Source organism: Chelonia mydas, chromosome 11, assembly GCF_015237465.2.
Source record: "Chelonia mydas isolate rCheMyd1 chromosome 11, rCheMyd1.pri.v2, whole genome shotgun sequence".
NCBI lineage: Eukaryota > Metazoa > Chordata > Testudines > Cheloniidae > Chelonia > Chelonia mydas.
Window position 1 is genome coordinate 67792529 of NC_051251.2, and position 140725 is coordinate 67933253.

A 140725-nucleotide genomic window follows, 5' to 3' on the forward strand; every position below is an offset into this window, starting at 1 on the left:
CAAAAAGCAGAATAAAAAAAATGCCCCATCCATCATTTCTGGGCGTTGCCCGTACTGGAGATAACAGAACTTCACAGAAATCACAGAGGCTGGCACTACACACGCAGCAATTCACATGAAACAGAGGCATGTTCCAGGTGCTTCAAGTACTTTTCCATATAGAAAGTGTGGTAACTGGTTGGAAAAGCTTTTCAGTTCCACATCTCTAGGGGACTGTTACAGCCAAGAGAGAGGAAAGGAAAAGCAATAAAACCCCACAAATACCTGCTGACAGTATCCTTTTGCATTCATCAAACTTAATTCTATTTAAGGTTCCAAATGCAAATCTCAAGGTAAAATTCAGAAGTAGTCAAAATCATGCTATAAAATATATTTACTCTAACATCCTCGGCAGGGTTAAACTTCTTGTTTCATGAACACACAACTTGAAAACTGACACAGGGTTTCCAAGACAGAGAAGAACCACTGTGAATGAGAGTTCATAGAATATCAGGGTTGGAAGGGACCTCAGGAAATCATCTTGTCCAACCCCCTGCTCAAACAGGACCAATCCTCAATTTTTGCCCCAGATCCCTAAATGGCCCCCTCAAAGATTGAACTCACAACCCTGGGTTCAGCAGGCCAATACTCAAACCACTGAGCTATACCTCCGCCCATACTACTGGCCACTTCTTAAAATGCATTTGATTGGTTATATTTATTCAGCTGAAAACCAGCAGCCAATGGAATCTTCTGTTTCTAAAGCAGTGGATTAGGCTCAGCTGATCTGGGCACTAACAAATCAAAGCTTCCGGGTTCTCAGGCTGGCTTCCCCCAAGCTGCGGAAAGAATACAGCTAATTCATCAATTATAGCAGGAGTTCTTGCTTCCTGGGCAGGGAGTCCCCTCCATTTCGGGTTTCAGTGACATACACAGATAACAAGGTATGTTTCTTTTTATTGCTTCACAATTTCTTTTGGTGTTTCTCATATGCTAACTTGTGCCTGGAAGAGCTTGTCAGGTTGAGAAGTTTTTATCTCTGTGAAAGAAATGCATGATTTGGGGTTTGGAAAAAAATTGACTGGAAATGTTTGTTTTTGTCCAGTGGGCTACACAAGGGCAAATGATGATGGCTCAGCCCTAACGTTTACCTCCTATAAATTGTTATAATTCATTATGTCTCTGTGTCCTTTACTCTGCTTCCTGAAGCGTTTTTCTTTCAATGCCTTTTTGGCTTTGACAATAAAAGCATGAAGAACTGAATTAAATTGAAATCCTTTAGAGACAGAATGGTAGTTTCTAGTCAATAATATTCAGGTACTGATACAAGTCCCATCGTAGCTGAGCCTAGAGGTCTTAAACTCTCATCTTCCTTGATGCATTCATCTGTGCCCTGTCCCCGTGACAGATTCAGATGCTGGAATCTGGAAGCTGGACTTTCAAACTTTGTAAAGGGGTGTAACTGACAAGTTTCCTGACAATCTCTACTACACACAATCTTTCGTGGACATGGTTTATAATGATATCAACCCCTTTTTCTCTCTGCAAGGCTGAATGCCATAGCACACCAGTGGGTTGCAGAATTAGCTAAGTTTAACTTCAAAAGTCAAATATTGTCCAGAGAAATCTGATGTGGAGGCAAATAACCTACCCAGAAGTCCGCATATGCAAAATTGTGACAGAATGTACTGAAGAGACAAGCAAAGATGTTTTGATTAATGCTGTCTTATAATGTATGGATGTACACAGAGATGGCAAGGTACTTTGGTTGGCAGCTATTATTAGCAGCCTTTTGGCAATAGGAGACTTCTCCAGGGGCATTAAACCCATCACAATGCCTCTTCCACAAGAAGACATTTTTGGCAGCCCAGAAGGACAATCCGGCTATGGCTAAATTTCTTCATTGTAAATTATAGGGGGGAAAGCCTAATCACCAAGATAACAGAGGAGGATACACAGTATCTATTTCTGTATCTTATCCTGCAGTCTATCCAAGACGGATGTAAAAATTAGTAAATGAAGTGATATTGCTTTCTGGTATCGAGACTGTTCTATATTCAAGGTTTAATCATTTTGCATAATGTACAGGTTTTTTTGTTCAGCAGATTTTTTTTTCTAAATGTGTGATATGCCCAGTGACTTTGCATTATGTGGTTGTACCACTGATCATATAGGCCGTGTTATTTCATCAGATATGAATGTCTTTTGGACTATAAACTGTTCAGACCTGGCTTTCCTGTCAGACTGTGGAACTCAGCTGCCACAGAGTATTCCTGCTTGATTGGCACTCACCTGGTATTTGGTGGACCCAGGTTCCCATCCCTGGTCTTAAACCAGGCAGAGCAGAGACTTGAACTGGGGTCTCCCACATTTGTGCCCAAACCACCAGGCTATGTACAGTAGTAGTTCTTACGTTCTCTCTGTGTTGCCCAATGAACGTTGAATTGCTTATACACAGTAGAACAGCTTCAACAAGACAGAATGAAATTTGAAAGGCGGCTCTCATTTTAGAGGGTCTTCAGTGCCCCCTTTTTAGTTTTTGAAGTTTTTAAAATATTTTTCCTGGTATTTTTGTCACTTCCACTTGGGGAGTGGAGGTGGTTTTCCCCCTTTTTTTCCTCTCTCTTCCCCACCCCCACATTTATTTCAGAGGGGAGAGAGGCAATTTTCAAAAATGAGTGAGGAGAAAAAAAAAAGAATAAACAAATGGTAAAAGGTATTGTAAAATAGCAAAAAAACCAAAGTGCCACATTTTGCAATGTTTGAGTGACTGTTTTTGGACAAACAGTCAATTTTAAAAAGTAATTTTTTTACCTTTTTAAAAAAAAATAAAAAATCTTGACTTGCTATAAACATAGGCCCAGAAAATCAGCCAGTGCAAATCAGCATAGGTCAGTTCCCTTCTGATTTGCAGCACTAGATGATCTGGCCCATGTCGTATTTCCTCCCACAAACCCCTGTTACTCTGCTTTTTACATTTACCACCTTTACCCAAGACCAAGACACTTGAAAAAACAAAGTTCACTGACCCGATGCTAAACATGAAATATCTTTGCACTTAGCTGATTTCAGAAGTTAGAACTTCAGTACCTAATGTGAATAATATTTAATTGGTTATACCATTGATCATATAAGAAGCATTATAATTACATAGTCAGTGGAGTTATGGCTAATGTAACAAAATGAATTTGCTTAATCCCCCTAGGTGCCAGTTTGCTGGAACATGGCTGTGCGTTTGTTAGATACACAGTATAATGCAGATTCCTATCAGAAATACAGATTCTCTCCCTCTGAAAATCTCCAAAGTGTCATCTTCTCCTACCTGGAAGAAAAGGTAAGTGACCCTGTCAGGCCCTAGGCTGAGAATACATGTTGTTAGTTCTACTGTGGAAAAGACCTACAGACCAGTGCTTCTCAAGCTATCTGATGTGGGGGACTGGCAATTACTTTTTTCCAATGTGCGCGCAGACCGGCAGCCGACGGCTCACGGACCGGCACCGGTCCGCGGACCACCACTTTGAGTAGCACTGCTATAGAATACAGTAGGAGTGAAACCAATAGGATACTACAGAAATTACTCTAATTCCCTGGAGAATCAGAGCCTTTTCTCTCTGACTAGGACTGGGTATGTGTACAGGGGTGTAAAGAGGACTAAGATTTGGCTCTTCATAAGAATTTGTGCTCCGCCTGCGGAGACGTGTCTGTTCTCTCCTCAGAAAGTAGACCCCATTCGGCTGGCAGTGGATGTTGGCTGCGGGTCGGGACAAAGCACTCGCGTACTTGCAGCTCATTTTGAGAAGGTGGTTGGAACAGACATCAGTGAAGCTCAAATCGAGGCAGCCAAACAAGCTGCCTCCTTCCCAAATGTTTCTTACCAGTAAGTGTTCCACAAAATGATGCTTTCCCTTTGGGTGTATCCAGAGTGCTGACCTTTGCACAAAGCAAGCACTTCATGAACAGGACAGATACAGGCCAGCATTTTCAAACCAGGTCAGTCATTTCTAGGTGCCTGACTTCAAACATATTTGGTCTGCTTTTTCACAAAGTACCCAGAACTCACGACTCCATCTGAAAGTTGGCAGGAGCTGCAGGTCCTCGGCTTCTGAAAATCAGGCCGCTCCTAATTAAATGCCGAAACATGGATTTTTGAGCTTGGGCTGACATTCTTAGGCCAAAACACTCTTCAGTTCCAAGGGAACAAAAAAGTGAGGCTTTTCAATGTCAGATTTTCAACAACACCACATTTCCTCTCAGCAGTGTCCACACCTGACAAGTTTCAGGCACATCAGGCCCCAGTAGAGACAACTCCTTCTTCCCAATTTAAATATCTTCCCTGTTTCCGTTTATAGTGTGTGCCCTGCAGAGGAGCTGCCATTTGAGGATGGTTCCGTGGACTTCATTACTGCTTTTACAGCTGTCCACTGGTTTGATGTGCCCAGGTTCATGAAAGAAGTGGATCGAGTTCTCAGGCCACATGGCTGTGTGGCCCTTAGCACCTACACTACAGACTTCAGTATGCACTATAAAGACTGCTCGGAAAGGCTTACGGAAATCTTCACTGAGGTGGGAGAAAAAAACAATCCTTTTTTGAAAAAAAAAGACACTCCATATGGCAGGAAGTGTCTAGTATATTTTAAGGTTGCCAGACACTTTCCAGTATAAGACCCTGTTTTCAGCTGTTTATAATTTTGCCAGACCTTAAGCGTTTGGGCTGAAATTTTCCTTTCTGCCTGTCTGCCACAGCAAAAACAGTCAGCCATTTCCAAAAAAACAGAAATAGAGACTAATAGGTGCCTTTGCCCATTTCAAAACAAATTCTTATACCCATTGTGTTGAGAAGTTCTAGCTCCTCAGCGCTCTGGAGCAGAGCTTGGAATTTGGAGAGCGGTTGTGCGAGGGATGTGCCTTCCGATTTTTTTTCCCCCTGGGAAAACCACCCAAACTTGGCTGAGTTATAACTCTTTGAAAAATTTCAGCTTGAACATTGTCAGTAGAGGGTTTGGCAGCTAAATTTTCCAAATCTGCAATGAACATGCTCCAGCTCCTCACAGCTCCTGGTGCTCGCCCACAGACTGTGAATGCACCATCCCCACACAGCAATTGAGTATGCTCCATCCTGAAGCTGTTGGGGCTGAGCTGGATGTTCCCTGCTGCAGGTCACTGTGGTGCTGGGCACCAGTCCTCACCGCAGGGACACTGTCTTCAGTGGTGCCCTGCTTATGCCCATGCAGCATGAGCAGGAAGCAACCTGGCTCAATTCAGAGAGGACATGAATTGTGGTGGTAGAGGGAGTAGATTGAGACAAGGAGCTTGAGGAGGGCGGGGAGTCTAGGACTTGGAGCCAATGAGAACAGGATAATTGGGCATAAAGCAGGCTACAGGCTGGCGGCTAGAACTGGTTGTCAAGGAGAGAAGGACAAGATGCCCAAGAGTGAGATGAGGGGATACTGTGAGGTGGCATGAGGACGCTGGGGATGGAGGCTGAGATTTTTAATGTTTGTGAAGCTCTCAAACACTATAGTGGTGAGCAACACAGACAAGCCCACACAGAAATTAATAACTGTGCATGCCAGGGTTTGAATAGTATGCAGGAAATAAGGCATGAGGTCACACGTTGGACAATCAGGATAAAGCAAAATATTAAATAGCTACACATTATGTGAGCATTGTCCATCTTGTTCACTGAGTTAGGCAGGGGGCCTGTGGAAAAACTGGTATCCAGTCATGTAACTTAAAGACTGTATCATAGAGAAGGTGTACGATGGAGGCAAATTAAGGTTACACAAACAACCTTAATTCTGGCATTTCTTAACTTTGAGTGCTTGACTTTGTATCCTGGATAATGTTCTTTTAATGTAGCCTTGGGGTTGTATGTAGGGCCTGAGCCAACGTCCATGGAAGTATGCAAGAGTCATTTGACTCCACTGGGATTTGGATCCGGCCATTATGGAACGCTGCCAGGTGATGTGGTACATTTGGGAAGGCTGGCTTGTGTTCAGGCAGCTTCCATCACATAAAACCCATTCCCTGACAAAAACTACCTTCACATTGAGGTATGGCTCAGAGAACATATGAATAACTTGGGATAAAATACATTAGTGGCTGTTGTAATTATCCCCTAATGAAGTATTACAAACCAGGACATTCAGAGTTATTGTTAGACTTACCTTCTCTAAGGTAAGGAGATGACTCAGGCCAGGTACCTAAAAAACATTAATTCTGTCCTCTGTTGATACCATGTAATGCCCATAGAATTCTGACTAAGGCATTATAATGCTATGGTCTCTTTAGATTGAACTGATTGTAAAGACATATTAGCTTTCTGTCTTCTCCTACCTCCATAGTGTCACTCAGTTAGGGGGCCATTTTGAGAAGGGTATCAATGAGAGTAAGGCTACAGTATGCCTCAACAAAGATGGCTGCTGTCTCCATTCACTTGGTCGTCATAGTATTCCTATCTGCCTCCTGATGGCACAGGTGGCCACCATCTTCTCTGAGGTGGCTTCATTCTCATTGCATGGGCAGTGATCATTTTGACAGAGGCCATCTTAGCTGAGGTCCGCCTTATGGCCTAAGCCCCATGTAAGAACAATGGAAGAGGTTATGTCCGCCATTTTGAAGTAGGGCAGTTTTTCAAGGATATTCTCTGTAAAAGAACATTACTATGTCATGCCAACAGAAAGAGATTCGGTCTAGTACAAACAATAATGGGTGGGTGGTCGTGGGGGAGGAAAATGACCATTAAACCCAAAATACAATTGTTCAGATGTAGCCCATTCACATAACTTCTGCGAGTATTATGTATGGGGAAGTCTGAAGGGTCTGCATTATTCCATTATTCTCCTGTGTAGCTCTAACTGGCCCTCAGGCCAGGCAGCCCTGAATCAGGGAGTGCAGCTCAGATGAAGTGGAGGATCAAGGCCTTACATTACATATTTGCTGTTTCTGTTCTGACGTTACAGACCCGGGACCTGCTTCTTGAATATGCAGATGAAAAAGTAAAACTTGTCTTTGCAGAGTATAAAGAGGTGTTTGAGTCTGTGCCTTTTCAGGACAAGCGGAGGTGAGACGACAAGGACAAAACTGAATTTTATGTAATCTCTTGCATTGTGGGCTGTGTGAACCCTGGAATACTGGGCACTTGGGCGGCATTCATTGGTCTTCACTTTGAGACTGCAGGTTGCAGAAGATTCATAGAGTTTAAGGCTAGACGGTAGCACTGAGATCATTTGGTCCAATGTCCTTCAAACAGATCTACAGTGTCTCGTCTGTCTGGTTCATCTGTGTGGCCTCCTCATCAAATGAGAGAGCTTTCCCCATAAACAAATGTCCAAAAAGGGGAAGGGATAACAGATCATGCCCCACATCTTAATAATCTGCATGAGCCAGGTCCTCAGCTTGTATAAATCAGTGTAGCTCCATTATCCTCCAGGCTTACTTCTCCAATGCTCTGGTTTCTTCCCACTCTTGCAGAGTTACCCAGATCTTAGACAAAATTCCCATGTCTGTTTCTGGGGTGATCGGGTTATTCCAGTCCTTCTCCATGTATCAAGCCTTTCTGAGGAGCGACCCTGAAGCAGCAAAATCCCTCCTCCAAAAAACTGAACAAAGGTAAAAACAATTTAAGAAAATGAGCAGAACATGGGCAGCTCTCTTGTATGACATAGGTGAAGAGTGAGGTTGCAACAATTCCTCCAATGCTGGGGGGAGGGAGAGGCAGTCATTGCACTGGTGCAGCCCTCTTTGCTCTGGGTCACTATTGTGGGTCATTTTTATGGGCCAGATCCTTAGCTGGCTTAAATTTAATCCCCATTAACTTCAATAGTGCTATGCCAACTTAAACCAGCTGGGGATATGGCCCAGTATTTCTGCCAGAATCCCCTATGTGCATTGCTGTCACTGGTGAAGTCTAGCTTGATACTTCATAATATAGGCAGCTTAGCTAATTTCCTCCTTCTGGTACTTGATACTGAGTATTTCCTTCTGGGACATCCTGAAGTTTAATTAGCAAAGGAATAAAATATTAAGAGCTTGAGCTTCTAGTTCCATCTTATACCCAATAAACCACAATCTCTTGGGCTATATGGTGCCTTCAGTCTCTTTGTACAAACCCAGTAACACCAAAAGTTTCACAAATGGGCAGCCTACCATACGGTCCTCAGTAATTACGGTTAGTGACTGGCACAGGTAATGTGCTAAAACTGCTTTAGACATAGTAAACTTCTCTTGAAGTACCTTTTGTGTATCCTTTTATGATAAGAGTAGAATGTTTTTTGGTGGGGCAGGTATGTCTTAGGCTGTGGTGCTAAGAACTGGCTGTCACTGCTGCCTCCGGTAGAACAGGAGTCAAGGTATACAGTGAGAAAGTAAGTGACCCTTCCTCCATTTCTTGTTTCAGGTTCCTGGACACCATGGGAGTTTGCTCTAATGAAACCCAGGTAGAGATTGGGATAAGGAGTGTTTCTGTTCTAGGCTGCAAGGGGCCATGAATGGAAAATCCAGCGATGATCCTATATCCAGAAGAAAAATCTCGATTTTTTGGTATCTACTTGTAACTGATGTTATCACCGTTCAATAAAGTCCATGGCAAAACTCCCGTCCTCTTCAATGGGAGAGAAAGGAAGCACGAAATCAAATAGTACCAATATTAGAAGGGCTTTCACGGGGTTGTTGTTTCCTATTTAAAGAGGAAAAGCACGGTGTTCTGTCCAGCCTCCCTTCAACAGGCATTGGAAGAAATCAAGGACCCTTTGCCACATAGAAGGCTGCAGAGATTGACTCATATCTGGAATATGCAATAAACATCATGTTCCCTAGCAGCTGAGAGATTTTTGGAGGGCTTTATTATCCTACTGAGTAAAAATACTTCCAGCAAGATCGACTGCTATATGTAATTCCCTGTCAATGTGGTAAGCAAATAGGAACAGCAATAATGTTGTAGGGTTCTAGGAATAATACGTCACAGGCATCTTTCAACCAAAGCCCTCGACGAGTTGTTCCAGATCGATCAGTATTACTGTCTGCGCTCCACATGAAGTGAAGAAGAGACCAGCCCCAAACATGCCAATTACAGAACTTCTTATTACAGGCCAGAGTTTCAGAAGAACTTGCCTTCCATTTAGGCACCAAAATAACTGACGGGATTTTCCAGAAATCTCAGCACCTTGGGTGCCTAGCTCCATGTGAAAATCTGGCCATGAATGAGCGTTCTTGAAAATCTGACTCCATTTGTGGGTGCTGAGCACTTGAAAATCCAGCCCTAAGTGTCTAAGATAGCAATTGTGAGTCACTCCCATTAATTCTGTGGTTAAAGAGTAGCAGCCGTGTTAGTGGGGGTGACTCCCAGCTTGAGGAGACATACCCACGCTAGCTCTGACTGAGCTAGCCCACCGAAAATAGTGCAGCCGTGGCAGCATGAGCAGCGGGAGGAGCTAGCTGCCCCTCGTACATCCCTAGGGTCTCAGGTGGGATCTTAGGGCAGCTAGTCCCTCCCACTCCTCATGCCGCTGCTGTCACTTTATTATTAGTGCACTACCTCGATCAGAGCTAGTGGGGGTATGTCTCCAAGCTGGGCATTAGCCCTCTGGCTCAGATTTAGACATTACCTAAGGGTGGAACTCATTCCCTTACAGTGAAGATCATCCTTAAAGCTGGTGGTTATTAATATTATTAATTATTTGTATTATCATAGTGCCTGGGAGTCGTGCTCATAGACCAGAATTTCATTGTGCCAGGTTCTGTACAAATGCAGAACAATAGTCACTACATTCTCAGGCAGTTTATTATGATTGTATTTAATATTCCAGTAGCATCTTGTTGTGCCAGGCATTGAACACACACATACGAAGGCCTGGTCCTGCCCCAAACACCTGACAGTCTAGGGCCCTGATCCTGCAAACACTTACCGACATAATTAACTTCACTAGTCACTAACATGACTTCAGTGGGATTATTTAGGTGCTTAAAATTAAGCAGATGTGATTTGAAAACAAAAAAGCTAAAGGAAGTGTCATCTGCCCTCCAGCCAGCAATCACTGGCAGATTTGGCAGGGGTAGATCCTAAGGAGGGGTGTGAAGGAGAAGAAGAGGCTGACGGCCTTTTAGGTTTTTATCCACTCATTTGTTAGCTGTTTGTCACTAATGCAGCCTTTTAATTGCCAGAGTTCCAGCACGTCCTGGTTGTGCCCAGACCAGGAATTCAAGAACAGCCTTTTGTCAATATTTGTTTTCACTTCCACTCTTGGCTTAAACCAGAAAGCACAGAGATGTGGGGCAGGGGAGGGGGTGTGTTAAAGTGAACCAGACTTTTTCTACCCCTAAAAGTTCAGTATGAGTTCAGGGCCAAGATTTTCCCATTTTGTTTGAAGTGGTTTGCCTGTCCCAAAAAATGACCAACCAAACTCCAGTATTTGCTGCAACAATGTAAAGTGATCTCACTGAAGTAAGGTTTCAGAGTAGCAGCCGTGTTAGTCTGTATTCGCAAAAAGAAAAGGAGGACTAGTGGCACCTTAGAGACTAACCAATTTATTTGAGCAGAAGCTTTTGTGAGCTACAGCTCACTTCATCCGATGCACTGAAGTAAGCTTGTGGAAAATCGAAATTCCCTTAAAATAGCTGCAATTTGAGTACACTGATTAGAACATGTGGAGGAGGAATAGATAATTTATGTTCCGAAATCTTTCCCATAGTCAGGAAAATCTCCCTTTCATGTCAGTGACTTTCTTTTTTGTATGTAGTAAAATACATCCAGATTTCAAAGGTAACATATCAGCTCCCAGAAAGTAACATGCGTCCCTAGTTACGTTTAATCTCCCAAAGAGCAGAATAAAAAAATGCCCCATCCATCATTCCTGGGCGTTCGTCTTATTGGAAATAACAGAACTTCACAGAAATCACGGAGGCTGGCACTACACACACAGCAATTGACATGAAGCAGAGGCAGCAGGTGCTCCAAAAGAAACAAGAACTTTTCCATATAGAAAGTGTGGTAACTGGTTGGAAAAGCTTTTCAATTCACATCTCTAGGGGACTGTTACACCCAAGGGTGAGGAAAGGAATAACAATTAAAGCCTACAAGTACCTGACAGTATCCTTTTGCATTCATCAAACTTAATTCTGTGTAAGGTTCCAAATGCAAATCTCATTGTAAAATTCAGAAGTAGTCAAAATCACGCCATAAAATATATTTACTCTAAAATACTCGGCAGAGTTAAACTTTGTTTCCCAGAAACACATCTCGATAAAGAGATGTCTCGGTCTAACTGACACAGGGTTTCCAAGAAAGAGAAGAAACATCATAAATGAGAGTTCTACTGGCCAGTTCTTAAAATGCATTTGATTGGTTATATTTATTCAGCTGAAAACCAGCAGCCAATGGAATCTTCCATTCTCAAGTTTCTAAAACAATGGATTGCGCTCAGCTGACCTGGGCATTAACAAATCAAAGCTTCTGGGTTCACAGGTTGGCTTCCCCCAAGCTGCAGAAAGAATACCGCTAATTCATCAACTGCGGCAGGAGTTCTTGCTTCTTGGGCAGGGAATCCATCTGTTTCAGTGACATACAGATACAAGGTACGTTTCCTTTGATTGCTTCACAGTTTCTTTTGGTGTTTCTCATATGCTAACTTGTGCCTGGCAGGGCTTGTCAGATTGAGAAGTTTTTATCTCTGTGAAAGAAATGCACAATTAGGGGTTGCAAAACAATTGACTGAAAATGTTTTTGTCCAGTGGGCAAATGATGGTGGCTCAGTCCTAACTTTTATCTCCTATAAATTGTTATAATTCTATGTCCTTTACTCTGCTTCCTGAGCCGTTTTTCTTTCCGTGTCCCTGTGGTTTTCACAATAAAAGCATGAAGAACTGAAATAAATTGAAATCTTTTTAGAGACAGAATGGTACTATCTATTCTACAATATTCAGGGTACTGATACCAGTCCCATCATAGCTGAGCCTAGAGATCTTAAACTCTCATCTTCCTTGATGTATTCATCTGCGCCCTGTCCCCATGACAGATTCAGATACGGGAAGCTGGAGTTTCAGACTTTGTAAAGGGCTGTAACTGACAAGTTTTCCAACAACCTCTACTACACACAATCCTTTGTGGACATGCTTTATAATGATAGCAACCCCTTTTTCTCTCTGCAAGGCTGAATGCCATAGCACACCAGTGGGTTGCAGAATTAGCTAAGTTTAACTTCAAAGTCAAATATTGTCTACAGAAATCTGATGTGGAGACAAATAACCTACCCAGAAGTCCCCTTATGCAAAAATGTGACAGAATGCACTGAAGAGACAGGCAAAGATGTTTAGATTAATGCTGTCTTATAATGTATAGATGTACACAGAGATGGCAAGGTACTTTGGTTGACAGCTATTGCTAGCAGCCTTTTGGCAGTAGGAGACTTAAACCCATCACAATGCCTCTTCCACAAGAAGACATTTTTGGCAGCCCAGAAGGAAAATCTGGCTATTGCTAAATTTCTTCACTGTTAGATATAGGGGGAAAAGCCTAATAACCAAGATAACAGGGGAGGATACACAGTATCTATTTCTGTATCTTATCCTAGATTCTATCCGAGACGGATGTAAATATCAAAGTAAATGAAGTGATATTGCTTTCTGGTATCGAGATTGTTCTATATCCAAGGTTTTATCATTTTGCATAATGTACAGGTTTTTTTATTCAGCAGATCTTTTTTCTAAAGAGAATGTGATATGCCCAGTGACTTTGCATTATGCGGTTATACCACTGATTATATAGGCAGTGTTATTTCATGAGATATGAATGTCTTTGGGACTATAAACTGTTCAGACCTGGCTATCCTGTCCAATTGTGGAACTCAGCTGCCACAGAGTATTCCTGCTTGATTGGCACTCACCTGGCATTTGAGGGACCCAGGCTGCCATCCCTTAAAACAGGCAGAGCAGAGATTTGAACAAGGGTCTCCCATGTGAGTGCCCAAACCACTAGGCTATATACAGTAGTAGTTCTTATGCTCTCTCTGTGTGGCCCAATGAATGTTGAATTGCTTATACACAGTGGAACAGCTTCAACAAGCCAGAATGAAATTTGAAAGGTTGTTCTCATTTTACTGAAATGCCCCTTTTTAGTTTTTGCTAAAATGTTTTTGTAGTTTTAAAATATTTTTCCAGGTATTTTTGTCACTTTCATTTTTGGGGGAGGGGGGGATTTCTTTCCCTTATTCCCCCATCCCCACAGTTATTTCAGAGGCGGGAGGGAGACAATTTTCAAAAATTGAGTGAGGAGGGAAAAAAGGGAGGAGAGAAGGTAAAAGAGAATAAGAAAAACCAAAACATTAATGGTAAAACCTATTTTAAAATAACAAAAAAAGAAAATGCCACATTTTGCAATGTTTCAGTGACTGTTTTTTGACAAATTGTCAGTTAAAAATAAGTATTTTTGACAAAAAATAATTTGACACATTTTGACCAGCCCTGCTGTAAACATAGGCCCAGATAATCGGCTGGTGCAAATCAGCATAGCCCATTCCCTTCTGATTTGCAGCACTAGATGATCTGGCCCACATCATATTTCCTCCCACAAACCCCTGTATTCTGCTTTTTACATTTTCCACCTATACCCAAGACAAAGACACTTGAAAAGCAAAGTTCACTGACCCATACTGAACAAGAAGTATCTTTACCCTTCACTGATTCCAAGGGTTAGAACTTCAGTACATAACTTGAGTAATATTTAATTGAGTTAATTACATAGTGGAGTTTGATCTTACGGCTTGTGATGTTGCACCCCATAATGGTTTATGGAAATATGCTTATGAATGTATATATGACATAACTGAAATATGTTTTATGCTACATATGCTGTGTAACATATCTCTGCAAAGGTTTTGATCCACTCAATATATTCATCCTATTTCTATGCATGTATCATTTTGCATCTATCATTTAAGCCTGCAGCTGTTGGGGGATGTGACTGAGACCTGGGGCTGTTTGCGCAGCAGGCAAGCGTGTCTGGCTCAAACCAAGCAGGGCACTGAAGTCATAAGCTGGCAGGGAAAACAGACTCAGAGGTAATCAAAGCACATCAGGTGGCAGTCACAAGGGGGTTTTTGACAAGTTTCAGAGTAACAACCGTGTTAGTCTGTATTCGCAAAAAGAAAAGGAGTACTTGTGGCACCTTAGAGACTAACCAATTTATTTGAGCATAAGCTTTCGTGAGCTACAGCTCACTTCATCCAACCCATCACATGACTAATGTAACAAAGTGAATTTGCCTAATCGCCTTAGGTGCCAGTTTGCTGGAACATGGCTGTGCGTTTGTTTGAGGCACGACATCATGCAGCTTTGTATCAGAAATACAGATTCTCTCCCTCTGAAAATCTCCAAAGTCTCATCTTCTCCTACTTGGAAGAAAAGGTAAGTGACCATGTCAGGCCCTAGGCTGAGAATACTGTGGAGAAGACCTATAGAATACAGTAGGGGTGAAACCAATAGGATACTACAAACGTTACTCTAATTACCTGGAGAATCAGAGCCTTTACTCTGTGACTAGGACTGGGTATGTGTACATGGGTGTAAAGAGGACTAAGATTTGGCTCTTCATAAGAATTTGTGCTCCGCCTGCGGAGACGTGTCTGTTCTCTCCTCAGAAAGTAGACCCCATTCGGCTGGCAGTGGATGTTGGCTGCGGGTCAGGACAAAGCACTCGCGTACTTGCAGCTCATTTTGAGAAGGTGGTTGGAACAGACATCAGTGAAGCTCAAATCGAGGCAGCCAAACAAGCTGCCTCCTTCCCAAATGTTTCTTACCAGTAAGTGTTCCATAAAAGGATGCTTTCCCTTTGGGTGTATCCAGAGTGCTGACCTTTGCACAAAGCAAGCACTTCATGAACAGGACAGATACAGGCCAGCATTTTCAAACCAGGTCAGTCATTTCTAGGTGCCTGACTTCAAACATATTTGGTCTGCTTTTTCACAAAGTACCCAGAACTCACGACTCCATCTGAAAGTCGGCAGGAGCTGCAGGTCCTCGGCTTCTGAAAATCAAGCCGCTCCTAATTAAATGCTGAAATATGGATTTTGGAGCTTGGGCTGACATTCTTAGGCCAAACCATTCTTCAGTTCCAAGGGAACAAAAAGTGAGGCTTTTCAATGTCAGATTTTCAACAACACCACATTTCCTCTCAGCAGCATCCACACCTGACAAGTTTCAGGCACATCAGGCCCCAGTAGAGACGACTCCTTCTTCCCAATTTAAATATCTTCCCTGTTTCCCTTTATAGTGTGTGCCCTGCAGAGGAGCTGCCATTTGAGGATGGTTCCGTGGACTTCATTACTGCTTTTACAGCTGCCCACTGGTTTGATATGCCGAGGTTCATGAAAGAAGTGGATCGAGTTCTCAGGCCACATGGCTGTGTCGCCCTTAGCACCTACACTACAGACTTCAGTATGCACTATAAAGACTGCTCGGAAAGGCTTATGGAAATCCTCACTGAGGTGGGAGAAGAAAATAATCCTTTTTTGAAAAAAAAAAAACACTCCATATGGCAGGAAGTGTATAGTATATTTTAAGGTTACCAGACACTTTCCAGTATAAGACCCTGTTTTCAGCTGTTTATAATTTTGCCAGACCTTAAGCGTTTGGGCTGAAATTTTCCTTTCTGCCTGTCTGCCACAGCAAAAATAGTCAGCCATTTCCAAAAAACAGAAATAGAGACTAATAGGTGCCTTTGCCCATTTCAAAACAAATTCTTATACCCATTGTGTTGAGAAGTTCTAGCTCCTCAGCACTCTGGAGCAGAGCTTGGAATTTGGAGAGCGGTTGTGCGAGGGATGTGCCTTCCAATTTTTTCCCCATGGGAAAACCACCTGAACTTGGCTGAGTTATAACTCTTTGAAAAATTTCAGCTTGAACATTGTCAGTAGAGGGTTTGGCAGCTAAATTTTCCAAAGATTCCATCTGCAATGAACATGCTCCAGCTCCTCACAGCTCCTGGTGCTCGCCCACAGACTGTGAATGCACCATCCCCACACAGCAATTGAGTATGCTCCATCCTGAAGCTGTTGGGGCTGAGCTGGATGTTCCCTGCTGCAGGTCACTGTGGTGCTGGGCACCAGTCCTCACTGCAGGGACACTGTCTTCAGTGGTGCTCTGCTTATGCCCATGCAGCATGAGCAGGAAGCAACCTGGCTCAATTCAGAGAGGACATGAGTTGTGGTGGTAGAGGGAGTAGATTGAGACAAGGAGCTTGAGGAGGGCGGGGAGTCTAGGACTTGGAGCCAATGAGAACAGGATAATTGGGCATAAAGCAGGCTACAGGCTGGCGGCTAGAACTGGTTGTCAAGGAGAGAAGGACAAGATGCCCAAGAGTGAGATGAGGGGATACTGTGAGGTGGCATGAGGACGTTGGGGATGGAGGCTGAGATTTTTAATGTTTGTGAAGCTCTCAAACACTATAGTGGTGAGCAACACAGACAAGCCCACACAGAAATTAATAACTGTGCATGGCAGGGTTTGAATAGTATGCAGGAAATAAGGCATGAGGTCACACGTTGGACAATCAGGATAAAGCAAAATATTAAATAGCTACACATTATGTGAGCATTGTCCATCTTGTTCACTGAGTTAGGCAGGGGGCCTGTGGAAAAACTAGTATCCAGTCATGTAACTTAAAGACTGTATCATAGAGAAGGTGTACGATGGAGGCAAATTAAGGTTACACAAACAACCTTAATTCTGGCATTTCTTAACTTTGAGTGCTTGACTTTGTATCCTGGATAATGTTCTTTTAATGTAGCCTTGGGGTTGTATGTATTATGGAACGCTGCCAGGTGATGTGGTACATTTGTGAAGGCTGGCTTGTGTTCAGGCAGCTTCCATCACATAAAACCCATTCCCTGACAAAAACTACCTTCACATTGAGGTATGGCTCAGAGAACATATGAATAACTTGGGATAAAATACATTAGTGGCTGTTGTAATTATCCCCTAATGAAGTATTACAAACCAGGACATTCAGAGTTATTGTTAGACTTACCTTCCCTAAGGTAAGGAGATGACTCAGGCCAGGTACCCAAAAACATTAATTCTGTCCTCTATTGATACCATGTAATGCCCATAGAATTCTGACTAAGGCATTATAATGCTATGGTCTCTTTAGATTGAACTGATTGTAAAGACATATTAGCTTTCTGTCTTCTCCCACCTCCATAGTGTCACTCAGTTAGGGGGTCATTTTGAGAAGGGTATCTATGAGAGTAAGGCTACAGTATGTCTCAAAAAAGATGGCTGCTGTCTCCATTTACTTGGTCGTCATAGTATTCCTATCTGCCTCCTGATGGCACAGGTGGCCACCATCTTCCCTGAGGTGGCTTCATTCTCACTGCATGGGCAGTGATCATTTTGATAGAGGCCATCTTAGCTGAGGTCCGCCTTATGGCCTAAGCCCCATGTAAGAACAATGGAAGAGGTTATGTCCGCCATTTTGAAGTAGGGCAGTTTTTCGTGGATATTCTCTGTAAAAGAACATTACTATATCATGCCAACAGAAAGAGATTCGGTCTAGTACAAACAATAATGGGTGGGTGGTCGTGGGGGAGGAAAATGACCATTAAACCCAAAATACAATTGTTCAGATGTAGCCCATTCACATAACTTCTGCGAGTATTATGTATGGGGAAGTCTGAAGGGTCTGCATTATTCCATTATTCTCCTGTGTAGCTCTAACTGGCCCTCAGGCCAGGCAGCCCTGAATCAGGGAGTGCAGCTCAGATGAAGTGGAGGATCAAGGCCTTACATTACATATTTGCTGTTTCTGTTCTGACGTTACAGACCCGGGACCTGCTTCTTGAATATGCAGATGAAAAAGTAAAACTTGTCTTTGCAGAGTATAAAGAGGTGTTTGAGTCTGTGCCTTTTCAGGACAAGCGGAGGTGAGACGGCAAGGACAAAACTGAATTTTATGTAATCTCTTGCATTGTGGGCTGTGTGAACCCTGGAATACTGGGCACTTGGGCGGCATTCATTGGTCTTCACTTTGAGACTGCAGGTTGCAGAAGATTCATAGAGTTTAAGGCTAGACGGTAGCACTGAGATCATTTGGTCCAATGTCCTTCAAACAGATCTACAGTGTCTGGTCTGTCTGGTTCTTCTGTGTGGCCTCCTCATCAAATGAGAGAGGTTTCCCCATAAACAAATGTCCAAAAAGGGGAAGGGATAATAGATCATGCCCCACATCTTAATAATCTGCATGAGCCAGATCCTCAGCTTGTATAAATCAGTGTAGCTCCATTATCCTCCAGGCTTACTTCTCCAATGCTCTGGTTTCTTCCCACTCTTGCAGAGTTACCCAGATCTTAGACAAAATTCCCATGTCTGTTGCGGGAGTAACTGGGTTTTTCCAGTCCTCCACCATGTATCAAGCCTTTCTGAGGAGCGACCCTGAAACAGCAAAATCCCTCCTCCAAAAAACTGAACAAAGGTAAAAACAATTTAAGAAAATGAGCAGAATATGGGCAGCTCTCTTGTATGACATAGGTGAAGAGTGAGGTTGCAACAATTCCTCCAATGCTGGGGGGAGGGAGAGGCAGTCATTGCACTGGTGCAGCCCTCTTTGCTCTGGATCACTATTGTGAGTCTGGCTTTTTATGGGCCAGATCCTTAGCTGGCTTAAATCAGCAAAGCCCCATTAACTTCAATAGTGCTATGCCAACTTAAACCAGCTGGGGATATGGCCCAATATTTCTGGCAGAATCTCCTATGTGCATTGCTGTCACTGGTGAAGTCTAGCTTGATACTTCATAATATAGGCAGCTTAGCTAATTTCCTCCTTCTGGTACTTGATACTGAGTATTTCCTTCTGGGACATCCTGAAGTTTAATTAGCAAAGGAATAAAATATTAAGAGCTTGAGCTTCTAGTTCCATCTTATACCCAATAAACCACAATCTCTTGGGCTATATGGTGCCTTCAGTCTCTTTGTACAAACCCAGTAACACCAAAAGTTTCACAAATGGGCAGCCTACCATACGGTCCTCAGTAATTACGGTTAGTGACTGGCACAGGTAATGTGCTAAAACTGCTTTAGACATAGTAAACTTCTCTTGAAGTACCTTTTGTGTATCCTTTTATGATAAGAGTAGAATGTTTTTTGGTGGGGCAGGTATGTCTTAGGCTGTGGTGCTAAGAACTGGCTGTCACCTCTGCCTCCGGTAGAACAGGAGTCAAGGTATACAGTGAGAAAGTAAGTGACCCTTCCTCCATTTCTTGTTTCAGGTTCCTGGACACCATGGGAGTTTGCTCTAATGAAACCCAGGTAGAGATTGGGATAAGGAGTGTTTCTGTTCTAGGCTGCAAGGGGCCATGAATGGAAAATCCAGCGATGATCCTATAGCCAGAAGAAAAATCTCAATTTTTTGGTATCTACTTGTAACTGATGTTATCACTGTTCAATAAAGTCCATGGCAAAACTCCCGTCCTCTTCAATGGGAGAGAAAGGAAGCACGATATCAAATAGTACCAATATTAGAAGGGCTTTCACGGGGTTGTTGTTTCCTATTTAAAGAGGAAAAGCACGGTGTTCTGTCCAGCCTCCCTTCAACAGGCATTGGAAGAAATCAAGGACCCTTTGCCACATAGAAGGCTGCAGAGATTGACTCATATCTGGAATATGCAATAAACATCATGTTCCCTAACAGCTGAGAGATTTTTAGAGGGCTTTATTATCCTACTGAGTAAAAATACTTCCAGCAAGATCAACTGTATGTATTATATGTAATATGTAATTCCCTGTCAATGAGGTAAGCAAATAGGAACAGCAATAATGTTGTAGGGTTCTAGGAATAATACGTCACAGGCATCTTTCAACCAAAGCCCTCGACGAGTTGTTCCAGGTCGATCAGTATTACTGTCTGCGCTCCACATGAAGTGAAGAAGAGACCAGCCCCAAACATGCCAATTACAGAACTTCTTATTACAGGCCAGAGTTTCAGAAGAACTTGCCTTCCATTTAGGCACCAAAATAACTGACGGGATTTTCTAGACATCTCAGCACCTTGGGTGCCTAGCTCTGTGTGAAAATCTGGCCACGAATGAGCGTTCTTGAAAATCTGACTCCATTTGTGGGTGCTGAGCACTTGAAAATCCAGCCCTGAGTGTCTAAGATAGCAATTGTGAGTCACTCCCATTAATTGTGTGGTTAAAGAGTAGCAGCCGTGTTAGTGGGGGTGACTCCCAGCTTGAGGAGACATACCCACGCTAGCTCTGACTGAGCTAGCCCACCGAAAATAGTGCAGCCGTGGCAGCACAAGCAGCGGGAGGGGCTAGCTGCCCCTCGTACAACCCTAGGGTCTCAGGTGGGATCTTAGGGCAGCTAGTCCCACCCACTCCTCATGCCGCTGCTGTCACTTTATTATTAGTGCACTACCTCGATCAGAGCTAGTGGGGGTGTCATAAATATAAAGGGAAGGGTAAACCCCTTTAAAATCCCTCCTGGCCAGAGGAAAAATCCTCTCACCTGTAAAGGGTTAAGAAGCTAAAGGTAACCTCGTTGGCACCAGACCAAAATGATCAATGAGGAGACAAGATACTTTCAAAAGCTGGGAGGAGGGGGAAAAAACAAAGTGTCTGGGTCTGTCTGTATGCTGTTTTTGCCAGGGTCAGAACAGGAATGGAGTCTTAGAACTTTTAGTAAGTAATCTAGCTAGGTATGTGTTAGATTATGATTTCTTTAAATGGCTGAGAAAAGAACTGTGCTGAATAGAATGACTATTCCTGTCTGGGTGTCTTTTTTGTAACTTAAGGTTTTGCCGAGAGGGATTCTTTATGTTTTGAATCTAATTACCCTGTAAGGTATCTACCATCCTGATTTTACAGAGATGATTCCTTTACTTCTATTAAAAGTCTTCTTGTAAGAATACTGAATGCTTTTCATTGTTCTAAGATCCAAGGGTTTGGGTCTGTGGTCACCTATGCAAATTGGTGAGGATTTTTACCAAACCTTCCCCAGGAAGTGGGGTGCAAGGGTTGGGAGGATTTTGGGGGGGAAGACGTATCTAAACTATGTTTCCCAGTAAACCCAGTTAAAGTTTGGTGGTGGCAGTGGAAATTCCAAGGGCAAAGGGTAAAATTAATTTGTACCTTGGGGAAGTTTTAACCTAAGCTGGTAAAAGTAAGCTTAGGAGGTTTTCATGCAGGTCCCCACATCTGTACTCTAGAGTTCAGAGTGGGGAAGGAACCTTGACAGGGGGTATGTCTCCAAGCTGAGCATTAGCCCTCCAGCTCGAATTTAGACATTACCTAAGAGTGGAACTCATCCCCTTACAGTGAAGATCATCCTTAAAGCTGGTGGTTATTAATATTATTAATTATTTGTATTATCATAGTGCCTGGGAGTCGTGCTCATAGACCAGAATTTCATTGTGCCAGGTTCTGTACAAATGCAGAACAATAGTCACTACATTCTCTGGCAGTTTATTATGATTGTATTTAATATTCCAGTAGCATCTTGTTGTGCCAGGCATTGAACACACACATACGAAGGCCTGGTCCTGCCCCAAACACCTGACAGTCTAGTGTCCTGATCCTGCAAACACTTACCGACATAATTAACTTCACTAACATGACTTCAGTGGGATTATTTAGGTGCTTAAAATTAAGCAGATGTGATTTGAAAACAAAAAAGCTAAAGGAAGTGTCATCTGCCCTCCAGCCAGCAATCACTGGCAGATTTGGCAGGGGTAGATCCTAAGGAGGGGTGTGAAGGAGAAGAAGAGGCTGACGGCCTTTTAGGTTTTTAACCACTCATTTGTTAGCTGTTTGTCACTAATGCAGCCTTTTAATTGCCAGAGTTCCAGCAGGTCCTGGTTAAGCCCAGACCAGGAATTCAAGAGCAGCCTTTTGTCAATATTTGTTTTCACTTCCACTCTTGGCTTAAACCAGAAAGCACAGAGATGGGGGGCAGGGGAGGGGGGGTGTTAAAGTGAACCAGACTTTTTCTACCCCTAAAAGTTCAGTATGAGTTCAGGGCCAAGATTTTCCCATTTTGTTTGAAGTGGTTTGCCTGACCCAAAAAATGACCAACCAAACTCCAGTATTTGCTGCAACAATGTAAAGTGATCTCACTGAAGTAAGGTTTCAGAGTAGCAGCCGTGTTAGTCTGTATTCGCAAAAAGAAAAGGAGGACTAGTGGCACCTTAGAGACTAACCAATTTATTTGAGCAGAAGCTTTTGTGAGCTACAGCTCACTTCATCCGATGCACTGAAGTAAGCTTGTGGAAAATCGAAATTCCCTTAAAATAGCTGCAATTTGAGTACACTGATTAGAACATGTGGAGGAGGAATAGATAATTTATGTTCCGAAATCTTTCCCATAGTCAGGAAAATCTCCCTTTCATGTCAGTGACTTTCTTTTTTGTATGTAGTAAAATACATCCAGATTTCAAAGGTAACATATCAGCTCCCAGAAAGTAACATGCTTCCCTAGATACGTTTAATCTCCCAAAGAGCAGAATAAAAAAATGCCCCATCCATCATTCCTGGGCGTTCGTCTTATTGGAAATAACAGAACTTCACAGAAATCACGGAGGCTGGCACTACACACACATCAATTGACATGAAGCAGAGGCAGATTACCAGGTGCTCCAAAAGAAACAAGAACTTTTCCATATAGAAAGTGTGGTAACTGGTTGGAAAAGCTTTTCAGTTTCACATCTGTAGGGGACTGTTACACCCAAGGGTGAGGAAAGGAATAACAATTAAAGCCTACAAGTACCTGACAGTATCCTTTTGCATTCATCAAACTTAATTCTGTGTAAGGTTCCAAATGCAAATCTCATTGTAAAATTCAGAAGTAGTCAAAATCACGCCATAAAATATATTTACTCTAAAATACTCGGCAGAGTTAAACTTTGTTTCCCAGAAACACATCTCGATAAAGAGATGTCTCGGTCTAACTGACACAGGGTTTCCAAGAAAGAGAAGAAACATCATAAATGAGAGTTCTACTGGCCAGTTCTTAAAATGCATTTGATTGGTTATATTTATTCAGCTGAAAACCAGCAGCCAATGGAATCTTCTGTTCTCAAGTTTCTAAAACAATGGATTGCGCTCAGCTGACCTGGGCATTAACAAATCAAAGCTTCTGGGTTCACAGGTTGGCTTCCCCCAAGCTGCAGAAAGAATACCGCTAATTCATCAACTGCGGCAGGAGTTCTTGCTTCTTGGGCAGGGAATCCATCTGTTTCAGTGACATACAGATACAAGGTACATTTCCTTTGATTGCTTCACAGTTTCTTTTGGTGTTTCTCATATGCTAACTTGTGCCTGGCAGGGCTTGTCAGGTTGAGAAGTTTTTATCTCTGTGAAAGAAATGCACAATTAGGGGTTGCAAAACAATTGACTGAAAATGTTTTTGTCCAGTGGGCAAATGATGGTGGCTCAGCCCTAACTTTGACCTCCTATAAATTGTTATAATTCTATGTCCTTTACTCTGCTTCCTGAGCTGTTTTTCTTTCCGTGTCCCTGTGGTTTTCACAATAAAAGCATGAAGAACTGAAATAAATTGAAATCTTTTAGAGACAGAATGGTACTATCTATTCTACAATATTCAGGGTACTGATAGCAGTCCCATCGTAGCTGAGCCTAGAGGTCTTAAACTCTCATCTTCCTTGATGTATTCATCTGCGCCCTGTCCCCATGACAGATTCAGATACGGGAAGCTGGAGTTTCAGACTTTGTAAAGGGCTGTAACTGACAAGTTTTCCAACAACCTCTACTACACACAATCCTTTGTGGACATGGTTTATAATTATAGCAACCCCTTTTTCTCTCTGCAAGGCTGAATGCCATAGCACACCAGTGGGTTGCAGAATTAGCTAAGTTTAACTTCAAAGTCAAATATTATCTACAGAAATCTGATGTGGAGACAAATAATCTACCCAGAAGTCCCCTTATGCAAAAATGTGACAGAATGCACTGAAGAGACAGGCAAAGATGTTTAGATTAATGCTGTCTTATAATGTATGGATGTACACAGAGATGGCAAGGTACTTTGGTTGACAGCTATTGCTAGCAGCCTTTTGGCAGTAGGAGACTTAAACCCATCACAATGCCTCTTCCACAAGAAGACATTTTTGGCAGCCCAGAAGGAAAATCTGGCTATTGCTAAATTTCTTCACTGTTAGATATAGGGGGGAAAGCCTAATAACCAAGATAACAGGGGAGGATACACAGTATCTATTTCTGTATCTTATCCTAGATTCTATCCGAGACGGATGTAAATATCAAAGTAAATGAAGTGATATTGCTTTCTGGTATCGAGATTGTTCTATATCCAAGGTTTTATCATTTTGCATAATGTACAGGTTTTTTTATTCAGCAGATCTTTTTTCTAAAGAGAATGTGATATGCCCAGTGACTTTGCATTATGCGGTTATACCACTGATTATATAGGCAGTGTTATTTCATGAGATATGAATGTCTTTGGGACTATAAACTGTTCAGACCTGGCTATCCTGTCCAATTGTGGAACTCAGCTGCCACAGAGTATTCCTGCTTTGGGGGACCCAGGCACTCACCTGGCACTCACCTGGCATTTGAGGGACCCAGGCTGCCATCCCTTAAAACAGGCAGAGCAGAGATTTGAACAAGGGTCTCCCATGTGAGTGCCCAAACCACTAGGCTATATACAGTAGTAGTTCTTATGCTCTCTCTGTGTGGCCCAATGAATATTGAATTGCTTATACACAGTGGAACAGCTTCAACAAGCCAGAATGAAATTTGAAAGGTTGTTCTCATTTTACTGAAATGCCCCCTTTTTAGTTTTTGCTAAAATGTTTTTGTAATTTTAAAATATTTTTCCAGGTATTTTTGTCACTTTCATTTTTGGGGGGGGGGGGTTCTTTCCCTTATTCCCACATCCCCACAGTTATTTCAGAGGCGGGAGGGAGACAATTTTCAAAAATGAGTGAGGAGGGAAAAAAGGGAGGAGAGAAAGTAAAAGAAAATAAGAAAAAAACAAAAAATTAATAGTAAAACGTATTTTAAAATAACAAAAAAAGAAAATGCCACATTTTGCAATGTTTAAGTGACTGATTTTTGACAAATTGTCAGTTAAAAATAAGTATTTTTGACAAAAAATAATTTGACACATTTTGACCAGCCCTGCTGTAAACATAGGCCCACATAATCGGCTGGTGCAAATCAGCATAGCCCATTCCCTTCTGATTTGCAGCACTAGATGATCTGGCCCACATCGTATTTCCTCCCACAAACCCCTGTATTCTGCATTTTACATTTACCACCTATACCCAAGACAAAGACACTTGAAAAGCAAGTTCACTGACCCATACTGAACAAGAAGTATCTTTGCCCTTCACTGATTCCAAGGGTTAGAACTTCAGTACGTAACTTGAGTAATATTTAATTGAGTTAATTACATAGTCAGTGGAGTTTGATCTTACGGCTTGTGATGTTGCACCCCATAATGCTTTATCTAAATATGCTTATCAGTGCATATGAGATAACTGAAATATGTTTTATGCTACATATGCTGTGTAACATATCTCTGCAAAGGTTTTGATCCACTCAATATATTCATCCTATTTCTATGCATGTATCATTTTTGTATTCGAAGTTACGAATATTGGCTGCGTACTTGTTTAATTTTAAGTAGCCTTAGTAAAACATTTGGTCAGCTTCTTTAGAAAGGAATTTGCAAGTTAAGTGCGGAGTCAAGAGATACTTAAGCTAACAGTGAACTTGGAGACGTCAATCCACATCTGAGTTTTCCCAGGAATGTGGCCTGGATGGTAAGGAACTCAGTCATGCATGGACATGTGACTTGCCCATGTGATTTCAAAATGCCATCTTGGAGCTGGATTTGGCATGGGAGAAAGGAGGGGGTCTCCACCCACAAGAGATAGTCTATTTAAGCCCCTGGGAGGCCCCTCTATTTGGTCTTCAGCTGGCTCAAGAGATAGCCTCTCCACCCCCAAAGGATACCTGAAAGAAACTGGAACAAAGGACAGTAACCATGGGGGTGTGAGTGATTGCTGGACCCAGACTAGAAGGAGGCTAGTCTGCAAAAGAAGCTTACTGGAACATATCTGAGGGTGAGATTTCATCTGTAATCATTGTCTTACTGTATTAGGTTTAGACTTGCGTGTTTTGTTTTATTTTATTTTGTTTGGTAATTTACTTTGTTCTCTGTTATTACTTGGAACCACTTAAATCCTACTTTTTGTATTTTATAAAATCACTTTTTACTAATTAATTAACCCAGAGTATGTACTAATACCTGGGGGGGGGGGGGCGGGGAACAGCTGTGCCTATCTCTCTATCAGTGTTATAGAGGGTGAAGAATTTGAGTTTATTCTGTATAAGCTTTATAGAGAGTAAAACAGATTTATTTTGGGTTAGGACCCTATTGGGAGCTGGGCATCTGAGTGTTAGAGACAGGAACACTTCTTAAGCTGTTTTCAGTTAAGCCTGCAGCTGCTGGGGGATGTGGTTCAGACCTGGGGCTGTTTGCATAGCAGGCAAGCGTGTCTGGCTCAAACCAAGCAGGGCACTGAAGTCATAAGCTGGCAGGGAAAACAGACTCAGAGGTAATCAAAGCACATCAGGTGGCAGTCACAAGGGGGTTTTTGTGATCCAACCCATCACATGGCTAATGTAACAAAGTGAATTTGCCTAATCCCCTTAGGTGCCAGTTTGCTGGAACATGGCTGTGCGTTTGTTTGAGGCACGACATCATGCAGTTTTGTATCAGACATACAGATTCTCTCCCTCTGAAAATCTCCAAAGTCTCATCTTCTCCTACTTGGAAGAAAAAGTAAGTGACCATGTCAGGCCCTAGGCTGAGAATACTGTGGAGAAGACCTATAGAATACAGTAGGAGTGAAACCAATAGGATACTACAAACGTTACTCTAATTACCTGGAGAATCAGAGCCTTTACTCTGTGACTAGGACTGGGTACATATATAGGGGCATAAGGAAGACTAAGATTTAGACCTTCATAAGAATTTGAGCTCCGCTTGCTGAGACGTGTCTGTTCTCTCCTCAGAAAGTAGACCCCATTCGGCTGGCAGTGGATGTTGCCTGTGGGTCGGGACAAAGCACTCGTGTACTTGCAGCTCATTTTGAGAAGGTGGTTGGAATAGACATCAGTGAAGCACAAATTGAGGCAGCCAAACAAGCTACCTCCTTCCCAAATGTTTCTTACCAGTAAGTGTTCCATAAAAGGATGCTTTCCCTTTGGGTGTATCCAGAGTGCTGACCTTTGCACAAAGCAAGCACTTCATGAACAGGACAGATACAGGCCAGCATTTTCAAACCAGGTCAGTCATTTCTAGGTGCCTGACTTCAAACATATTTGGTCTGCTTTTTCACAAAGTGCCCAGAACTCACGACTCCATCTGAAAGTCGGCAGGAGCTGCAGCTGCTCGGCTTCTGAAAATCAGGCCACTCCTAATTAAATGCCGAAATATGGATTTTGGAGCTCCGATTTTGAAAACTTGGGTTGACATTCTTGGGCCAAACCGCTCCTCAGTTCCAAGGGAACAAAAAAGTGAGGCTTTTCAAGGTCAGATTTTCAACAACACCACATTTCCTCCCAGCAGCGTCCACACCTGACAAGTTTCATGCACGTCAGGCCCCAGTAGAGACGATTCCTTCTTCCCAATTTAAGTATCTTCCCTGTTTCCCTTTATAGTGTGTGCCCTGCAGAGGAGCTGCCATTTGAGGATGGTTCCGTGGACTTCATTACTGCTTTTACAGCTGCCCACTGGTTTGATATGCCGAGGTTCATGAAAGAAGTGGATCGAGTTCTCAGGCCACATGGCTGTGTGGCCCTTAGCACCTACACTACAGACTTCAGTATGCACTATAAAGACTGCTCGGAAAGGCTTACGGAAATCTTCACTGAGGTGGGAGAAGAAAACAATCCTCTTTTGAAAAAAAAGACACTCCATATGGCAGGAAGTGTCTAGTATATTTTAAGGTTGCCAGACACTTTCCAGTATAAGACCCTGTTTTCAGCTGTTTATAATTTTGCTAGAACTTAAGCATTTGGGCTGAAATTTTCCTTTCTGCCTGTCTGCCACAGCAAAAACAGTCAGCCATTTCCAAAAAACAGAAATAGAGACTAATAGGTGCCTTTGCCCATTTCAAAACAAATTCTTATACCCATTGTGTTGAGAAGTTCTAGCTCCTCAGCGCCCTGGAGCAGAGCTTGGAATTTGCAGAGCGGTTGTGCGAGGGATGTGCCTTCCAATTTTTTCCCCATGGGAAAACCACCAGAACTTGGCTGAGTTATAACTCTTTGAAAAATTTCAGCTTGAACATTGTCAGTAGAGGGTTTGGCAGCTAAATTTTCCAAAGATTCCATCTGCAATGAACATGCTCCAGCTCCTCACAGCTCCTGGTGCTCGCCCACGGACTGTGAATGCACCATCCCCACGCAGCAATTGAGTATGCTCCATCCTGAAGCTGTTGGGGCTGAGCTGGATGTTCCCTGCTGCAGGTCACTGTGGCGCTGGGCACCAGTCCTCACCGCAGGGACACAGTCTTCAGTGGTGCCCTGCTTATGGCCAGGCAGCATGAGCAGGAAGCAACCTGGCTCAATTCAGAGAGGACATGAGTCATGATTGTGGAGGTAGAGGAAGTAGATTGGGACAAGGAGCTTGGGGAGGGCAGGGAGTCTGGGACTGAGATCTAGTGAGAAGAGGGTAATGGGGCATACAGCAGCCTACGTGGTAGCGGCTAGCACTGGTTCGGCAAGGGGAGTGGGACAAGGTGCCTGAGAGTGAGATGGGGGAGCAGGTGCGAGAAGTCTGAGGTGGAATGAGGAGATTCGGGGTGGAGGTTGGGATGTTTAATGTTTGTGAAGCACTCAAACATTATAGTGTTTTCTAACTGTGCATGGCAGGGTTTGAATAGTATGCAGGAAATAAGGCATGAGGCCACATGTTGGACAATCAGGATAAAGCAAAATATTAAATAGCTACTCATTATGTGAGCATTGTCCATCTTGTTCACTGAGTTTGGCAGGGGGCCTGTGGAAAAACTAGTATCCAGTCATGTAACTTAAAGACTATATCATAGAGAAGGTGTACGATGGAGGCAAATTAAGGTTACACAAACAACCTTAATTCTGGCATTTCTTAACTTTGAGTGCTTGACTTTGTATCCTGGATAATGTTCTTTTAATGTAGCCTTGGGGTTGTATGTAGGGCCTGAGCCAAAGTCCATGGAAGTATGCAAGAGTCATTTGACTCCACTGGGATTTGGATCCGGCTCTTATGGAACGCTGCCAGGTGATGTGGTACATTTGGGAAGGCTGGCTCGTGTTCAGGCAGCTTCCACCACATAAAACCCATTCCCTGACAAAAACTATCTTCACACTGAGGTATGGCTCAGAGAACATATGAATAACTTGAGATAAATTACATTATTGGCTGTTGTAATTATCACCTAATAAAGTATTACAAACCAGGACATTCAGAGTTATTGTTAGACTTACCTTCCTTAAGGTAAGGAAATGACTCAGGTAAGGTACCAAAAAACATTAATTCTGTCCTCTATTGATACCATGTAATACCCAAAGAATTCTGACTAAGGCGTTATAATGCTATGGTCTCTTTAGATTAAACTGATTGTAAAGACATGTTAGCTTTCTGTCTTCCCCTACCTCCATAGTGTCACTCAGCTAGGCCATTTTGAGAAGGGTATCTTTCTCCCATTGCTCTCAATGAGAGCAAGGCTGCAGAAAGCCTGAACAAAAATGGCTGCTCTCTCCATTCACTTGGTCGTCACAATATTCCTGTCTGTCTCCTGATGGCACAGATGGCCGCCATCTTCCCTGAGGTGGCTTCATTCTCTTTGGGTGGGCAGTGATCATTTTGATAGACGGCGTCTTAACTGAGGTCAGCCTTATTGCCTAAGTTCCAGTAAGAACAATGGAAGAGGTTATGTCTGCCATTTTGAAGTAGGGCGGTTTTTCAAGGATATTCTCTGTAAAAGAATATTACTATACCACGCCAGCAGAAAGAGATTCTGTCTAATACAAACTGCGGAGATAAAGGAAGAAGGAGGCACGCGTCAGGACCCTAATTGGGCACTGGATGATCGCTGCTTCTCACCACCCAGCAAGATGTAATGAGGTTGAGTAGTGCCCGTATAAGAAAAATTAAAACTACTGATTATTCCTCATAAAAAGGTTTTTAATGACTTTTGACTATAAAGGCAACACAGACAAAATAAGAAAAGGAAGAATAAAGACCAACACTGAATAAGGATTAATATAAATGGCAAGTTATACTGAAGACCAGCACAAGTACATGTAAAGTTATTATTTATCAGCTACTTACTACTATTCTTAACACTATAATGTCGATACAGACGTGAGATCAATTTAGCTCGAGCAACCAGACTTCTTTACTCCATAAACGTACCCTGCATTTGTCCAAAAATATGTTACCCTTCAGTCGGCTGTTTTCTACACTGGCCAGGTACAGACAGTCAAGAAGTGCACGTCCCTTCAGTTCAGGGAGCGTGGGTCAGGTTTCCCTTATGACCGAAACACACACACAGCCCCATGCTTTAGTACTTTTTATCTGATTTGTTGGCCGTGTTTTAAAACAGACCAACCAATTAGGGTAGGCCAAATTTTCAGGGTGGTTAGCATTGTCGCTTGGACTGTATAATTTATGCTTACTTATCTCCTTGTAGCCAATTGTTTTATAAATTATTTTACCACATAAAAGTCAGCATAGATTGTTATTTAGTAGTAGCGCATTTTGACCACAAATCTTAGCTTCCTTTTGCAAAGCTTGCTTTTTAGAGCTTCCAGAATGAGGCCTAACACTGACAATACTTTTGTTTAGTTCAAGCTTGACAATACAGTTGTTCAAATTATTCACACTAACAATAATGGGTGGGTGGTCGGGGGGGAAATAGGGAATGACCATTAAACCCAAAATAAAATTGTTCAGATGTAGCCCATTCACAAAACTTCCATGAGTTTTAAGTATCAGGGAAGTCTGAAGGGTCTGTATTATTCCATTATTCTCCTGTGTAGCTCTAACTGGCCCTCAGGCCAGGCAGCCCTGAATCAGGGAGTGCAGCTCAGATGAAGTGGAGGATCAAGGCCTTACATAACATTTTTGCTGTTTCTGTTCTGACTTTACAGACCAAGGACCTGCTTCTTGAATATGCAGATGAAAAAGTAAAACTTGTCTTTGCAGAGTATAAAGAGGTGTTTGAGTCTGTGCCTTTTCAGGACAAGCGGAGGTGAGAAGACAAGAACAAAACTGAATTTTATGTAATCTCTTGCATTGTGGGCTGTGTGAGCCATGGAATACTGGGCACTTGGGCGGCATTCATTGGTCTTCACTTTGAGACTGCAGGTTGCAGAAGATTCATAGAGTTTAAGGCTAGACGGTGGCACTGAGATCATTTGGTCCAATGTCCTTCAAACAGATCTACAGTGTCTGGTCTGTCTGGTTCATCTGTGTGGCTTCCTCATCAAATGAGAGAGGTTTCCCCATAAACAAATGTCCAAAAAGGGGAAGGGATAACAGATCATGCTCCACATCTTAATAATCTGCGTGAGCCAGATCCTCATTTGTATAAATTAGCATAGCTCCATTACCCTCCAGGCTTACTTCTCCAATGCTCTGGTTTCTTCCCACTCTTGCAGAGTTACCCAGATCTTAGACAAAATTCCCATGTCTGTTGCGGGAGTAACTGGGTTCTTCCAGTCCCTCTCCATGTATCAAGCCTTTCTGAGGAGCGACCCTGAAGCAGCAAAATCCCTTCTCCAAAAAACTGAACAAAGGTAAAAACAATTTAAGAAAATGAGCAGAACATGGGCAGCTCTCTTGTATGACATAGGTGAAGAGTGAGGTTGCAACAATTCCTCCAACGCTTGGGGGTGGGGGAGGCAGTCATTGCACTGGTGCAGCCCTCTTTGCTCTGGGTCACTATTGTGAGTGTGGCTTTTTATGGGCCAGATCCTCAGCTGGCTTAAATCAGCAAAGCCCCATTAGCTTCAATAGAGCTATGCCAACTTAAACCAGCTGGAGATATGGCCCAGTATTTCTGCCAGAATCCCCTATGTGCATTGCTGTCACTGGTGAAGTCTAGGTTGATACTTCATAAAATAGGCAGCTTAGCTAATTTCCTCCTTCTGATACTTGATACGGAGTATTTCCTTCTGGGACATCCTGAAGTTTAATTAGCAAAGGAATAAAATATTGAGAGCTTGAGCTTCTAGTTTCATCTTATACCCAATAAACCACAATCTCTTGGGCTATATGGTGGCTTCAGTCTCTTTGTACAAACCCAGTAACACCAAAAGTTTCACAAATGGGCAGCCTACCATATGGTCCTTAGTAATTACGATTAGTGACTAATGTGCTAAAACTGCTTTAGAGATAATAAGTTTCTCTTGAATTCCCCTTGTGTATCCATTTTTCTGGTAAGAGTAGAATGTTTTTTGATGGGACAGGTATGTCTTAGGGCTTGTCACCCCCCGAGTGACATAAGTTACATCGACTTAAAGCGGTGTCCACACCACACTGCTAGCAGGAGACAATCTCCCACTGATACAGCTTCCACCTCTCATTGAGGTGGAGTGATTATGTGGACTGGAGAGCGCTCTCCCGTTGGCATAGCACGTCTTCACCAGGCGCACTACATTGGAGCAGCTGATCAATGCAGCTGCGCCGATGTAGCGCAGTAGTGAAGACAAGCTCTTAGGCTGCGATGCTAAGAACTGGCCTGGCTGTCACCTCTGCCTCTGGTAGGACGGGAGTCTGTCTATGAAGTAAGTGACCCTTCCTTCATTTCTTGTTTCAGGTTCCTGGACACCATGGGAGTTTGCTCTAGTGAAACCCAGGTAGAGATCAGGATAAGGAGTGTTTGTGTTCTAGGCTGCAAGGGGCGACGAATGGAAAATCCAGCAATGACCCAATAGCTAGAAGAAAAATCCTGATTTTGGTATCTACTTATAACCAGATCGATAAAGACAAGGTAACACACCATGGAAGGGATCATTTGAACTACTCCTACACATTGCTGGGTTCCAGGTTAATCGTTTCGGCTCCAGAGAGAGACCTCGGCATCAGTGGAGAGGAGCAAACAAAATATTAAGATGCATGAGGAGTGGGGTTGAAAGTAATACAGCCTCCCTAGGAACTCTGTGCTCAATCCTGGGCATTCTGCTTCAGAAAGGAGATAGCAGACAAAAGTGTTCAAAAATGGGTGATGAAATTATTAAACGCCTGCAGAAACTTTGAAGGAAGAGATCTGATACTGGCCACTACTGGAAGCAGGCTACTAGAAAGGATGGACCACTGATCTGATGTGCTGTAGTATTTTTTGGCTTCCCATGGTGAGGCAATGTCTCAGCTTCTCATGTACCACTCTCATAAATCTGTCCATTTAAAAAAAAAAAAATATATATATAGTCCCAATGGATGAAATTATACAGGGGGTCAGCACAAAGCCTATGAACTGCTTAATCCCTATTTTGTTCTGGCTCTTTGCATGAGGTGACTTTCCCCTACTGAAAACAGGATAAGGGACACATTCTCTTTTAGGATCTTCTCTGAGCTGTTCCTCAGTTTAGCATTTCAGAACTGCTGTTATTTTATTGGATCCAGAAGGAACAGGGAAGGGATGGTTACATACACCAAAAGCATTTTCTTTGGACATTAAAGAACACTTCACAGCACAAGCACTGTGAGGAAATGGCAATGCAGCAGTCTCTAAAGTGCAATAAACTTTACAGCTACAGCACATTTACAAGTCTGGTAAATTTGAGTCTTCTTCCTGGACCTGGATGTGTTACTGTGACCCTGCTGGTACGTCACTGCCCAGGATGGTTTTGGAATCTATGCAGTTGCACCCATTCTCCTCCACCTTTGGTTCCAGCCCACCTGTCCAGTGACCTCCCCCTCTGAGGCTGGCACTTGATGCAGGGTTTAGACAGCATGGCCCCTTTAAAACGTTGGCTGCAGCAGAGGACGTGCTGATTGTTCCAGGAAGAGGAAGTGCTGGTTGTTCCAGGGGTGTGGAGAGAGGGAGAGTGACAGGGAGCATGTGCCTGGAGCTCCAGACAAGAGGGCTGTGATGTTGTATGATTAAAGATGACCATTTATATCATTGATATTGCCACAGTTACCTAGTTGCAACAAATCTTGCACAAAGTGTATCATGTAAGGTGTCCATGGAAAAGTTACAATCTATTGAGTATGATTCTCCTGATTAAATCACTGTATCTAAAGTTATGAATATTGGTATGTATTTGTATCTCCAACATGTGGTTTGTTCCTGGGTGACACCCTCCAGATAGCTATCTAGCCCTGATGTAAATCTATGTGTTGATGGCCCATCAAGGACACGCCACTCACACAAAGGCCATTGAAAAAAGTCATCTGGTCCAGATAGCTCTTCCTGCAGATGCCTGAGACAGCAAGGGGCCAATGGCCACCCCTGTCATTCAGCAAAACATGTAAAGGCATGTGGTGTGGACATGTGACCTTGGACGCCATCTTGGGCCAGTAACTTTCCATCCTGGTCTGTGGGCTTTGTTTGGGACAGTAAATTTCCATGCGCATGGTAAAGGATATAAAAGCCCCTGAGACACGTCCATTTTGTCTCTTTCCTACTCCAATTCTCTGGATTGTGGATTTACAACTGTGGTTAGATGTTTGGCTCTGTGTGTGTGTGTGTGTGCTCTGTGTTCTCAGCTGGCACAGCAGACCTCAAGCGGACCGCCCAATGCCTACACGAACAGTTAAGGGATGAAGGCCCCAGTTGAAGCACAGTACTAGTATCCCACAGACTCTACCGGACCACTAATACATGTATGCCTGTAACAATGGCATTGCTCCACACTACCCCAAATTCGACCCAGTGAGGTCGATTTTAGCGCTAAACCCCTCGCCGGGGAGGAGTACAGAAATTGATTTTAAGAGCCCTTTAAGTTGACAAAACAGGCTTGGTCGTGTGGACGGGTGCAGGGTTAAATCAACCTACCACTGCTAAATTCAACCTAAACTTGTAGTGTAGACCAGGGCTTGGACTTGGTTGTCTGGATGGCAGCCAAGGGCTGGAATGCCTAAAGGGGACTGTTTGGCTTCTGGTTAACCAGTGTGGCACTGCAGAAGCCCTTTTGTTACTGGCTTGGTGAATGTAAATTATAGAACAAACCAGCAGTTCTGGGGGGTTGTCTGCCCTATTTCTCGCAGTCTGCCCTTTGGGAGGCATTCTCAGTGTGGTCCATCCGAGGCACCCAATCACAAGGGCTACAACAAGCAGGCCCTCACATAATGAAGCAACCAAAAACCTACCCAAAGCCTGGGAAGGACAGAGCGGCTGAGCAGGGATGCTCCAGGACAGAAGCCAGGAGGGGCACTGCAAGAGTGGAACCAATGGGAACTCCAGGGGAGGGGGAGGAGTTTATAACTAGGAGGAGTGGGCGCCACACTGAAGAACTTACCAGTGGAGCAGGCCAGGAGCCGAAGGGTTTGCTGTAAGAATTGTGTTGCAGGGACTTTGCCAGTTGGATTTAGGCTCCTTCACCCTACTGGGGAAGAAGAGAACTAGAATTGCTGCAGGCTGTACGAATCGCAGGCTGTCTTTGCAAAGACTCAAGGGGAGTTTGAAGGAGTCTGTGCAACTATCGTCTGTGTCCCTCTTTAAGGAGCTGGCCATGCCCTCCAGAGGGTTTGGACGCTATTCAAGAGAGACTGAGAAGAGTGAATCCTCCCAGAGAAGGGCCCTTTAATGCTATATAATATAGATGATAGCTCGCTATATCAAGGTCCTGAAAAGACTAAACTCAGGTCTATACCCTAGCAGACGGGTAAGCGGAGTCACAGGAAAGGGGAAAGAAATAATATTCTTGACATTAGCTCAGTGCTTTCCCTGAGCCTGTTACACTTACAATCCAGGGCCGTTACGCTGCAAACACTTTTGCACGCGCTCGACTTTACTCACATGACTTTGGTAGGATTGGTTATGTGCTTACAGGTAGGTATGTCTGTAAGTATTCGCAGGATCAGGGCTTAAGCAGACAAACGAGTAGTCAATGTGGGGAGGGCAGGAATACAATCAAATGTATAGCGTTTTGACATGCCTATAGGCAGGGGAGGCGGGTAAGAAACTTGCTGAGGCTAAGCCTCCCCGAACGAGGCAAGAAATGCTGGATGCAGCACACCTCTCTTTGGAGGCCCACCACCTTTGGACCGCCGCTGCCCGCAGCTCCCACAAAGCCGGGGGGGCCACCAGCACCAGGACTGTGGCCCTGCCTGTGCTCCGCCCTGTGGCCCTGCCCACGCTGCGCTTCTTTCGCCTGAGACTCCACCCCCGCTCTGCCTCTCACTCCTCTCCACCCCCTCTCCCCCGTCGCTTGCCCTTAAGGCAGGAGGGGGCAGAAAGAAGTGGGTGGCAGGGGGCTCAGGGAAGGGGGCGGAGAGGAGACAGTGGGGGGCCTCTGGGGGAGGGGGCATAGAGGAGCAGGCAGAGGGGGCCTTGGGCAGAGAGGAACAAGTGGGAGGCTCTTGGGGGTGGTGAGGAGCACATGGCAGGTGGGAGGATCCTTGTGGGAGGAGGCAGAGAGGACTGGGTGTGGGGGTGAAGAGGAGTGGGTGGTGGTTGGAGTGGGGCCTTGGGGAAAGAGGCAGAGCAGGGGCAGGAAGAGGTGAAGCGGAGGCGGGGACTTGAGGGAAGAGGCCGCGTGGGAGCAGGGCCTCAGGGCAGAGTGGAGACAGCTAGTCCCATTTGCCCTCAATAACTGGGAGATTTGTGAGGGATCAGTCCTGAGGAGGGATCTGATGGAGAAGAGGAGAATTGCCTCTTCTTTAACCGCTAGTTTGTGAGCTGTTTCTGGGCTCAAGCCTGCAAATCACTGAGCACCGTGACCATGACCCAACATAGCACTTAAAGTAGAGACTCGCCTTTGAACACCTGAATGGTCCCAGTGACTTTCCTTAAATGTTGCTTGTTCTTTCGTTCGATGGTACAGATCCCTATTGACTTGTGAACCTATAGCAGTTCAAAGACCCAGTTCAGATGAATGTCCAAAACCTCAGATACTTACGTGAAGCTTGTCCAAATCCCGTTTTCTGGCTGGAGTATCACGCGTGCATTCTTTTAATTCCAGTAGTTTCAACATGTTCTGGTTGAACCCAGACCAGAGACACTTCGAGAACAAGCCAGGAACACAACAAGAACGGCCTTTTGTGCAATATCGCAGTTCTTTCACTTCCACTCTTGGCTTAAACTAGAAAGTGCAGAGACGGGGGGCGGGGGGAAGGGGGACTTTTCAAAAGTGGGACAACTTTTTGTTCCTCAGAAAAGTTCAGCATGTGTTTAGATGAGGGGCCAGTTCCCATTTTAGCTGAAGGGGTTTGCCTCTCCCGCCAAATGACCCACCCCGTAAAGTGATCTCGCTGAGCACACAATTTGAGCACAGAACGATTAGGGAAGGAATAGGTCATTAATATTTCTGTTATGTTTATAGGTATTTTATGGGGCCATATCTTACCCATACTCAGAAAAAGTCCGTTTCATTTCAATGGGAGTTTATATATAGATATATTAAATACAACAAAATACATCCAGATTTCAAGGTAATTTAGCAGGCCCTGAGTCTCACATGCTGCCCTAGGTGCAGGGGTCAAAAAGAATACACCATAACTGGGTGGGAACTGTTAGTCTTCTTGGAGATAACAGAACTGCACCGAAATCATTGAGGCTGGCTCTATAGGGACAGGAATTCACATGAAGTGAGCACGTTGGCAGGAGCTCCAAAAGAAATAAGAATATTCAATCTACAAAGATGGTACTGACAATATACAAAGGCGGGAAAGCTTTTGGTTCCACATTTCTAGGGGACTTAAGTCATAACAGCTGAAAGGAACAACAATTAACCCAACAAATACCTGACAATATCCTTTCACATTCATCAAACTTCATTCTGTTTAAGGTTCAAAATGCAAATCTCATTGCAAATGTCAGGATTAGTCAAAATTACCCTGTAAAATATATTAACTCCAAAATGCTATAAATGTTTTTCTTTGTTGTCTTTGTTTCACATCCTGAAATGATGCAGGGCCATCTCAGGCTGCCAGGCATGGGTTTTCCAAGAGAAAGAAGAAACACTTCTGAATTAGAGCACTATTTGTCATCTCTTAAAATTCAGTCAATTGGTTACATTTATATAATCAGAAGCCAATGGAATCTATTGTTCTCATGGTTCTAAAACTAGACTGCACCGAATTGAAATACACAATTAAGAAGCTGTCCGATTCAAAGGCTGGCCTCCCATCAATGTGGAGAAACAGTGCAGTTAATTAATGAATTTAGCACGGAATCTGTCTACTTCAGATTTCAGTGACATACACAGATACAAGGCATTTTACTGCACTTTACTGTTTTGCTGTTTCTTCCAGACTTTATCACATGCAAATTTTTTTCTGGTAGGGCTCCTCAGTAGAGCTGGTTGAAAATGTTTCAGTGGAATAGGTTTCCGTTTGATTTCAACAAAACAATATTATCTAAGTGTTGCACAGGAAAGTGTCATTCCAACAACAATTCTGATAGAAAAGATACAAAATCAAAATGGAATACTTTTTGTTTTGTTTTGACATTCATTTTGAATTTTTATATTATAATATCTATATGATATAATTAGTTACATTTTGATATTGAAACACAACCTTTTGCCTGTATCAAAATGAAACGCTGACATTATTGAAACATTCATTTTGATAAGAATCTTTAGATTTTTCCGGAGCAAAATATTTCAGAATATTCCATAAAAAACATTGTCTTTTGGCCCTGATGCACTGTTGAGATTTCCCACCAACTCTACATCACAGGTTGAGAAGCTTTTATCATTGTGAAAGAAATGTACAATTTAGGGTGAAAATAAAATTGTCTGAAAATAATATTGTCCGGTAGGCTACAGAAGGGCAGATGATGGGAGCTTAGTATCATCAAGAATTACAACCCATACTCTATGGGGATCACATCTTAAAAGAAATCTTTCTCAACACCCCTCCTCTGGCCTTCAAACAATCCCCCAACCTCTCCAAACTCATCATTAGAAGCAAGATCCCTAGGACCAGAAGCCGCCAACTCAAAGCCAGAACAACAGATGCAAAACCTGCAGACACATCTCCGCTGCTACAATGATCAACACCCCCACTCCACAGTTCCAGATCCATGGGTCCTTGTGATGTAACCCCACACAGGACTGGAAGGGGTTAAGGTGGCCAAGGAGGCCTATTAACTCAACAGGCTGCACCTGGAAGAAGAGCCAGGGAGCAGGGAACTGATTGCAAGCAGGCTCCAGCTGGGCAGGAAGAGTTGGGGCCTATAAAGCCAGGAAGCTGACAACAGACTGGGGCATCAGTCATTCCCTGGGAGAAGGGTTTGGAGCTGGTACACCCAGAGAAAGGAAAGGAACCATCCAGGAGTGGTCGGAAGCAGTTCTGGGAAGTAGTAGTGAGGGTTGGGAGAGGAAAGCCCAGAACTGCTGGGTTGAGTGTCCCTGGACTGGAAGCCAGAGTAGACCGTGGGTCCGGGTTCCCCTGCCAGCCACTGAAGGAGTGACACCCGAAGCAGCGAATGGGAAGACTGACTATTACTGCTGAAGGAAAGACTTTGGAATACCCCAGAATGGGGGAATGCTGAGTGACCTGGCTGGAGGGCTGCGTCATGAAGAGGATGCTGCGGTTCCTGGAGTGGGAGAGGGGTTGCAGACCAGAGAGCGCGATGGAGTAATGGCATGCAACTGCAGGAAGGGCAGGATCCTGATGGGAGATGAGAAAAGGGACCCAAGCCAGGAGAAGGACAAGGGGTCCAGAAACCACCGGGAGGAGGCACCAGACAAGCAGTGAATGGAGCACCCCATCACAGTCGTTCACGTGCCTATCACAATGTGTGGTGTACTTCATCTAGTGCACTAAATGCCCCAACACCAACGATGTGGGTGAAAACAGACAATCACTGCGCTCTTGAATGAACTCTCACAGGAAAATGATAAAAGACAAAAACATCCTGTCGCCTGGGCTGAACATTTCTCACTCCATATCGGACCTCTCAGTCCTCGTCCTCAAAGGAAAGCTGCACAGCACCTTGAAAGGACGAGCCTGGGAGCTTACATTCATTACTCTGCAAGACACTAAAAATCACGGGCTGAAAAGGGACACTGGCTTTATGGCTTATTACAATAATCTGTAACCCACTAACCCCACTTTTTGTCCTAGGACTGCAAAGGTGTTAATGGACCACTCCACATTGAATGGTCCCTTAGAATACGTGTTAACTACTTATTCTACCTTTTATATAGCTGTGACACTCTGAGCATCTTTCCCAACCCGAAGAAGAGCTCTGTGTAGCTTGAAAGTGTCTCTCTCTCTCACCAAAAGATGTTGGTCCAATAAAAGATCTTACCTCCCAAACCTTGTCTCTCTTATGGCAATTATAGTCATACAGTTATAACGTACAGCTCCTATGTGGATACTCTTACCCTGGTATATAAGTAACCCCAGTGGGGTTATACTGGTATAACTAGAGAAACCTCCTTTTGGAATCACAGCCTCACGGTAGATCTACACTTAAACTGCGGCAGTGGCCCAGCTGTATTGCTTCAGTGAAGTTGCCAGCTACGCCAACGAGGGATTTTCCAGTGGTGTCACTACTCCACCTCCTGGAGAACAGGAGAACTCTCCAGTCACCCTAGCACTGTCTAAACTCCTGGGTAGGTTGCTTAGGAGTGGGGATTTTTCAGCCTAAACTAAATTGTCCAAATTTTGTAGCATAGTCAAGCCCTGAATGTGTCGAGTTGGTTCACTCCTGGGTTTAATTTTCAAACACTCCTTGATCTAGCCATATAGCTAAATATCTCTTTCTTGGGGGACACTAAGTCCTTCTGTGCTCTGGCATGTTACTGAGCTTCTCTGCCTCCATTTCCCCAGTTATAAGATGGTGCTGATGTTTACCTCCCTCCTAGGGATGTTGTGAGAATTAATTATATGGAGCCAGGTTTCAGAGGTGTAGCTCTGTTAGTCTGTATCAGCAAAACAACAAGGAGTCCTTGTGGCACTTTAGAGACTAACAAATTTATTTGGGCATAAGCTTTTGTGGGCTATAACCCACTTCATCAGATGCATGCAGTGGAAAACACAGTAGGCAGGTATAAATACACAGCACATGAAAAGACGGGAGTTGCCTTACCGAGTGGGGGAGGGTCAGTGCTAATGAGGCAAATTCAATCAGGGTGGATGTGGCCCATTTCCAACAATTGACAAGAAGGGGTGAATATCAACAGAGGGAAAATTACTTTTTGTAGTGCTAACGAGGCCAATTTAGATGTGGTCCATTCTCAACAGTTGACAAGAAGGTGTGAGTATCAACAGAGGGAAAATTATTTTTTGTGGTGACCCAGCCACTTCCAGTCTTTATTCAGGCCTAATTTGATGGTGTCAAGTTTGCAAATTAATTCCAGTTCTGCAGTTCCTCGCTGAAGTCTGTTTTTGAAGTTTGTTTGTTGAAGAATTGCCACTTTTATTGAGTGTTATTTATTGTCTGTTATTGAGTGTCCAGGGAGATTGAAGTGCTCGCCTACTGGTTTTTGAATGTTACAGTTCTTGATGTCTGATTTGTGTCCATTTATTCGTTTTCATAGAGACTGTGCGGTTTGGCCAATGTACATGGCAGAGGGGCATTGCTGGCACACGATGGCCTATATCACATTGGTAGATGTGCAGGTGAACGAGCCCCTGATGGTGTGGCTGATGTGATTAGGCCCTATGATGGTGTCCCTTGAAAAGATATGCAGACAGAGTTGGCAGTGGGGTTTGTTGCAGGGATTGGTTCCTGGGTTAGTGGTTCTGTTGTGTGGTTGCTGGTGAGTATTTGCTTCAGGTTGGGGGGCTGTCTGTAAGCGAGGACTGGCCTGTCTCTCAAGGTCTTTAGATGGAGCCAGATTTTCTGTTCACCTTTAGGCACCTAAACAAAGACTACATTTTCAAAAATGCACAGTATCCAGCAGTTCCTCTTGTGACACCTAGAGCTGAATTGTTCCCAGCCCTGTGCTGGAGCACAAAGCAGAGGGTAGGGTCAAAAGATCACTCCCTATTCAACCTGGTGCATACATTAAGGGGCCAGTTATAATTCTAACATACTGGGTATTTCGATGACCCTTGGTCTGTAAACTGCAGCCACCATTTGTGTGAAGGGCCAGAGAGGAGACCAAGAGAAATGGGGTTGGAGAGAGAAAGAAGGGGCAAATTTGGATCTCAGTTGCACTGGTGTAAATTTGGAGTAACTTTTGGTATGTAGGACTCTCCATACTGGATCAGACCACGTCCACCTAATCCAGTATCCAGCCTCAGACAACGACGAGTACCAGCTACATCTGATAAAGGTGCAGGAAACCCTGCGGGAGTGGAAGCAGTTATGAAATTAGCTGAAATAGTTAGCAGCTGTTTCATGACATGAGACGTGAGAGTTTATATCATACCCCAAACTCCAATTTGTTGCTTTAAATCTTCACTATAACAACTCTGGCCATTCTTGTCATCCAGATAGATGTCCAGTCCTTTGATGGCTTCTGCTAACACTTGGCCTCACTGCTATCTTGTGGCAAGGAGTTCCACAGGTGAACTGTGTGGAACTTTTATTTTCTTTTTCCAATTTTAAGGTTGGTGCCTTTCAATTATAGTGCATGCCCCATGGTTCTTGCTTTACAAGAAAGGGCAAGATCAGTATCCAGCCCCATGCTGCTCAATTCAAAATTGGTTCCTGAAGCAACTAGTGAGCAATGAAATCATTTGAGGATGGGAGTGGTGTGTGCTTGGTTCTACATGTCAGAAGGCAGGCAGCAGCGTTCTGTACATGTTGGGGTCTGAAGAGGCCCCGCAGTCGCAGAGCACCCCCTCATCCAACATCCTCCTTCTGGTATTATAGATGGAGACTTTGGCCAGAGCCAGAAGGAGGTTGACGAGGAGGTCTCGCAACTTCGTGGGGCCATGGATAGGGTGTGCAAAGAGGAACAAGTGTGGGGAGAAGTGCAGCCAGAGGTTCTGGAAGAGCCAGAATAGGGGCTGCAACCTGGTGCATTTGAGATAGGCATGCGCCAGATTCTCCCTCACGTCGCAAAAAGGGCAGGCCTCAGGTGTAGGGGTGAACCGCGCCAGGTACACGCCTGTTCTCACGGCTCCATGAAGGAGCCGCCAACTAATGTCCCCAGCAGGCCGTGGGACTAAGGTGGAGTAAAGGCTGGCCCACCGGGGCTCCTCACCCTCTTTAGGTGGAAGATAGTCCCGCCATTTGGTGTTGGGGCTGGACACGAGGGTGAGGAAATGCAATGTATGGAGCACGATCGTGTACAGATGGTTTCTGGGCACGGTTCGAAACTGGACCGGCTGCGGGGTATGCAGCCGGCTCGGAGTGTGGGAGCGGGGAGGCTGGGGAGGCTCGCGGAACAGGGGCCCAAGAAAAATGTCCGGAGGGCCAGGGGTGAGCGGGGAATGCCCTCTCCCAGGGCTCGCCGCAGGAAAGTGAGAGAATCGGGTGACAAAGCAGCCTTCACCTCCTGGAGTACGTGCCTAGGGGTCACAAGGGTGGAAAGCCCCATGCGTCATATGAGCGCGCAGGGCTCCACCCAATCCCCCCTGTCGTAGTCCAGGAGGTCTCCGACTCTGGTGGTTTCTGCCAGGATCAACCTCCGACACACCGAGGGAGACTCCACCACCTGCACATGGAGATTGAGGTTGTGTAGCAGGGGCTCCAGAAGGCCTCTCGGATGGAGAAGAAAGAGCTGCCGGTCATATCGGAGCCCTCGGAGGCGGCGGAGGAAGGCGTGTGCCAACGTGCTCCACGCCGGACTACCTGCACTGTAAAGGAGCCTCTGCAGGGCCTGGAGGTGGAAGACATGGACCTGGCTGCGCAAGCAAACCAGGCCCTGTCCTCCCTCCTCCAGGGGAAGACTCAGAGCCCCCGCAGAGACCCAGTGCAGCCCTGGCCAGAAGAACTCCAGAGCCATCCTCTGAGGCCTGGCCAGGATCCTTGGGGCCGGGCTCAGGGTGTTGAGTCGGTGCCAGAGCATGGACAGGACCAGTTGGTTCAGCACCAGTGCCCTCCCTCACAGGGAGAGACACCAGAACAGTCCTGTCCCTCTCCGCAGCCGCTCACCCACCCTGGCCTCCAAATCCTGCCAGTTCTCCGGCAGAGAAGGATGAGTGGCGGATAGATAAATGCCAAGATAGAGCAGCAGACCCGCGCTCCACCAGATGGCTTGAAGTGTTGGTGGGAGGGAGCTCACCTGCCACCCATCCCTGACCACAAGGCCAGAGCTCTTGACCCAGTTGACCCAGGTGGAGGAGGCCGCCAAGTAAACGGCCTGGCAGGCCTCCACCCACACCAGGTCGTCCGGGTCCTGGACCACGAGGAGCATGTCGTCGGCATACGCCGACAGGACCAGCCGCAGCTCCGGCTCCCGAAGCACCAACCCCGTGGTCCACCCTGTCGAATGCCCTCTCCTGGTCCAGGGACAGGAGGGCAAAGGACAGACCGTCCCTATGCCCCAGCTCCAAGAGGTCCCGGACCAAATACAAGTTGTCAAAGATGGTCCGGCCCAGGATGGTGTAGGTCTGGTCGGGATGGACCACGTCTGCCAGCACGGACCCCAGCCGCAGTGAAGTGGCCTTCGCTATGACCTTGTAGTCCATGCTGAGGAGCGAGACGGGACGCCAATTCCATAGGTCGCAGAGGTCCCCCTTCTTTGGCAATAAGGCCAGCACAGCTTGCCTGCACGAGAGAGGGAGGACCTCTCTTTGCAAGGACTCGGCCCAGACGATGACAAGGTCCGGCCCAAGGACATCCCAGAACATGCGGTAGAACTCCATGGTCAGCCCGTCCACGCCCGGAGATTTATTAGTGGGCATGCGGCGGAGGGCTTCCGAGAGCTCGGCCAGAGAGAGAGGCAGCTCCAGCCGGTCTTGGTTGCCCACGCTGACTGTCGGGAGTTCGGTCCAGAGCACCCTGCGGGCATTGGCGTCGGTTGGATCCGGGAGAAAAGGTTAGCGTAGAAGGCCCTGGCACTCCTCCGGATCCATGAGGGGGGTCCCATCCTCCGCCAGGAGGCAGGTGACGTGCTTTTTGGCTCCCTTCCTTTTCTCCAGGGCGTAGAAGAAGCGGGAGCCACGATCCGTCTCCCGAAGGAGGTGGATGCGGGATCGAACAAAAGCGCCCCGGGCTCAATGGTCCTCCAGGGCCCGGAGCTCCTCCTGCTTCTCCTGGTACGTTGCGCGGAGGGGTGGATCCTCAGGGCTGGAGGCGAGGATCCTCGAGGCTGGAGGCGAGACGCCTCTCTAGCTCTAAAACATCCCCCTCCAACTGCCCTCTCACCGCGTCCCTCCGCCGGGTGGCGCCCTGGGTGTAGTCGCAGCGGAAGAGCCGTGCGCGCACCTTCCCCACATCCCACTACCGCTTCGCCGAGAGAAAGGCACGCCGTTGCCCCCGCCAGGCCAGCCAGAACTCCCGGAAGGACGCCATGAAGCCCACATCCTCTAGCAAGCTGTTATTAATATGCCAATAGGCCGGCCCCGGCCTCTCCAAACTGAGAGAGGCTGTCACGGTCACCAAGTGGTGATCTGAGAACAGGGCCGGTCAGAAGCCAGAGGCGTGGGTTCATCCAGATGGAAACGTGAAATATAAATGCGGTCCAACCGGGAGTGGCGCGACTGATCCTCCTCCACCCGGACATAAGTAGAGGTAACATCGTCATCCGGGTGGTGGTCGTGCCAGACGTCCACCAGGGAGTGATGGTCCACGATCTCCCTGAGGACGCCCATGGCTGCCTGGGATGTCTCGACGCCTGAGCAGTCCCGGTCCTCGAGGGTGGTATTGAAGTCCCTGCCCAGCACCAGGCACTCGTGAGGATCCAGAGTGCCGAGGAAGGCCGACGCCTGCCGATAGAAACACCCTCGTTCTGGGCCCGTGTTCAGGGTGTAAATGTGGACCAGGTTTAATATTGGCGCCTCCACACAGGCCCGGACATGCAACAGGTGACCCGGCACAACCTCGGCTACCCCCAGCACCTCGGGCCGTAGCTCGGGGGAGAACAGGGTGGCCACCCCAGCCGAACGGGCACTGAGGTGGCTAAAGTAAACCTCATCCCCCGACTCCAGCCGCCAGCTAGCCTCAACAGCTGGGTCTCCTGCAGGAAGATCACAGAGTACCCCCCGCTCCCGAAGGAAGGAGAGCACCTGGCTCCTGCAGAGACCCACGCTACAGCCTCTGGTGTTCAGCGTAGCAAAGATGGTGTCCTTCATAGGGAGGGCTGGGGAGAATCCTCACGGGCAGGGGGATCGACGGCCTCCAGCGGGCCCCGCAACAACCCATGTTCAACCCCAAAGGTCATCAGGGAGTCGCAGAACTTGCGGGCCCGCCAGTAGGCCATGAGGCCCTGCCTCCTGGTCCCTCTCCCCTCCCCCAAAAGGCCCTTCACGGCCCGGAGGACGCAGTGTCAGTCCCCCCAGTGCTGGAGGGCGAGCTGCACCTTGCCCTTTGAGCCACGGGTGTCCAGCAGGAAACGGCACAGCTCTTCCCTCAGCACAGAGGGGGACGTGGCAGCCAACCCGCAGCCGTCCTCCGGTGAGACCCCAAAAGATCTTCGCGGCCTGCAGAGATGGGCAAGCATGGAGCAGAACACCGGTGCGGTTGTGCCGGGCAGCCCAGGAGGGGGTGGTGAAGGGAATAGTGAGGAATAGGAATAGGAGAGAATAGTGCAGCCCCCATGATGTTGGGAAGAGGGGACATGAAAACCGCCCCATGAGAATCATCCGTAGACAGAGGAAACGAGACAATCTCGGGGGCGACAATAGTATGGGCGGTGGCAGGGAAGGGGGCGAGTGACTCATTGGGGATGGAAATAGGATCGGGGCGGGGCGGGGCGGGGCCAGGGACGAGGACAGAAGAAGGGGTGGGAGCAGGGACAAGGGCTAATATTGGGACCGGGGCAGGAAAGGGGCTGGGAGCAGGGGCAGGAACAGGAGTGGGGACTCTGATGATTCACGGTCCCCGGAAGCCGGGCTACTCGGGTGTGGCTCCTCTCGGCTGGGATTGGGGGACAACGGGACAGGGGTTAGAGAGGAGCCTTCACTGACGCTGGGCATGGGAGCTGTGAGAAACACATCACCCATAGCCACGGCATCAGGCACTACGGAAACTTCGGTGGGGCTCCCCTCCGGAGGGGAAGCCAACCGCTCCATCCGGGTAGTAGAGGGCACGCCCACAGGCTCGGGACCTGACCGCTCGGCATCGGCCATCTCCTCTGGGGGCTCAGCGGCCTCAGGTGAGGTGCCATCCGCGGCCAGGCAAATAGGGAGAGCCGGGGCGCCCCCAGGACCAGAGTGGGGGCTACAGTTGGGAGCAAGGGGCAGGGAGAAGGAGGAGGGGGTGGTGGAACTGAGCCGCCGCCCAAATCAAGGCCCGCTGGTGGGAGGGCGTCATCCTCCCCCTGGGTGACCGGGGTCAGACCCAGGGCCTCGATATCCTTGAATATGGAAGTAAATTCAGTCCATGCGGCCCCAGAGTCCTCCCCGCCAGGTACCTAGGCAGTAGTAGCCCCCCTATCAACAGCGGCGGGGGGCACAGATGGCAAAGGGGCCGGGGGAACTCCTAAAGAGTCCTCCTTGGGAGGGGACTCAACCAGGGGGGTGGTGACGTCTGCTGCCTTGGCTGCCATGGCCGGTGTCTCCTGCTGGGCTCCATCTGGGGGCGCGGCAGAAGATGTAACAGCGTCAGCCCCCCGCAGCATCTTTCGGGGGGCCTCCTCTCCCTCTTCGTCGGAGGGGAGGGATCGAACCCGCGATTTATGGGCGCTGCGCTTCCCCCGGACAGGCACCCAGCCCTCCGAAGTGGAGGTGGAGGGCCAGTCAGCAGGGGTAGGGCCAGGGGGCAAGGGCGATCATTTTGGGGCTCGGGGCAGCAAGGGTGGGACAACAGGAGGAAGGGAAACCTCCCCCTGGGGCAGGCCCTCTCCCTCAGCCGGCAGAGGTCTTGCCACCCTCTCCTCCACGGGAGGAGGGGCAGTGGCAGCTGGACTGCCAGGATCGCCGGCGGTGACAGGGCCGGCACCTTCCTGGGTCTGAGGGGTCCCGGACGCTCCTCTGGGCTGGGCCAGAGGGCAGTCCCTCCGGACGTGCCCCATCACCCGGCAGAGAAAGCACCAGGCCTCCCCTGTCGAATAGTGGACCCCGTAATGGGCCCCCTGATAGGGCACCAAGAAGGACCCCTCGAGCGCCACCCCGCCATGTGTCACCGGCAGCACTTGAATCTGCACCTGCTGGTGGAAGGACAGAACGTGGCGGAGGGCGGGGTCCTTGCAGCCCAGCGGGAGAGGGCTGATGATGGAGATGGGTTTCCCCAGGGTGGAGAGGGCAGGCAACAGGTCAGCATTGGGCAGGAAGGGCAGGACGGAGGTCAATACCACCCGTATGCCCAAGTCCTCCAGGGATCCTAGGGGGACGAACATGCCCCCCACTACCATGCCCTTCTCTACCGCCTCCCGAGCGGCGGCCTCCAATGCTAGGAAGAACACAACTTTACCATACATCTTGGAGGCCGCCACGATGGCCATGGGCCCTACCACCCTCACCAATGCCCGCACATACGTTTCAACGTGGGGTGAGGTTGGCACCAAGAGGCAGTGAACGCCGTGCCTCCTGGTCAGCAAGGGGAAGGGGCCCTGGCCACCAGGAATGGTACCGGAGGCAGCAGTCGGGGCAGATGGCACGGCGGCATGCGGGGGGCGGTGGCCACCTGGGCGTACGCTCTGGGGACAAAAGATGGAGCGCCCCCAGAGCTGGTGGAGGGAACGGCTGGGGAGGAAGGGGCCGCGGCAGTTGTTGGGGCCACGGCAGGGACGGCAGCCCCGCCAACGGGAGGGTTTGTTTTCTGGGCAGGGCCTTTGCCCTTCTTATTCCCGTGGCCCTTTTTGGCGGTGGAAGGGGCAGCCATGGCAGCGGCGGAGTCGAGGCTCGTGGTGGCCGAGAGGGTAGCCACTGTGGTGGGCAAGGGTGGTGGCAAGGGAGGAACTATGGGAGCAGTAGGGACAGGAGCAGGGGCAGGGGTGGGGCCAGGGGCAGAGGCAGGATCCTCCTCCATAGTGGAAAGAGGCAGGAGGAGGCCCTAAATCGGGGGTGGGACAATGGGCAACTGCTCCTCCCCACTAGACGGCAGGGGAGGAGGGTCCAGCAAACAGAGTATTGGGAATAGGGAAGGTGGGACAGGGCCAACCACTCCTCCCTGCTAGACTGTATGCAGGGAGGAGGGTAGCAGCGTGGGCAGGGGGGAACTGTAGGGGGGCACTGAGGGAAGGGAAGAAGCAACCACTCCTCCCCGCTAGGCTGCAGGCAGGGGAGGAGGGTGCTAACAGCAGGAGGACATGGGGACAATAAAGGAGAGGGGGACAATCATGGGCGCAGGGCGGGGCGCCAGCTCCTCCGGCTGCACTCGGGCAGGGAAGGACTACGATTGCATCAGGGGAGGTGCAGTGATCAGGGTAAACAACTTAAAAGAGGGGGGGCACAAGTGCTCCGAAAAGGGACATGGGCACACCAAACTGCGGGTTGGGCAGGTCAGGGGTCAGCAGGAGTCACGGGGAACAGCAAACAACTGAGGGCAGGGCAAGTAGAGCACAAGTGGGGGGGGAACCAAACTCCTGGGGAAGGGTGGGGCAGGCAAAGTAAACTTGGAAGGGTTGGGGCGGGGCAGGCACACTAACAAACCCAGGAACCTAGGATAGGGCCAGGCAAACAACCAGGGAAAAATCTTCCGGGGAGCTACAGGGGGAAGGGAGGAAAAAACTGGGCTGGGGGGGTAACAGGGAGGCCCCCCACCCAAATGCAACTGAGGGAGGGGGGCCAAGTCCAAAAAAGAGGGGGGGAGTGCACCCACGAGCACTTGTGGAGCTCACTCCAGTCCTTGCTCGCTGCTGGAAACAGTCCCAGATGGAGGTGGGCGAAGAAGCAAGCAGCCCTGTCGAGGGGCGAGCAGCAGGTGTTGATGGTCAGCTGGGTCGGTGGAGGGGGCGGTGGCAAAAAGGGATGGGGTGGTGAAGTAGGATGTGGCAGGGGGGCAGCAGGACTGGGGGAGGGCTCCACACCTCTCCCCCGGCCCCCCACTGCAGCAAAAGGCTACCACCACCCCAGAACCACAGCTGTTCAAGTCACTCAGTCCAATAACCGACCCCCTCCACAATTCCTCGCAGCGGCCTTCCTCCTCCTCGATGGAGCAGCAGCAAGCGGGCGGCGGCCAGCCAGGTGAGGACCCAGGCAGAAGGGGTGACAATGGTGGTGGGCTCCTCCTCCCTCCAGAGGGGTGGGGATGGGGGGGCAAGGCCCCCCCTCCCCACAGCAACAGCAGTGGCTCCCAGAAGGAGCGAGCAGCGGCCCTCCAGGAGGCAGAGAGCTCCAGCCAGCAGCAGCAGCCCAGGGAGGGAGGGAGCTCCAGCCAGCAGGGCAGCCCAAGCACACTGACGTCTCCCTCCTGTAGTGGGGGGGGAGGGGTCCACCCGCTCCAGCCCTGGAAAGGGTTAAAGCTAGCCCTGGGAGAGGGCTGCGGGAAGCGGCCAGGCTGATGGAGAAGGCAGCCACAGCTGGGGTCGTGCCCCAATCAGGTTGCAGCTGGCTCTATAAAAGGCCAGTGACCCAGCTTTTAAGAGGGAAGGACCTGGCTGCTTGGGAGCTGAGCAGGGACCTGAGGTAGGTCAGTGCTGGGGGAAGGGCAAGAGAGGCTGGGGAGCGCCAGCCTGACAACCCCCCAGGCTGCAGGGTCTTGTGTGGGGCCTAAACCAGGTGCTGGGGCAGCCTGGGGCTAGGCAGAGGCAGCAGGTCCTACCCCCCCTTGCCAATGATGAATGTCCATTACAGGCCGCAGTCGGCCCCACTGAGCAGGGGCTAAATGATGACTGGCAGTAGGCACTGAAGCAAGGTGGGATTGGGGGTTGTGGGCTCCCTGGGGAGGGGAGACCCAGAGACTGAGGGGATACTGCTGGGGCAGAACCCCCAGGCAAAGGGGCACAAGGGTCTGGCGGTGGCAATGACACCGGCCTGCAGAAGGTGCTCCGGAGCTGGCAAATGAGCTAATTCCCGGAGAGCCAGCAGGAGGTGCCACGGGGTGAGTCCCACATTGTTACAGAAGGGGATTGCTCCTCTGCTTAAAGTCAAGCATGTGCTTCGGTTAAAGAGGGGCTTTGGTGATAATGGAGCAGAAAACAATTAAGTGCGCCTCTCTGACTAATGCGAAGTGATAAATCCCAATGTGCTTTGACTTCCCCGATTCACGAAGAGCAGAAATGCTGCTACAAGCTGAAAAAGTGCTTTGCATAAAATCCCGAGACCGCTATAGCCAGTGAAAGGCGTGGAGCGGAGTAATCGCCCCTGGAGCTGATAACATCCCGTTTCCAGGGTGCCCAATCTGAAAACAAACAGTCACGGAACAGAACCCTTCTAAAGGGTCACCCTTTAGAAATGCCAAGGTAAGCGTGCACGACAGAGAAAAGCAATAACGCTCCCAGCTGGGGAAAGACCCAAGATTTGGGGAGCGGTATTGTTTTGTTACTTCTCAGGCCACAAGTATCCCACACTAACCCACAGAGTGAAAGCCAAAGGAAAGGTATCAGAATGGAAATAATGACTGAGCAAACTGGCCACTGGACTGAACTTTTACATCCCTGTGGAGGAAACATAAGGGCCAAATCCTCAGGTGGTGTACATCAGTGTTGTTGCATCAGCCCCCCTCTATCCTCATCCTGAGCAGAAAGTGGCTAAAGGATTATGCCAGTTTATACCAGCTGAGGATCTGGCCCAGTGTCTTTAGTTTATATAGATAAAAATGTACATATGTGAATAATATATTTTCACCATTTAAAATATATTGTAAAATCCTCTTTTTATAGTATATAAAATATATATGGATGTTTTGAAGCTCTGATCTGTGGCTGTAAACCATGTTAGATATAGAAATTATACACTAATTATATGAGGTTTATGTGGACAAAATTTTACTACATACATATGGCTGTAAAATTCATTAAGCCAGTATCTGCTATATAGTAGATATCTTAGTCACATCTATTTGAAATGTTAGGTGCCTATTTTTAAAGCCAGGTGAGTATTTCGTTTAAATGTAAGCAGAGTCAGGATGAGCTCCACCCTGACATCTGGTGGTGAGGTGTGGCAAGTTGTGGAAAAGAACTTCAGGGGCTGATCTCATTTGCATAGGCACACCCACCCCACCTAGAATGAGGCCATAGCTGCCCAAATGGTCACTTTGGCTGCTGTGGGATCCCCAATGCCTCTGTTATTGGGGCAGGAAGAATAAATTATTACCCCGATTATGGGAATCGGGGACAGTGGAACTGTACTTGGCCTTTGTTATGATGGAGGGACTCGCCATCAACTAAGTAGCACTCACTAGGCAAGGGACATGGGTTCCAAAACTCTGTGAATTGAGAGAGGCTGGGGACAGGTATTAATACTTGGTGGTATGGGCCCCCTGGTGAGGGCTTTACATGCTAATTGCACTTCCTCCTCTCTCCACTGTGGAATATCAGAGCTAATGTTGATTCTATTAGGAGTCTAGTTACAGGCTGCTGAGCTGAATTCACTTTGGGCTAATGGTGCACCAGCACTGAGGCTCCCCTGGTACAAGCTGAAATCGCAAAACAGCTAAAAACTGACGAAGAGCTGAAATCAGTGAGTGTTGTGTTAAGTAGTGGGGGACCCTGAAGATATATGGTGGAGCAATTTGTGGGACGGCTGGCAGAGCATTGCAGTTTGCGGGGCAGCAAGCAGAGCAGCTTGTGGAGTAGAGCAGTTTGTTGGATACCTAGAGTGGCTCATGGGGCGGCTGGCAGAGCGGAGCCCCATGGAGAGGTGGGGCCATCAGCTTTGGACCACACAAGGTGCCCCTTAACACCCCCCCCCCCAAAAAAATCTCCACCCAGGTTGGGAGGTAAAACTCTGCAGATTAACTTTCAAACTCTGGGGCTGCCCTGACCACGGACAGAGACTTTTGGGTCGTTGGACTTTGGGTGATTTTGGGTTGCTGGACTCAAGAACCAAAGGGAAAGGACACGCCTCAGTTTGCTTAGGGTGGGTTTTTGCTCATGGGTTGTGTTATGAATCCTGTTGGTGGTGGTTCCCTAACATAATGCCACGTTGTTTCTCTCTGTTATTAAAAGGCTTTTTGCTACACTCAGACTATGTGCTTGTGAGAGGGGAAGTATTGCCCCTTGGAGGGGCCCAGCGGGGGTGGTATATATTTGTCACTGGGTGGGGGCTCGAGCCGGTTTTGCATTGTGTTATTGGAATGGAACCCCTAGATACTGAACCCGGCCCTTGTTGCTGCCAACTCTGACAGGCAGAAGGGTTACATAAAGAATGTCATTATTCACTCATCATACAGGATGGGTGATTAATGTGTGACCACCAAAACCAGGTATTTCTGACAAATGTTGCAATCCTATTTGATTAAATTTATTTCTTGAAAGGAGTATTTGTGTGATCAAGCGTGGGTAGGGTTGCCAACTTTCTACTCGCACAAAATCTAACACTCTTGCCCCGGCCATTCTCCGAGGCCCTACCCCAGCTCACTCCATCCCCGCTTGCTCTGCCTACCCTCACTCACTTACTCATTTTCACTGGGCTGGCTCAGGGAGTTGGGGTGCAGGAGGGAGTAAGGGCTCCAGCTGGGCGTGCAGGCTCTGGGGTGGGGCTGGAGATGAGAGGATTGGGGTGTAGGAGGGTGCTCCGGGCTGGGACTGAGGGGTTCAGAGGGCAGGAGGGGGATCAGGCCTGGGGCAGGAGGTTGGGGCACAGGGGATGAGGGCTCCAGGGTGGGGCTGGAGATGAGGGGTCTGGCGTGCAGGAAGGTGCTCTGGGCTGGACTAAGGGGTTCAGAGTACCCTCACCCCAACTGCCTGGTCCCTTCGCCCCGCACTGCCCGGTCCCTTTTAGACCGGGCGTTCCAGTTGAAAACTGGACACCTGGCCATCCTAAGCATGGGGTCTGCTTTTTGAGGATAGTTTGCAAAATACAGGCTGAGGGTAAAATTCAAAATGCAGTGTTAGGGTGTGAAGAGCACTAGCCCCTCCTACATCCCACTTAAGCCTTATTACAAGGGCTTTAAGTGACACCTGATATGAGGAAAGGAAACCGCCAGCAACAAATGAATGGGAAGGAAGTAATGGGTGACATCGGGGTAAAAGGAGATGACAGACTACTTATAGAAACAGATTCATTACGTTCATGACCGAAGTAATAAATTGTACGTTTCAAAGAGGAAAGAAAACAGAATCTGAGAATTATAATTAAAACTGCTGGCTATTTTCACCTGGAATGCCTATAGCCAGGGGCAGGAATTAAAGAAAAATACCCAATGACATGAAACCACAGCCTGATATAAGATGCATACAAGAGACTTGGACTAGATGACCTCCTGGACTATCATTCCAACCCTGATAGTCTATGATTCTATGACTTGGCATGACAAGAAAAATTGGACTATACGTTCCTGGGATATGGCTTATATAGACATGACTGCAAAATAGAAAAGGGTGGGGGTGTCTGCACCTTCATTAAGGGGACCTGAACCAACTTGAAGTAGAGGTTAAAAAGCTAAACATAATGCTACTGAGATATGATACAAAACAACTCTGCTTCTCTGATTTTTATAATGTTTATAATACAGGCAGGAAACTAAAGATGATGGACCTAAAAGAATTAACTACAGAGGTCACATGCCTGTTCATTATCTGTGGTGATCTGAGGTAAGGTGGGGAAGTGAGGAAAATGATAAAAAGGGGAAATGTTAAGAACAATTCTTTGAAGAGAATAAGTCAGCAATATTAAATGATAGTGCATCTACCAGGGCCAATACATCTGGCAGAAGCTTCTCATACTTGATCTGGGAACAGCCTCTGGCACCATCGCTAAGAAATACAGCTGGGAAATGTACAGAGAGGAGGGAATGGGTAGCGACCATTTCCCGACCTCAGTTACATAGCTAGGAAAAGGAAATACTGAAAACAAGGAAAATATCCCCACTTGAAATCTAAACAAAGCAAATTGAAAACTCGTTAGAAACAAAAGTGAGGAACATGTGAATGAGCAATGTATAAATGAAGATATTGAGGAATTCTCTTGCAATGTTACTAGGGGAATCCTAAAGATGGCTAGCCTAGCTATTTCTAGGATACCAAGGCTACATAAAGATAGGAACAGTGTACCGTGGTGGAACAAGGCATGTGAAATGGCAATTAGGGGAAGGAAGAAGGCATATGTGACAGCAAAGAATTCATTAAATAGAGGAAATATGAAAAAATAATGTAAAAAAGAAAAGAAGGCAGTTGGACAAAGGGCAAGAAGAGAAAGCTGGAGACCATACTGTGGTAAAGTAAATAAAGATACCAATACAGCAGAGGTATATGAACAAATTAGGGAAATGAATGGAATGAAGAATAAGAGCCATATAATACCAAGACCTGTGAAAGTCAGTAATGATGAACTCAGAGGATAGAAATTAGGGAGCGGAAAAGAAGATGCATTCAGGATAATTATGAGATGATGAAGAGGTGGGAGGAGGATGTGGCTATTTTAAATGAAAAAGTTAGTATGAGAGAACTCCCCAAAGTGATAAAGGAGCAAAATTGAGTAGTGGGTAGGCCTGGAGTAGTGGGTGGGCCTGGGTGTTCCCCCACCAGCCACAGTTGGGGTAGCTAAAACCCTGAGGAGGGGAGTAGCCCAGAGAGGGGGCCAAAGAAGAGAAAGAGGGCGAGTGATTATGGAACTTAATTACCACCCCCTCCCCACCTCACCAGAAGGGGGCTGAACTATAAACAGTGACTCAGCTGGAGAGCTGGGATGCCAGGCGAAGAGTCTCCAGGGAAGAAGCCCTGGGGGCACTGCCAGGGGTGCTGGTGCTGGGGGTGTTGCAGCACCCCCTGACTTGATGTGGCTTCTGTCATATACAGGGTTTGCAGTTTGGTTCAATGGTTCTCAGCACCCCCAATATAAAAATCACTCCAACATCACTGGGCACTGCTGCATATCAGAGCAGGGGATGATACTTGAGTGAACCAGAAGGGGCTGAGACACTTTGAAAGCTAGGCCAGGAGGGCCAATAACCAGGGTACTGTGATAGGCCTTGTTGGACTGTTTACCCTGGAAGGGGTCTGTTTTGTGTGTGTGTTTCACACGCGGACTGTGTGTGACTTGGCTGGAGGGCTGAGTCTCTGGAAAGCCACCAGAGACATTTAATGGCCAGCAGGGGTCACTGCAAGCAGCACTACGTAGAGGGAGTGCAGGTGCAGGTACACCGGGTTGGTAGGGGCACTCCCGTGAAGTGAGGGGACCCCATCACAGGGTGATACTGAAATCATATAATAGGAGAAAAGCTGAAATGCCTAAGGAATGGAAACATTCAATGATTGTCCCAGTGAGGAAAATGGGTAAATCGTGCTCAAGACTTGAAGCGTACAGACCAATTGCCCTCCCAGCATGTAGAGGTAAAACTGTCACGCTGTCTGGAGTGGCTCATGACCGTGACTGCCAAATTCAGGGCAGGGCTGTAGCTGTCTCGGTCCCAGGATGTTAAAGACACAAGGTGGGCACGGGAATTGTGACGGGTTGTCACCCCCGGGGTGCAGTCTGGGAGCCAGGGGAACCGCTGTGCCCTCTAACCCAGCCGGGCAGGCCTCTCTCACGCTGCTTTGCAGGAGATTCAGCCACTCTCTCCAGACCCTGTTATCACCCAATATGACAGTAGGTGGTGCCACATCAACGGAGTTACCTGAGTGCATTGCCTAAGCCTCTCAAGGACAGACAGGATACAACAGCCAAATTCCCAGCTCCCCAGCCTTGCCCCCTTGCTGGAATATAAACCCAGAATGATACTGTCTTGGACTGCACAGGGATCTGTATAATGTCAGATCATTTATATATTTGCTTCCCTCTCAAGGTGGGAAAGACATGCAACAGCCTTTGTTCACAGAGCTGAGATTTTTTTCCCCAGACACTTCACTCAAAACACACTGGTTAAGAGAAAGCATAAAACAAGTTTGTTATCTACAGAAAGATTTTTTTTTTAAAGTGATAGCAAACAAATCAATGCAGATTCCCTAATAAATAAACAAAACCGCAAACTAAGCCTAAAGTACTAAATAAGATTTGATCCGTAATCTCTTACCCTGACTGATATTGCAAGCAGGCTTGCAGATTCTTAAGGCACAAGCTGCACTTGCTTTGCAGCTTGGGCTCACCTCTCCCATCCCGAGTCCTTTGTCTTTCACTGCTTCTTTCAGGTGTTGAGCTGTGGGGGAGTGAAGACCAATCATGATATCACTCCCCACTTTAGATAATCAGGGTGGGAGCCCTTTGTTTCCAGCTAAGTCCCCAGCCCAGCTTGTGGAAAAATACAGGTACCAAAATGGAGTTCAGTGTCATGTGGTCTGGTCACATGCCCTTGTTGAGCCCTAGCAGCCATTACTCATAGGCTGGCTGAAATGTTCACAGGCAGGCTAAGCTCTTCCATGGTCCATTGCCTTTGCTTCTTCCTTGTTGTTCCTGAAAGGCTGGTTGTGGGTGTAACCCAGAGTAAGCACATTTGAAATACAGATCCATAGTCAATATTCATAACTTCAGATTCAAAAAATGGTACATGCACAGAAATCAGATAATCCTATTTGGCAAATATAGCAAATACATGAGTCAATGCATCTTTCCTGACTGCGGAATCAAGTCTGCTATGCCACAAAACCCAAGAAGAGGAAAAAGAAGAAAGGGGGCTGCAGGGAGAGAGTCTGTAGTCATTCTCTGGGGAACAGAAAAGGTAGGAAACAGTACAGGGAGACCATAAGGAGTCTGAGAGTTTAGACCTTGGCTACTGCCTACAGGGTCCCTGAGCTGGAGCCCAGAGTAGAGGGAGACCCAGGGTTCCCCTATCAGCCACCAAGGAAGGTGGGATGAAAACCCCTGAGGTAAAGGGTGCAAGGACCACAGACTCCAGAAACCAATGGAAGACCTGCTGTAAAGTCATTGGACTATGTTACCCCAGAAGGGATGGACTAAAGCGTGACCTGGCCAGAGGGCCCAGTTGCAGAAAGACAGACCACCACAGTGATGGAGCAACTGTTGTCAGGGGGTGTCCTAGGGGCAGAGAGCCACTACCCCACACCTGGCCAGGAGGAGGTGCTCCTCTAGTGAATGAACCCCTTACAAATACCTCTTTCCTTGCTCTGTGTCATTCCTTCAACGAACGATGTGACATACAAATAACTGTGAGTGTTCTAGCAGATCCCTCCCCGGGGATTGAGTGCACAGGACTCTGAAACAGTTACTAAATCATTCATCGCCCGCTTTTGCATAGTCCCTTTATCCCTGAACATCTTGAGGTAAAAAGTCCATAAGAGCAAACAAGAGATTACAAGACAAGGCCAAGAGAAAGAACTTGTGTTACCAACCCCAACCCATCTTCCTTGGAAAGGTGCACCCACATTAAAATCAGGGTCTGGTGCAACATGAATATGGCACAGAGGTGTTGACGATTGAAATCCAAATTGCTTTTATTAATAGTAGCCCAGAAGGATGATGGATTTGACCATTAGGTCTTGTCTACACCTGGAATCTCTCAGGAAAATTCATTGGAATTAATTTTTGAAGTGGATTAGCAAAACTGCATTCAATTTGCATTTTGGGAATGAATTAAAGTAAACAAAACTAAAGCCACTTAATGAGAGCATCCATACGGTGTTTTAATGCAATTTAATTGATCCACTTTAAATTCACACCTTGAGCTAATTTGTATTGGTTTTCCTGAGTTTCTGTGTAAACAACCCTTTAGGCGGGGAGATAACCACAGATTGTCTCCAGACAGCATTCCAGGGGTACAAAACTAACATCTCAGAGAGAATTCTGTTGCTAATATGGTTATTTGTGCCAATATTACTTGAACATAATTTGGCTGAGCAGAGAGAACTACTTCAGATCATTAAGGGTGAAATTCAGCCCTGTACAGACAGACAGCTCAAGGCTTATGCACCATTTATGTCCTTGAAACTAGCCTTTAGTGGGATATAAGTGATACGCAGGCCACGTGCTACTCTTCTGTGCAGGGGTGAATCTCACTGTAAATGAATAAACCCAGTTTTAACAAGCCAGGTTAGTGCACCACATAATGGACTTGGCTCATTTATTTCCACCACTGGCATTTAGTTTGAATTATTTATAATGCTTCACAAGTTACAAGTAAATGCACAGCTGTGTAGCTAGTGAGCGTGGGATGCGAGCTTGCGCCAGCCTTCTGCGGTGAATTCTTTGCGGAGCAGTGGGGAGAGATGGTCGGTTGTTGTGAGTTGTACGATGTGTGGATTAGCTGAGTCTCCAGACTCCAGCATGAGTGTGTTCGCAGCCTGTCATGCCACAGGGAGGAAGAACGGCAGGATGCAGTGTGGTGGGGTGAAACCGGTCTAAAAGAGTTAAAAGCACATTCGTCACAGTTACCACAGATGTGCTGGAATAAATTAGTTGCTTCTCAGCCAGCAGGGGTGAGACTCAGATGTCGGGTGATAACTTACTGGAAAGCTGGGCCTCAAAAAAGGCCGAGAGAGTAGCCCAGAAAGCGAAACACAGGCACCGGCTTCCTCCGGGCCCCTGGCGTGCTCAAACCCCCATTCCACCCCACGCCCGCCCTCATTTGACCCTTTCCCCCAAACCCCACCTCACCTCTTCCCGCTCGGTTCCACCTCCTCCTCCGCGCGTGCCCTGTCCCTGCTCCACCTTCTCCCTCTCCCCCTCCACCCTGTGCCTCCTGCACGCTGCAGAACTGGTGATCACGGCGGGCGGGAGGCACTGGGAGGAGTTGATCGGCGGGGCCGCCAGCCGACAGGAGGCACTGGGGGAGAGGGGAGGAGCTGGCTGCCTGTGGGTGCTAAGCACCCACTAATTTTTTACCATGGGTGCTCCAGGGCTGGAGCACCCACGGAGTCAGCACCTATGAAGGGGAATGAGGATAGAGCACAGAGGACGGGCTGAGTTGTTGACAAACTTTGGATGTTAGCCCTTGCAATGAGAAGCTCTGGCACAAGGGGGCACTGAGTCCAACCACTTATGTGCAATCGTGGGGCGGGGTTTCTAGCTTCACTGTAGTAAATGCTACCCTAGTGGCTGTCTAACACCAAACTGAAGGATGCTGGAAATTATAAAGATATCCACAGACACCCAGCCATAGTGTCTTAGGCCCAGCTCCTCAAAGGTATAGAGAACCTGGTCCTTATTACTCTAATGTTCATTCACACAGTTGTATTATGGCTGCTCCAGTTAGGTGACAGGAGCCATGTCCCACCTCCTCATCGCCCTTCCACGCAGCTGGTGGCTGTAACTGGGTGACATGTGCGGCCTGCGTGCAAAAGGGAGGGGAAGCCAGAGGGTATTTGCACTTCTGGCAGCACAGAATATCTCCGAGGGGGTGTTTCTGGACTGGGGGGACGGCCTGAGTGGCTACGGAGGAGGGGAGTGCATTCTACACCTCACTAAAAGGTGTAACGGGGCCATCAGTGAGCACACTGCCCTCAGGGTCCCAGCAGGTGTTACACTGACCCCCCCGCTCTATGCAGACTCCCTGGGCCAACTGCATCACTAGTGTATGTTCTATTCAAGCCAGCTGAGTTACACCAGAGAGGAATTTGGCTCAATGCCGCCAGGCATGCGTGTGCTCGGAGCGTTACCACACCACAGGGCTCTACCTGTCAGTCTTAGTGCAGCCCCATGTGATGTAACAAACCCCTTGTCGTGGTGCCCAGCTGGTGACAGTGAGTAACAGGGGTTGGCAAGGGTTCCCATTCCACTTGTTGGAACTAACTGGAAGCCAAGGCCTGTTGGATGAATTTTGACAGAACAAATGGGCCCAAAGAGTCAAAGATGTTAACATGACCCTGTCGCTGTCCACAATCATGTGAAGCATTCAAGGTGTGTAACCAGAGCCCTCAGCCTGCTTAGCACCCTGGGAAACACACCATCCTTTTGAACCTTGTATTAAAGACACAGAAAAGAAGGGAAAACAGTGAAAGCATTTGAAATATAAAGTATTACGTGTGGCGTTCAGTGTTGCAACATCCCTTGTTCCCTTTCCCATTAGCTGGAGAGAGTCTTTAGAAGGACTTCTGTCCTCCCCCCCGCCCCCTGCATTTGACAGTCTTTTCATTAGTATTAAAGATGGGAACAACTGTCCAATTTGGGGGGGGAAGAGAATTTAGTTGAAATGGGCTGGAGCCGTTGTTAGAGCTACTAAGATTGAGCCGGCTTCCCTGAAGACAAAAAAAACACACACACAAAAGAGGCGGGGTGGGAGGGCAGGGAGAACTGAAACAGCCAAAATGGAAAATGCAGCTTCCGTCTCTGGTATTGACTCTCCCTTGCAGGATCACTGCTGGAGAAATACTGGCACAGCCAATGGTCTAATCAGCCACTTTGAGCCCTGTATCAGCATCAGGCTATATGTATGTTGCAAAATATCCAGCCTTGACTGGCTAAGGCAGGCTCTTATTAAACAGATGGCAAAAAGGGAGAAATGGGGAAGAAAAGGACACACAACAGGGGTGGGAGTGACAAAGTCTCACAGCCCAAATGGTTTGGGCGATTTAGGTGGGGCTGGGTTTGGTGACAATGTCAGCTGGGTCCCTCTTTTGGTCTGGTCAGGACATCTCTCAGGATCAGGACAGTGAAGGACAATGGTGTCCCAATGGATACTGGGGGTCCCAGAAGATAGTAGGGGTGGCAGCCAGGATGGTGAAGCTTACCCCTTCCTTTCTCCCATCTTTCACTCAGCCAGCATCTCCCCAAAGGACCCCAAAAGGGAGTGCTGGGTAGAATTGCCCGAACTCTCATTATTTTATCCACCAATTAGGCCTAATTTCTGAGACACCAGTTTTGGTTCACTGATTCCCAGTCCTACACTTCTCTTGTTTCCCAGGCCTGATCTTAACACAGGCCTTGAGTCATATCAGTCAGCCTTTTGGTTTGGTCGAATGCAGCTTTTCTGTCTCCTTTTCCAACAAATATTTATTGTTTCAGATTATTGTGGCCTCTAAAACTTTTATCTATTTCCCCATAGTTAGGTTCACAACTGGGGTAGGATGCCAAAGCCCCGATTACCATGACAGTCCCCTGGGTGGGGGAGTTCTGTTTTCAGGAGTGACCCTCTTAATTATTGACTTTTCTCAGCCTCAGAGGTTTTTCTCTAAATGGATCTGTTCAGCTGATGTTCTATGATTTAGGGGCACTAATGTACAGACTCATTTTTTCCTAGATGAAAAGCTGTATTCTTTTTATTGGAGTCTAGAAACCTTCACTTGACATGAAGGAAAAAGCAATAATTCTCTTTTTTTTCCTAGTAAGTCTAGTGTATAACAGAACAAGTAACTTATGGATCACTCAACTATATAGCGCTAAGATTAGTTTGTTTGTCCCTGAACTGTTTTCCCTCTAGATGTACCCATAGCAAGAATTCACGTACACCTGAATATAGTGATGCCTAAATACCTTTGAGGATCTGGTATATTCCACTATATTCTACTGCATTTATCTATTATCCTAGCCTGCAACTAGCCTCCCTCTCAGACATCAAGAACATTTGAGAATTACAGTGGAAGAGCTCAGTTGGAATGGGAAGCAGAAGAGCCTAAACATCTGTAAAAGAAAATCACATTTCCAGCTTTGAATTTGAAAGCCAGCCCCTTTCTTTGGTGCTAAGCTCCCTGAGCCTGATTCTGAGCACATTGACACCCGTTTTAGACTAGTTACTCAGCTGCACAATGGCAGCTAGTGGTGAATCGGACTCTGTGAGGCTGCAGATCAAATTTTTTAAAAAAGATTGAATCTAATGAAGTTTATGACTGAAAATCAGGGGCCAGGTGCTCAACTGGAACAGGCTGGACTTGCTCCATTGATTGTTATAAATGATGTGTATTACATAGCACCTATAAGCCCCATTCACTGACCAGGCCCCCACTGTGTTAACTGCTGTATAAATGCAGAACAAACATACGGTGCCTGCTCCAGAGAGCATATATAGCACGTGGAGTTACTGTTTGGCTAACGGAGGAACATGGGGAGATGCCATAGTGCCCTGCTCCTACATCACTGAATGCTTGGGACCATCCCCTCTCCCTTGGGGAGGGGGGTATCCTTATTGGAACAGCTCTAGACTTCTGATTTTGCAATACCTTCCCCACCCCCACTCACTCTGGCTCCCGTGTTAGACTATATTTTTAAACCCTCCCACTCTTGCTCCCAAAGAAGAAACAGCGCTGCGCCGAAATCAAAATGTTTTTTGAACAGGTGGCTGGAAACAGGTTTCCTTTGAGAAAGTCTGCCGTTAAGAGGAAATTGCTCAATTATCCCTTTATTGCTCTGACAAGGATAGATTAGATCACGCTGTAATAAATTAGAACTGAATATGCTAATTGGAAGTAAGCGTCAAACACTCCACATTTATGTGCCAGGCACACTGCACTTTTACCCCCGAATTTAAAAGTGCCAGCATTGACCCTGGTCAGCATAATTGTGCCTGGAGCCATGCAGTACGCAGCCTGTCTTGGAGGCGGGCTAATGGACAAAGGATATGTTTTCTTGACACTTAGTGAGTTTATGGAAGAGGATGTAATTAAAGAAAGTAGGGTCAGATCCCCAGCAAGTGCAAGGCAGGCTCACTCTGACCTCAGTGGCCTCTAATCAGGATGATAAGATTAGAGGGTAGAATCCATTAGAGAGCGGAGATGGGGCGGGCTGCAGCCCCAGGAACCAACTTCAACACAAAGCGTGTCAATGGAAATACTCAGTGATGTGCTGTCAGTCATACTCTTTCCCATTAATTTACGTACCAGGCTTGGCTGCCATGTTCGTATTCAGACTAGACTGGCTCAGGACAGCTACATACACACACGGGTGCCCCTGGGAAGGAGAGAGTCTTGTCGCAGGTTGCAGAAGCTCCTCTTCCTGTCTTAGATGTCTGAGCCAGGCCTGGGTAACATCAGGGCAAGTTAGAGGTGGGAACCTAAGGGGAAATCTCTAGGTAAATATGAAGCGCTGAAAGGATCTTCGTGGCTATTTACTTCTTGGCTCCTCCAGCGCTACCCGAGCTCAGCTCAGCCCCTACCCCGTCTGTGTGAGCAATTTCACACACACCCCCTGCCAGCATTAGCCAGGCTGGTTCAAAACCCTCTCCATGCATGGCTTTGAGATGGCTCTTTAATGTGGAAATGTGAGCTGGAACAGCCTGTGGACTTATCAGGACAAACTGCACAGCTCTGCCAGGGTCAGAAATGCTCCTGGGCTCAATAGACATGCCTAGGAAACTGCTACTCACTGATAATAAAGCACTGTCTGACATGTCTGCTTTTTCTGTTGTCTTTGTATAGTCACTGGCTAAATACATACGCATGTAAAACATCATAGGCCAACATTAGAAATGATCAATGGACTATCTCACTGCTTGATCTAATTCTGCCACTGCTGGAGACTTGCAAATCCCCAGGGCTGGTGGACAGGATAGCATAAAGTGTATAAGCTGGAGAAGTGCTGTGAGCAAAGTGTCTCTTCTGAACCCCTTGCGATGCAGTGCAAAATCACATGGGAAAGCCAGGGCAATTCAGTTTGTTTGCTTACCTGTGCTGTAAATTGCCACATGCCATCGATTTTTAGAATACGATGCCAGGCCTATTGATCTACTGAATAGTTTGTGTTTGAAAAGGACAGATTTATGCAATGTGATAAACTCTGTAAATCGATGTAGCTTTCCCATGCTTCTTTGTTACAGACGCCGCTATGTGAATACGTTGCCACCCGGCTGTCGGTAAAGATGAAAGATGGCTCATTGTGCTTGTGTATTTCTTTACAGCTGGCAAAGAAGAAAGAAATGATTTTGCAGCATTGTATTGGATGTATGACTAGAACTGTTCACTTCTAGATGCTTGGGCCTGGGTGAAGCAGCTGTATTCTAAAGCCTGGTGAGAGTAAACAGCTAGAGACTCCAATTTACAACTCCATTGCCTGGTTTGGGGTATAACTTAGCCCACCTCCGCAGGTGCAGAGAGTCCTCTTGGATCGGAATGGTTCTTGTTCAGCTGTGCCCGGGCGTGGGGTTGGTGGTCACACAGAAAGGTTGGAGGCCCAGCAGAGCAGGGGAATGGCTGGGGGATCCACTAGTACCGCCTTTCCCGACATAGAGGGGCCTGGAAGGTGTATGCATTAAGATGGTCCTTCAATAGCATGTGACAGGGTTAAAAGGAGCATCAGTAGGTTGCATTTGTCTGAAGAGGGGCTCAGCTCTCAAGAGTTTGGAAGATGCTGGACTATGGGTGCTAGGGCCGGGGCACAGGGGCTCTGCTGACGGGGTGGTTGGTTGCAGTGGCAGGTGTCGGAGCAGCAATGATGCCATTCCACAGCTGCGGGTCAGCGGGGAAGGGATTCCCTCCCACTCTACCTTGCCAACTTCCCCAGAGCACGCCTGTTTACTCCAAGGCCTTGCCCATTGCCATAAGCTAAACTGTACTAGGCCTGCTTTAAACAAACTACATGTGTCTACGTAGCCTTCTGCACGGACTTCACTACTTGGGTTTAAAAATCACCGGCTAAATTAAGCCAGGACAACTTTCTTGTGCACACAAGGTGTGAATCAGTGAAATAGCGCCTCAGAGCCAAATTCTGCTCCATTACATCCAGGCAGCCCTTCTGCAGTCAATGGCATTGGATATCTGTGACTGGGAGCAGAATTTGAACCCAGCTCTAGATCTGGCCCAGAGTCTTTAGAGAAGCCTGACAAACCTGCTGGGCTCTGCTTAGTCTCTGAGCAGCCTGGGGCTCACGAAGACTTTAACTGCACCAGAACTGGCCAAAGATACTCTCTTACAGCTCAGTGAACTCACCCTGAGTCCGTGGAAGCAGCAGTACCTGAGAGTCCTATACTTCTTCCCTGCTCCTTGAAGAGGAGGAGGCATCTGTGATAACAAATAACTGAGCTGGATCTTGATCTCATTTACATGGGCATAACCAAAATCAGGATCTGTCCCACCATGTGTTAGATCATTGCAAACAATTAAGGGCTTTTACTGTTTTACTCTGGAAGACATTTCTTCTAGTAATGACATCACTAAGTAACCTTGTCAGTAGCTCCTCCCACCCCCCAAAAAAATCCCAAAGACCCATGAGGCCTGTTCCAAAGACTCTTCTCTCTTGGCCATACCTTCTACACAAGGGGCCAAAATTGGTAGGAGAGAGGCACAGAGCCATTACTGCATCTGCACCCCCTCCAAAGCTGCTAGGTAAATTCCAGGTTAGCAGTTTGGCAGCAGAAATCTTGCTGCGAAGCTGTCATAAGTCGATAAAGCAGCTGGAATAGAACTGAGAATCAGCTCCCAGAGAAAAATGTCAGTGTTGGTTGGAACACAGCTGATATAAGCCGTGTAAGGATGTGTTATTCCTTTACTTTAGCAAAGCTTTTGATACAGTCTCCCACAGTATTCTTGCAAGCAAGTTAAAGAAGTGTGGGCTGGATGAATGGACTAGAAGGTGGATAGAAAGCTGGCTAGATCATAGGGTTCAACAGGTAGTGATCAATGGCTCCATGTCTAGTTGGCAACCGGTATCAAGCGGAGTGCCCCAAGGGTCGGTCCTGGGGCCGGTTTTGTTCAATATCTTCATTATTGATCTGGAGGATGGTGTTTGCAGATGACACTAAACTGGGAGGAGTTGTAGATACGCTGGAGGGTAGGGATAGGATACAGAGGGACCTAGACAAATTAGAGGATTGGGCCAAAAGAAAGCTGATGAGGTTCAACAAGGACAAGAGCAGAGTCCTGCACTTAGGACGGAAGATCCCATGCACTGCTACAGACTAGGGACCGAGTGGCTAGGCAGCAGTTCTGCAGAAAAGAACCTAGGGGTTACAGTGGACGAGAAGATGGATATGAGTCAACAGTGTGCCCTTGTTGCCAAGAAGGCTAATGGCATTTTGGCTGTGTAAGTAGGAGCATTGCCAGCAGATCGAGGGATGTAATTGTTCCCCTCTATTCGGCATTGGGGAGGCTTCATCTGGAGTACTGTGTCCAGTTTTGGGCCCCACACTACAAGAAGGATGTGGAAAAATTGGAAAGAATCCAACAGAGGGCAACAAAAATTATTAGGGGGCTGGAACACATGACTTATGAGGAGAGGCTGAGGGAACTGGGATTGTTTAGTCTGTGGAAGAGAAGAATGAGGGGGGATTTGATAGCTGCTTTCAACTACCTGAAAGTGGGTTCCAAAGAGGATGAATCTAAACTGTTCTCAGTGGTGGCAGATGACAGAACAAGGAGTAATGGTCTCAAGTTGCAGTGGGGGAGGTTTAGGTTGGATATTAGGAAAAACTTTTTCCCTAAGAGGGTGGTGAAGCACTGGAATGCGTTATCTAGGGAGGTGGTGGAATCCCCTTCCTTAGAAGTTTTTAAGGTCAGGCTTGACAAAGCCCTGGCTGGGATGATTTAGTTGGAGATTGGTCCTGCTTTGAGCAGGGGGTTGGACTAGATGACTGTTGCTTGATTTAGGGTGTTAATAATACACAACCCATGTTCTGGTGTTTTATATGATAACAGCATTACTTGGTCTTTAACCTTCCAAGTATTCTCTCTCTGGTTTTTGTCAAAGTAAGTCTTTGCTTTTCCTTGGATTTTCCCAATTTGGCTGCTACCCACAAGTGGATTTTATTTAAATGTTTTTGCAGATTCTGCAGGTCGGTATCCATTTTTATTCCCTCTAATTGAGTGCCACTGGTGTGCCAAATTAAATGTTTTGGTAATCGCATCGTTCAGCCTGTCATCACGTTAAAGGGTGCTTTATCAGTAGATGCAGCCAGTGTTGCTCTCAATGCCATTAAAATTAGAGGCATGAGAGCATCCCAGTTACGTCCATTGGCATCAACCAGTTTCCTCAATATCACTTTTTATAGTCCGATACCATGGCACACTCATGTAGGATCACTGTTGAGTTATCCTTTGCCTGTTCTACAGTAAGACACAACAATTGGTTATCCAAATTAAGAACACATCCCTGTTTGTATAGGAAATCAGTTCCCAATAGGCTATTCCTTGGGACTGCTAATTTCATCAATGCAAAGGTATGAACCTTTCTTAGGTGACATATTTGTACTTCAATGGGTTTAGAAAGTGTGGTAACAACCTGATTACTTGCAAAAGTTGCAAGTGTTTTTGTACACCCTGATGACAGAGAAGAGGATCTAGGATCCTTGACATGGATAATGCTAATTGCTGCCCCAGTATCTATAATAAAATTCCTGTGGCGGCCCCCTACCACAGCAGATACTGTGGGTCTCCTGCTTGCATCCCTGCCTAAAGGGGCTATGACTACGCTCGGGGCCGACTGGCGTCATGATGAGTAATTTGTAGAGTATGCAGACAAATTATCTATGGGTTTTCCCTGTATCTCTCCGGAGGCTGTCCACCGGAGAGAATGAAATGGGTCAACCGAGGCCACCAGATGGTTCAAGGGTGCTGGACCTTGGCCTTCTATCATCAGCTCATTCATGCAGGCTTGGAGTTCCTGGATATCCTGTCGTTGAGCCTCAAGCGTCTGCTGCACTGTTTTAAACATCATTACAACTGAGTCCTCATCTTTGTGGGGAGGCGGTGACTTGGGTCTCTGCAGGCATGAATTGTTCTGTGCGGCATTTGAAAAGAAAGGAAAATGGTCCCAGGCCCATACATGGGATCCAAACACATAACCCTGTCGAGAGGCACGCCCACTTGAAGGTCCGGGGTTACTACGTGAGTTAGGGTCATTTTGGTACCTAGGGAATTTAGGAACACCTCAGCCTAACCCTGGGGGTCCCTTAATCCTCACAGTGGGCTTAGCTCATGGTTCCTGAAGTATTTGAACAGGGGCTCCACACTCACCTATTTGGGGGCCTCCCTGAGAATATGCCTTGGCCAGTAAGGCTAATGCCTCCTTTAAAGAAGTATCATCAGTTATATGCATGTTAATCATTTCCCGTAAATGGGGAAGAGAGGTATTAACCAACAAACTAACGTATGTGGCTCATCTGTTTCTTATTTCATGTAACCGTGCCATGCTGCACTTAACCACAGGTGAAATTGTTGTGGGGACTGAAGAACTATACAAGTTCTGAGTTATTGCAGCCTCTTGGCAGCAATTAATAAATAGATTTATCAACTCCCCCGCCACCACTAGTGTGAATCATCGGGCCCGATACTACTGCTAATATCTTATTGGTACCATTCGTTATAACTTCAACCTTTAACAAAACCCCTTAAATGCATGTATCGCTTTCAATAATAACACTATTACTCTTGATCTTGCAAGATTAAATTTCAAAACCTCTAATCTAAAACTCTAAGTTAAACCACAATACAGAACAGGAAATACTGGGATTGGTGCCAAGCCACAGCCACAGGAAATCAGGTTCCTGTGCTCTTAAGAGTGAGGGGTTAAGACACACAATCTTGCTCTCTAACTCTCTGTAACTTTAACTCTTTACTTATGCCTCAGGTGAGATTCTCAGGGGCCTAAGGATGCCTGGAATCCCTGAAAATTCCTGTCACACACTCCTCGAGTCTCCTGGCTGGCTCACCAGTCTGTTGCCTGATTTATGGTGTTAATAATATTGATTTGGATAGTGTGGGTTTTAGGCTCGCTAATCTGTTTGATCAGAAGATTAAAGTTCTTGTCCCAAATCAGGCTCCACAGAATTTACAAAGGACCCTCAGGGGTATGACAGGAAGCTCACACTGAGACAGATATATAAGAGCTAAGAGCTATCAAAGCTAACTTAGAGTTTACTTGACTAACTTAAACTTAAAATCAAAACCTAATAAACAAAACTAAGAACAAAAGCTTAGGTAAATCAAGCTTAGCCTAGTCCCCTTGAAACTTAAAAAGTTAAGAAAAACAAGTACAGTCTACTAATAGTAGTAGTCATAGTAGATAGAGGAATAGAATAGAGTAGAAATAGAGATAGTGAGTACTCTAGCGAGGTGGGTCACCTCTTTTATAGGGCACAAGTGCCAGAAATCCTTTCCTCTATGCCCAAATTTCATTCCTCACCCACAAAATGTTAGGGTATGCTTATTCCATAGGCTAGTATGTTTGTGCAAATTGATGACATGTATATACACACATATGTTTTTTTTAGTCATGCCAGTTCTTTCCTTGTGGTGTACCTGTTAAGTCTGTGGGTACTAACTTGGAAACCCCCTATACCATTCTTCCATTATCTATCTGTCCAGATAAAAGGTCTTAGACATATGTGTCGGTACTTATCTAGGTAAAAGGTCTTCATATAGATATGGTAACTTTGCCTTAGCTTAACATACAGGATATGGCCTGTAGGTTCCTTTGCATTAAAGCCAAACTTATTTTAATATAAATTTATATAAACATATTACAATAAACCAAAATAATTAAACTATAAGAAAATATATATATATATGCAAGCAAGTTAATCCTATAGGCTACAATGACCTCCTGAGGTCCCTTCCAAACCTGATATTCTATGATTCTAAACCAATGGTGAGTGTGTGATACATGTCCCCGATCCAGAAGACATGGGTCTGCTACAGATGCAGCTAAGGATGCATGACTTTTCAGCTCAAACTGTAACAGCTCGTGCTTTTGTCTCTAGGGGCTTGGTTCAACCCTAGGTGTGTTGAACAAGATGGTTGCTATCACATTAGCACAGCCCGTTTTTCTCCTCTCTTTGCAAAGCCAATGGGCAGGGGGTTTTTTGAGTGCTCCTTCCCTGAATACATATTCCAACATGTTTGTTTTTTCAATGAAAGAAAAATTGATATTGATCCATCAGAGAGCAGCAAAAGCATGTGGATACACAATGCAGTGAAACATTTATCAGACAAAATGTTAAGAGTTTGCCTTCAAAAAAGGTTATGATGAACGGACAGGTTATTTTTAGAACCACAAAAACAGTATTGCTAACTCTCAGGACTTTCTCGGGAGTCTTGCAGCAGACCGTGTTTTTGTTAGAGCCCCAGCTGCTGGAATCAAGTTACTACTGGAGAATCTCAGCTTTGAATGGTTTAAAGTAAGTTCCGAGCCCTCATGGCGGCAGAGAAAGGCATGAAAATGTTCATCCCAAATGCTCCAATTCTTCAAGGCAACTGCAAAGAACCCAACATTTAATCTCACGATTTTTAATACAATCTGGTGATTTCCAAGGCTTGACTCATAATTTTTAAACACCTGGGGTTGCAACGCTGTGAAAAGTGCCTTCACTGTATCCCTTTTGAAGGGAAAGTGGGAATGTGTAAAAAGCACCACTCCAGAATCAGTTCCACTCATTGCATTGGCTAAGACAGCGTTACGCTTTTCAGATATCTTAAAGCCAAAAATACATTTGTGTCACCCACTATTAATGTAGCCCTTCTTGTCAGCCATAGCAATTATCCATCCTAGGTTTCTTTCATGTAAGGTATAATATGTCTAGCGGGTGAAACAAAAGTATCCATAGCTCAGCTCCTCAAAGGTATTTAGGTGCCTAACTCTCAATGGAGTTTGGAATACCTTTAAGGAGCTGGGCCCACATCAGTAAATTAAACTGGGTCAGATGCACTGGTACTTTCTAGCTGCTTGGGTCCACTCCAGTGACTCAAAGCAGCCAGGAACTCGGCTTACTTCCCCAGCCAGTTTAACCGGGGTTACTGATGCCCTGAGCTGCCTGAGCAGCTGGTGCGTACCAGTGAATCTGCCTCCCTCTCTTTCCTCACAGAATTACTGTATCTTCAGAATGCAGCTTAACATGGTGATGATTACTGTATGGATTTGCGAACAGAATTTTCCCCTTTTGGGACCCAGGATTGATTCATAATTGCCTTAGGCCCTTGCTAATATTTTAGCTCAGTGTTAACCACTCCAGAGCAATCTGAGTTACAACTGCATTTATAATAATCACCTGTATCGCTGTGTCAAACAGTTATTCTTTGTGTTAGCTAGTGTATTAAGTATGTAATGAAATTGGGACACAGAATGAGCCAATGGTCTCCCTGTGTTATAAATCAATAGCTAGGTTACATGGTGTTAACATTTCACTGCTCTTAATTAAAAAGGATATTTGGAGGATACGTATTCTGCAGGGGCTCTTTTACACTCTCTGAGTTGGAGGCCCAGTTGAAACCCCTTTAAAATGTGGGCCCAGATTCTCAAAGATATTTAGGCTCCTACCATCCACTGAAATCAGTGGAAGTTAGATGGCTAAATACCTTTATTGCAGGAGTCTCGTGAGAATATTGTACATTGTTCTTGGTGAAAAGAACAAAATTAAAGTAGTGCTTGAGAGAGATTCCAGTAGAGTGGAGCATGAAGTTGATTTTATCTGCAAATATATCTGGGCGTGCTATGCACATGAGCGTTTCTATTGCAATTACATTGCAAATGAAATTTGCAGGTGTAGAAGAGGGGATTTTGATGTAAATGATAGTCCAGTAAGAGTTTGACTGAGAGACTCAGATCCCCTAAGGCATCAACTGATTTAAATGGGAGTTAGGCACCAAAATACCTTTGAGGAGATCTGAGCTAAACTGACTAGGTTGTTTACCATCATTGTTTGCAGTGTTGTAGCCAGGGTATTAGAGAGACACGGTGATGAGGTAATTTATTTTATTTGACCAACTTCTGCTGGTGAAAGGCACAAGCATTCAAGCTACACAGAAGACCGGAAGAAGAGCTCTGTGTAGCTCTAAAGCTTGCACCTTCCATATTGTTGCAATACAGGATATTACCTCACCCACCTTGTCTGGCTCATTTAAATCTACCACTGACCAGCAATCAGATGGCACGAAGGTGTGGCTATGAATCTGGACTAGATTCAAACAAGTAACTGATGAAAGGCTAACTCTCCCATTACCAGTCACAGGAGCCATCTCTTCCCCTTGTGTCTTCACAGCAGAACAGTGATTAGCTGTCAAACAAAAGTGAGTCTGAAAACGGACATCCACAAAGCGGAGGCAGAGCAGACGTCCCGTGGCGCTCCCACAACCCAAAATTAACTCTGCAAACATCATCTCTGGACATCCTAGAGTATGGGAGAAACTCTCATGCCAGCTGGCCTTACCAATGCTATATTCGTTAAGAACAGCAGGATGATATTTACTTGATCCTGTGTGAGCACAGGGAGCTGGACTTGGTGACATCTTGAGTTTCATTCCAGCCCTACATTTCTGTGATTCTATCTTGACAGACAATATTACAGCAAAATGTCTCCTTTAGATACCCAGATGGAGCTTCACAGACTGCATTATCTTCCATTTTCTGATGTATAAATAGAATAAAAATTTATTAGCAAATGTACATACCCCTTCCCCTGACCTGACTAGGCTTTGGGAGCGAGATCTCATCTCTATTCTCAAGTGCCCCATTTCAGTGCCAGTGATGAATGTGTTCACAAACACAAGGGATAAAAGCACATAAGTGTCTTAGGAGCCTATTTCCAATTGACTTTCAGGGAAATGTGGACCCCCAAAGGCCCAGATCCTGAAAGGTATGTGGGCCTGGAACCCCCAATGATTTCTGTCTGGGCCTTAAGTCATTTTTGAAAATGGGGCATAGACTTCAAAATCACATAGGCCCTTTTGAATGTTTTTTTTCCCCAAATCCCTCACCTAAAACACACACAAACAAAATACCTGCCAAATAAGAGTGACCTATTTATGGCCAAAACACATTAATGTGGGCCTGGAAAATGTGTTAGTCAAATAACGAATTATATCTACAGTATCTAATGTTCCTTAGAGTAAAAATACAGTTTAAGAAATTTGTGTAAGTGATAAGTCTCCCTGTTCCCTGGAGGTCTCTTTCATGAGCTGTACGTTCAGAGATACCATCTTCATTTCCAGGAATTAAGGTGAGGAAGGTGCTTGCAGTTGTTTTGTGAACAGTGAAAAGGGAGTATACTGATTCACAAAAAGATGCTTACAAATGTACTCTGTTGTTTTACAGATCATGTACCCTTTCCCCTGGTATATTCCCTAAGTACTGTGACAGGGTCCAGCCAGATGGCTACAGGAGAGTGATAGAAGGCAGATATATTAGCCCCAGGCTAAACAGGTCCCTTTTCCCTGAGCAAGGTAACAGGAGCAGTTCCAGAACAAATCAGGAACTTGCTGGAACCAATTAAGACAGACAGTTTAATTAGGACACCTGGAACCAATTAAGAAGCTGCTAGAATCAATTAAGACAGGCAGACTAATCAGGGCACCTGGTTTGAAAAGGACCTCACTTCAGTCAGTGGGGGGTGTGCAAGGAGCTGAGAGTGAGAGCGCATGCTGCTGGAGGACTGAGGAGTACAAACGCTATCTGGCATCAGGAGGAAGGTCCTGTGGGGAGGATACAGAAGGTGTTGGGAGGAGGCCATGGGGAAGTAGGCCAGGGAGTTGTAGCTGTCACGCAGGTGTTACACGAAACACTGTAGACAGCTGTGATCCACAGGGCCCTGGGCTGGAACCTGGAGTAGAGGGTGGGCCTGGGTTCCCCCCATCCTCCCAACTCCCTATTGGATACAGGAGGAGTTGACCTGGACTGTGGGTCCCACCAGACGGGAAGGTCCCTGGCCTGTTCCCCGATCCACTAGGTGGATCAGCAGAGACTGCGAGGATTGTTCTCCTTCCTTTTCCCCATGTTGGCTAGTGATGAGGTTAGCTGAGTGAATGGCAGGTTTGAGCCACTAGCAAAAGTGGCCAAACTGAGGGCTGAGGTAAGCAAATCCGCCAATAAGCACAGGACCCACCAAGGCAGAGGAGGAACTTTGTCACAATACCCAATGTTCTCCCAAAGGCTTCACTACTGGGAATGGCAAAGTGTTATTCCTCAGCATCTTTGGGGCATGTCTGAATGTGCTTTCATCAAAGGCAATACATGTGGGAATCACAAATCTGCATGGCAGGGCACAGTGACTTTGCCGGTGGAAGAGGTGCCTAAATACTTGTCTGTGAAACTTTCAGTCCTTATTACCCTATCACATGGGGATTGACCCCTTTAGGGGAGATGGTCCCCATCTGTGACAAATTAGCTGCCTCACAGGTAAGGCTGAGGGGCTAAGGGTCAGAAGAGCACCTGGTCCTCATAAGGACCAGCAAGAACTGAAGATTAGTTGACTGCAGGAGCAAGGGAAAGCAAGCAAGCCTGTCTGGCTCTTGTAGGAGTCCCAGGCTCAGGACAAGGGGGTGGGTGGGCTGTCTCTGGGAACTGTAGCCCATGTTGGGCTGAGGATCTACTTTGTTCTGACATTTTTGACAACACTTCTGGTTAGCCAATACATTATGCCCTGAGGCAAGAGCCTGAAACAGTCCCTGGGGTGATATTGATGCTTCCTTGGCTAGTGGGAGCCCAGCAGCTTTCATGTGGTGGAGAACATGGGCCACTGATTGCGCCCTGGGTGTCTGCTGGGGCCCCCATCCGCACTCCTAATAAATGGAGAGGATGGAGGGCATTCTCTGCCCGCTGATGGCTCAACAGGAATAACAGCTCCCCTCCTGCACAGCCAACAAAAGAAGAAGGAGGCTCAAACACCAGCAGCAGAAATCATTCCTGAGACATCCTGAGAAACAGGGCCCACAAGAAGACCACGAGGCCTTCCTCTGCACCTTTGAGAGGGCGACCAGTGCTGCCAGTGGGAAGAATCGACGTGGGCAGCCCCAGCCCTTTCCATAGGGCTTTGGAAGAACCACCAGCCCCCTCCACCAGTCATTCCCACAACCTAGTGGGAGCTTTTAAACCTCACTGTCAGCTGTATTACTTATGAATTGCATGTCAAGAGTTAAGGATCCAGCATGCTGTTAGCATTAAAGAAGCTCATGTGGAAATATAGGGTCATATTCTGGCTTCCTTTGAGATTTTCCCCCAGTGGGCACTGTCAGGGTAAGATCGTGGGCAGCCAGACCTAGTGGTCAGAGCCAGGGTCCACAGTCAGGAGCCAAGAGTCAGCTGGGTCAGGATACTGGGAGATCAGACACAGGAGACAAACCAGAGGTCAGGATGCCAGGAAATCAAGCCAGGGGAGAAGCAGGCACAAGGAACACAGTCCAGAGCAGGGTGGATCCCAGTTGTTCAGAAAGTAAGTAGGGCCAGCGGGCCAATCAGCTGCTCTGGGACTCCACCAATGGGACATCAAGGGTGGAGCCTCAAACTGGGGCTGGGCTTCATGGGTCCTGGGTCAGCAGTTGTCAGCAGGCTGCCGAGTGGAAAGTTGAAGTGTGGCTGCTCCTGTGAACCCTATGGACCTGGGTCTGAGCGTCATGACAGGCACAAACTAATGTAGTTTTCACAACTGTATTTTGCCCCAAATTCTCCCAGCCAGGTGTGTACATTACATCATCCAGGAAGAAGAGTGATCTACAGAGGGGGGAGGTCCTCTAGCTGCTGGAAGATGGGCTGGATCTCAGTTGAGCAGGCCCCCATACTGATTCTGTACGAGATGGCCTCTCTGAGATCCAAATGGAGGCCTTATGGAGCACTGACTGCTTTGCATTTTAGTGTGGTCAGCACAGGGGCACAGCTATGGTGGCCCAACTAAAATCCACACAGTCAACACAGGCTCTCCATGGGCCGTCCAGCTGGATCTCAGAGGGATTTTCCTGGCTGCACCTGCACCATGTGTAAAATAGCTAGCATTGGACCCAAGATAAGGAAAATGTTTGACTCCGGGAGGTAACAGACATAATGGTGCTGTGAAAAGGACGTTGCTTTGAAACTCTGGTGACCATGCTATATTTTGATCTCGATACAATGAATTAACTGAAGCTTCTAGTTAATAAGATTAGAAGAGAATTAGACCTCAAAACTCAGAGATACTACAGCCCAAGCAACCATAATGCAACAGGGTCTGTGAGTTCAGAGCCATGGTGATGAGACGCTGAGTCCTAATCATGGAAATCAGCCAGGAGATGAAATTCAGCTCATTTCAGCTGTTTCTTAGCAACACAGCCAATTATTAATAAATGCATGCCATAGAAGAGAAATTTGCACTTTTGCTATTACTTTGTCTCGGCTTTACTTTCAGTTGTTTGTACTCAGAAATGAAAGATGACTTTGATTGTTTCCATCTTATTTTCTGACAAGGTGAACTCCAACTCACCGAATGTTCCCCAGCTAATCTTGGTTTTGCCTACACATGTGAGAAGATGCAGCGCAATGCATGCAAATAAGGAGATATACACAGAGAAAACTCATCCATTTACAATAACTCTGCCTAGCACCTTTCATAGCTAATTATTTATGCACTCCTCCTCCTGGTTATCTGCACAACACTTCGCTTATTACCCACCCTGCCTATCATTTCCCATCAACTTGCCCTTGTAGTTGTTGAGCAGACAGTCTCCTGATTTAGGGGCTGATCCAGCTCCCACTGAAGTCAGAGGTACAATTATTATTGCCTGGCTCTGACCACTAGGTCTGGCTGCCTACGACCTGGCACTGACAATGGGCCAGGATCCCTTTGCGCTAGGGCGGTACAGACACAGAACAATCCTCAGGTCATTTATTTCCTGTGTTCAGAACATAAGAACAGCCATACTAGGTCAGACCAAAGGTCCATCTAGCCCAGCGTCCTGTCTTTCGACAGTGGCCAATGCCAGGTGCTTCAGAGGGAATGAACAGAACAGGTCATCATCAAATGATTTGTCCCATGTCACCTATTCCCAGCTTCTGGCAAGCAGAGGTTAGGAACACCATGCCTGCCCATCCTGGCTAAACGCCATTGCCGGATCTATCCTTCATGAACTTGTCTAGTTCTTTTTTTCAACCCTGTTATAGTCTTGGCCTTCACAACATCCTCTGGCAAAGAGTTCCACAGGTTGACTCTGCATTGTGTGAAAAAAGACTTCCTTGTGTTTGTTTTAAACCTGCTGCCTATTTATTTCATTTGGTGACCCCAAGTTCTTTTGTTATGAGAAGGAGTAAATAACACTTCCTCATTTACTTTCTCCACACGAGTCATGATTTTATAGACCTCTATCATATCCCCCCCTTAGTCCTCTCTTTTTCCAAGCTGAAAAGTCCCAGTCTGTTTAATTTCTCCTCAGATGAAAGCTGTTCCATACCCCTAGTCATTTTTGCTGCCCTTTTCTGTACTTTTTCCAATTCCACTATATCTTTTTAGAGATGGGGTGACCAGATCTGTACGCAGTACTCAAGATGTGGGCGTCACATGGATTTCTATAGAGGCATTATGACTGGAGTGTTAGGGTTCTCCTTTTGGATCATATCACATCCCATAGCACATTATTTCCTCCTGTTTGGTTTTGTTCACATTTTTGAAGCTTCTGTTCTGGCGGTGCCCGCATTATGCCTGTCAGCTTTCTGTCTTTCAGCTGCAAAGCCCTGAGAGTCCCGTATTGGCTCTCTCGCAAACATGCTTTCCAGACTTAGGGTCAGATCCAGTTGGCCTGACGCATGCAACTAGACTTCGTTGTGACTTGCATAAGATGAGCAGAATTTTTCCCTTAATGGAAAGTATTAGGGTTCTATAGTGACCTTAAAATGGAAGTGTTCTTCTCCCGCCCCCGCTCCTTTCCTATACAGCTGTATGCGTCTGCCATGTGTCACCTAGTGATTAGGGAACTGAACTAGAACGCAGGAGATGTGGGTTAATTCCCAGCTCCGCCAGTGGGTTGCTGGGTGACCTTGGCCACATCAATTCCCTCACTCTGCCTCAGTTTCCCCATCTGTAACATAGAGACGATACTGACCTCCTCTGTCTAGCGCTTTGAGATCCAAAGATGAAAGTGCTAGATAAGAGCTAGGTACTATTATTGCTAGTTGCTTCTAAAGCTATCATAGCCACAATAGGCAATTAACAGTCCTGACTTATTCAACAACACCCCCAAAAAGTTCTTTAAAATGTCTTGTGAAATAATAGCTACACACAAAGGGGTTGAAAATTTCTTTTGAACATTTCACTTCTTGAATACCATTAATCCATTTCTCCTTCTTGAATAGGTTGCCTGCGTAGCTGGACTTCGGAAGCAATATGTTGATGTAACTCAACCAGTTTCATTTTTGCTTCATTAGCTCCTAACCTGATGGTAGCAAGGCATACGTCAGAGTCCTGTGTTGATACATGCAGTCGAATTAGATTCAGTGTATTGTTTGGTCTGCTAATCGTGTCCAATGCAGTTTACTTTAGTCGGTGTCAGAAAGCTGCTTTTCAAACATCAGGAAACATCTCTCTTTTGTCAGCTACTTCAAAGGGTCCCACTGACTGAACCCAGTTATCTTTGAATTATTTGGGCTAAGAATTGTTTCCTTATAGTTGTGGATTTTCCTGTTACTCTGAATAAGAAGCCCTGATCTAATACATGTTCTGGTTTGCTTTGCCAATGGCAAAGGCAATGAAATTTACAGGCCAGCAAGTGGAAGGGAGCGAAATCTTTTAAACAAATTGTTAGTTTAAAAAATCATCAAATCTCACTAGTGAGTGAATACACAGAGACTTAGGCATGGAAAGCTGATTAGCTTTGGGTCTGCAGTGCTTTCATAGGCTGAATACCGCTGAAGTCAACGGGTGTTTTGTCTGAGTAAATACTGGCAGACAGGGCCCTTTAAAAGTGAATCAAAGGGTTTTCCTACCTTCCAAAACCTGAGTGTAGTCATTCAAGAGTCTGTTTCCTAGAAAGGAGTGAGCTGCGTTTTTCATGTGTTACTAGAGCTCTTTGCTCTAGTCAGATGAAAGCCCCTGAAATCCAAGTCTTTTCACAACTGGTACGTTGTACTGCTTTAACTATAGCGGTATACTGGTATGGTTAAACAGTACAGACCTGCTTACTGTTCCCTTCAGCCCCCCAAAAGGAATGCAGATGCTTTATACCAGCAATAGCTCTGCCTGTACAGGAAGAGACATAACGATACCTGTATAAGGCACCGTTATCCTGAGATAACTGCATCCACACTTTGTTGAACTGGTATAATTGTATCAATTAAGAAATCATAGTCAGGCCAGGGTGACACTTGAAAGTTGTATCATTCTATGTACTGGCAGGTAAGCAAAGGGGAAACAACTTTTAAAATATATTTATTTTATGTGGTATAGCTTTGTATTTCAGAGACACGTTTGGGTCGCATTTAAATGAGGAAGGGAGCATGAGATCTGTTACTTTAAAAGTTGTCTGGCTCTATTCCTCAGACTATGTCTGAATAATGGAGATCAGCCTTGACTGAGGCAAGGAGATGACAGCCATTGAATACAGCAGAAAGATTAGATCAAAAGATTGGAAACAGATCATAACACACGTACGCGAACAGCGTGAGGTCTAGGGATGGCAGGTGGGAGGAAGGGAGGCCTGCAAAGAGCTGTACCTAGGAAAGGAGACAATCGCACATGTACATTCGCACATTAATCCAGACAAAGCTGTACTCTCCCCCTCGCTTGTGTTCTACAAACCCATTGTGCCAAGGCCCCATTTAGACTGAAAACTTATATAGGGGACTGCCTTTATTTTGTGTACAATGCTTATATAATGAGGCCCTGATCCTGACTGGGGCCTCTCTGCACGAGTAGAATAAATGCTTCTGCAGCTAACTGGTAATGCTAGAGTACAGAAGACCTCCACAGAGACAGTATGTTCTTGGCTTTTGTGGTGAAAAGTAAAACAAATGGGATGGATAAGCAAATACCCACCCAGCCTGAAATTACTGCATGTCGGCCTTTACTGTAGTCCTCAGTGCACATCTGTGATGTGTCTAGACATTAAAGGCCAGCTCTGGTTTGCTGTGAGTAACCAGGATCTGCAGGAGATTGGTGAGAAGGTTCCAACCCACCTGCTCACTTTACATTTTCGAGGCTATAACTGCAAGGAAGAGAACTTTAAAAACAAAAGTGGCTGAGATTCTTCTGTACACTGGACCCCAAAGGGCTTTGCAATTCAGCAAAGGCCAAGTCTACATACACACCTACTCTAGGCAGGGAACTCCTGCATAGTTCACTTGTGACGTCACAGTGTTTTCTTCACCTGGAAATTCCTCAGTACTCGAGCTCACCTGTAATACCTGCCTCACTTTTGCTTTCCCTTTCCAAACACTTAGCTGCTCTTTGCTGGGTGACAGCAGAGCTGGGCTTTTCTGCCATAGACTAAAGCAAAATGAGGTTTCATGTAATTTTTCTTAACCAGAAAGAGCCTTTTGGTATAAAAGCAAGAGCAATGGAGAAGAAAAACCACATTCAGAGCCAAGAGAGAGACAAAGCAGCCCTGAGACACAAGAAACAACTAAAGCAACGTCCCAGCAAATACACGGCAAGGTAAGGGTGACTCGCCTGCAGCCTCTCCTTACGACACGATTTCTCTTTACTGAGTGCTTCTATTGTGCTCTATGGTAGACAGCAAGGAATGAATGTTGTACAAGCAAAGGGCGTTACACCTGTAATGTATTATTAATGGCTGAATATTTAAACAAAAACCGCTCTGATTCATGAATAGTTTCCTGGAGAAAATGGGAGTTCAAGTTGCTATGATTTGTAGCGTGTTTTCGTTTTGTGTCTGGAGAATTGTTGGGTACTTGTGAAAAGTGTTTGGGTACCCCCAAAACTTTGACAAATGACATTTCATACAAAAATGTGCATGGATTAAAAATAGTTCAGTCATCAAATTATGGAGCAGAAACAATGTCATGAATTTAGGGGATTTAGGAGCCCAGCAAAAAATATACAATGACTATCAAATTGCAAATAGACAAAAAACGGTCAGTGGCCTGAAAATTATTGATCAGAACTATTTGGCAAGTGGCAGATATATATTTGCATAAAATTAGGATTAGTTCACACTTTGCTGTACTAAAAGAAGCAGGACCAATTTGTAACAAATGCTATAGGATGACGTATCCTGCTCCACCGACTAGCTACTTCATTGTTTGACTACACAGTGTGCAAGTATTTACAACAGCTGACGTCTGAAGGGTGGTCTGAAAAGAACTGATAATTCTGCTGAATCTCAATATGTTGTTTTCTTCTTTTTCTAAAAACTGTCACGTCTGTCAGCTGTTTAATTTAACAGCCAATCAAATGAACTGGTTGGCTTGAGGAAGACAAGAGAAATGGTAACAATTCTTTTACTTCCCAGTCCCCTATAGGAAGCCACAGATCTCAGCTGGGCATTTCACTGATTCTGATGTGTCCCCAGCTGCCTCCTGCAGTAGCTTTAACAATGTTTTAAGAAACAGTAAAAAGAAAATTTAGAGCTAGGTTTGTCTCCAGTGCAGGCCTAGCTTCTGAGACACCATCCAACTCGCTGGCTGGTAAGGCTTGCAACCTGGCATGTCAGTCATGTATCTCTCCCGTTCTGTCTCCGTTAGGGAAAATGGTGAACGTAGGCTACAAAGTTCTCTTTGCTCTGGCCATCTGGACGATGACTACAGAGGCCTTTCCCAAAGGCGCTGAGAGGACAAAATGCCACCTCACAAAATACAAGTCCCTGCCACCTCGGGAACTGGAGGCCTTCAAGAAAGCCAAGGACAAATTTGTAAGTGTGAAGAACACACACTGGGCAATAACAGCACTCTGAGCCCTGGGCTGTAATCTGAACAGCAGCCCTCTGCGTGTCTCCTTTTGGACTCAGGGAAGAAGCTCAAAACCAATTATCAAGAAGGATTTGGTTTTACATTTTTCCCAGCTCTAGCACCCTGCTGGCAAGCACCAGCGCTCTAGCACAGCGCCGGCTGAATCGAGGTCCTCTCCTCACTGGAGTAGGATGACAAAGCACAGTTTAAAGTTCGTCATGAGTATCTCTGTCATATCCCTTGAGGATACCAGCCCGAGAGATACAAGGGAGACATTTGATGCCAGCATCTCTTCTCCCTGCATCACCACTGGGATTGCATGGATAGAACTGAGGGAAGAACTAGTACAGGTATGTTCCTGCTCCTACGTACATATGGGTCTCTGTTCTTTCCTTCTGCCTCCAGGAGGACATGATGCTGTTGTCAGACCGAAAATGCAGCACCAGGATTTTCCACCGGAACTGGGAAGTCAAAGAGCTGTCGGTACGAAAAGTCTCAGTCAAGGGGTACAAGAAGGTCACATGCTAGCAGATGCTTCTCTCCTCACATGTGCCCCCTCTGAATCTGATCTCACTTAGCCCTATGCTAATCTGACACGTGGCACTCTGACCATTGACTTTGAAGTCACTGATTGGGTCAGGAGCATGTCCGATCTGACTGTGGCTCTTTCTCTGTGTAAATAAGGGTCACCCCTCACCTTCAGTTCAGGTGCCTTCTCACTGGCTATAAACTGGTGTCAAGAAAGGCGTGTGGAGATGAAGCTGTTTCCAGTCAAGAGTGATTTCAATATTTCATTTACTGACAAATCAATAAAGCCCTCAGTGGCTTCGGAAAATCTCCTGTTTCAACCTAGTCTACCCGCCCCTACGCATGGGAATTTCTAGTCCTGTATCTGCACAGCTGTGTATATTTCTCCCACAGACACTGTCTTACCTACGAGTTTCTCTCCCCAGGAGCACGATAGAGTCATCCTGGTAGAGAAGGAGCTGGACTTTACCATTAACGTGCTGGAGAACGTTGAGGACCCCAGTCTGTCCAAGCTGCTCTCAAGGCCTCTAGAAATCCTGACGCAAATCAGAGGGGACCTGAGGGGCTGCGTGAGTATTCAGTGACAGATTTCTCTTTCAGTGCCAGATATGAATCTCTTCAAGGAGAACCCTTAGGAATTTCCCAAATGGGTTGCTTTACCTTGTACCCACAAATACTCGCATGTGGCTCTTGCTTTGGGCCCATCCTTATATAGGACATTGAAAGCGGGGATAGTTGATATGATATGCACAAGGGTAGCCGCCTAGACTATGTCAGGGCAAGAACTGCTCTGCACCTGGAGAGAAAGGGCTTTGGTCCACTGTCGGCTGAAATCTCTGGGCACCGACCAGTCTGTATCAATTTTGTTTTCAGACCAGAGAAACTCATTCTCATCGACACTCCAGGAGGCTGAACAATTGGCTCCAAAATTTCCATGAGAGCAAAGAGACGGTGAGTAGTCAGTCGAGACAATGAGGAAAGGGAACTTCCATACAAATTAGAGAAGGAACAAGCCTACTAGGCTCCCATCCCAGAGGCCAGGGCGGATTTCTACAGTCTATTCTCTGGTGCCTTCTCCAGCCTGTTTCAATAATCCCAGAACTGTAGTTGTGCACAAATCTAGCAGATCTCAATAAAAAAACCCTGTTGTGTCTGCTGCTACAGTGACTGTCTCTTCCGAGCACCGCCTGTAGGAAGATTATACCACCAGGGATTTTGACCCTCTGCAATAAATCAGGCTTTTTAGGAAATGCGGGAGGAGGGGTGAAGCAGGGAGATTTCTATCCTTATTATCTCTTTGTTTTTAAGAATGGTGGCTTTAATTTAACCCCATTCACACTTCCGGATGTAAATAGTCTCTCATTTCCCAGGAAACACCTGGCTGCCTGGAAGCATCTGTGATCCTCAATCTCTTCCGACTGCTGAACGAAGACTTGAGATGCGCAGCCTACAGGGAGCTCTGTGTCTAGCCATCTGGTCTCTGCAGTGCCTGTGTCCACATCTACTTAGAGACCGGAGAGTCCCTAGCCTGAGAGCACTGCATACATATTGGGAGAAGACATGTGTCAACCAGGAACATTCATCTTCTCCCTCTGGCTTCTAATCATAGATCCCCAAGCAAACTGATTCCATCCTTTTATACCAAAGAATTACACAACAATTGGCCTCCAGGTTGCTCCAACTTCCAGCTGGTGCAGCACTCTAGACTCCTTACAGAAGATTAATTGTAGGACCATTTTTCATCACAGTTGGAATTCAGGACTTCAGTAGGATTTGGCCCTCTGGGGATATTATTTATTGAATGTAATTGTATTGTCACTATATGAATGCATTTTAGCCAAGGTAACATATCCAAAAATATTGGAAACATTTCATAAGCTTTGATTTAAAACAACAAAACAACGCACTCCAGTTCTAGGATTTACACACTAGTCACAGCTTCAGATCTCTTAGAAACAACCTCAGGAAATGCATTCTTATTGTAAATATCCTCGGCAGATGTATTTATACAGAGCATATTTTTATCTTGCTGCTTCTTTATGTATTATAACCTGACTAAGAAGGGTAATTGATTTGTATAACTTCCAGACTTGAACCAAAGTGTTCTTTATTATGGATCAGCTATTTATTATTTATGTATTTATCTATTACTAAGATTATGCCTTTTTATTTATAATTGTGAACCAATAAAATTGTTTTCCCAGGCCTTGTCATTCCTGTCTTTCAATTAAAAGCATTTTGTTAACAGAAAATTGGGTGCACTGTAGTAATAATACCCAGCTCCTGTAGAGTGCTGTGCAGCAGTAGATCCCACAGTGCTTTACAAAGGAAGTCCTTCTCATTATTCCTGATTTTACAGATGGGGAACTAAGGCACAGAGAGGCAAAGTGACTTGTCCAAGATCACTCAGCAGGCCAGTGGCAGAGCCAAGGATCCTGACAGCTGGTCTTACACTCTAGCCTCTAGGCCACACTGCCTCCCTCTTGCATTGCAAAGCTGCTTGCTTTTGGATCCGCCTCACTGCATTTCCAAATGGGCAACTAAAGGCCAAAGAGAGCTGTGAATCTTGTCTTTCTCCTTCCTTTTGGCATTACCATTAGAGCTAGACAAATGTTCCCTGGGGAGTCCTGACCACATAGCTGGTACAGGAGAACATGACTTGTTGTCAGGAGTAAACTAAGAACAGAAACAGAAGGAAAACAGCAACAAAGGTTGCAGACAGAAGGAACACAGCAAGAAAGGTTGCAGGATCTCATCCACATGCCACTCTTCAATGCCCCAGAGAACATCCGCTTTGACAAACCTTCTCAATGGACAGGCTGGAAACAATATTTTGCAAGATTTCACATTGCTACCAAGGTCCACAAAGAAACTGGAGATATGCAGGTATCTTCTTTCATTTATGCTGTGGAGACACAGGCACAGCATATCTCTAAATCCTTTTCATTTTTACTGAAGACAGTCACAAACATGACTATGCAAGCGTTCTAGCTAGCTTTGATACATTCTTTATACATCAGAGATAAGTGGTTTATGAAAACTAGAGAATTCAAGAGCCATGGGAAAATGTTGACTGTTTCATAAGAGTTCTGCAGACTCTGGCTGAAAACGATGATTATGGGAATGCAAAACATGAAAATAGACAGGCTAGTTATTGCAGTAACTGATTAAAAACCTTTCGCAGCAGCTACCATTGAAAGATTTAATTTTAGCCACAGCTATTCAAGTAACAAAGCCATCAGAGCTGGTGAGACAGGAAAACCAAGAGCAACTCTCCGAACTTCAAAAGCAAAAACTAGCTTAGAAGCTGTTAACAGATGCAGCATGAGTATTAAAAGTTATTCCCAAAGAGCTCCCTGAGTAAGAGGGACAGATTCAGCCTACGTCAACAAGGTGTGGAAAAAGTCATAGTCCAAGAGATGATGCATGTCCAATCAGAGGCACACGGTGTACTAAAGGCACAAAATATAGACATTTTGCACCTCTTTGCTGCACCAAAGCAGTCAGGGACCTGACTCATATTACAGACAATTAAGAGCCATTCTTTCTGGGATCTATCACTTGTGATGATATAGAGCCTGCTTGGAGAGTGAAAGTGAATATTTCTGGCAAGACTGTTGACTTTAAAATTAACTCAGGAACTGACATTGCAATCATCTCGGAGGGGACCTACGAGCACCTTCAACCCCTCACGGAGTTAAAGTCACCAGACACAGCTCTGACCTAGCCCTGGAGGTATTCAGAACTGGATGGGCCAGTTCGCCACAGAAATAACTTACAAAGACCAAAGCTATGCATTCACAGTGCATGTGATCAAAGGATCAAAGACCAGCAACCTTCTCAGCCACAGCATGGCAGCCATGTGGGCCTACTGAAGAAAAGTAGAGGAACTCAATGAAGGATTTCATAAGACTGGACTTTTGAAAGAAAATCCAGTACAAATCAACCTAAGGGACAATGCTGGATCATGCAGTGTACAAACACCTCTACCAGAGAGACCCTGAAGGAGACTAGCTGCATATTTATGTGAATTCAGAGGACATCATTACCTGGTTGTTGTGGACTGTTTTTCCAGGGATATAGAAATAAATATACTTGAAGGACATAACATGTCACAGTGTTACCGAGAAACTAAAGTGCACTTTTGCTCACTTTGGTAGTCCAGAACAACTAGTGACAGACAACAGATCACAATTCACTGCAGCAGAATTTAAGTCATTCTGAACAAAATATGATTTTGAACATATTACTAGCAGCCCACATTACCCACAAGTGAATAGAGAACTGAGAGAGCTGTACAGACAGCCAAGAAAATCCTACATCAGGAAGACCCATTCTCTGCTCTTCTGAGTTACTGATTAACACCACTAGCAACCACTGGATATAGTCCAGCACAACTCCTCTTGGGAAGACAACTCAGACTTACTGTTCCAACGCTGGGAAAAAATCATCTCCAAAGTGGCCAGACATGAAATGAGTAGCCAAATCACACACAAAACCGGGGGGGTGGGGGGGAGTTTACAAACACTTTTACAACAGACATCACTCAGAGAACTGCGAGGTCTAGAATGTGGTGACTGTGTTCATGTCAAATTGGATAGAGATAAGGAAAGGACAACTCCAGGTGACATAAAGAAAAGAATTCACCTCCAAGATCATATATGATTGAGACCAACCGTGAAGAGTTCAACAGAACCCATCAACATCTACAGTTTCTTCCTCAGAAAGAACAATTAACAGAGCAAACCTTACGGATGGCAGATACAGAACAAGAAGACGTCAGCTCAAGAAATCCAGATGAACCTAGTTGTTGCAACTAACGGACTGCCAGATGACCAAGTTGTTATGCATTCAGGTTGTGCAATTTAAAACCAGTATGATTCAGAGACACTTAAAAGACTGATCCATACTGAACTTCAAAGCTAGTGTGATAGTGTAAATATTGTAAATGGTAGGAATGTAGAACTAATAGGAGGAGATGGAATAGAATGCTAAACTGTATTGCACTGTGCAGCCATAAGGTGATGCTGTGTGTAAAATTCCTTATTTAAAGTTACCTTAGCCATACCTGGCAGAGCATCTGGTGGGTATAAACAAGCTCTGTGACCATCCATATCTGGTACAGAAGAATATAACATATGCCACATGACAGTTCACTGGATAGCATTTGGCAAGCACGCTGGAGATGACGGGGTATACAAACCCCCCACTAGGCCAGAAGGGTTAAGGGAGAGCCTGTGGGGGCAATCAGCCCTGACCCACTACACCTACAGAAGGTGTCAAGCCTGGAGTGGGGAGTTACAAGTGTTGAACTTGGCTCAGGTGGGACCTGACCAGGAAGGAGAGCAGATCTGTGACTCCCGCTCAGGAAGAGAAGCCTGGCTGGAGTCAGGGCGCTGCGTGGGACCGCTGGTAGACAGAGCCTCCCTGAAGGAAAGTGGGGCGGCAGCAGCGAACCCAAGGCAGTAGTGAAGGAAATCGGGGGAAGTGAGTGCACCCAGGATTCTCTATGCTGGTGGAGGGGTTCAGGGGTAGGAAGACTCAGCTGGGTCAGGGACTGCGCTGTCAGGGGCACAGAGAAAATTCCCTTGCAGCAGAACCAGCCGGGTGGCAGGAAGTGCTTAGAAGCTCTGCAGTGAGCCCAGGGAAGAGGCTTAGAGAGAGCAGAGCTGAGACACTGGGAGCCTGGCAAGAGGCTGAGTCAAAGGCCCACGACAGGGCCAGGTAGGAAGCGGTCCAGGGACGTCACAAGGAGTCTGCGCAGTCAGGCCTTGGCTGCCTATCCAGGGATAGCAGAACCCAGGGCGAGGGAGGGCCTGTGCCCCCCTACCAGCCCTCTCAGGAAGGTGGAATGGACGAGCTTGGCGTCGGATCGAAGGCCCAAGGTAAGGGTGACAGGGAAGTGTTTGTTTGACCGTTGGTTTATGCCAGAAGGGGTGGGGCTCTATGTTACCCGGGCAGAGGCCATGTCACAGGAAGCAGCAGACCACGGCACCACCAGAGCTGCTATCAGTGGGGGCCCAAAGGAGAGGTGAGCTTGCTATGCTATGCCTAATGAGTAGGGGGGTGCACTGGCCAGGAAGTTGCGTTGCCAACCCTCCAGGATTTTCCTGGAGTCTCCAGGAATTAAAGATTAATCTTTAATTAACCATGATGTCATCTGATGAATCCTCCGGGAATATGTCCAGTCAAAGTTGGCAACCCTACCAGCAAGTCACTCTCTTACACAGCCTGGTTCCATGAAGCAGCCAGGAGAGCCCATGCCCACCGGCCCAGCTGGATCTGACAGCAGGAAAAAGCTAACAAGATGGCCGAGCTGGTTCTAGTCACAGCAGCATAAATTCTGGTATTAGTTGAATCAGCTCGGCCTGCCCCTCAGAACTGGGACAGCTGGTCACCTACCTGAGCAGCAGAGACGGCTGGCGAGTTAGTAAAACAACAAAAAGTCAAAGGCAGAAAAGGAGGAAAGATCCCTAACTCTTCCACCAGCCCCATGTTCACACAGAGTCTTGGATTCAGAGTTCATATGCCATCAAAGTGGAGGTTGCATCAGGGTTGATCTCAGGCCCACCTCATTGTTAACCTCTGTTCAAGTTATCAGATCTGATGGCCTCCTAGATTTCTCTTTGATCCATTTCATCTACAGCCCCAACTAGATGCAGCCAGAAACAGTCAGAGATGTGACTGGTATGAAAGAACAACAGAAGAGGCTGTAAGGCGGAAGAGAGAAGAATTCTGCAGAGTCTTTGTCAACCAGCTTCTCTACCGAACAGGCCCATGCACTCACAGCTCAGCTGCAACGATTCCTTACGAGGCCTGGAAGAAGAAAAGGGTGCGAGTTCCCTCACTACAGTGGTTTCAACGGTTACAACCAAAGATACATGTGCTAGTTCCTAACTCTGCAACTACAGCCACTCCTCATGCTGAATGCCAGAGTATCCTTGCCCTAGGGGCGAGTCAGGCCGAGGCCTTGGCCTGCCCTTGGTAAGCCATCCCTTTTTGGAGGGAAATTAATATTGGCTTCTAGGTCCCAGTCCCACTGGCCACAGTTCAGGCTTGTGGCTGGTGCTTTAACTGGGAGTCTCTGTGAGTTGTCTTCCTATTGGCCACCTGTCGGAGCCTCTGTTGCAAGCTACCTGCTTACAAACCCCTCTTGACACACGGTCCTTATTTATGTCGGTGCCTCTGAGAGCACACAGCCCCTCCCCAGTGGCGAAAAGGAGTCCTTCTCTAGACCAGTGCCCTGGGTCTGGAGTACCTTGGAAGGCTGCTACCTCCGTGCCTCCCCCCTCCAGTCTCTGCTCTTTCCTCCAGGCTGTATCGCGGTATTGCTGCAGCTTCCGCTCACCTCCTGCCAGCCCCAGCCTGCTCCCCTGCCACACTCCCATTCAGCCTGGCCGAGCGCTCAGACAGCCTGTGGCTGGCTCTTCCCCCTTGGACCATTGCCAAAAGTGCTTCCCAGGTTTTCCTTCCCCCAGCCCTTGCTTCCCAGGTAAATCACAAACGTAGATCCTTAACCTGGATGTTATCAAGACTGCGAGGGAAGGCTCCCTCCTGGGAACAGTCCCTTTCTGCCCATTGTGAGAGTACTGAGACCACTGTCCTTTCGCCCTTCGCTCATCAGTGATGACTCGCAGAGTCACTCCTGAGGGCGGGGGAAAAAATGAATGAAAGGGCTGCTCGGTGGATCATTACGGTAACACAGCAAATCCGGAAACTGGGCAATGCTAAGATTAGAAACAGAACTCGCCTACTCTAGGCAGGGAAATCTTGCATCGTTTGGTCATGATGTCATGCAGAGTTTCCCTCACCTGGGAATCCCTGGTAGTGGCACACGCAGCTCAGGAGCGCAGAGGGTTATGAGCTAGATGCACCTGCCGTACTTTCACTTTCCGGTTTCCATTGATTCCAGCCGCATTACAGCGTGGGTTTTTCTCCTTCGACAAAAGGAAAACAAGATTTCATTTTATTTTTTCCTAAAGAGTATAAAAGCAAGAGCAATGGAAAAGAGAGGCTACATTCACAGACCAGAGGGAGGCCAAGCAACCCTGAGGAAGAAGAAGAGACTAAAGCCATTTCCCAGCAAACATGCTCCAAGGTACGTGCCACGAGGTCTGGGGCGTCTGTCTAGCACATGGGCTTACTAGACTGATCTGCTGTGATCTACTCTAAAGAGTAAGGATCAAACATTATCCGTCCCTCTAAGTCTCTTACCAGTTTATTTTTTATTATTAGTGCTGGGGGCCGTAAATTAAGGGGCCTGATCTGAAAACATTTGTGAATAGAAGAGTTGAGTTTGCTCAGCTGCGATCTTTGGGGTCAAGCCACCAATGTATATATTTGATTGTAGCCCTCATCTTCCTGCACCCCTTCTTTCCCCGCCTTGTCAGACTGTCAAAAATACAGTTTATAATCCTTGTAACCTGGAAATGGAGTGATGTGTGTATTTCCCCTTTCTGATTCAATTAGGAAAAATGATGGCTTGCAAACTGCTCCTTGTCCTGACCCTATGGACAATGTCTACGGAGGCCTTTCCCAAAGGGACTCAGGGGAAGACGTGCCACCTCTCAAAATACAAGTCCCTGCCACCCTGGGAACTGGAGACCTTCAAGAATGTCAAGGACAGATTTGTAAGTGCAAAGAAGACACATAAGTAGGGCAATAATGGCAATGTGGGTGCTAGGCTGTAGTTTCAACCGCAGCCTTCTCGGCATATTACTGTGGGCAGATGAAATATGCTTCGGTAAGTTTGGGGTGTAGGGTTGCAGACAAAATAGAGAGAAGTTTCTTTGTTGGTGATCCCCCACCCAGTCTTAGTTAAGAAAGGGCAAAGCTCAGAATGTTCAGCTCCGGCAAGAGTCAGAGAGAGGCAGAGTCATGGACAGGGCAGGAAGGTGGGAACTGATCTAAAGCAGAATCACAGATTAGACAATAGCAAGGGAAGAACGGCATTCTTACTATTAGAAAGGAGCTAGGAGAGAAAGAAGGGGCAACCTGTCTAAGTGGGTGTTCCTGATTCGAGTCAGTCTAAGGAGGTTAGGGCCTGGCCAGCTCAGATTTCTTACAGAGTCAACCGTCCTTAATCTTAAATCTCAGAAAGTTATGAAAGGGGTTCAAACTCTGTCCTGAGTTACAATCAAACCTAGAGAATGAGAGCCAGTACAGCAGCATTCTTAGGGGATCGAGGTGTTGAGTCAAATTGTGCCAGGATTTTGTACCTTTGCATGGCTGAATGGGGTTATATGATGTAACTGAGGACCGAATTTGTCACTTTCTCCCCTGCTTTGCTTCCTTTACACATCTCCCTGTGTTCTTATTTTGTACCTCCAGGAGGACATCGTGCTGTTGTCAGACCGAAAATGCAACACCAAGATTTTCCATCGGAACTGGAAAGTCAAAGAGCTGTCGGTAAGAAAGACCTCTGCCAAGAGAGACAAAGTTACAAAACAGCACTTGCTTCTTTCCAAAGTTGCAGTACTGTCTCTTTCTAAGCTGGATGCTGATTTCACGTGATCCTTTTGTAGAGTAACATGGAGAAGGAATTTATTCCCAAATGACACAGGCGTCATCTGAGGTTGGAATCCGGCCCTTTTTCTATATCTATATATTGGGGCTGGGAAGCCAGATATTGAGATTGAGATTGATCTGAAGCACAAAATGTTGTTGGATTCCAAGGAAGGAAGGTGTAAGCAACAGAGTCCAAAGGGTCATGACTAGCAGGCTCTGTGAACAGAGTGGATTCACACCTCCCCTGCGTCGTAGGTCGTTTCCCATTGGCCACTCCTACTCCTGCTGCTAACACAAACATTCCTTATCTCCCTGTCTGCAACTCCCCTGGACACACTGTTTTACCTGCACATTCTCTCCCTAGGTGCACGACAGAGTGATCCTGGTAGAGACGGAGCTGCACCTCATTATTGACGTGCTGGAGAACTTTGGGGATTCCAGTCTGTCCGAGCAGCTCGTGAGGCCATTAGAAATCCTGAGGGACATCAGAGAGGACTTGAAGAGCTGGGTGAGTATTGGATTGCAAATGTCTCGTGCCACAGTGGGTCTGGGAATTGTGTATTGAACTCAGAACAGCGCTAATTTCTTAAGTGGATCCAGGATCTACTAATCCTTGTGCCAGTAATCGTGGACTTTGGTTTGCACATAACATAGTTGCTGTATGCCTTGCTCAGATACAGCATCTAATTAGCTAATTAACTTGATTAACTAGTTAGGGACAGATGATGCTTGGCTGCTCTGCTACTGTGCAAGCAGGTACGTCCCCACCGTCGGCTCCTGGGCTGTAGTTTGGTACCACTGCAGACACTGTGCTCTCTTTAGCACAGCTACTGTTGTTTCCATGTGCCCCCCAGAACATCGCAGTGGAGGTGGGGAGGAACTGGGAGGAGGCAGACCCATGGGTGGCTGCATACACTGGGGGAGTATGCTGCACTCCTGCTCGGCTCCAGGGCATATTCAGTTTCTACTAGGTAGAGTTCCTCCCAGAGCTCCTCTGGGGAGCACAAGGCATACCTCCCCCTACACAGGGCCATTCCCACAGTGTCAGTAAAGCCATTAGTTAATGCTTCAAACACTTCTGAAGTAGAACAATGTCATACAAATGCTTGGTATTATTAACAGAACATGGAAGGTTAACATGGAATCCACAAGTGTAGAGAACTAGATAAACTCAATCAAACCAAGATCTGCCTTGGGCTTGTACCGAGAGGAAGGAGGCTCAGCCACTGTTCTTGAAATCTCAACTCATGTGCCAGTCTGCTTCATGTATTGATTTTCTTTTCAGGCCAGACATCAGCCTCACGGCCATCAACGCTCCCAGACGCTGACTAGCTGGCTCCTAAACTTCCATGCCGCCAAGAAAATGGTGAGTACATTTGGCAAACACACAAGACGAACTTTCATCACATGTTAGTGGAACAAATCCATACAGGATCACCAGCTCCATTCCGTTCCCATGGGGCCAGTGGAGGATGGTGCCCTGTATATTGTCCAGGACCTTCAGCAGTCTAGGTGTCCTGAGACTGAATTAGTTCAGAAAGCTGGTAAATCTCTCACATCAGGAAGGGTTGTTACATCTGCTGTCAGACTGTAACAGACCAGGCATCCAGAAAACACCCTTCACCTTGTGGCGTAGTTTGGGTCCTCCCATAGGATGCAAATAGCAGAATTTCAGATAAACACGAGGCATCTGATGCTCCATTGCTCTGTACCTTGTACCTTGTGGAATCATTTATATTTGTGCAAAATGCTGCTGACTCTGAAAACCCCCCTCCCTCACACTGCGGGCAGAGCTTTACACCAACTTCCTGTTCGCTTTGAAGAGGTGGAGATGCTGGGCTGGGCAATGGGAAAAGAGGCCCAGAGATCATTCATTCGTACAGATCTGCCAATGCCCAGGCCTTCTTAGCAATCAGATCTAGACAAAGATAATACCCATCAAGTTGACTGTTACCCCAGATCATTGTGCCTTTTGCTTCATTCAGACTCACTGCTTAATGTAATAGACTTCAGCACACATTGTTATATATTTAGAATTACAAAACATTAGAGCACCATGTAAATGAGTATTTACTTAGGTTCGAGTGTTTGTAAGGTCTTGTCTACGCAGGGACATCCAGGAAAACTAATCTGAATTAACTAAAAATGTGAGCTGGAAGGGGATTAGTTAAACTGCATTAAATCCCTGTATGGATGCTGTTATTCAGAGTTAAAGCGATCTCTGGAAGTGAAGTAAAGTAACCAAATTAAGACCACTTTAATTTTGAATGAGGGTGTTCACACAGGGATCTAATGCTATTAACTAACCCACTTCAAATTCACACAGTTTGTTCAGATTAGCTTTCCTGGATGTCCCTATGTACACACTGCTCTGTTCACCCTTTTTCTGCATGCTCTGTTGCTCCCTATCTATATACACCCCCTTCCATCAGGCCTTTGTCCAGTAGCTTTCCCTCGCCCAGTGTGAGCCAGCCATTCTCTGTTACAATGTGTTCATTCCCTCTCTCCTGTCCCAGGAAACTCCGGGGTGCCTGGAAGCATCTGTGATCTTCAATCTCTTCCGATTCCTGAACGAAGACTTGAAGTGCGCAGCCTACACGGATTTCTGCACCTAAATGCAAAGTCTTTACACTGTCTCACCTCATGCACTAATCAGACACTGGAGAGCCCAGCGAATGGGAACCCTGAATCCTTCCTACAGGACACTATATTTTAACCAGGCATGATGCTCTTTCTGCCTTGGCATCTTACCACGGATACCCATCACCAATGATCTCTGAACAAAAGATTCCAATACAACTGATCTTCAGGAAGAGATCTCTCCGACTCCAATTGCCAGTAGCTGATTGGTTGTAGGCCAATTCCTTAAGTGCAGCTAAAGTGTAAGGCCTGTTCCCACAGAAATCAATGGGAGATTGGCCATTGATTTCAGTGGGATTAAAATTTGGCCCTAGAGGATAGTATTATTTATTGTATTGGTTGATTGCTACGCAAAAATATTTGCCAATAGTATGTTGTGTTGCTGTTATTTATTTTAATTTAAAGGACTAGTTTTTCCCACCGTTTGTTTGATTTACAGACTAGTGACTATTTCATTATTGTCTTAGAAAGATGCTGGAAAATGCAATAATGTTGATGCATGGAAGGTGTTGCTGTATTAGACAGATTCCGAGAATCTATTTTTGTTTTACTGGCTGACATAATGTTAAGCCATCTGATGCGGTCCTTATTTAAACAAATCTGATTTGTATTTAAGTTATTTATTGTATCCATCATTTTTATGTGCATATTTATCAAATGGGCTATTTTTATAATATTTAATGTAAAAATGGAAGATGTAAAATTAAAACTGAAATGATATAAATTGATGATTGACCCTCTACTTGCTGACTGCATTATGTTCTGATCTCATCACCTCCAAAAAATAGAAAATAGCAAAAGTCATTAAAGGCAGGGAAGTACTTCCCGATGAGGAGAAATTGATTAGCTGGATGGTGAGAGGGGATATAACAGAGATACTTAAAATAATGAAAAGTCTAAAGTTATAGGTATCTTCCCACGATAGCAAATCCCAGGGAACTCTTGGTGGCAGGACTGAATATTATGGGGCCTTTAAATTGGGCAAAAAGCACTGACTATAATTACTATCCTATACTTATCACAATATATGTGACACACTCTTCTAGAGTAAAATGCTGCTGTTTTAACTGGAGCCTGATTGTAACATGTATTGCTTTTTGCTTCCTTTTTATTTGTACGCATTGATATCCGTGTGAAGACACAGGTCTGGGAAAACTATTCAACTGCTCTTGCAGAGTACATCGTGGCTGCAATTTGCCCTGTTTTTGTCTGAGGGGGATAGATACTGGGGATTGGCACTCGGGAAACCTGGATTCTATTCCCAGCTCTGCCACTGACCTGCTGGAGTGGTGGATGACGTTGGGCAAGTCACGTCTCTGCTCTGTACCATCTGTAAAATGGGAATACTGATACCGAATTCCTTGGTAAAGTGCTTTGAGACCTACCCGTAAAAACACTCTATAAGAGCTGGGTATTATTAATATTATTATATGCACTATATAAAAAGCCTGATTCTCTGCTGCCCCAGTGCTGTCACCGCTCGTGACTTTTTCACAGGTTGCAGGATTTTAGCCAGGGCTGGAATCTGTCTGGTGATGACGTGAGAATCTCCAACCCTCTTGGGAATTGCAGCCTGGCTTCTGATTGGCTGTCTTTCCCACTGTCTCCGGTCGTGGGGAAGAGCAGCCAATCAAGGCTGCTGCAGGAAGCAGTCAGAAGTCTCTGCCCCTTAGGTGCCAACATCACTGTCACAGGAGTGGAGGAGAGAGGAGCTCAGAGAGGCTCCACTCCCTCCTCCACTCCCTGCAACTCCCATCCCTGGCAGAGGGCCGGGGAAGAGACACAGCAGCTTCAGGAGGAGCTGCGGTGAAGGAAGGAGGGGCAGAAATGATGGGACACAGGGGGACGAGCAGAGTTGATGTGGAGAGAGGATTGAGTTGGGGACAGGGTGCCGAATAACTTGCTGGGTACGGGATGGGCAGTGCAGGGGCACAATCACCTTACAGAATAAATATGGAAGTGTTAGCAACACTATCTCACAAACGCACTGGGGGGACAGGGGAATCCAAAAGACCAACCCAAAAAACTACAGAAGAATCTTTTTTAAAAAAATCTCATGATTGTTGGTCTAATTGCATGAGATTTAGGGTTTGACATGATTTGTGGATCTTTGGGGATGGGCAATATTGCAACCTTGCACTTGGATTTGTTATTTACACTACTGCAAAATGGTACCAAATCAACAGTGATTACTTTTTATACCTATTCTGTATCACTTTGCATATGTGCAAATGACTATATTTATAAATGGTTCAGGAAAGCAAAGAATCAAGCCTGGACTCTTTAAATGTTGGTGAAGTATCATCACCCCCACTAGGGTGAAGTTCTGGAATTAAAAGCAAAAAGTATTTTGGCTCTGAAGGACATATTCCCAATTTGATTTAAAGTGACAGTATTGCCAACCCCAAGAATTCAAAAATCATGAGTCAGGTTGCCACCAAATCACAAGATTGCCTTTAAAGTCATGAGGTTGTTTCTAAAATAATACATTATGGGTTCTTTTGTAATTGCCTGCTGGTTATTGAGACTTTGGGGAGTCACATTTATAAGCCTTTCCCCCCAATCATGAGGCCTAGAAATGTACTTTTATATTTTAAATCAAAGCTAAGAGTCACACAGAATCACTTGACTCCAGGAGCTGGGGTTTTAAGAATAACACCAAATATGACAAAATTCAGAAAAGACTGCAAGACATCCTGCTTTTTTCCCAAGATAGTCCCATGTTTCACGGGTGATTCGTGCCAGCATGTCCCAGGCCGGGAGGAGTAAGACCCAGTTGGCAACAGCAGCCCAGGAGATAAAGGAGGTAGGTGCAGAGAATGGCCTTGCCATGGGGCTGGATGAGGAGGGAAGGGAGAGGCCCGGTCCCCTGGCTGGGGCGAACTATTCGCTGAACATAAACAGCCTACAGGCCAGCAGGGAACAGATGGGGAGACTTCACATAAGGAATTGGTTGATGCACTTTTCCTTAGGGGTGATAAATGGCAACCTGGTGAAGGATCTGTGAGAGCTGGCGGAGGGGGTAATCACAGTGGCAGGCTGTGTGAGGCCCTGGGGGGCAGTATGGGGGTTGAAGAAAGGAAGTGGGGCCCTGGGGAGAAGGGAGTTGGAAGTGAGAGTGTCACAGAGGCAGGGGGTGTAGGGCCTTGGGGGCTGTGTGGGGGTGGAGCCAGGGGGGGTCACAGAGGCAGTGGTGTGGGGCCCCGGGGGCAGTGTGGGAGTGGAGCCGGTGGGTGCGGGGTCACAGAGGCAGGTTCTGGAGCCTGGAAGGGAATGTAGAGCTTGAAAATGGTGGCCATCTTGGCTTATGAGAAGCTACGTTGAGGGGGATGGGAGAGGGACTCAGGATGTCAAAGGGAGCAGGGAAGAGGGGTGAAGTCTGGCTCTGGGGTAGGGAAGGGAGCTGGGCTGTAAGGCAGGGGACTCCTGAGTGCAGTGGAGGAAGCTGCTGCATGAAGCGCTAAGGATTTGGGAGAGGAACGCCCCCCCACCCACCTCCCGAAATATGCGTATCTGCTGCTGGGATGAAGCCACATCGGTGTTTTTCATCAGTAAAGCTTAACATGCTTTACAAAGGACAGCACTATCATTATCCACTTTTTACAGATGGGGAAACTGAGGCACAGAGCAGTGAAGTGACTTGCCCAAGGTCACCCAGCAGGCCATAAGTCATATGATATGATATAGCTTCTGTCCCTGAGTAGATGAGCATAATTTATGAATCCTAGAATATCAGGGTTGGAGGGACCTCAGGAGGTCATCTAGTCCAACCCCCTGCTCAAAGCAGGACCAATCCCCAATTTTTGCCCCAGATCCCTAAATGGCCCCCTCAAGGATTGCGCTCACAACCCTGGGTTTAGTAGGCCAATGCTCAAACCACTGAGTAGAATTTGAACTCAGGTCTAGATTTGGCCCAGAGTCTTTAGAGAAGCCTGACAAACCTGCTGGGCTGTGCTCAGTCTCTGAGCAGCCTGGGGCTGATGAAGAGTTTAACTGCACCAGAACCAGCCAAAGATACTCTCCACTCCTACAGCTCAGTGAACTCACCCTACGTCCGTGGAAGCAGCAGTATCTGAGAGTCCAATACTTCTTCTCTACTGTAATCACACAGAAACTGGGATGGATCGTGATCTCATTTACATCGGTAGAAGCAAAATCAGGATCTGTTCCACAATGTGTTAGATCATTGCAAACAATTAAGGGCTTTTACTGTTTTCTTCTGGAGGACGTTTCTTCTTATAATGACATCACTAAGTAACCTTGTCAGTAGCTCCTCCCACACACCCCTTCCAAAAAAACCCCCAAAGACCCATGAGCCCTGTTCCAAAGCCTCTTCTCTCCTAGCCATACTTCCTATACCAGGGGCCAAAACGAGTAGGAGAGAGGCTCAGAGCCACTACCGCATCTGCACCCCCTCCAAAGCTGCTAGGGAAATTCCAGGTTAGCAGTTATGACACCTTTGCAGCAAGCTTTGTGCTGCCAAAGTAGGTAAAGCAGCTGGAATGGAACTGAGAATCAGCTCCCAGAGCAAAACATCAGCGTTGGTTGGCACAGAGCTGACGTAAGCCAATGGTGATTGTGTGATACACGTCCCCGATCCAGAGGACATGGGTCTGTTACAGCTGCAGCTAAGGATGCATGACTTTTCCGCTCAAACTCTAACAGCTCGTGCTTTTGTCTCTGGGGGGCTTGGTTCAATCCCCGGTGTTTTGGACAAGATGGCAGCTATCACATTAGCACAGCCCGTTTTTCTCCTCTCTTTGCAAAGCCAATGGGCAGGGGGTTTTTTGAGTGCTCCTTCCCTGAATACATATTCCAACATGTTTGTTTTTTTCAATGAAAGAAAAATTGATATCGATCCATCAGAGAGCAGCAAAAGCATGTGGATACACAGTGCAGTGAAACATTTGTCAGACAAAATGTTAAGAGTTTGCCTTCAAAAAAGGTTATGGTGAACGGAGAGGTGATTTTTAGAACCACAAAAACATTACTGCTAACTCTCAGGACTTTCTCGGGAGTCTTGCAGCAGACAGTGTTTTTGTTCGAGCCCCAGCTGCTGGAATCAAGTTACTATCGGAGAATCTCAGCTTTGAATGGTTTAAAGTAAGTTCCGAGCCCTCATGGCGCCAGAGAAAGGCATGAAAATGTTCATCCCAAATGCTCCAATTCTTCAAGGCAACTACAAAGAACCCAACATTTAATCTCACGATTTTTAAGACAATCGGGTGATTTTCCAAGGCTTGACTCACAATTTATAAACACCTGGGGTTGCAACACTATGAAAAGTGCCTTCACTGTATCCCTTTTGAAGGGAAAGTGGGAATGTGTAAAAAGCACCACTCCAGAATCAGTTCCACTCATTGCATTGGCTAAGGCAGCGTTACCGCTTTTCAGATATCTTAAAGCCAAAAAACATTTGTGTCACCTACTATTAATGTAGCCCTTCCTGTCAGCCAAAGCAATTATCCATCCTAGTATAAGGGGACTGTTGCCCCCTTACTAACATTCATTGGGGGTGTTTTAGTTGCTAGCTCCCAGTACTAAAAGGGGGAAGGGTCGATGGGGAATCAGGACCCTGAGACTGACAGCCCCCAGGAACAATGGGGAGAGGCCCATGCTCCAGGTCAGCCTGAATGACAGGGCGGGCAGGCTAATCAGGGAGTCAGGAGGCCAGGGAGGTCCCATCCTCCGTGTGAGCTGGAATTGCCTGGGTCAGACAGAGTGGGGCCGAGCTAAGGAGAAAGCAGGGGCCCGAGCTGAGCTGGGGAGCAGAACTGGGCCAGATCCAGAGGGACCAGAAAAGCAGCCCAGAGAGAGCAGACCCTGTCCTGGGAGCAGAGCTGCAGCCCGAAAGCCAGAGGCACAGCGAGAGAGAGCAGACTTGCCCTGGGAGCAGAGCTGCAGCAACCAGAGCCAGAGGGACCAGAAAAGCAGCCCAGGGAGCAGGTCAGTGCTGGGAGCAGAGTCACAGAAGCAGCCTGCAGAGCAGACCTGTCCTGGGAGCAGAGCTGCAGCAACCAGAGGCAGAGGGGCCAAAGAAGCAGCCCAGGGAGCTGGAGGCAGACCAGCAGCAGTGCAGAGACCGAGTGGTGCAGCTGGGGCGGGAGCAATCTGGAGCCGGGTGTGGTGAGCAGCTGGGCAGAGCGAGGGGGACCCTGGGCAGCAGGCCCAGCACAGGGAGACGCCTCAGCCAAGAGGCTCTGCAGGCCAGGCTTGGATCGTAACCCCGACAGGGTGGGGGCGACACTGGGAAGAAGGGTCCTACCACTTAGAGCCTGAGAGCGTGTGGCCGCCACCAGAGCGAGTGTCCAACCCACAGCATCCCTGCAGCAGGGCCAGGGCCTGAGCAGGAGGCCTGGGACTTACAAGGAACAGACTGTGAACTGCTCTGACGTTCCAGAGACACTGCTTGATTAAATAACTTGCATTTGCTTTAACTTGTATGTAATGGTCAGTGGGTCAGAGAAGTGCCCAGTGCAGAGAGAGTACCCCGGAGTGGGGACACCCTAGCCCCTGTCCTAGGTGACCACAGCAGGGTTGGGGATCGAGCCCCCCAGGAATCCTGGGCTCAGCCTTGTTGGGGTTACGAGGACTCTGCCAGACAGGAGAGTGGAAGGGGAGTCCTCAAGGGCAGGGAGGCCACTGGGTAAAGGAAGTGGGAGCGAGGACTCAGATCCTTTTGCTAGCCCACTTCACCGGGGTCGTGCAGAAGCCAGGAAAGTTCCCCACAAGAGCGGGACCATTCCCCCGCTTACACTAGATTTGGTTCATGTAAGGTAAAATACGGCTAGTGGGTGAAACAAAAGTATCCATAGCTCAGCTCCTCAAAGGTATTTAGGTGCCTAACTCCCAATGGAGTTTGAGCCTGAATACCTTTAAGGAGCTGGGCCCACATCAATAAATTAAACTGAGTCAGATGCACTGGTACTTTCTAGCTGCTTGGGTCCACTCCAGTGACTCAAAGCAGCCAGGAACTCGGCTTACTTCCCCAGCCAGTTTAACCAGGGTTACTGATGCTGTGAGCTGCCTGAGCAGCTGGTGCGTACCAGTGAATCTGCCTCCCTCTCTTTCCTCACAGAATTACTGTATCTTCAGAATGCAGCTTAACATGGTGATGATTACTGTATGGATTTGCGAACAGAATTTTCCCCTTTTGGGACCCAGGATTGATTCATAATTGCCTTAGGCCCTTGCTAATATTTTAGCTCAGTGTTAACCACTCCAGAGCAATCTGAGTTACAACTGCATTTATAATAATCACCTGTATCGCTGTGTCAAACAGTTATTCTTTGTGTTAGCTAGTGTATTAAGTAGGTAATGAAATTGGGACACAGAATGAGCCAATGGTCTCCCTATATTATAAATCAATAGCTAGGTTACATGGTGTTAACATTTCACTGCTCTTAATTAAAAAGGATATTTGGAGCATACGTATTCTGCAGGGGCTCTTTTACATTCACTAAGTTGGAGGCCCAGTTGAAACCCCTTTAAAATGTGGGCCCGGATCCCCAAAGATATTTAGGCTCCTACCATCCATTGAAATCAGTGGAAGTTAGGGGGAATCCTCTGTGTTTTAAATCTTTTTATCACCCTGTAAACTTACCTTCCATCCTGATTTTGCACATGTGATTCTTTTACTTTTTCATTATAAATAAAGTGCTTCTTTTAGGAACCTGATTGATTTCAGTTTCCTGAAGACAAAGGGTCTGGTCTGTGCTTCCATTGCTAAGGCAATTGGTTGGTGTGTTAGTCTCAAGCCTCTCCAGGAAAGGGGGTGAAGGGAATTGGGGGGATATTTTGGGGGGATAAGGATTCCAAGTGACCCTTCCCTGAATTTTTGTGTAAATCACTTGGTGGAGGCAGCAGTACTGTCCAAGGACAAGGAAAGGAATTTGTACCTAGGGGGAAGTTTTAACCTAAGCTGGTAAAATATAATCTTAGGGGGTCTTTCATGCAGGTCCCCACAACTGTAGCCCAGAGTTCAGAGTTGGGGGGAACCTTGACAGGCTCTCTCGCAAACATGCTTTCCAGACTTAGGTTCAGATCCTGTTTGCCTGACACATTCAACTAGACTTTGATGTGACTTGCATAAGAGGAGCAGAATTTTCCCTTAATGGAAAGTATTAGCGTTCTATAGTGGCCTTAAAATGGAAGTGTTCTTCTCCCACCCCCACTCCTTTGCTATACAGCTGCACGCGTCTGCTTTGTGTCACCTACTGGCTTGGGAACTGAACTAGAAAGCAGGAGGTTTGGGTTAATTCCCAGCTCCGCCAGTGGGTTCCTAGGTGACCTTAGCCACATCAATTCCCTCACTCTGCCTCAGTTTCCCCATCTGTAACATAGAGACGATACTGACCTCCTCTGTCTAGCGCTTTGAGATCCAAAGATGAAAGTGCTAGATAAGAGCTAGGTACTATTATTGCTGGTTGCTTCTAAAGCTATCATAGCCACAAGAGGCAATTAACAGTCCTGTATTATTCAACAACACCCCCAAAAAGTTCTTTAAAATGTCTTGTGAAATAATAGCTGCATACAAAGGGGTTGAAAATTTCTTTTGAACATTTCACTTCTTGAATACCATTAATCCATTTCTCCTTCTTGAATAGGTTGCCTGCGTAGCTGGACTTCGGAAGCAATATGTTGATGTAACTCAACCAGTTTCATTTTTGCTTCATTAGCTCCTAACCTGATGGTAGCAAGGCATACGTCAGAGTCCTGTGTTGATACATGCAGTCAAATTGGATGCAGTGTATTGTTTGGTCTGCTAATCGTGTCCAATGCAGTTTACTTTAGTCGGTGTCAGAAAGCTGCTTTTCAAACTTCAGGAAACATCTCTCTTTTGTCAGCTACCTCCAAGGGTGCCACTGACAGAACCCAGTTATCTTTGAATTATTTGGGCTAAGAATTGTTTCCATATAGTTGTGGATTTTCCTGTTACTCTGAATAAGAAGCCCTGATCTAATACATGGCAAGCAGCACAAACACACGCAGGTTTCCTTTTATTCATTAGAAACTTTGTGTGCAGATCGTGCACATCCCACAATGGCACAGGTAGCAACAGGAATTTAAACACCTGTGTTGACATAACTGATAACTACGCCTGCCAGTTACCTGGTTATGCTTAACACTTATTCTCTCAGAAGAGAGAGAGAGAGACAGAGAATAATGCATAAAAGAAAAACAGGAATCAGGGCTAATAAAAGGAAGTTGAGAGAGTGTACAGAGACTTAGGCATGGTGGAGCTGGTTAGCTTTGGGTCTGCAGTGCTTTCATAGGCTGAATACCACTGAAGTCAACGGGTGTTTTGTCTGAGTAAGTAGTGGCAGACAGGGCCCTTTAAAGGTGAATCAAAGGGTTTTTCTACCTTCCAAAACCTGAGTGTAGTCATGCAAGAGTCTGTTTCCTAGAAAGGAGTGAGCTGCTTCCTGTGTTACTAGAGCTCTTTGATCTACTCAAATGCGAGCCCCTGATATCAAAGTCTTTTCACAACTAGTACGTTGTACTCCTGTGACTATTGTGGTGTACTGGTATGGTGAAAAGGAATGCCGATGTCTTATACCGCCAATAGCTCTACCTGTTCAGGGAAAGACATCACTATTCCGGTGTCAGGCACTGTTATGCTGACATAACGGCACCCACGCTTTGTTGAACTGGTATAATTGGATCAATAAGGTGCCACTAGTACTCCTTTTCTTTTTGTATCAATTAAAAAAATCATAGTCGGGCCTGGGTAACACTTGAAAATCATACCATTCTACGTACTAGCAGGTAAGCAAAGGGGAAACAACATTTAAAATATATTTATTTTATGTGGTGTAGCCTTGTATTTCAGAGACACGTTTGGGTCACATTTAAATGAGGAAAGGGACCATGAGATCTGTTACTTTAAAAGTTGTCTGGCTCTATTCCTCAGACTATGTCTGAATAATGGGGATCAGCCTTGACCGAGGCAAGGAAACGACAGTAGAATACAGGCATTTTCTACAGCAGAAAGATCAGAACAAAAGGCTGGAAACAGATCATAACACACGTACGAGAACAGCGTGAGGTCTAGGGATGGCAGGTGGGGGAAGCGGAGGACTGCAAAGAGCTGCACCTAGGAAAGGAGACAATCAAACATGTACTCTTCGTTAATCCAAGCAAAGCTTTGCTCCTATTACTGCCATCCTTGTCTCTCCCCCTCACGTGTGTTCTACAATCCCATTGTGCCAAGGCTCCATTTAGACTGTAAACTTATAGAGGGGACTGCCTTTATTTTGTGTACAAAGGCCCTGATCCTGACTGGGGCCTCTGTGCATGAGTGGAATAAAAGCTACTGCAGCTAAATGGTAATGCTAGAGTATAGAAGACCTCCACAGAGACCGTATGTTCTTGGCTTTTGTGGTGAAAAGTAAAACAGATGGGATGGATAAACAAATACCCACCCAACCCGAAATTACTGCATGTCGGCCTTTACTGTAGTCCTCAGTGCACATCTGTGATGTGTCTGACGTTAAAGGCCAGCCCTGGTTTGCTGTGAGTAACCAGGATCTGCAGGAGATTGGTGAGAAGGTTCCAACCCACCTGCTCACTTTACATTTTCGAGGCTATATCTGCAAGCAAGAGGACTTTAAAAACAAAAGGGGCTGAGATTCTTCTCTACGCTGGACCCCAAAGGGCTTTGCAATTCAGCAAAGGCCAAGTCTACATACACACCTACTCTAGGCAGGGAACTCCTGCATAGTTCACTTGTGACGTCACAGTGTTTTCTTCACCTGGAAATTCCTCAGTACTCGAGCTCACCTGTAATACCTGCCTCACTTTTGCTTTCCCTTTCCAAACACTTAGCTGCTCTTTGCTGGGTGACAGCAGAGCTGGGTTTTTCTGCCCTAGACTAAAGCAAAATGAGGTTTCATGTAATTTTTCTTAACCAGAAAGAGCCTTTTGGTATAAAAGCAAGAGCAATGGAGAAGAAAAACCACATTCAGAGCCAAGAGAGAGACAAAGCAGCCCTGAGACACAAGAGGCAATTAAAGCAACGTCCCAGCAAATACACGGCAAGGTAAGGGTGACTCGCCTGCAGCCTCTCCTTACGACACGATTTCTCTTTATTGAGTGCTTCTATTGTGCTCTATGGTAGACAGCAAGGAATGAATGTTGTACAAGCAAAGTGCGATACACCTGTAATGTCTTATTAATGGCTGAATATTTAAACAAAAACCGCTCTGATTCATGAATAGTTTCCTGGAGAAAATGGGAGTTCAAGTTGCTATGATTTGTAGAGTGTTTTCGTTTTGTGTCTGGAGAATTGTTGGGTACTTGTGAAAAGTGTTTGGGTACCCCCAAAACTTTGACAAATGACATTTCATACAAAAATGTGCATGGATTAAAAATAGTTCAGTCATCAAATTATGGAGCAGAAACAATGTCATGGGATTTAGGAGCCCAGCAACAAAATATACAATGACTATCAAATTGCAAATAGACAAAAAACGCTCAGTAGCCTGAAAATTATTGATCAGAACTATTTGGCAAGTGGCAGATATATATTTGCATAAAATTAGGATTAGTTCACACTTTGCTGTACTAAAAGAAGCAGGATCAATTTGTAACAAATGCTATCGGATGATGTATCCTGCTCCACCGACTAGCTACTTCATTGTTTGACTACACAGTGTGCAAGTATTTACAACAGTTGACGTCTGAAGGGTGGTCTGAAAAGAACTGATAACTCTGCTGAATCTCAGTACTTTGTTTTCGTCTTTTTCTGAAAACTGTCACGTCTGTCAGCTGTTAAATTAAACAGCCAATCAAATGAACTGGTTGGCTTGAGGAAGACATGAGAAATGGTAACAATTCTTTTACTTCCCAGTCCACGATAGGAAGCCACAGATCTCAGCTGGGCATTTCACTGATTCTGATGTGTCCCCAGCTGCCTCCTGCAGTAGCTTTAACAATGTTTTAAGAAACAGTAAAAAGAAAATTTAGAGCTAGGTTTGTCTCCAGTGCAGGCCTAGCTTCTGAGACACCATCCAACTCGCTGGCTGGTAAGGCTTGCAACCTGGCATGTCAGTCATGTATCTCTCCCGTTCTGTCTCCGTTAGGGAAAATGGTGAACGTAGGCTACAAAGTTCTCTTTGCTCTGGCCATCTGGACGATGACTACAGAGGCCTTTCCCAAAGGCGCTGAGAGGACAAAATGCCACCTCACAAAATACAAGTCCCTGCCACCTCGGGAACTGGAGGCCTTCAAGAAAGCCAAGGACAAATTTGTAAGTGTGAAGAACACACACTGGGCAATAACAGCACTCTGAGCCCTGGGCTGTAATCTGAAGAGCAGCCCTCTCTGCGTGTCCCTTTGGACTCAGGGAAGAAGCTCAAAACCAATTATCAAGAAGGATTTGGTTTTACATTTCTCCCAGCTCTAGCACCCTGCTGGCAAGCACCAGTGCTCTAGCACAGCGCCTGCTGAACCCAGGTCCTCTCCTCACTGGAGTAGGACGACAAAGCACAGTTTAAAGTTTGTCATGAGTATCTCTGTCATATCCCTTGAGGATACCAGCCCGAGAGATACAAGGGAGACATCTGATGCCAGCATCTCTTCTCCCTGCATCACCACTGGGATTGCATGGATAGAACTGAGGGAAGAACTAGTACAGGTTTGTTCCTGCTCCTACATACATATGGGTCTCTGTTCTTTCCTTCTGCCTCCAGGAGGACATGATGCTGTTGTCAGACCGAAAATGCAGCACCAGGATTTTCCACCGGAACTGGGAAGTCAAAGAGCTGTCGGTACGAAAAATCTCAGTCAAGGGGTACAAGAAGGTCACATGCTAGCAGATGCTTCTCTCCTCACATGTGCCCCCTCTGAATCTGATCTCACTTAGCCCTATGCTAATCTGACACGTGGCACTCTGACCATTGACTTTGAAGTCACCGACTGAGTCAGGAACATGTCCGATCTGACTGTGGCTCTTTCTCAGTATAAATAAGGGTCACCCCTCACCTTCAGTTCAGGTGCCTTCTCACTGGCTATAAACTGGTGTCAAGAAAGGCGTGTGGAGATGAAGCTGTTTGCAGTCCAGAGTGATTTCAGTATTTCATTTACTGACAAATCAATAAAGCCCTCAGTGGCTACGGAAAATCTCCTGTTTCAACCTAGTCTACTTGCCCCTACGCATGGGAATTTCTAGTCCTGTATCTGCACAGCGGTGTATATTTCTCCCACAGACACTGTCTTACCTACGAGTGTCTCTCCGCAGGAGCACGACAGAGTCATCCTGGTCGAGAAGGAGCTGGACTTTACCATTAACGTGCTGGAGAACGTTGAGGACCCCAGTCTGTCCAAGCTGCTCTCAAGGCCTCTAGAAATCCTGACGCAAATCAGAGGGGACCTGAGGGGCTGCGTGAGTATTCAGTGACAGATTTCTCTTTCAATGCCAGATATGAATCTCTTCAAGGAGAACCCTTAGGAATTTCCCAAATGGGTTGCTTTACCTTGTACCCACAAATACTCGCATGTGGCTCTTGCTTTGGGCCCATCCTTACATAGGACATTGAAAGCGGGGGTAGTTGATATGATATGCACAAGGGTAGCCGCCTAGACTATGTCAGGGCAAGAACTGCTCTGCGCCTGGAGAGAAAGGGCTTTTGTCCACTGTCGGCTGAAATCTCTGGGCACCAACCAGTCTGTATCAATTTTGTTTTCAGACCAGAGAAACTCATTCTCATCGACACTCCAGGAGGCTGAACAATTGGCTCCAAAATTTCCATGAGAGCAAAGAGACGGTGAGTAGTCAGTCGAGACAATGAGGAAAGTGAACTTCCTTACAAATTAGAGAAGGAACAAGCCTACTAGGCTTCCATCCCAGAGGCCAGGGTGGATTTCTACAGTCTATTCTCTGGTGCCTTCTCCAGCCTGTTTCAATAATCCCAGAACTGTAGTTGTGCACAAATCTAGCAGATCTTAATAAAAAAACCCTGTTGTGTCTGCTGCTACAGTGACTGTCTCTTCCGAGCACCGCCTGTAAGAAGATTATACCACCAGGGATTTTGACCCTCTGCAATAAATCAGGCTTTTTAGGAAATGCGGGAGGAGGGGTGAAGCAGGGAGATTTCTATCCTTATTATCTCTTTGTTTTTAAGAATGGTGGCTTTAATTTAGCCCCATTCACACTTCCGGATGTAAATAGTCTCTCATTTCCCAGGAAACACCTGGCTGCCTGGAAGCATCTGTGATCCTCAATCTCTTCCGACTGCTGAACGAAGACTTGAGATGTGCAGCCTACAGGGAGCTCTGTGTGTAGCCATCTGGTCTCTGCAGTGCCCGTGTCCATATCTGCTTAGAGACCAGAGAGTCCCTAGCCTGAGAGCACTGCATACATCTTGGGAGAAGACGTGTGTCAACCAGGAACATTCATCTTCTCCCTCTGGCTTCTGATCATAGATCCCCAAGCAAACTGATTCCATCCTTTTATACCAAAGAATTACACAACAATTGGCCTCCAGGTTGCTCCAACTTCCAGCTGGTGCAGCACTCTAGACTCCTTACAGAAGATTAATTGTAGGACCATTTTTCATCACAGTTGGAATTTAGGACTTCAATAGGATTTGGCCCTCTGGGGATATTATTTATTGAATGTAATTGTATTGTCACTATATGAATGCATTTTAGCCAAGGTAACATATCCAAAAATATTGGAAACATTTCATAAGCTTTGATTTAAAACAACAAAACAACGCACTCCAGTTCTAGGATTTACACACTAGTCACAGCTTCAGATCTCTTAGAAACAACCTCAGGAAATGCATTCTTACTGTAAATATCCTCGGCAGATGTATTTATACAGAGCATATTTTTATCTTGCTGCTTCTTTATGTATTATAACCTGACTAAGAAGGGTAATTGATTTGTATAACTTCCAGACTTGAACCAAAGTGTTCTTTATTATGGATCAGCTATTTATTATTTATGTATTTATCTATTACTAAGATTATGCCTTTTTATTTATAATTGTGAACCAATAAAATTGTTTTCCCAGGCCTTGTCATTCCTGTCTTTCAATTAAAAGCATTTTGTTAACAGAAAATTGGGTGCACTGTAGTAATAATACCCAGCTCCTGTAGAGTGCTGTGCAGCAGTAGATCCCACAGTGCTTTACAAAGGAAGTCCTTCTCATTATTCCTGATTTTACAGATGGGGAACTAAGGCACAGAGAGGCAAAGTGACTTGTCCAAGATCACTCAGCAGGCCAGTGGCAGAGCCAAGGATCCTGACAGCTGGTCTTACATTCTAGCCTCTAGGCCACACTGCCTCCCTCTTGTATTGCAAAGCTGCTTGCTTTTGGATCACCCTCACTGCATTTCCAAATGGGCAACTAAAGGCCAAAGAGAGCTGTGAATCTTGTCTTTCTCCTTCCTTTTGGCATTACCATTAGAGCTAGACAAATGTTCCCTGGGGAGTCCTGACCACATAGCTGGTACAGGAGAACATGACTTGTTGTCAGGAGTAAACTAAGAACAGAAACAGAAGGAAAACAGCAACAAAGGTTGCAGACAGAAGGAACACAGCAAGAAAGGTTGCAGGATCTCATCCACATGCCACTCTTCAATGCCCCAGAGAACATCCGCTTTGACAAACCTTCTCAATGGACAGGCTGGAAACAATATTTTGCAAGATTTCACATTGCTACCAAGGTCCACAAAGAAACTGGAGGTATGCAGGTATCTTCTTTCATTTATGCTGTGGAGACACAGGCACAGCATATCTCTAAATCCTTTTCATTTTTACTGAAGACAGTCACAAACATGACTATGCAAGCGTTCTAGCTAGCTTTGATACATTCTTTATACATCAGAGATAAGTGGTTTATGAAAACTAGAGAATTCAAGAGCCATGGGAAAATGTTGACTGTTTCATAAGAGTTCTGCAGACTCTGGCTGAAAACGATGATTATGGGAATGCAAAACATGAAAATAGACAGGCTAGTTATAGCAGTAACTGATTAAAAACCTTTCGCAGCAGCTACCATTGAAAGATTTAATTTTAGCCACAGCTATTCAAGTAACAAAGCCATCAGAGCTGGTGAGACAGGAAAACCAAGAGCAACTCTCCGAACTTCAAAAGCAAAAACTAACTTAGAAGCTGTTAACAGATGCAGCATGACTATTAAAAGTTATTCCCAAAGAGCTCCCTGAGTAAGAGGGACAGATTCAGCCTACGTCAACAAGGTGTGGAAAAAGTCATAGTCCAAGAGATGATGCATGTCCAACCAGAGGCACACAGTGTACTAAATGCACAAAATATAGACATTTTGCACCTCTTTGCTGCACCAAAGCAGTCAGGGAGCTGACTCACAGACAATTAAGACCCATTCTTTCTGGGATCTATCACTTGTGATGATATAGAGCCTGCTTGGAGAGTGAAAGTGAATATTTCTGGCAAGACTGTTGACTTTAAAATTAACTCAGGAACTGACACTGCAATCATCTCGGAGGGGACCTACGAGCACCTTCAACCCCCCACGGAGTTAAAGTCACCAGACACAGCTCTGACGTAGCCCTGGAGGTATTCAGAACTGGATGGGCCAGTTCGCCACAGAAATAACTTACAAAGACCAAAGCTATGCATTCACAGTGCATGTGATCAAAGGATCAAAGACCAGCAACCTTCTCAGCCACAGCATGGCAGCCATGTGGGCCTAGTGAAGAAAAGTAGAGGAACTCAATGAAGGATTTGATAAGACTGGACTTTTGAAAGAAAATCCAGTAGAAATCAACTTAAGTGACAATGCTGGATCATGCAGTGTACAAACACCTCTACCAGAGAGACCCTGAAGGAGACTAGCTGCATATTTATGTGAATTCAGAGGACATCATTACCTGGTTGTTGTGGACTGTTTTTCCAGGGATATAGAAATAAATATACTTGAAGGACATAACATGTCACAGTGTTACCGAGAAACTAAAGTGCACTTTTGCTCACTTTGGTAGTCCAGAACAACTAGTGACAGACAACAGATCACAATTCACTGCAGCAGAATTTAAGTCATTCTGAACAAAATATGATTTTGAACATATTACTAGCAGCCCACATTACCCACAAGTGAATAGAGAACTGAGAGAGCTGTACAGACAGCCAAGAAAATCCTACATCAGGAAGACCCATTCTCTGCTCTTCTGAGTTACTGATTAACACCACTAGCAACCACTGGATATAGTCCAGCACAACTCCTCTTGGGAAGACAACTCAGACTTACTGTTCCAACGCTGGGAAAAAATCATCTCCAAAGTGGCCAGACATGAAATGAGTAGCCAAATCACACACAAAACCGGGGGGGGTGGGGGGGAGTTTACAAACACTTTTACAACAGACATCACTCAGAGAACTGCGAGGTCTAGAATGTGGTGACTGTGTTCATGTCAAATTGGATAGAGATAAGGAAAGGACAACTCCAGGTGACATAAAGAAAAGAATTCACCTCCAAGATCATATATGATTGAGACCAACCGTGAAGAGTTCAACAGAACCCATCAACATCTACAGTTTCTTCCTCAGAAAGAACAATTAACAGAGCAAACCTTACGGATGGCAGATACAGAACAAGAAGACGTCAGCTCAAGAAATCCAGATGAACCTAGTTGTTGCAACTAACGGACTGCCAGATGACCAAGTTGCTATGTATTCGGGTTGTGCAATTTAAAACCAGTATGATTCAGAGACACTTAAAAGACTGATCCATACTGAACTTCAAAGCTAGTGTGATAGTGTAAATATTGTAAATGGTAGGAATGTAGAACTAATAGGAGGAGACGGAATGGAATGCTAAACTGTATTGCACTGTGCAGCCATAAGGTGATGCTGTGTGTAAAATTCCTTATTTAAAGTTACCTTAGCCATACCTGGCAGAGCATCTGGTGGGTATAAACAAGCTCTGTGACCATCCATATCTGGTACAGAAGAATATAACATATGCCACATGACAGTTCACTGGATAGCATTTGGCAAGCACACTGGAGATGACGGGGTATACAAACCCCCCACTAGGCCAGAAGGGTTAAGGGAGAGCCTGTGGGGGCAATCAGCCCTGACCCACTACACCTACAGAAGGTGTCAAGCCTGGAGTGGGGAGTTACAAGTGTTGAACTTGGCTCAGGTGGGACCTGACCAGGAAGGAGAGCAGATCTGTGACTCCCGCTCAGGAAGAGAAGCCTGGCTGGAGTCAGGGCGCTGCGTGGGACCGCTGGTAGACAGAGCCTCCCTGAAGGAAAGTGGGGCGGCAGCAGCGAACCCAAGGCCGTAGTGAAGGAAATCGGGGGAAGTGAGTGCACCCAGGATTCTCTATGCTGGTGGAGGGGTTCAGGGGTAGGAAGACTCAGCTGGGTCAGGGACTGCGCTGTCAGGGGCACAGAGAAAATTCCCTTGCAGCAGAACCAGCCGGGTGGCAGGAAGTGCTTAGAAGCTCTGCAGTGAGCCCAGGGAAGAGGCTTAGAGAGAGCAGAGCTGAGACACTGGGAGCCTGGCAAGAGGCTGAGTCAAAGGCCCACGACAGGGCCAGGTAGGAAGCGGTCCAGGGAGGTCACAAGGAGTCTGCGCAGTCAGGCCTTGGCTGCCTATCCAGGGATAGCAGAACCCAGGGCGAGGGAGGGCCTGTGCCCCCCTACCAGCCCTCTCAGGAAGGTGGAATGGACGAGCTTGGCGTCGGATCGAAGGCCCAAGGTAAGGGTGACAGGGAAGTGTTTGTTTGACCGTTGGTTTATGCCAGAAGGGGTGGGGCTCTATGTTACCCGGGCAGAGGCCATGTCACAGGAAGCAGCAGACCACGGCACCACCAGAGCTGCTATCAGTGGGGGCCCAAAGGAGAGGTGAGCTTGCTATGCTATGCCTAATGAGTAGCGGGGTGCACTGGCCAGGAAATAGCGTTGCCAACCCTCCAGGATTTTCCTGGAGTCTCCAGGAATTAAAGATTAATCTTTAATTAACCATGATGTCATCTGATGAATCCTCCGGGAATATGTCCAGTCAAAGTTGGCAACCCTACCAGCAAGTCACTCTCTTACACAGGCCTGGTTCCATGAAGCAGCCAGGAGAGCCCATGCCCACCGGCCCAGCTGGAACTGACAGCAGCAAAAAGCTAACAAGATGGCCGAGCTGGTTCTAGTCACAGCAGCATAAATTCTGGTATTAGTTGAATCAGCTCAGCCTGCCCCTCAGAACTGGGACAGCTGGTCACCTACCTGAGCAGCAGAGACGGCTGGCAAGTTAGTAAAACAACAAAAAGTCAAAGGCAAAAAAGGAGGAAAGATCCCTAACTCTTCCACCAGCCCCATCTTCACACAGAGTCTTGGATTCAGAGTTCATATGCCATCAAAGTGGAGGTTGCATCAGGGTTGATCTCAGGCCCACCTCATTGTTAACCTCTGTTCAAGTTATCAGATCTGATGGCCTCCTAGATTTCTCTTTGATCCATTTCATCTACAGCCCCAACTACATGCAGCCAGAAACAGTCAGAGATGTGACTGGTATGAAAGAACAACAGAAGAGGCTGTAAGGCGGAAGAGAGAAGAATTCTGCAGAGTCTTTGTCAACCAGCTTCTCTACCGAACAGGCCCATGCACTCACAGCTCAGCTGCAACGATTCCTTACGAGGCCTGGAAGAAGGAAAGGGTGCGAGTTCCCTCACTACAGTGGTTTGAACGGTTACAACCAAAGATACATGTGCTAGTTCCTAACTCTGCAACTACAGCCACTCCTCATGCTGAATGCCAGAGTATCCTTGCCCTAGGGGCGAGTCAGGCCGAGGCCTTGGCCTGCCCTTGGTAAGCCATCCCTTTTTGGAGGGAAATTTAATATTGGCTTCTAGGTCCCAGTCCCACTGGCCACAGTTCAGGCTTGTTGCTGGTGATTTAACTGGGAGTCTCTGTGAGTTGTCTTCCTATTGGCCATCTGTCGGAGCCTCTGTTGCAAGCTACCTGCTTACAAACCCCTCTTGACACACGGTCCTTATTTATGTCGGTGCCTCTGAGAGCACACAGCCCCTCCCCAGTGGCGAAAAGGAGTCCTTCTCTAGACCAGTGCCCTGGGTCTGGAGTACCTTGGAAGGCTGCTACCTCCGTGCCTCCCCCCTCCAGTCTCTGCTGTTCCCCCCAGGCTGTATCGCACTATTGCTGGAGCTTCCGCTCACCTCCTGCCAGCCCCAGCCTGCTCCCCTGCCACACTCCCATTCAGCCTGGCCCAGCGCTCAGACAGCCTGTGGCTGGCTCTTCCCCCTTGGACCATCGCCAAAAGTGCTTCCCAGGTTTTCCTTCCCCCAGCCCTTGCTTCCCAGGTAAATCACAAACGGGGATCCTTAACCTGGATGTTATCAAGACTGCGAGGGAAGGCTCCCTCCTGGGAACAGTCCCTTTCTGCCCATTGTGAGAGTACTGAGACCACTGTCCTTTTGCCCTTCGCTCATCAGTGATGACTCGCAGAGTCACTCCTGAGGGCGGGGGGAAAAAATGAATGAAAGGGCTGCTCGGTGGATCATTACGGTAACACAGCAAATCCGGAAACTGGGCAATGCTAAGATTAGAAACAGAACTCGACTACTCTAGGCAGGGAAATCTTGCATTGTTTGGTCATGATGTCATGCAGAGTTTCCCTCACCTGGGAATCCCTGGTAGTGGCACACGCAACTCAGGAGGGCAGAGGGTTATGAGCTAGACGCACCTGCCGTACTTTCACTTTCCAGTTTTCATTGATTCCAGCCGCATTAGAGCGTGGGTTTTTCTCCTTCGACAAAAGGAAAACAAGATATCATTTTATTTTTTCCTAAAGAGTATAAAAGCAAGAGCAATGGAAAAGAGAGGCCACAGACCAGAGGGAGGCCAAGCAACCCTGAGGAAGAAGAAGAGACTAAAGCCATTTCCCAGCAAACATGCTCCAAGGTACGTGCCACGAGGTCTGGGGCGTCTGTCTAGCACATGGGCTTACTAGACTGATCTGCTGTGATCTACTCTAAAGAGTAAGGATCAAACATTATCCGTCCCTCTAAGTCTCTTACCAGTTTATTTTTTATTATTAGTGCTGGGGGCCGTAAATTAAGGGGCCTGATCTGAATACATTTGTGAATAGAAGAGTTGAGTTTGCTCAGCTGCGATCTTTGGGGTCAAGCCACCAATGTATATATTTGATTGTAGCCCTCATCTTCCTGCATCCCTTCTTTCCTCGCCTTGTCAGACTGTCAAAAATACAGTTTATAATCCTTGTAACGTGGAAATGGAGTGATGTGTGTACTTCCCCTTTTTGATTCAATTAGGAAAAATGGTGGCTTGCAAACTGCTCCTTGTCCTGACCCTATGGACAATGTCTACGGAGGCCTTTCCCAAAGGGGCTCAGAGGAAGACGTGCCACCTCTCAAAATACAAGTCCCTGCCACCCCGGGAACTGGAGACCTTCAAGAATGTCAAGGACAGATTTGTAAGTGCAAAGAAGACACATAAGTAGGGCAATAATGGCAATGTGGGTGCTAGGCTGTAGTTTCAACCGCAGCCTTCTCGGCATATTACTGTGGGCAGATGAAATATGCGTCGGTAAGTTTGGGGTGTAGGGTTGCAGACAAAATAGAGAGAAGTCTCTCTGTCTGGATCTTCTTTGTTGGTGATCCCCCACCCAGTCTTAGTTAAGAAAGGGCAAAGCTCAGAATGTTCAGCTCCGGCAAGAGTCAGAGAGAGGCAGAGTCATGGACAGGGCAGGAAGGTGGGAACTGATCTAAAGCAGAATCACAGATTAGACAATAGCAAGGGAAGAACGGCATTCTTACTATTTGAAAGGAGCTAGGAGAGAAAGAAGGGGCAACCTGTCTAAGTAGGTGTTCCTGATTCGAGTCAGTCTAAGGAGGCTAGGGCCTGGCCAGCTCGGATTTCTTACAGAGTCAACCATCCTTAATCTTAAATCTCAGAAAGTTTTGAAAGGGGTTCAAACTCTGTCCTGAGTTACAATCAAACCTAGAGAATGAGAGCCAGTTTTTAACTATAGGCGATCTTTCCCTTCCAAAGAAAACTGAGTCTAGTCCTTTAAACAGACAATCTGAGGAACCCAAATTCATGTCATGCCATCAAGCAGCATTAGAGAGATCAAGTCATTTATTTTTAAGTCGTGCAAACATTCCACGTTAACCAATGCTGAAGCGGAGGAAGTGCACCACTCAGATGAGCGGTCAAGAGTTAAAGGATGCCGCTTCTCAGTTAAACTCCTGCACAAATGCAGTTCACAACCTGAAACCAGCAAAGCAATATGACAAGCGCTTGTTGTTGACATCTGTGCCATATTTGGCACCTTCTCGGGAAGAGCCAGGACTCGAGTACAGCAGCATTCTTAGGGGATCGAGGTGTTGAGTCAAATTGTGCCAGGATTTTGTACCTTTGCATGGCTGAATGGGGTTATATGATGTAACTGAGGACCGAATTTGGTACTTTCTCCCCTGCTTTGCTTCCTTTACACATTTCCCTGTGTTCTTATTTTGTGCCTCCAGGAGGACATCATGCTGTTGTCAGACCGAAAATGCAACACCAAGATTTTCCACCGGAACTGGAAAGTCAAAGAGCTGTCGGTAAGAAAGACCTCTGCCAAGAGAGACAAAGTTACAAAACAGCACTTGCTTCTTTCCAAAGTTGCAGTACTGTCTCTTTCTAAGCTGGATGCTGATTTCACGTGATCCTTTTGTAGAGTAACATGGAGAGGGAATTTATTCCCAAATGACACAGGTATCATCTGAGGTTGGAATCTGGCCCTTTTTCTATATCTATATTTTGTACACCCTTAGGGCTGGGAAGCCAGACAAATGTTGAGACTGTGGATCAATTTAAATATTGCAGCAGAATATTTAGCACATGGTAAGGCAAGCCACTGAAAAACAGGGGCAAGAGACAGAACAATATATTGCCTGGCTTCAGATGGCATCAAATAATTGAGCCAGGGAACAATTTACATCTCAGCATCTCTAGTTTAGCCCTGACAAATTGAAATCACTGTTCCATGTTAGTACAAGGCATGATACTAACCTTATCCTCAGTGCTCAAAAACCAAAGGCTTTGTCACCGTCAACTCATCCACATCTGTCTTTACCATCTATTTCCAGACTGAACTTGGTTAATCTCCCTCACATACGCAGCTCCAGGTCATGTGGCAGGAAATCCTTAGTTTCTGTATCTTGGTTTCCCACGAGAGAATATTTTAGTTCTCTAAAACCATATTCACATCAATGTACAGCCAGTCTGAAGATCCAGAAAACGTTCCCCAAATCACCAGCAAAAATAAAAATAAAAAAATACTTGCACTGCCCAACTATGTCTTCAGATTGTAGTAACGTAAAAAAGGTTTGAGATTGATCTGAAGCACAAAATGTTGTTGGATTCCAAGGAAGGAAGGTGTAAGCAACAGAGTCCAAAGGTTCGTGATTAGCAGGCTCTGTGTACAGAGTGGATTCACACCTCCCCTGCGTCTTAGGTCTCTTCCCAATGGCCAAGGCTTTGGAAAGTCTCCTGAAGCAGGCCACTCCTACCTGCTGCTAACACAGACATTCCTTATCTTCCTGTCTGCAACTCCCCTGGACACACTGTTTTACCTGCACATTCTCTCCCTAGGTGCATGACAGAGTGATCCTGGTAGAGACGGAGCTGCACCTCGTTATTGACGTGCTGGAGAACTTTGGGGATCCCAGTCTGTCTGAGCAGCTTGTGAAGCCATTAGAAATCCTGAGGCACATCAGAGAGGACTTGAAGAGCTGTGTGAGTATTGGATTGCAAATGTCTCGTGCCACAGTGGGTCTGGGAGTTGTGTATTGAACTTCAAACAGCACTAATTTCTTATGTGGATCCAGGATCTAGGAATCCTTGGGCCAGCAGGGCCGGCTCCAGGTTTTTTGCCGCCCCAAGTTCCAAGAGCGCAACTGGCCAAGCAAAAAAAAAAAAAAAAAAGGGTGGCCGGAATGCCGCCCCAAGCACGTGCTTGCTTTGCTGGTGCCTAGAGCCGGTCCTGTTTGCCAGTAATTGTGGACTTTGGTTTCCACCACCATTTATAACAATGAAAGTGTCCGGATTACTTAGTTGCTGTATGCCGTGCTCATATACATGATCTAATTAGCTAATTATCTTGATTAACTAGTTAGGGACAGATGATGCCTGGCTGCTCTCTACTGTGCAAGCAGCTATGTCCCCACCGTCGGCTCCTGGGCTGTAGTTTGGTACCACTGCAGACACTGTGCTCTCTTTAGCACAGCTACTGTTGTTTCCATGTGCCCCCCAGAACATCGCAGTGGAGGTGGGGAGGAACTGGGAGGAGGCAGACCCATGGGTGGCTGCATACACTGGGGGAGTATGCTGCACTCCTGCTCGGCTCCAGGGCATATTCGGTTTCTATTAGGTGAAGTTCCTCCCAGAGCTCCTCTGGGGAGCACAAGGCATACCTCCCCCTACACAGGGCCATTCCCACAGTGTCAGTAAAGCCATTAGTTAATGCTTCAAACACTTCTGAAGTAGAACAATGTCATACAAATGCTTGGTATTATTAACAGAACATGGAAGGTTAACATGGAATCCACAAGTGTAGAGAACTAGATAAACTCAATCAAATCAAGATCTGCCTTGGGCTTGTACCGAGAGGAAGGAGGCTCAGCCACTGTTCTTGAAATCTCAACTCATGTGCCAGTCTGCTTCATGTATTGATTTTCTTTTCAGGCCAGACATCAGCCTCATGGCCATCAACGCTCCCAGACGCTGACTAGCTGGCTCCTAAACTTCCATGCCGCCAAGAAAATGGTGAGTACATTTGGCAAACACACAAGACGAACTTTCATCACATGTTAGTGGAACAAATCCATACAGGATCACCAGCTCCATTCCGTTCCCATGGGGCCAGTGGAGGATGGTGCCCTGTATATTGTCCAGGACCTTCAGCAGTCTAGGTGTCCTGAGACTGAATTAGTTCAGAAAGCTGGTAAATCTCTCACATCAGGAAGGGTTGTTACATCTGCTGTCAGACTGTAACAGACCAGGCATCCAGAAAACACCCTTTACCTTGTGGCCTAGTTTGGGTCCTCCCATAGGATGCAAATAGCAGAATTTCAGATAAACACGAGGCATCTGATCCTCCATTGCTCTGTACCTTGTACCTTGTGGAATCATTTATATTTGTGCAAAATGCTGCTGACTCTGAAATCCCCCCTCCCTCACACTGCTGGCAGAGCTTTACACTAACTTCCTGTTCGCTTTGAAGAGGTGGAGATGCTGGGCTGGGCAATGGGAAAAGAGGCCCAGAGATCATTCATTCGTACAGATCTGCCAATGCCCAGGCCTTCTTAGCAATCAGATCTAGACAAAGATAATACCCATCAAGTTGACTGCTACCCCAGATCATTTTTGCCTTTTGCGTCATTCAGACTCACTGCTTAATGTAATAGACTACAGCACACATTGTTATATATTTAGAATTACAGAACATTAGAGCACCGTGTAAATGAGTATTTACTTAGGTTCGAGTGTTTGTAAGGTCTTGTCTACGCAGGGACATCCAGGAAAACTAATCTGAATTAACTAAAGATGTGAGTTGGAAGGGGATTAGTTAAACTGCATTAAATCCCTGTATGGATGCTGTTATTCAGAGTTAAAGCGATCTCTGGAAGTGAAGTAAAGTAACCAAATTAAGACCACTTTAATTTTGAATGAGGGTGTTCACACAGGGATCTAATGCCATTAACTAACCCACTTCAAATTCACACAGTTTGTTCAGATTAGTTTTCCTGGATGTCCCTGTGTAGACACTGCTCTGTTCACCCTTTTTCTGTATTCTCTGTGCTCCCTATCTATTTACACGTCCCTCCCATTGCGAGCCAGCCATTCTCTGTTACAATGTGTTCACTCCCTCTCTCCTGTCCCAGGAAACTCCGGGGTGCCTGGAAGCATCTGTGATCTTCAATCTCTTCCGATTACTGAACGAAGACTTGAAGTGCGCAGCCTACATGGAGTTCTGCACCTAAATGCAAAGCCTTTACACTGTCTCACCTCATGCACTAATCAGACACTGGAGAGCCCAGCGAATGGGAACCCTGAATCCTTCCTACAGGACACTATATTTTAACCAGGCATGATGCTCTTTCTGCCTTGGCATCTTACCACGGATACCCATCACCAATGATCTCTGAACAAAAGATTCCGATACAACTGATCTTCAGGAAGAGATCTCTCCGACTCCAATTGCCAGTAGCTGATTGGTTGTAGGCCAATTTCTTAAGTGCAGCTAAAGTGTAAGGCCTGTTCCCACAGAAATCAATGGGAGATTGGCCATTGATTTTAGTGGGATTAAAATTTGGCCCTAGAGGATAGTATTATTTATTGTATTGGTTGATTGCTACGCAAAAATATTTGCCAATAGTATGTTGTGTTGCTGTTATTTATTTTAATTTAAAGGACTAGTTTTTCCCACCGTTTGTTTGATTTACAGACTAGTGACTATTTCATTATTGTCTTAGAAAGATGCTGGAAAATGCAATAATGTTGATGCATGGAAGGTGTTGCTGTATTAGACAGATTCCGAGAATCTATTTTTGTTTTACTGGCTGACATAATGTTAAGCCATCTGATGCGATCCTTATTTAAACAAATCTGATTTGTATTTAAGTTATTTATTGTATCTATCATTTTTATGTGCATATTTATCAAATGGGCTATTTGTATAATATTTAATGTAAAAATGGAAGATGTAAAATTAAAACTGAAATGATATAAATTGATGATTGACCCTCTACTTGCTGACTGCATTATGTTCTGATCTCATCACCTCCAAAAAATAGAAAATAGCAAAAGTCATTAAAGGCAGGGAAGTACTTCCCGATGAGGAGAAATTGATTAGCTGGATGGTGAGAGGGGACATAACAAAGATACTTAAAATAATGAAAAGTCTAAAGTTATAGGTATCTTCCCACGATAGCAAATCCCAGGGAACCCCTGGTGGCAGGACTGAATATTATGGGGCCTTTAAATTGGGCAAAAAGCACTGACTATAATTACTATCCTATACTTATCACAATATAGGTGACACACTCTTCTAGAGTAAAATGCTGCTGTTTTAACTGGAGCCTGATTGTAACATGTATTGCTTTTTGCTTCCTTTTTATTTGTACGCATTGATATCCGTGTGAAGACACAGGTCTGGGAAAACTATTCAACTGCTCTTGCAGAGTACATCGTGGCTGCAATTTGCCCTGTTTTTGTCTGAGGGGGATAGATACTGGGGATTGGCACTCGGGAAACCTGGATTCTATTCCCAGCTCTGCCACTGACCTGCTGGAGTGGTGGATGACGTTGGGCAAGTCACGTCTCTGCTCTGTACCATCTGTAAAATGGGAATACGGATACCGAATTCCTTGGTAAAGTGCTTTGAGACCTACCCGTAAAAACACTCTATAAGAGCTGCGTATTATTAATATTATTATATGCACTATATAAAAAGCCTGATTCTCCGCTGCCCCAGTGCTGTCACCGCTCGTGACTTTTTCACAGGTTGCAGGATTTTAGCCGGGGCTGGAGTCTGTCTGGTGATGATGTGAGAATCTCCAACCCTCTTGGGAATTGCAGCCTGGCTTCTGATTGGCTGTCTTTCCCACTGTCTCCGGTCGTGGGGAAGAGCAGCCAATCAAGGCTGCTGCAGGAAACAGTCAGAGGTCTCTGCCCCTTAGGTGCCAACATCACTGTCACAGGAGTGGAGGAGAGAGGAGCTCAGAGAGGCTCCACTCCCTCCTCCACTCCCTGCAACACCCATCCCTGGCAGAGGGCCGGGGAAGAGACACAGCAGCTTCAGGAGGAGCTGCGGTGAAGGAAGGAGGGGCAGAAATGATGGGGACACAGGGGGACGAGCAGAGTTGATGTGGAGAGAGGACTGAGTTGGGGACAGGGTGCCGAATTACTTGCTGGGTACGGGATGGGCAGTGGAGGGGCACAATCACCTTACAGAATAAATATGGAAGTGTTAACAACACTATCTCACAAACGCACTGGGGGGACAGGGGAATCCAAAAGACCAACCCAAAAAACTACAGGAGAATCTTTTTTAAAAAAATCTCGTGATTGTTGGTCTAATTGCATGAGATTTAGGGTTTGACATGATTTGTGGATCTTTGGGGATGGGCAATATTGCAACCTTGCACTTGGATTTGTTATTTACACTACTGCAAAATGATACCAGATCAACAGTGATTACTTTTTATACCTATTCTGTATCACTTTGCATATGTGCAAATGACTATATTTATAAATGGTTCAGGAAAGCAAAGAATCAAGCCTGGACTCTTTAAATGTTGGTGAAGTATCATCACCCCCACTAGGGTGAAGTTCTGGAATTAAAAGCAAAAAGTATTTTGGCTCTGAAGGACATATTCCCAATTTGATTTAAAGTGACAGTATTGCCAACCCCAAGAATTCAAAAATCATGAGTCAGGTTGCCACCAAATCACAAGATTGCCTTTAAAGTCATGAGATTGTTTTTAAAATAATACATTATGGGTTCTTTTGTAATTGCCTGCTAGTTATTGAGACTTTGGGGAGTCACATTTATAAGCCTTTTCCCCCAATCATGAGGCCTAGAAATGTACTTTTATATTTTAAATCAAAGCTAAGAGTCACACAGAATCACTTGACTCCAGGAGCTGGGGTTTTAAGAATAACACCAAATATGACAAAATTCAGAAAAGACTGCAAGACATCCTGCTTTTTTCCCAGGATAGTCCCATGTTTCACGGGTGATTCGTACCAGCATCTCCCAGGCCGGGAGGAGTAAGACCCAGTTGGCAACAGCAGCCCAGGAGACAAAGGAGGTAGGTGCAGAGAATGGCCTTGCCATGGGGCTGGATGAGGAGGGAAGGGAGAGGCCCTGGTCCCCTGGCTGGGGCGAGCTATTCGCTGAACATAAACAGCCTACAGGCCAGCAGGGAACAGATGGGGAGACTTCACATAAGGAATTGGTTGATGCACTTTTCCTTAGGGGTGATAAATGGCAACCTGGTGAAGGATCTGTGAGAGCTGGCGGAGGGGGTAATCACAGTGGCAGGCTGTGTGAGGCCCTGGGGGGCAGTATGGGGGTTGAAGAAAGGAAGTGGGTCCCTGGGGGGAAGGGAGTTGGAAGTGAGAGTGTCACAGAGGCAGGGGGTGTAGGGCCTTGGGGGCTGTGTGGGGGTGGAGCCAGGGGGGGTCACAGAGGCAGTGGTGTGGGGCCCCGGGGGCAGTGTGGGGGTGGAGCCGGTGGGTGCGGGGTCACAGAGGCAGGTTCTGGAGCCTGGAAGGGAATGTGGAGCTTGAAAATGGTGGCCATCTTGGCTTATGAGAAGCTAAGTTGAGGGGGATGGGAGAGGGACATGGCTTACATCCCTTCTGCTACAAGAATTTATGCTGAGCCATATCCAATACCGTGCATTCTAGGCCTAGTACTACTATGCATGTGGTAAAGGGACCACGATTCGGAGAATTATGGAACTGGGTCATTGGTAGGTAGCTCACAAGCCTGCCCCCTCTGTCTCCTGGTTGGAGGAAATCAAAAGCATCTGAACACATTCCTTTGGTCTTTGGAGTGAAAACCCCATCCAGAGTCTTTAGCAGCCAATGTTTACAAATGTGATTTTTTTCTCTTGACTATTACAGCTGAGTGATTAGTTCACAGCCAGGGAATTTTGCCTCTATTTCTGTTCGCAAAATTCCTGCAAACCAATAACAAACACACTTGAGAACGTTGCGACTGGAAAACATTCAACATCATTTTGTTCACCCTATGGCTTGTTAGTCAACAAAACATTATGTTTGAGCCATGCAACCTAAAACTGAGTGGCTTCTTAATAATAATACCTAACTGTTCTATAGTGTTTTTCATCAGTAAAGCTTAACATGCTTTACAAAGGACAGCACTATCATTATCCACTTTTTACAGATGGGGAAACTGAGGCACAGAGCAGTAAAGTGACTTGCCCAAGGTCACCCAGCAGGCCATAAGTCATATGATATGATATAGCTTCTGTCCCTGAGTAGATGAGCATAATTTATGAATCCTAGAATATCAGGGTTGGAAGGGACCTCAGGAGGTCATCTAGTCCAACCCCCTGCTCAAAGCAGGACCAATCCCCAATTTTTGCCCCAGATCCCTAAATGGCCCCCTCAAGGATTGAGCTCACAACCCTGGGTTTAGTAGGCCAATGCTCAAACCACTGAGTAGAATTTGAACTCAGGTCTAGATTTGGCCCAGAGTCTTTAGAGAAGCCTAACAAACCTGCTGGGCTGTGCTAAGGCTCTGAGCAGCCTGGGGCTCACGAAGACTTTAACTGCACCAGAACCAGCCAAAGATACTCTCTATTCTTACAGCTCAGTGAACTCACCCTACGTCTGTGGAAGCAGCAGTATCTGAGAGTCCTATACTTCTTCTCTACTGTAATCACACAGAAACTGGGATGGATCGTGATCTCATTTACATCGGTAGAAGCAAAATCAGGATCTGTTCCACAATGTGTTAGATCATTGCAAACAATTAAGGGCTTTTACTGTTTTCTTCTGGTGGACGTTTCTTCTTATAATGACATCACTAAGTAACCTTGTCAGTAGCTCCTCCCACACCCCCCCTCCAAAAAAACTCCCAAAGACCCATGAGCCCTGTTCCAAAGCCTCTTCTCTCCTAGCCATACTTCCTATACCAGGGGCCAAAACGAGTAGGAGAGAGGCTCAGAGCCACTACCGCATCTGCACCCCCTCCAAAGCTGCTAGGGAAATTCCAGGTTAGCAGCTATGACAGCTTTGCAGCAAGCTTTGTGCTGCCAAAGTAGGTAAAGCAGCTGGAATGGAACTGAGAATCAGCTCCCAGAGCAAAACATCAGTGTTGGTTGGCACAGAGCTGACGTAAGCCAATGGTGATTGTGTGATACACGTCCCCGATCCAGAGGACATGGGTCTGTTACAGCTGCAGCTAAGGATGCATGACTTTTCCGCTAAAACTCTAACAGCTCGTGCTTTTGTCTCTGGGGGGGCTTGGTTCAATCCCGGGTGTGTTGGACAAGATGGCAGCTATCACATTAGCACAGCCCGTTTTTCTCCTCTCTTTGCAAAGCCAACGGGCAGGGGGTTTTTTGAGTGCTCCTTCCCTGAATACATATTCCAACATGTTTGTTTTTTTCAATGAAAGAAAAATTGATATTGATCCATCAGACAGCAGCAAAAGCATGTGGATACACAGTGCAGTGAAACATTTGTCAGACAAAATGTTAAGAGTTTGCCTTCAAAAAAGCGTATGGTGAATGGAGAGGTGATTTTTAGAACCACAAAAACACTATTGCTAACTCTCAGGACTTTCTCGGGAGTCTTGCAGCAGACGGTGTTTTTGTTCGAGCCCCAGCTGCTGGAATAAAGTTACTACCGGAGAATCTCAGCTTTGAATGGTTTAAAGTAAGTTCCGAGCCCTCATGGCGCCAGAGAAAGGCATGAAAATGTTCATCCCAAATGCTCCAATTCTTCAAGGCAACTACAAAGAATCCAACATTTAATCTCACGATTTTTAAGACAATCGGGTGATTTTCCAAGGCTTGACTCACAATTTATAAACACCTGGGGTTGCAACACTGTGAAAAGTGCCTTCACTGTATCCCTTTTGAAGGGAAAGTGGGAATGTGTAAAAAGCACCACTCCAGAATCAGTTCCACTCATTGCATTGGCTAAGGCAGCGTTAGCACTTTTCAGATATCTTAAAGCCAAAAAACATTTGTGTCACCTACTATTAATGTAGCCCTTCCTGCCAGCCATAGCAATTATCCATCCTAGTATAAGGGGACTGTTGCCCCCTTACTAATATTCAGTGGGGGTGTTTTAGTTGCTAGCTCCCAGTACTAAAAGGGGGAAGGGTCGATGGGGAATCAGGACCCTGAGACTGACAGCCCCCAGGAACAATGGGGAGAGGCCCATGCTCCAGGTCAGCCTGAATGACAGAGCGAGCAGTCTAATCAGGGAGTCAGGAGGCCAGGGCGGTCCCATCCTCCCTGTGAGCTGGAATTGCCTGGGTCAGACAGAGTGGGGCCGAGCTAAGGAGAAAGCAGGGGCCCGAGCTGAGCTGGGGAGCAGAACTGGGCCAGATCCAGAGGGACCAGAAAAGCAGCCCAGAGAGAGCAGACCCTGTCCTGGGAGCAGAGCTGCAGCCCCAAAGCCAGAGGCACAGTGCAGAGAGAGCAGACTTGCCCTGGGAGGAGAGCTGCAGCAACCAGAGCCAGAGGGACCAGAAAAGCAGCCCAGGGAGCAGGTCAGTGCTGGGAGCAGAGTCACAGAAGCAGCCTGCAGAGCAGACCTGTCTTGGGAGCAGAGCTGCAGCAACCAGAGGCAGAGGGGCCAAAGAAGCAGCCCAGGGAGCTGGAGGCAGACCAGCAGCAGTGCAGAGACCGAGTGGTGCAGCTGGGGCGGGAGCAGCCTGGAGCTGGGTGTGGTGAGCAGCTGGGGAGAGCGAGGGGAACCCTGGGCAGCGGGCTCAGCACAGGGAGACGCCTCAGCCAAGAGGCTCTGCAGGCCAGGCTTGGATCGTAACCCCGACAGGGCGGGGGCGACACTGGGAAGAAGGGTCCTACCACTTAGAGCCTGAGAGCGTGTGGCCACCACCAGAGCGAGTGTCCAACCCACAGCATCCCTGCAGCACGGCCAGGGCCTGAGCAGGAGGCCTGGGGCTTACAAGGAACAGACTGTGAACTGCCCTGACGTTCCAGAGACGCTGTTTGTGATGTTCCCTGCCACAGAGAGGGGTGATGTGTTTCCTTTAACCTTTCCCATTTCCCCTCATTTTATTAAAATTAATTGTTGATTAAATAACTTGCATTTGCTTTAACTTGTATGTAATGGTCAGTGGGTCAGAGAAGTGCCCAGGGCAGAGAGAGTACCCCGGAGTGGGGACACCCTAGCCCCTGTCCTAGGTGACCACAGCAGGGTTGGGGGTCGAGCCCCCCAGGAATCCTGGGCCCGGCCTTGTTGGGGTTACGAGGACTCTGCCAGACAGGAGAGTGGAAGGGGAGTCCTCAAGGGCAGGGAGGCCACTGGGTAAAGGAAGTGGAAGCGAGGACTCAGATCCTTTCGCTAGTCCACTTCACCGGGGTCGTGCAGAAGCCAGGAAAGTTCCCCACAAGAGCGGGACCATTCCCCCGCTTACACTAGATTTGGTTCATGTAAGGTAAAATACGGCTAGTGGGTGAAACAAAAGTATCCATAGCTCAGCTCCTCAAAGGTATTTAGGTGCCTAACTCCCAATGGAGTTTGAGCCTGAATACCTTTAAGGAGCTGGGCCCACATCAATAAATTAAACTGGGTCAGATCCACTGGTACTTTCTAGCTGCTTGGGTCCACTCCAGTGACTCAAAGCAGCCAGGAACTCGGCTTACTTCCCCAGCCAGTTTAACCGGGGTTACTGATGCCGTGAGCTGCCTGAGCAGCTGGTGTGTACCAGTGAATCTGCCTCCCTCTCTTTCCTCACAGAATTACTGTATCTTCAGAATGCAGCTTAACATGGTGATGATTACTGTATGGATTTGCGAACAGAATTTTCCCCTTTTGGGACCCAGTATTGATTCATAATTGCCTTAGGCCCTTGCTAATATTTTAGCTCAGTGTTAACCACTCCAGAGCAATCTGAGTTACAATTGCATTTATAATAATCACCTGTATCGCTGTGTCAAACAGTTATTCTTTGTGTTAGCTAGTGTATTAAGTATGTAATGAAATTGGGACACAGAATGAGCCAATGGTCTCCCTATATTATAAATCAATAGCTAGGTTACATGGTGTTAACATTTCACTGCTCTTAATTAAAAAGGATATTTGGAGCATACGTATTCTGCAGGGGCTCTTTTACATTCACTAAGTTGGAGGCCCAGTTGAAACCCCTTTAAAATGTGGGCCCGGATCCCCAAAGATATTTAGGCTCCTACCATCCATTGAAATCAGTGGAAGTTAGGGGGAATCCTCTGTGTTTTAAATCTTTTTATCACCCTGTAAACTTACCTTCCATCCTGATTTTGCACGTGTGATTCTTTTACTTTTTCATTATAAATAAAGTGCTTCTTTTAGGAACCTGATTGATTTCAGTTTCCTGAAGACAAAGGGTCTGGTCTGTGCTTCCATTGCTAAGGCAATTGGTTGGTGTGTTAGTCTCAAGCCTCCCCAGGAAAGGGGGTGAAGGGAATTGGGGGGATATTTTGGGGGGATAAGGATTCCAAGTGACCCTTCCCTGAATTTTTGTGTAAATCACTTGGTGGAGGCAGCAGTACTGTCCAAGGACAAGGAAAGGAATTTGTACCTAGGGGGAAGTTTTAACCTAAGCTGGTAAAATATAATCTTAGGGGTTCTTTCATTCAGGTCCCCACAACTGTAGCCCAGAGTTCAGAGTTGGGGGGAACCTTGACAGGCTCTCTCGCAAACATGCTTTCCAGATTTAGGTTCAGATCCTGTTTGCCTGACGCATTCAACTAGACTTTGATGTGACTTGCATAAGAGGAGCAGAATTTTCCCTTAATGGAAAGTATTAGCGTTCTATAGTGGCCTTAAAATGGAAGTGTTCTTCTCCCACCCCCACTCCTTTGCTATACAGCTGCACGCGTCTGCTTTGTGTCACCTACTGGCTTGGGAACTGAACTAGAAAGCAGGAGGTTTGGGTTAATTCCCAGCTCCGCCAGTGGGTTCCTAGGTGACCTTAGCCACATCAATTCCCTCACTCTGCCTCAGTTTCCCCATCTGTAACATAGAGACGATACTGACCTCCTCTGTCTAGCGCTTTGAGATCCAAAGATGAAAGTGCTAGATAAGAGCTAGGTACTGTTATTGCTGGTTGCTTCTAAAGCTATCATAGCCACAATAGGCAATTAACAGTCCTGTATTATTCAACAACACCCCCAAAAAGTTCTTTAAAATGTCTTGTGAAATAATAGCTGCGTACAAAGGGGTTGAAAATTTCTTTTGAACATTTCACTTCTTGAATACCATTAATCCATTTCTCCTTCTTGAATAGGTTGCCTGCGTAGCTGGACTTCAGAAGCAATATGTTGATGTAACTCAACCAGTTTCATTTTTGCTTCATTAGCTCCTAACCTGATGGTAGCAAGGCATACGTCAGAGTCCTGTGTTGATACATGCAGTCGAATTGGATGCAGTGTATTGTTTGGTCTGCTAATCGTGTCCAATGCAGTTTACTTTAGTCGGTGTCAGAAAGCTGCTTTTCAGACTTCAGGAAACATTTCTCTTTTGTCAGCTACCTCCAAGGGTGCCACTGACAGAACCCAGTTATCTTTGAATTATTTGGGCTAAGAATTGTTTCCATATAGTTGTGGATTTTCCTGTTACTCTGAATAAGAAGCCCTGATCTGATACATGGCAAGCAGCACAAACACACGCAGGTTTCCTTTTATTCATTAGAAACTTTGTGTGCAGATCGTGCACATCCCACAATGGCACAGGTAGCAACAGGAATTTAAACACCTGTGTTGACATAACTGATAACTACGCCTGCCAGTTACCTGGTTATGCTTAACACTTATTCTCTCAGAAGAGAGAGAGAGAGACAGAGAATAATGCATAAAAGATAAACAGGAATCAGGGCTAATAAAAGGAAGTTGAGAGAGTGTACAGAGACTTAGGCATGATGGAGCTGGTTAGCTTCGGGTCTGCAGTGCTTTCATAGGCTGAATATCACTGAAGTCAACGGGTGTTTTGTCTGAGTAAGTAGTGGCAGACAGGGCCCTTTAAAGGTGAATCAAAGGGTTTTTCTACCTTCCAAAACCTGAGTGTAGTCATGCAAGAGTCTGTTTCCTAGAAAGGAGTGAGCTGCTTCCTGTGTTACTAGAGCTCTTTGATCTACTCAGATGCGAGCCCCTGATATCAAAGTCTTTTCACAACTAGTACGTTGTACTCCTGTGACTATTGTGGTGTACTGGTATGGTGAAAAGGAATGCCGATGTCTTATACCGCCAATAGCTCTGCCTGTTCAGGGAAAGACATCACTATTCCGGTGTCAGGCACTGTTATGCTGACATAACGGCACCCACGCTTTGTTGAACTGGTATAATTGGATCAATAAGGTGCCACTAGTACTCCTTTTCTTTTTGTATCAATTAAAAAAATCATAGTCGGGCCTGGGTAACACTTGAAAATCATACCATTCTACGTACTGGCAGGTAAGCAAAGGGGAAACAACATTTAAAATATATTTATTTTATGTGGTGTAGCTTTGTATTTCAGAGACACGTTTGGGTCACATTTAAATGAGGAAAGGGAGCATGAGATCTGTTACTTTAAAAGTTGTCTGGCTCTATTCCTCAGACTATGTCTGAATAATGGAGATCAGCCTTGACCGAGGCAAGGAAACGACAGTAGAATACAGGCATTTTCTACAGCAGAAAGATCAGAACAAAAGGCTGGAAACAGATCATAACACACGTACGAGAACAGCGTGAGGTCTAGGGATGGCAGGTGGGGGAAGCGGAGTACTGCAAAGAGCTGCACCTAGGAAAGGAGACAATCAAACATGTACTCTTCGTTAATCCAAGCAAAGCTTTGCTCCTATTACTGCCATCCTTGTCTCTCCCCTTCACGTGTGTTCTACAATCCCATTGTGCCAAGGCTCCATTTAGACTGTAAACTTATAGAGGGGACTGCCTTTATTTTGTGTACAAAGGCCCTGATCCTGACTGGGGCCTCTGTGCACGAGTGGAATAAATGCTACTGCAGCTAACTGGTAATGCTAGAGTACAGAAGACCTCCACAGAGACCGTATGATCTTGGCTTTTGTGGTGAAAAGTAAAACAGATGGGATGGATAAACGAATACCCACCCAACCCGAAATTACTGCATGTCGGCCTTTGCTGTAGTCCTCAGTGCATATCTGTGATGTGTCTGACGTTAAAGGCCAGCCCTGGTTTGCTGTGAGTAACCAGGATCTGCAGGAGATTGGTGAGAAGGTTCCAACCCACCTGCTCAGTTTACATTTTCGAGGCTATATCTGCAAGGAAGAGAACTTTAAAAACAAAAGGGGCTGAGATTCTTCTCTACGCTGGACCCCAAAGGGCTTTGCAATTCAGCAAAGGCCAAGTCTACATACACACCTACTCTAGGCAGGGAACTCTTGCATAGTTCACTTGTGACGTCACAGTGTTTTCTTCACCTGGAAATTCCTCAGTACTCGAGCTCACCTGTAATACCTGCCTCACTTTTGCTTTCCCTTTCCAAACATTTAGCTGCTCTTTGCTGGGTGACAGCAGAGCTGGGTTTTTCTGCCCTAGACTAAAGCAAAATGAGGTTTCGTGTAATTTTTCTTAACCAGAAAGAGCCTTTTGGTATAAAAGCAAGAGCAATGGAGAAGAAAAACCACATTCAGAGCCAAGAGAGAGACAGAGCAGCCCTGAGACACAAGAGGCAATTAAAGCAACGTCCCAGCAAATACACGGCAAGGTAAGGGTGACTCGCCTGCAGCCTCTCCTTACGACACGATTTCTCTTTATTGAGTGCTTCTATTGTGCTCTATGGTAGACAGCAAGGAATGAATGTTGTACAAGCAAAGTGTGATACACCTGTAATGTCTTATTAATGGCTGAATATTTAAACAAAAACCGCTCTGATTCATGAATAGTTTCCTGGAGAAAATGGGAGTTCAAGTTGCTATGATTTGTAGCGTGTTTTCGTTTTGTGTCTGGAGAATTGTTGGGTACTTGTGAAAAGTGTTTGGCTACCCCCAAAACTTTGACAAATGACATTTCATACAAAAATGTGCATGGATTAAAAATAGTTCAGTCATCAAATTATGGAGCAGAAACAATGTCATGGGATTTAGGAGCCCAGCAACAAAATATACAATGACTATCAAATTGCAAATAGACAAAAAATGCTCAGTAGCCTGAAAATTATTGATCAGAACTATTTGGCAAGTGGCAGATATATATTTGCATAAAATTAGGATTAGTTCACACTTTGCTGTACTAAAAGAAGCAAGATCAATTTGTAACAAATGCTATCGGATGATGTATCCTGCTCCACCGACTAGCTACTTCATTGTTTAACTACACAGTGTGCAAGTATTTACAACAGTTGACGTCTGAAGGGTGGTCTGAAAAGAACTGATAACTCTGCTGAATCTCAGTACTTTGTTTTCTTCTTTTTCTGAAAACTGTCACGTCTGTCAGCTGTTTAATTTAACAGCCAATCAAATGAACTGGTTGGCTTGAGGAAGACATGAGAAATGGTAACAATTCTTTTACTTCCCAGTCCCCTATAGGAAGCCACAGATCTCAGCTGGGCATTTCACTGATTCTGATGTGTCCCCAGCTGCCTCCTGCAGTAGCTTTAACAATGTTTTAAGAAACACTAAAAAGAAAATTTAGAGCTAGGTTTGTCTCCAGTGCAGGCCTAGCTTCTGAGACACCATCCAACTCGCTGGCTGGTAAGGCTTGCAACCTGGCATGTCAGTCATGTATCTCTCCCGTTCTGTCTCCGTTAGGGAAAATGGTGAACGTAGGCTACAAAGTTCTCTTTGCTCTGGCCATCTGGACGATGACTACAGAGGCCTTTCCCAAAGGCGCTGAGAGGACAAAATGCCACCTCACAAAATACAAGTCCCTGCCACCTCGGGAACTGGAGGCCTTCAAGAAAGCCAAGGACAAATTTGTAAGTGTGAAGAACACACACTGGGCAATAACAGCACTCTGAGCCCTGGGCTGTAATCTGAACAGCAGCCCTCTCTGCGTGTCCCTTTGGACTCAGGGAAGAAGCTCAAAACCAATTATCAAGAAGGATTTGGTTTTACATTTCTCCCAGCTCTAGCACCCTGCTGGCAAGCACCAGCGCTCTAGCACAGCGCCTGCTGAACCCAGGTCCTCTCCTCACTGGAGTAGGATGACAAAGCACAGTTTAAAGTTTGTCATGAGTATCTCTGTCATATCCCTTGAGGATACCAGCCCGAGAGATACAAGGGAGACATTTGATGCCAGCATCTCTTCTCCCTGCATCACCACTGGGATTGCATGGATAGAACTGAGGGAAGAACTAGTACAGGTTTGTTCCTGCTCCTACATACATATGGGTCTCTGTTCATTCCTTCTGCCTCCAGGAGGACATGATGCTGTTGTCAGACCGAAAATGCAGCACCAGGATTTTCCACCGGAACTGGGAAGTCAAAGAGCTGTCGGTACAAAAAATCTCAGTCAAGGGGTACAAGAAGGTCACATGCTAGCAGATGCTTCTCTCCTCACATGTGCCCCCTCTGAATCTGATCTCACTTAGCCCTATGCTAATCTGACATGTGGCACTCTGACCATTGACTTTGAAGTCACTGATTGGGTCAGGAACATGTCCGATCTGACTGTGGCTCTTTCTCAGTGTAAATAAGGGTCACCCCTCACCTTCAGTTCAGGTGCCTTCTCACTGGCTATAAACTGATGTCAAGAAAGGCGTGTGGAGATGAAGCTGTTTGCAGTCCAGAGTGATTTCAGTATTACATTTACTGACAAATCAATAAAGCCCTCAGTGGCTTCGGAAAAGCTCCTGTTTCAACCTAGTCTACCCACCCCTACGCATGGGAATTTCTAGTCCTGTATCTGCACAGCTGTGTATATTTCTCCCACAGACACTGTCTTACCTACGAGTGTCTCTCCGCAGGAGCACGACAGAGTCATCCTGGTCGAGAAGGAGCTGGACTTTACCATTAACGTGCTGGAGAACGTTGAGGACCCCAGTCTGTCCAAGCTGCTCTCAAGGCCTCTAGAAATCCTGACGCAAATCAGAGGGGACCTGAGGGGCTGCGTGAGTATTCAGTGACAGATTTCTCTTTCAATGCCAGATATGAATCTTTTCAATGAGTACCCTTAGGAATTTCCCAAATGGGTTGCTTTACCTTGTACCCACAAATACTCGCATGTGGCTCTTGCTTTGGGCCCATCCTTATATAGGACATTGAAAGTGGGGATAGTTGATATGATATGCACAAGGGTAGCCGCCTAGACTATGTCAGGGCAAGAACTGCTCTGCACCTGGAGAGAAAGGGCTTTTGTCCACTGTCGGCTGAAATCTCTGGGCACCAACCAGTCTGTATCAATTTTGTTTTCAGACCAGAGAAACTCATTCTCATCGACACTCCAGGAGGCTGAACAATTGGCTCCAAAATTTCCATGAGAGCAAAGAGACGGTGAGTAGTCAGTCGAGACAATGAGGAAAGGGAACTTCCATACAAATTAGAGAAGGAACAAGCCTACTAGGCTTCCATCCCAGAGGCCAGGGTGGATTTCTACAGTCTATTCTCTGGTGCCTTCTCCAGCCTGTTTCAATAATCCCAGAACTGTAGTTGTGCACAAATCTAGCAGATCTTAATTAAAAAACCCTGTTGTGTCTGCTGCTACAGTGACTGTCTCTTCCGAGCACCGCCTGTAAGAAGATTATACCACCAGGGATTTTGACCCTCTGCAATAAATCAGGCTTTTTAGGAAATGCGGGAGGAGGGGTGAAGCAGGGAGATTTCTATCCTTATTATCTCTTTGTTTTTAAGAATGGTGGCTTTAATTTAGCCCCATTCACACTTCCGGATGTAAATAGTCTCTCATTTCCCAGGAAACACCCCGCTGCCTGGAAGCATCTGTGATCCTCAATCTCTTCCGACTGCTGAACGAAGACTTGAGATGTGCAGCCTACAGGGAGCTCTGTGTGTAGCCATCTGGTCTCTGCAGTGCCCGTGTCCATATCTACTTAGAGACCAGAGAGTCCCTAGCCTGAGAGCTCTGCATACATCTTGGGAGAAGACGTGTGTCAACCAGGAACATTCATCTTCTCCCTCTGGCTTCTGATCATAGATCCCCAAGCAAACTGATTCCATCCTTTTATACCAAAGAATTACACAACAATTGGCCTCCAGGTTGCTCCAACTTCCAGCTGGTGCAGCACTCTAGACTCCTTACAGAAGATTAATTGTAGGACCATTTTTCATCACAGTTGGAATTTAGGACTTCAATAGGATTTGGCCCTCTGGGGATATTATTTATTGAATGTAATTGTATTGTCACTATATGAATGCATTTTAGCCAAGGTAACATATCCAAAAATATTGGAAACATTTCATAAGCTTTGATTTAAAACAACAAAACAACGCACTCCAGTTCTAGGATTTACACACTAGTCACAGCTTCAGATCTCTTAGAAACAACCTCAGGAAATGCATTCTTACTGTAAATATCCTCGGCAGATGTATTTATACAGAGCATATTTTTATCTTGCTGCTTCTTTATGTATTATAACCTGACTAAGAAGGGTAATTGATTTGTATAACTTCCAGACTTGAACCAAAGTGTTCTTTATTATGGATCAGCTATTTATTATTTATGTATTTATCTATTACTAAGATTATGCCTTTTTATTTATAATTGTGAACCAATAAAATTGTTTTCCCAGGCCTTGTCATTCCTGTCTTTCAATTAAAAGCATTTTGTTAACAGAAAATTGGGTGCACTGTAGTAATAATACCCAGCTCCTGTAGAGTGCTGTGCAGCAGTAGATCCCACAGTGCTTTACAAAGGAAGTCCTTCTCATTATTCCGGATTTTACAGATGGGGAACTAAGGCACAGAGAGGCAAAGTGACTTGTCCAAGATCACTCAGCAGGCCAGTGGCAGAGCCAAGGATCCTGACAGCTGGTCTTACACTCTAGCCTCTAGGCCACACTGCCTCCCTCTTGCATTGCAAAGCTGCTTGCTTTTGGATCACCCTCACTGCATTTCCAAATGGGCAACTAAAGGCCAAAGAGAGCTGTGAATCTTGTCTTTCTCCTTCCTTTTGGCATTACCATTAGAGCTAGACAAATGTTCCCTGGGGAGTCCTGACCACATAGCTGGTACAGGAGAACATGACTTGTTGTCAGGAGTAAACTAAGAACAGAAACAGAAGGAAAACAGCAACAAAGGTTGCAGACAGAAGGAACACAGCAAGAAAGGTTGCAGGATCTCATCCACATGCCACTCTTCAATGCCCCAGAGAACATCCGCTTTGACAAACCTTCTCAATGGACAGGCTGGAAACAATATTTTGCAAGATTTTACATTGCTACCAAGGTCCACAAAGAAACTGGAGGTATGCAGGTATCTTCTTTCATTTATGCTGTGGAGACACAGGCACAGCATATCTCTAAATCCTTTTCATTTTTACTGAAGACAGTCACAAACATGACTATGCAAGCGTTCTAGCTAGCTGTGATACATTCTTTATACATCAGAGATAAGTGGTTTATGAAAACTAGAGAATTCAAGAGCCATGGGAAAATGTTGACTGTTTCATAAGAGTTCTGCAGACTCTGGCTGAAAACGATGATTATGGGAATGCAAAACATGAAAATAGACAGGCTAGTTATAGCAGTAACTGATTAAAAACCTTTCGGAGCAGCTACCATTGAAAGATTTAATTTTAGCCACAGCTATTCAAGTAACAAGGCCATCAGAGCTGGTGAGACAGGAAAACCAAGAGCAACTCTCCGAACTTCAAAAGCAAAAACTAACTTAGAAGCTGTTAACAGATGCAGCATGAGTATTAAAAGTTATTCCCAAAGAGCTCCCTGAGTAAGAGGGACAGATTCAGCCTACGTCAACAAGGTGTGGAAAAAGTCATAGTCCAAGAGATGATGCATGTCCAATCAGAGGCACACGGTGTACTAAAGGCACAAAATATAGCCATTTTGCACCTCTTTGCTGCACCAAAGCAGTCAGGGAGCTGACTCATATTACAGACAATTAAGAGCCATTCTTTCTGGGATCTATCACTTGTGATGATATAGAGCCTGCTTGGAGAGTGAAAGTGAATATTTCTGGCAAGACTGTTGACTTTAAAATTAACTCAGGAACTGACATTGCAATCATCTCGGAGGGGACCTACGAGCACCTTCAACCCCTCACGGAGTTAAAGTCACCAGACACAGCTCTGACCTAGCCCTGGAGGTATTCAGAACTGGATGGGCCAGTTCGCCACAGAAATAACTTACAAAGACCAAAGCTATGCATTCACAGTGCATGTGATCAAAGGATCAAAGACCAGCAACCTTCTCAGCCACAGCATGGCAGCCATGTGGGCCTAGTGAAGAAAAGTAGAGGAATTCAATGAAGGTTTTGATAAGACTGGACTTTTGAAAGAAAATCCAGTAGAAATCAACTTAAGGGACAATGCTGGATCATGCAGTGTACAAACACCTCTACCAGAGAGACCCTGAAGGAGACTAGCTGCATATTTATGTGAATTCAGAGGACATCATTACCTGGTTGTTGTGGACTGTTTTTCCAGGGATATAGAAATAAATATACTTGAAGGACATAACATGTCACAGTGTTACCGAGAAACTAAAGTACACTTTTGCTCACTTTGGTAGTCCAGAACAACTAGTGACAGACAACAGATCACAATTCACTGCAGCAGAATTTAAGTCATTCTGAACAAAATATGATTTTGAACATATTACTAGCAGCCCACATTACCCACAAGTGAATAGAGAACTGAGAGAGCTGTACAGACAGCCAAGAAAATCCTACATCAGGAAGACCCATTCTCTGCTCTTCTGAGTTACTGATTAACACCACTAGCAACCACTGGATATAGTCCAGCACAACTCCTCTTGGGAAGACAACTCAGACCTACTGTTCCAACGCTGGGAAAAAATCATCTCCAAAGTGGCCAGACATGAAATGAGTAGCCAAATCACACACAAAAAGGTGCGGGGGGGGGGGGAGAGTTTACAAACACTTTTACAACAGACATCACTCAGAGAACTGCGAGGTCTAGAACGTGGTGACTGTGTTCATGTCAAATTGGATAGAGATAAGGAATGGACAACTCCAGGTGACATAAAGAAAAGAATTCACCTCCAAGATCATATATGATTGAGACCAACAGTGAAGAGTTCAACAGAACCCATCAACATCTACAGTTTCTTCCTCAGAAAGAACAATGAACAGAGCAAACCCTACGGATGGCAGATACAGAACAAGAAGACGTCAGCTCAAGATCCAGATGAACCTAGTTGTTGCAACTAACGGACTGCCAGATGACCAAGTTGCTATGTATTCGGGTTGTGCAATTTAAAACCAGTATGATTCAGAGACACTTAAAAGACTGATCCATACTGAACTTCAAAGCTAGTGTGATAGTGTAAGTATTGTAAATGGTAGGAATGTAGAACTAATAGGAGGAGATGGAATGGAATGTTAAACTGTATTACACTGTGCAGCCATAAGGTGATGCTGTGTATAAAATTCCTTATTTAAAGTTAACCTTAGTCATACCTGGCAGAGCATCTGGTGAGTATAAACAAGCTCTGGTGGGTATAAACAAGCAATCAGCCCTGACCCACTACACCTACAGAAGGTGTCAAGCCTGGAGTGGGGAGTTACAAGTGCTGAACTTGGCTCAGGTGGGACCTGACCAGGAAGGAGAGCAGATCTGTGACTCCCGCTCAGGAAGAGAAGCCTGGCTGGAGTCAGGGCGCTGCGTGGGACCGCTGGTAGACAGAGCTTCCCTGAAGGAAGGTGGGGCTGCAGCAGCGAACCCAAGGCAGTAGTGAAGGAAATCTGGGGGAAGTGAGTGCACCCAGGATTCTCTATGCTGGTGGAGGGGTTCTGGGGTAGGAAGACTCAGCTAGGTCAGGGACTGCCCTGCCAGGGGCACAGAGAAAACTCCCTTGCAGCAGAACCAGCCGGGTGGCAGGAAGTGCTTAGAAGCTCTGCAGTGAGCCCAGGGAAGAGGCTTAGAGAGAGCAGAGCTGAGACACTGGGAGCCTGGCAAGAGGCTGAGTCAAAGGCCCACGACAGGACCAGGTAGGAAGCGGTCCAGGGAGGTCACGAGGACTCTGCGCAGTCAGGCCTTGGCTGCCTATCCAGGGATAGCAGAACACAGGGCGAGGGAGGGCCTGTGCCCCCCTACCAGCCCTCTCAGGAAGGTGGAATGGACGAGCCTGGCGTCGGATCGAAGGCCCAAGGTAAGGGTGACAGGGAAGTGTTTGTTTGACCGTTGGTTTATGCCAGAAGGGGTGGGGCTCTATGTTACCCGGGCAGAGGCCATGTCACAGGAAGCAGCAGACCACGGCACCACCAGAGCTGCTATCAGTGGGGGCCCAAAGGAGAGGTGAGCTTGCTATGCTATGCCTAATGAGTAGGGGGGTGCACTGGCCAGGAAGTAGTGTTGCCAACCCTCCAGGATTTTCCTGGAGTCGCCAGGATTTAAAGATTAATCTTTAATTAACCATGATGTCATCTGATGAATCCTCCGGGAATATGTCCAGTCAAAGTTGGCAACCCTACCAGCAAGTCACTCTCTTACACAGGCCTGGTTCCATGAAGCTGCCAGGAGAGCCCATGCCCACCGGCCCAGCTGGATCTGACAGCAGCAAAAGGCTAACAAGATGGCCGAGCTGGTTCCAGTCACAGCAGCATAAATTCTGGT

General features: G+C 46.2%; 8 protein-coding genes and 1 long non-coding RNA gene across 11 annotated transcripts; 8 read left to right on the forward strand and 1 right to left on the reverse strand.

Annotated features, from left to right (window-relative positions):
* The first annotated feature begins 571 nt into the window (after window positions 1-571).
* LOC102933461 (putative methyltransferase DDB_G0268948) lies at window positions 572-8498 on the forward strand. Its single transcript, XM_037912941.2, has 7 exons — window positions 572-923; window positions 3185-3313; window positions 3696-3856; window positions 4329-4542; window positions 6942-7042; window positions 7453-7590; window positions 8378-8498. Exons 2-7 carry the CDS (start codon window positions 3203-3205, stop codon window positions 8466-8468), a joined length of 816 nt encoding a protein of 271 aa, XP_037768869.1. The 5' UTR covers window positions 572-923; window positions 3185-3202; the 3' UTR covers window positions 8469-8498.
* Window positions 8499-11440: 2942 nt separating this feature from the next.
* On the forward strand, window positions 11441-19667 carry LOC119567409 (putative methyltransferase DDB_G0268948). Of its 2 annotated transcripts, none has more exons than XM_043525509.1 (7): window positions 11441-11550; window positions 14248-14376; window positions 14589-14770; window positions 15242-15455; window positions 17791-17891; window positions 18302-18439; window positions 19233-19667. In XM_043525509.1, the coding sequence occupies exons 2-7, from the start codon at window positions 14266-14268 to the stop codon at window positions 19321-19323; spliced, it is 837 nt and encodes a 278-aa protein (XP_043381444.1). In that variant the 5' UTR covers window positions 11441-11550; window positions 14248-14265; the 3' UTR covers window positions 19324-19667. The 2 variants fall into 2 exon arrangements, with proteins under 2 accessions (XP_043381444.1, XP_037768867.1); XM_037912939.2 differs by having other exon boundaries at window positions 14610-14770; window positions 19233-19660.
* A 3396-nt stretch (window positions 19668-23063) lies between these two features.
* On the forward strand, window positions 23064-34251 carry LOC102942432 (putative methyltransferase DDB_G0268948). Of its 2 annotated transcripts, none has more exons than XM_043525508.1 (7): window positions 23064-23219; window positions 26662-26790; window positions 27024-27184; window positions 27672-27885; window positions 31149-31249; window positions 31659-31796; window positions 32819-34251. In XM_043525508.1, the coding sequence occupies exons 2-7, from the start codon at window positions 26680-26682 to the stop codon at window positions 32934-32936; spliced, it is 843 nt and encodes a 280-aa protein (XP_043381443.1). In that variant the 5' UTR covers window positions 23064-23219; window positions 26662-26679; the 3' UTR covers window positions 32937-34251. The 2 variants fall into 2 exon arrangements, with proteins under 2 accessions (XP_043381443.1, XP_037769026.1); XM_037913098.2 differs by lacking the exon at window positions 23064-23219 and adding an exon at window positions 26032-26068.
* A 16343-nt stretch (window positions 34252-50594) lies between these two features.
* Window positions 50595-85335, forward strand: LOC122462459 (interferon lambda-3-like). Its single transcript, XM_043525632.1, has 7 exons — window positions 50595-50748; window positions 81222-81349; window positions 82399-82565; window positions 83008-83085; window positions 83556-83699; window positions 84004-84081; window positions 84501-85335. Exons 3-7 carry the CDS (start codon window positions 82404-82406, stop codon window positions 84597-84599), a joined length of 561 nt encoding a protein of 186 aa, XP_043381567.1. The 5' UTR covers window positions 50595-50748; window positions 81222-81349; window positions 82399-82403; the 3' UTR covers window positions 84600-85335.
* Window positions 57176-118853, reverse strand: LOC122462461. The gene is made up of 3 exons (XR_006284995.1): window positions 118299-118853; window positions 63924-64096; window positions 57176-59513 (listed from the first exon to the last, which is right to left on the reverse strand). It is a non-coding gene; the product is annotated as an uncharacterized LOC122462461 (long non-coding RNA).
* LOC122462460 (interferon lambda-3-like) lies at window positions 91219-95387 on the forward strand. The gene is made up of 6 exons (XM_043525633.1): window positions 91219-91228; window positions 91600-91760; window positions 92461-92538; window positions 93002-93145; window positions 93923-94003; window positions 95154-95387. Exons 1-6 carry the CDS (start codon window positions 91219-91221, stop codon window positions 95250-95252), a joined length of 573 nt encoding a protein of 190 aa, XP_043381568.1. The 3' UTR covers window positions 95253-95387.
* On the forward strand, window positions 106294-109586 carry LOC119567395 (interferon lambda-3-like). The gene is made up of 6 exons (XM_043525635.1): window positions 106294-106318; window positions 107361-107527; window positions 107970-108047; window positions 108518-108661; window positions 108966-109043; window positions 109463-109586. Exons 2-6 carry the CDS (start codon window positions 107366-107368, stop codon window positions 109559-109561), a joined length of 561 nt encoding a protein of 186 aa, XP_043381570.1. The 5' UTR covers window positions 106294-106318; window positions 107361-107365; the 3' UTR covers window positions 109562-109586.
* Window positions 116174-121270, forward strand: LOC119567394 (interferon lambda-3-like). The gene is made up of 6 exons (XM_043525634.1): window positions 116174-116183; window positions 116555-116715; window positions 117770-117847; window positions 118881-119024; window positions 119973-120053; window positions 121172-121270. The coding sequence occupies exons 1-6, from the start codon at window positions 116174-116176 to the stop codon at window positions 121268-121270; spliced, it is 573 nt and encodes a 190-aa protein (XP_043381569.1).
* An 11430-nt stretch (window positions 121271-132700) lies between these two features.
* On the forward strand, window positions 132701-134499 carry LOC119567393 (interferon lambda-3-like). The gene is made up of 3 exons (XM_037912774.2): window positions 132701-132725; window positions 133768-133934; window positions 134377-134499. The coding sequence occupies exons 2-3, from the start codon at window positions 133773-133775 to the stop codon at window positions 134497-134499; spliced, it is 285 nt and encodes a 94-aa protein (XP_037768702.2). The 5' UTR covers window positions 132701-132725; window positions 133768-133772.
* The last annotated feature ends 6226 nt before the right edge of the window (window positions 134500-140725 follow it).

Bases quoted from the DNA above. Each gene is read 5' to 3' on its own strand.
- LOC102933461 (XM_037912941.2), top strand. From the start codon at position 3,203: ATGGCTGTGCGTTTGTTAGATACACAGTATAATGCAGATTCCTATCAG. The intron at 4,543-6,941 runs GTGGGAGAAAAA...CTGACGTTACAG, and splicing joins TTACGGAAATCTTCACTGAG to ACCCGGGACCTGCTTCTTGA. The intron at 7,591-8,377 runs GTAAAAACAATT...TTCTTGTTTCAG, and splicing joins CTCCAAAAAACTGAACAAAG to GTTCCTGGACACCATGGGAG.
- LOC119567409 (XM_043525509.1), top strand. From the start codon at position 14,266: ATGGCTGTGCGTTTGTTTGAGGCACGACATCATGCAGCTTTGTATCAG. The intron at 15,456-17,790 runs GTGGGAGAAGAA...CTGACGTTACAG, and splicing joins TTATGGAAATCCTCACTGAG to ACCCGGGACCTGCTTCTTGA. The intron at 17,892-18,301 runs GTGAGACGGCAA...CCACTCTTGCAG, and splicing joins CCTTTTCAGGACAAGCGGAG to AGTTACCCAGATCTTAGACA.
- LOC102942432 (XM_043525508.1), top strand. From the start codon at position 26,680: ATGGCTGTGCGTTTGTTTGAGGCACGACATCATGCAGTTTTGTATCAG. The intron at 27,185-27,671 runs GTAAGTGTTCCA...TTCCCTTTATAG, and splicing joins TTCCCAAATGTTTCTTACCA to TGTGTGCCCTGCAGAGGAGC. The intron at 31,250-31,658 runs GTGAGAAGACAA...CCACTCTTGCAG, and splicing joins CCTTTTCAGGACAAGCGGAG to AGTTACCCAGATCTTAGACA.
- LOC122462459 (XM_043525632.1), top strand. From the start codon at position 82,404: ATGGTGAACGTAGGCTACAAAGTTCTCTTTGCTCTGGCCATCTGGACG. The intron at 83,086-83,555 runs GTACGAAAAGTC...TTCTCTCCCCAG, and splicing joins GGGAAGTCAAAGAGCTGTCG to GAGCACGATAGAGTCATCCT. The intron at 83,700-84,003 runs GTGAGTATTCAG...TTTTGTTTTCAG, and splicing joins GAGGGGACCTGAGGGGCTGC to ACCAGAGAAACTCATTCTCA.
- LOC122462460 (XM_043525633.1), top strand. The intron at 91,761-92,460 runs GTAAGTGCAAAG...TTGTACCTCCAG, and splicing joins AGAATGTCAAGGACAGATTT to GAGGACATCGTGCTGTTGTC. The intron at 93,146-93,922 runs GTGAGTATTGGA...TTTTCTTTTCAG, and splicing joins GAGAGGACTTGAAGAGCTGG to GCCAGACATCAGCCTCACGG.
- LOC119567395 (XM_043525635.1), top strand. From the start codon at position 107,366: ATGGTGAACGTAGGCTACAAAGTTCTCTTTGCTCTGGCCATCTGGACG. The intron at 108,048-108,517 runs GTACGAAAAATC...GTCTCTCCGCAG, and splicing joins GGGAAGTCAAAGAGCTGTCG to GAGCACGACAGAGTCATCCT. The intron at 109,044-109,462 runs GTGAGTAGTCAG...CTCATTTCCCAG, and splicing joins TCCATGAGAGCAAAGAGACG to GAAACACCTGGCTGCCTGGA.
- LOC119567394 (XM_043525634.1), top strand. The intron at 116,716-117,769 runs GTAAGTGCAAAG...TTGTGCCTCCAG, and splicing joins AGAATGTCAAGGACAGATTT to GAGGACATCATGCTGTTGTC. The intron at 120,054-121,171 runs GTGAGTACATTT...CTCCTGTCCCAG, and splicing joins TCCATGCCGCCAAGAAAATG to GAAACTCCGGGGTGCCTGGA.
- LOC119567393 (XM_037912774.2), top strand. From the start codon at position 133,773: ATGGTGAACGTAGGCTACAAAGTTCTCTTTGCTCTGGCCATCTGGACG. The intron at 133,935-134,376 runs GTAAGTGTGAAG...TTCTGCCTCCAG, and splicing joins AGAAAGCCAAGGACAAATTT to GAGGACATGATGCTGTTGTC.